The following is a 117,563-nucleotide window of genomic DNA, read 5'->3' on the forward strand; positions in this document are numbered from 1 at the left end:
GTGGGACCTATGCACATGGTCCATGCCACAGCCCTGCACACCCCAGCCTGAGCTGTGTTCCCTGGTAGGGAGGAAGGCTGGGTGCCAGAGAGTGGAATTTGGAGGGTGGACCCAGGCAGGGGATGGCTGTTGGTGGTGGGGAGGCAGCATGGGGCAGCAGGAAGTGAGGCACCATTGATGAGTGGAACACAATTGGCAGGGCCTCCATTGTAGCACCCTTCCCCACCTGCTGGCCCAACCTCCTCGGGCAGTGGCACAGGTGCACACCTGATCTGGCTCATCCTCCCTTCAAGCCAGGTTCTCCCCTGCCTGCTCAGGCCCTGGTGAGCCTGCTAGTGTCCTGGGCCTGAGCCCCACACCAGCCAAAGCCTCTGCAGGCCACGTGGGTACTGGACCTGAGCCCTGCCACCACCAAAGTCTCCTCTGGCCATGTGGGTCCCAGTGGACCCAAGCACCACACACCCCACAAAGCCTCCACAGGCTGCGTGGGTCCTGGCGGCCCATGTGTGTCCCCTGATGGGGCCTCCTCTGGCCTTATGGGTCCAGACAGACTGAGCACTGCCCACCTTCAAGGCCCTCTCTGGTTTCGCAAGCCCCTGCAGGCACACACATGGAAGCCTGCACCCCAGCTGGTTTACACAGGCACATGTGCTCTGGGCCAGCTTCAGGAGCAGATGCTGGTTGAAAGGAATACACACAGAGGTGAGGCTGACACAGCAGGTCCAGAGACCTACCTAGAGGTCTTGGAGGGCCAGCTGGGGAGGCAGAGTTGCATGCACTTCACCGTGGGAACAAGGACACTCATAGTGGAGGTACCAGGGAATTGTTTAAAATTAATTAATTTATTTTTTTTGCTGTTGTTGTGTTTTGTTTTGTTGTTTCATTTTCATTTTTTCTAATATATTTTTAACTTTTCTAATTTTATTTTATATTTTATTCTTTGTTATTGTTCTGTTCTTTTTTGTTGTCTGTTTTTTGTTGTTTTTTGTTGTTGTTTTGGTTTTCTGTTGGTTTGTTCTTTGGATATTTTTGTGTTGTTTTCTTTCATTGTGTTTTTTATTTTCTTTTGCTTTTATGTTCTTTTATTATTTCTTTTTTTATTTTTGTTTTTGTCATTTTTGTGTGTTTGTCTTTTGTTCTCTTAGCTTTTCTTTTATTTTCTTTTATTTTTTGTTTTCTGTTTATGTTAGTTTTGTTTTTATTATTGGTTTTGAACTCTCTTGTTTGTTTGGGTGTCTTCTGGTTTTATGCTTTCATTGTGATTTTTTTTCTTGTTGTTGTTGTTTGCTTGTTGCTTTGCTTCTTGTTTGCTTGGATTTGTTTTGGGTTTTATTTGTCTGTTTGTTTTCTTTTCTTTTTTTGTTTGTGTGTTTGTTCGGTTTTGTTTTTATTATTTGCATTGGTCTTTGTCTGTTTTCTGTTTGTTTTTTACTTGCCATGCCATGCAACCTGTGGGGTCTTGGTTCCCAGGCCAAGGGTCAGGTCTGAGCCCCTGTGGTAGGAGCGCCAAGTCCAAGACACTAGACTAACAGAGAACTTCAGGCACCTGGGAATACAAATCGGTGTGAGCTCCCCCAGAGGTCCTCATCTCAGCACCAAGACCTGACTCCACCCAACAGCCTACAAGCTCCAGTGCAGGAAGCCTCAAGCCGAACTACCAGCAAAACAGGAACACAGCTCCACCCATCAACAAAAATGAGACAGTAGAAAAATATGTCACAGATGAAGGAAAAAGGTAAAAATCCACAAGACCAAATAAATGAAGAAGAAATAGGTAATCTACCTAAAAAAGAATTCAGAGTAATGATAGTAAAGATTATCCAAAATCTCAGAAATAGAATGGAGGCACAGATCAAGAAAATACAAGAAATGTTTAACAAGGACCCAGAAGAACTAAAGAAAAAACAGTGATGAACAACACCATAAGTGAAATGAAAATACACTAGAAGGAATCAATAGCAGAATAACTGAGGAAGAAGAATAAATAAGTGAGCTGGAAGATAGAATTGTGGAAATAACTGCCACAGAGCAGAATAAAGAAAAAGGAATAAAAAGAAATGAGGAGAGTTTCAGAGACCTCTGGGACAACATTAAGCTCACCAACATTCAAATTATAGGGGTCCCAGAAGAGGAAGAGAAAGAAAAATGGTCTGAGAAAATATTTGAAGAGATTATAGTCAAAAACTTCCCTAAGAGGGGAAAGGAAATAGTCAGTCAAGTCCAAGAAACACATAGAGTCTCATACAAGATAAACCCAAGGAGAAACACACCAAGACATATATTAACCAAATTATCAAAAATTAAATACAAAGAAAAAATATTAAAAGCAACAAGGGAAAACAAAAATTAACATACAAAGGAATTCCCATAAGGTTATCAGCTGATTTTTCAGCAGAAACTCTGCAGGCCAGAAGGGAGTCGCAGGTTATATTTAAAGTGATGAAAGGGAAAAACTACAAGCAACATTAATCTACCCAGCAAGGATATCACTCAGATTCAACAGAGAAATCAAAAGCTTTTCAGACAAGCAAAAGCTAAGAGATTTCAGCACCACCAGACCAGCTTTACAACAAATGCTAAAGGAACTTCTCTAGGTGAGAAACACAATAGAAGAAAAAGACCTTCAAAAACAAACCCAAAGCAATTAAGAAAATGGTAATAGGAACATACATATTGATAATTACCTTAAATGTAAATGGACTAAATGCTCCAACCCAAAGATACAGACTGGCTGAATGGATACCAAAACAAGACCCATAAATATGCTGTCTACAAGAGACCCACTTCAGACCTAGGGACACATGCAGACTGAAAGTGAGGGGATGGGAAAAGATATTCCATGCAAATGGAAAGCAAAAGAAAGCTGCAGTAGCAATACTCATATCAGACAAAATAGACTTTAAAATAAAGTCTGTTACAAGAGACAAGGAAGGACACTACATAATGATCAAGGGATCAATCCAAGAAGAGGACATAACAATTATAAATATTTATACACCTAACATAGGAGCACCACAATACATAAGACAAATGTTAACAGCCATAAAAGGTGAAATCAAGAGTAACACAATAATAGTGGGGGACTTTAACAGTACACTTACACCAATGGATAGATTATCCAGACAGAAAATTAATAAGGAAACTCAAGCTTTAAGTGACATAATAGACCAGATAGGTTTAATTGATATTTATAGAACATTCCACCCAAAAGTGGCAGAATACAGTTTCTTCTCAAGTGCACGTGAAACATTCTCCAGGATAGATCACATCTTGGGTCACAAATCAAGCCTCGGTAAATTTAAGAAAATTGAAATTGTATCAAGCATCTTTACTGACCACGATGTTATGAGATTAGAAATCAATTACAAAAAAACTGTAAAAATCACAAACACATGGAGGCTAAACAATATGCTACTAAATAACCAAGATCACTGAAGAAATCAAAAAGGAAATAAAAAAATACCTAGAAGAAAATGACAATGAGTACACGATGACCCAAACCTATGGGATGTAGCAAAAGCAGTTCTAAGAGGGAAGTTTATAGCCATACAATTCTATCTCAAGAAACAAGAAAAAATCTCATATAAACAACCTAACCTTACACCTAAAGCAACTAGAAAAAGAAGAACAAAGAAAACCCAAAGTTAGTAGAAGGAAAGAAATCATAAAAATCAGAGCAGAAATAAGTGAAATAGAAATGAAGAAAACAATAGCAAAGATCAATGAAACTAAAAGCTTGTTCTTTGAGAAGATAAACAAAACTGAAAAACCTGTATCCAGACTCATCAAGAAAAAAAGAGGTGAGGACTCAAATCAATCAAGTTAGAAATGAAAAAGGAGAAATTACAATTGACACCACAGAAATATAAAGGATCATAAGAGACTATTATAAGAAACTATACACCAATAAAATGAAAAACATGAAAGAAATGGACAATTTCTTAGAAAAGTACCACCTTCTAAGACTGAACCAGGAAGAAACAGAAAATATAAACAGATCAATCATAAGTAATGAAATTGAAACTGTGATTAAAAATCTTCCAACAAACAAAAGTCCAGGACCAGGTGGCTTCACAGGTGAATTCTATCAAACTTTTAGAGAAGAGCTAACACTGATACTTCTCAAACTCTCCTAAAACATTGCAGAGGAAGGAACACTCCCAAGCTCATTCTACAAGGCCACCATCACCGTGACACCAAAACCAGACAACGATACTACAAAAATAAAACATTATAGACGAATATCACTGATGAACTTACACGCAAAAATCCTCAACAAAATACTAGGAAACAGAATCCAACAACACATTAAAAGAATCATACACCATAATCAAATGAGACTAATCCAAGGGATGCAAGGATTCTTAAAAATGCACAAATCAATCAATGTGACACACCATATTAACAAATTAAAGAATAAAACCCATATGATCATCTCAATCGATGCAGAAAAGCTATTGACAAAATTCAACACCCATTTATGTTAAAAAAATAAAAACAACCCTCCAGAAAGTGGGCACACAGGGAACCTACCTCAAAATAATAAAGGTCATATACGACAAACCCACAGCAAACATCATTCTGAATGGTGAAAAACTAAAACCATACTCTCTAAGATCAGGAACAAGACAAGGATGTCCACGTTCACTACTGTTAATCAACATAGTTTTGGTAGTCCTCGTCATGGCAATCAGAGAAGAAAAAGAAATAAAAGGAAAACAAATTGGAAAACAAGAAGTAAAACTGTCACTGTTTGCAAATAACATGATACTATACACAGAGAATCCTAAAGATGCCTCCAGAAAACTATTAGAACTAATCAGTGAATTTGGTAAGGTTGCAGGAAACCAAATTAATGCACAGAAATCTCTTCCATTCATATACACTAACAATGAAATATCAGAAAGAGAAATTAAGGAAACACTCCTATTTACCATTGTGACAAAAAGAATAAAATATCTAGGAATAAACCTACCAAAGGAAGGAAAAGACCTGTACTCAGAAAACTATAAGATACTGTTGAAAGAAATCAAAGACAACACAAACAGATGGAGAGATATACCATGTTCTTGGATTAGAAGAAACAATATTGTCAAAATGACTATACTACCCAAAGCAATCTACAGATTCAATGCAATACCTATCAAATTACCAATAGCATCTTTCTCAGAATTAGAAAAAAATTTTTTACAATTTGTATGGAAACACAAAAGACCTTGAATAGCCAAGGCAATCTTGAGAAAGAAAAACAGAGCTGCAGGAATCAGGCTCCCTGACTTCAGACTATATTACAAAGCCACAGTAATCAAGACAATATGGTACTGGCACAAAAACAGAAAAATAGATCAATGGAACAGGTTAGAAAGCCAAGAGATAAATCCACTCACCTATGGTCACCTAATCTATGACAAAGGAGGCAAGAATAGACAATGGAGTAAAGACAGTCTCTTCAATAAGTGATGCTGGGAAAACTGGAGAGACACATGTAAAAGAATAGAATTAGAACACTCCCTAACACCATACACAAAAGTAAACTCAAAATGGATTAAAGACCTAAATATGACTGGACACTATAAAACTCTTAGAGGAAAATATAAGCAGAACACTCTATGACATAAATCACAGCAAGACCTTTTTTGACCTACCTCCTAGAGTAATGCAAATTAAAACAAAAATAAACAAATGAGACCTAATTAAACTTAAAAGCTTTTTCATAGCAAAGAAAACCACAAACAGGACAAAAAGACAACCCTGGAATGGGAGAAAATATTTGCAAACAAAGCAACTGACAAGGGATTAAGCTCCAAAATATACAAACAGCTCATGCAGCTCAATATCAAAAAAACAAACAACCCAATCCAAAAATGGGCTAAAGACCTAAACAGACATTTCTCCAAAGAAAACATACAGATGGCCAACAAACATGTGAAAAGATGCTCAACATCATTAATTATTAGAGAAATGAAAATCAAAACTACAATGAGGTATCACCTCACACCAGTCAGCATGAACATCATCAAAAAAACTACAAACAGTAAGTGCTGGAGATGGTGTGGAGAAAAGGGAACCCTCCTGGACTGTTGGCGGGTATGTAAATTGATAGAGCCACTATGGAGAACAGTGTGGAGGTTCCTTAAAAAACTACAACTAGAACTACCATATGAAACAGCAATCCCACTACTGGGCATGTACCCTGAGAAAACCAAAATTCAAAAAGAGTCATGTAGCAAAATGTTCATTGCAGCTCTATTTACAATAGCCCAGAGATGGAAACAACCTAAGTGTCCATCATCGGATGAATGGATAAAGAAGATGTGGTACATATATACAATGGAATATTACTCAGCCATAAAAAGAAACAAAATTGAGTTATTTATAGTGAGGTGGATGGACCTAGAGTCTGTCATACAGAGTGAAGTAAGTCAGAAAGAGAAAGACAAATACCGTATGCTAACACATATATATGGAATCTAAGGGAAAAAAATGTCATGAAGAACCTAGGGGTAAGACAGGAATAAAGACACAGACCTACTAGAGAATGGACTTGAGGATATGGGGAGGGGGAAGGTTAAGCTGTGAGAAAGTGAGACAGTGGCATGGACATATATACACTACCAAACGTAAAATAGATAGATAGTGGGAAGCAGCTGCAAAGCACAGGGAGATCAGCTCAGTGCTCTGTGACCACCTAGAGTGGTGGGATAGGGAGGGTGGGAGGGAGGGAGACGCAAGAGGGAAGAGATATGGGAACATATGTATATGTATAACTGATTCCCTTTGTTATAAAGCAGAAACTAACACACGATTGTAAAGCAATTTTACCCCAATAAAGATGTTAAAATAGAAAATACTAGATGGAAAGTGCTTCAACCATATTTGTCTTAAAAAAATAAAAAATAAGAAAAAAAATAAAGCAGAAACAAACACACCATTGTAAACAATTATACTCCAGTAAAGATGTAAAAAAAAAAAAAAAACTACAAACAGTAAGTGCTGGGGATGGTGTGGAGAAAAGGGAACCCTCCCAGACTGTTGGTGGGAATGTAAATTGATAACAGCCACTATGGAGAACAGTATGGAGGTTCCTTAAAAAACTAAAAATAGAACTACCATAGGAGCCAGCAATCCCACTCCTGGGCATATACCCAGAGAAAATCATAATTCCAGAAGATACACACAAACCAATGTTCATTGCAGCTCTATTTACAATAGCCAGGACATGGAAGCCACCTAAACATCCATCAGCAGAGGAATGGCTAAAGAAGGTATGGTACATATACAATGGAATGTTACTCAGCCATAAAAATGAAAGAAATTGTGCCATTTGCAGAGACATGGATGGACCTAGAGACTTTCATACAGAGTGAAGTAAGTCAGAAAGAGAAAATCAAATATCCTATATTAATGCATATATGTGGAATCTAGAAAAATGGTACATATGAACCTATTTGCAAAGCAGAAATAGAGACACGTGTATGAAATAAATGTATGGACACCAAGGGGGAAAAGGGGGTGGGATGAATTGGGAGATTGGGATTGACATATATCCACTATTGATACTAAGCATAAAATACATAACTAATGAGAACCTACTGTATAGCACAGGGAACTCTACTCAGTGCTCTCTGGTGACCTAAATGGGAAGGAAATCCAAAAAAGAGGGGTTATATGTATACATATAGCTGATTCATTTCGCTGTACAACAGAAACTAACACAACATTGTAAAGCAACTATACCCTAATAAAAGTTTTAAAAATAAAAAGAAATATTTGATTTGGGAATTCCCTGACAGTCCAGTGGTTAGGACACCATGCTCCACTGCAGGGGGCATGGGTTCGATCCCTGGCTGGGGAAATAAGATCCCACATGCTACGCAGGGCGGCCAAAAAAAAAAAAAAAAAAAAAAAGAAATATTGATCTGTAAGTGCTAATATTTAAGTCAACTAGTAGAGCTCTTTTAAAATTAATTTTATTTCATCTGGAGTTAGAAACATCATATTTATAATGTGCACACAGACATACATACATCCAGCTAGACACAGAGATCTCATAGTTTTCCTGCTTGAGTTTTAAAAGGCCTCTTTTCCCTTTTTTTTTTTTTTTAAGTTTTAGGTTCTACTAATTGAGCCAGGGCTGTAGTCTCAGGCAATGTGGGCTATGTTTACATTTCAAGGACATGATAAGAGTTATAATTTCCAATATTCTCCTAGGAGTGCTTTTGTTCTCTTAGGGTCAGAATTTTAAAAAGATGTTTTATCAAGGCAGCTTATTCTAACTGTGCACACAAAAAAACAGTTTTGGAATTTCAAAAGTGTCCCATCCTGGCCATTGTAGGGCTAGATAAGTACTTGCAAGTATTAGCTCTGTACCAATTGTACATGAACCTAACTGGAGTTCCAGTGGGTGGCTTCCTGTCCAGGAGCTGGTAGGCATTAAAAGCACAATTTCCCGCCCTTAGTTTTGTTTTTTTTAGTTTCATTTTACTATAAAGGACAAATATTTCCAATATGCCACTTTTTAAAAAGAGGTCAGCCAACTCAGTTCACTCCAAAGTTCCTTCTAGGCTTTTCCTGCCTAGAAATTCCCTCTAGGTTCTCTGCCTAGTAACTTTCCCCTAGGTTCCTTCCACTAGGAAATGTACTGGTTTGTTATCTTAAGACTCCAAGTCTTAAGATAACAAACAGCTCAAATAAAATTCATGGACTGTCACTTAATGCAAGGAGACCCAGATATCAGGAAAAACTCACTGAAGCACCTGAAAGGTGCTGTGAAGCTGGAGGGGCTCACGGGGCCCGTTCTTTGTACCAAGCGCTGGTCCAAAGTAGACTCCAGGCGATTTCAGGTGGGTTTCTCTGACATGCTATGGGCTATGCCAAACAATGTCATTGGAAATAATCAATAAACAATCTATAATAGGAATAGAAAAGTGTTTTATTTGGCCCAAATTGAGGACAATAGTTGGGGAGATAACCTCTCCAATAACTCTGAGAAACCACTCTGGAGAAGCATGGTTTTCAGCACTTTTACATCTTGTCAGAACAAAGAACATCAAACAAGTCAGGCATACATTCTTTCAAGGTTTCAAAACTAAACAGATCAGCACAGCACATACACAGCGAGTCAATAAGTCCTTGGCACCTGGGAAGGGCGTCTTATCATCGAAGGAATACCAGCACTGCCATCCCAGGAAAGGAGGCATTTAATCTTTACTTTTAATATGGACATTCTTCTAATCAATGCACCCTTTAATGATTAAAGCAGATGTTTGGTAGACCACAAACAGGCTGTTTTATCGATAGTTTAGCATAAAGTTTAAGCTAAATCATTTATAAGCCAGAATGATTTCCCCGTACTTCAATATGTGAAAATTTCTTCCACTACAGAGATGACAAGAGGATGGAGATCAGTGGGCAGTGCAGTGTCCTGCAAAAAGCTCCAGCTCTGGGGTCACTTGGATGTAGTATGAATCTCAACTCTGGCATCTATTAGTGGAGCAGCCTAGGGTTAGTCACTTAACACTTCTGAACTTCAGAAAATTTTTAAAAATAGGATCTACAAGGATGAGTTGTTTTTAAATTTAAGATTATGATCTATGTGAGATATGTACGTGTGTGTGTGTGTGTGTGTGTGTGTGTGTGTCTGCACATATTTTCCCTAGGAGCAATGGTTCGTTATTGGCTAATTCAGTGTTCATGGCAACTTTATAGAACATAATTCCCATGAATAATAAGAATCAACTGTATATAATATGTTTCTACTACTAATTCTCAATTTACCAATTTTAGACATCATCTGTGGACTTCCACGTGTAATAGATGAGTATTAAGTTCTCTTATAAAACTCCCACCTCCCAATACAGTTATATTTAGACGTATTTTTATTTTAGTTCTTCTCTGGGTTACTTTTGTTACTTCAAGTAATATACTAAAACCTTGATTACTTGCTTATCAACCATATCTCTGGCATCCCACAATGTAACATGAGGCTTTTAGCACCTCTAACATTTGCCTTCATCTATTCTTTCTTTCTTCCACCCTCAAATTCTGTCACCTGTGCATTTATTTTTGCATTGTTGATGTTGACTGGAGGGCTTTTACCCCAACCGATTCTCTAAATTCTCTGACATAAATTGGGTGTTCTTCAAGTCAGTACAATTCTGACACTGGCCACCTGGAGTAGCAGCAGACCCCACAGGTTTAAGAACTCAGTCCCACAAGACTGCCCTCACTTCAGATGCCAGTTCCAAGAATTGCATCCCCAAGTTACCTGTACTCTGTCTGACTTGTTTACAAAGTCATGGGTTCCCACAATCCCCCTCCCTCAGTGCCCAATAATTTGCTAGAATGACTCACAGAACTCAGAAAAAACGCTGTACTTACTACTCCAGTTAATAAGAAAGGATACAAATGAACAGGCAGATAAAGAAGTACGGAGCATGAGGTCCAGAAGGATGGCAAGTGCAGGGGCCTCTGTCCCTGTGGAATTGGGGTGCACCACCCTCCTAGCATGTGGATGTGTTCACCAATTCAGAAGTTCTCCAAAACCCATCACTGAAGGGTTTTTATGGAGGTTTCAATACATAGGCATGATTGTGGCAGTTAGTGATTAACTCAAACTCCGGCTCCTAATGATTAGAGGGTAGTACTGAAAGTTCCAAGATTTTAATCAAGGCCTGGTCTTTCTGGCAAGCAGCCCCCAGCCTGAGGCTATTCAGGGCCCTGCCAAGAGCCACCAGTTACAATGAAAGACACTCCTGTCACCCTTATCACTCAGGAAATTCCAAGGGTTTTAATAACTGTGTGTCAGGAACCGGATAAAGACCAAATATCTTTCTTATTATATCACACTGACAATGTTTACATTCTGTTTCATAACTATAATTAAGTCTTATTTGCTTTGTTTATAGATTAATTTTTTAAATTGAAAAAGTTATATTTCCTTTTTCATGTCCATTTACTTTCCTGAATTTTCTAAATGAGTTTATTTTTTTTTGCCCTACTTTTCTTTACCATATCCCAAATCTTTTTCTGAATTTCTCATAACATCAGATATTCTACGATGTCTTCTTTTGCACCAGAGAACTCCTCCCAGGGCAGTCAATTCTCCTTTGCTTTTCTGGATTGGATCTACTGTTTCCTGCATCCTAGGTCTTCCTCTCTCTTGATTCACTTCCTTGTTTTCTAGAGCTCATTTTGAGAATGTTTCTAAGACAGGTTTTGTGAGAATTAAATTTTCTTAGTCCTAGCATGTCTGAAACATATTTGATTGATGGTCTGACTGGGTATAGAGTGTTCATTTGGGTTCTTTTGTAGATAAGCTGTTTTTTCTTCCTAAAAGCTTTTAGGTTTTTTATATTTCCACAGTGATCTTCATTTCATAATGCTGTACTTTGGTGTAGCTATCTCTTATTTATTTGATGGGTATCCAGTAAACTCTTTAAACTGGAGGTTCATGTTCCACATTTCTGGGCAGTTTCTCACATTATTTCTGTGATAATTTACCCCACTGTATTTTTGCTCTTCTCTTGTATTGACCCTCTAGGTTTCTTATCCTTTTACTCATTTTTTTGTGTTAAATTTTCTCATGTCAATTATTTCAATAAAACTGGAAAAAATAAATAAAATAAAATAAGGATTTTTAAAAGTTTGTTTCTCTCTTATATTGGGGGATTTCCTTAAATGTTTGATAGCATTTGAGAATGAGGATATAGTTTTTTTGATCTATTTGGGAGGTTTCACTGATACGCTTTGATTTAGGGTAATTGAGTGGGGAGTTGGCCTTAATACCAAGTAACGTTTTCAAAGGAAACATTTAACTTTTTTTTTTTAATAAATTTATTTATTTTAGTTTTGGCTGCCTTGGGTCTTTGTTGCTGCACGCGGGCTTTTCTCTAGTTGCGGCGAGCGGGAGCTCCTCTTCGCTGTGGTGCGCGGGCTTCTCATTGGGTGGTTTCTCTTGTTGCAGAGCACAGGCTCTAGGTGCGCGGGCTTCAGTAGTTGTGGCACTCGGGCTCAGTAGTTGTGTCTCGCAGGCTCTAGAACGCAGGCTCAGTAGTTGTGGCGCATGGGCTTAGTTGCTCCACTTCATGTGAGATCTTCCCGGAGCAGGGCTCGAACCTGTGTCCGCTGCATTGGCAGGTGGATTCTTAATCACTGCACCACCAGGGAATCCCGGAAACATTTAACTTCTAAGGACCAGAGCCCTCTGGATTTGGGCCCGCAGGGTGGAGATCTGGCAGCCATATATTCACCCTGAATGTGACAGTGAGGGGACTGACTATTCTTTATAGAGACTTTCTATTCATTCCCTTGTTTTTGACAACACATTTCATATCCACTGTCTGTCACACCTGATATTTCCAGGACTTGAGTTTCTCTGAGAATATTCTGGAAAGCCTCAGTTACATTCCCATTTTCACTCCTAGACTATGGATTTCACTACTCTGCTTCATTACTAACCATTTTGTCTTCAATTTTCTATCTTCTAGGAAATCTTGAAATCTCTTATTGGCTGATGGCCTTTCTCCTGTTAACCTTTGTCATTGTAGGTTTATACCTTTTTATTTCTATACTATAATTTTAGCAGGGAGTCAATAGGAAGGAAAGATAAGTATGAGTTTTCAATCAACTATTTTTAACCAAAAATCGAAATATGAAGTTATATTTAGAAAAATAAAGGACCATGACCGTTCTCACACTCAGCATTCTGGATTTTTCAAAATCATACCTGCTACTATAATAATAGCTAGTGTTTATTGAACATATATTACAAGAAAGCAGGACAGAAATCATTCCAATATTTCTAGACCACCTTACACCTGCATTGGGATTTGGAAAGAGCTCACTGTGAACCTTTTCCTGCTAACCTGGGTGTAAACTGTCACATTTTCCCTGTGGTGCAGTCTGAAAAAGTTAATAAATTCCTACGGGTTCACCTAAGTGACAGTTCCTCCCCTTCTTTGGTCCTTTACCTCTGAGCAAGAAAGGAGGAGAGGTGAGCACAGTCTTACCTCACTGGGATGAAATGCAACAGCCTCAAAGTCTCCAATTCCTCCTCTTTCCCAGAGAACACCCTCACTCTTTCTTATTTACTTATTACTCTAGTAATAAATAAAGTTATTGAACATTTTCCATGTTTCAGGCTCTGTGCTCTGTGCTTCAGGAACATTCTCTCATTTCACAGCACCTTACGAGATGGGTATAATTACTCCCATTTTACAGAACCAGAAACTGAGATCAGACAGATCTCAGTTTCGTCAGAGATCCAGATTAAAACATGCCCAAGCCCTCTGATCTGTTCTGTCAGCAGTACCAACAGGTGAACCCAAATTTGTCAGTTTTTAAGTCCTGAACCATCATGCTATAAATTCACTGCCGGGGTAAAAATACCAGACATGGGCTCCAAACCTCAAGTCAGTTTGAAAACTCTGGGTTACAACAAACAACCATCTGTACATGGACTTTTCTCCCCCTGCTCACTGGAGGTCATAGCTGAATCCAGAACCCTGAACCCTCCTTATCCTCTTAGTTAGTTGCTTCAGGGTCAGAGCATGCTCCTGCCACCACCTTCCTCCTCCTCCTCACTTTGAATAATTTTAGACTTATAGTAAAGTTGCAAAAATGGTACACAGAGAACTTGTCTACCCTTGTACATAACCACAATACACTTATGGAAACCAGGAAATTAGTATTGAAATAATACTATTAACTAACCTACTGCCCTGTTCACATTTCACAGGCCTTCCCCACCGATGTCTGCTCTCCATTCCAGGACTAAATCCAGGATCGCACATGGCATTTAGTTGTCACTTGAGTCTCCTCTGATCTGACACAGTCTCTCAGTTTTTCTGTCTCTCATTCTCACTTCTGAAGAATATTAACTACTTATTTCATAAACTATCATCTTCCAATTTGGGTTTGACATTTTCTCATGATTAAATTGAGGTTGTATATTTTGGGCAAGAATACTACAGAAGTGATGCTGTGTCTTCTCAGGTGTGTGAGGTCAATATGCATTATTACAGATGATGTTCATTTTGATCACTTGATTAAGGTGATAACTGCCAGTTTTCTCCACTCTGAAGTTACCATGTATCTTTCCCTATGTAATTGACAAATACTTTGTAGGGAGATATTCTGAGACTACAAATATCCTGTTTCTCAACATACTTTTACTCATTTTATAATCCATCAATGATTCTTGCCTATGATTATCAGATGGAAACCTCAGGGACATCTTGTCTTTGCATCTCACTCACTTCCAAATTAAAGTTATGTCTATGTGTGCCCGAGCGAAAGGGTGTAGGTCATAGGCCTGTGCCCTAGCCGCAAGGGAGGTTGATAATTTGAGCTCCGATTTCTAGACTGAAATAATAACATAAGAATTTCTACAAATATGTAAAGAGGACTTTCCAAGGGTGGTAGGCAGCCATGAATATGAATGATGTCCACTACGATAGCTAAGATATTTTAAAGTGAGAAAACAAAACACAGAAAAATATATGTATAGAATACTACCATATAAAAGTTAAATAGTCTATGCACAAAGACTATCTCTGGAAGGTTCAAGAGGAAATAGTAACAGTTTTCTCCGGGGAAGGGAACTTCATTATCAGAAGAGGACGAAGACTTAATTATCAGTGTATATTCTTTTGTACCCTTTGATTGAGATGGATGCTAAGGAAGGAAGAAGAAAGAAAGAAGGAGGGGATGGGAGGGAGGGAGGCACCATCTTTCTTGCTCCTCTCACTCTCAACAGCAGGGAGCAAGGCCTCCTTTGCTCTTCCTCACACTTCTTCATCCAGTGCCTGTCGATACATCAAGGCACACCTCTTTACCCTGTCAGGGAGAACATTTTAGAACTTGCCTGGGCATAGAAAGTGCTCATTATTTGTACAGCTGGAAAGGAGGGTGTAGCTATAATAGGCACATTCTGCTTCTTTGCACTCAATAGAACGTGTTGTCCACAAACATGAACACAACTGCTGAGTCCCAAGGACTCAGTGCAAACAAAAATACATTTTCGGTGACTCTTGTCATTTCTTAGTTGCCAGACTTGCAGAATGTTTATAAGCTGAATGCACAACACAGAAGTTTACATTGGGTAACGGCCTATTTGTTTTGTCAAATAAAAGCATCAACCCAGAAAAAACACCTCTTTTCTCCTTCTAGCAGCTTTCTCATTCTCTCTAAGTTAATTATAAAGAATTTTTTAAACTTTGAGGGCTCATGTGGTGGAAGTAGAAAGGTGTTAGAGGAAGAAAGTCACTTGTGCTTCACAGGTTGAAGTAGCCAGGATGGTCAAAGGCCCTCTACTGCTGTATTTCCCTTTTCTGTTCAGCGATTAAGAACATGGACACATCTCTCATCCACTCCAATGTACTTATTACCAAGCTCATACTGCTCGCCATATGACAGGCCAATAAATCGAGAAACAAGCTATTGGTGCAAGGAATAGCGAATTTACTTAGAAATCCAGCAGACTAAGAAGATGGTATACTAGTGTCCCAAAGAACCATCTTCCTGGAGTTAGAATTCAGGCTTTTTTTACAGTAAAAGAGGAGCAGTGTGGCTGGTTGTTTCAAACTTCTTGGTGCTGGAATCCTTTGTGCTTGCAGCTATCCATGTAAGTCAGGTCACCATGTTCCTGTAAACCTCCAACAAGGTTCCTGTAAACCTCTGTTCCACAACATTTTATCTCTACATGAATGAGAAGTGTTATATCTTTAAAGGGAGGCAGAGCCTTGAGAATGGGCTATCATGTACATTTCAGGTTTGTTCTTTTCTGTTACACACTCATATCCCACATGATAATGCAAACATGACTAACTTACCTATTGAGGGTAATGATTCTCAGGCCAGCTTTGCCATATATAAGTATCTGATAATAGTTATTGTTTCACTATTTGCACCATGAACATGGAAATTTTTAAGATCAGGAAATACATCTCTTGAAGTACAATAACTATCTGCTAACTAAAAAATACCTTAAAACATTTTTCTAGAGACTACAGTTTATTGTAGGCAACTAAATCTTCCAATTCCATCTCAAAACCCATCTCCTCTCTGAAGCCTTTTCTCGTACTCCCCACCACACCACACAACTGGGAGAGGTACACACCTGGGAGAGGTACACATCCCTCCTCTGTATTCCTTCGTATCATATTATGATACGAAGATAAAGTCTGTGCCTAATCTGAGCATTCTCAGCACTTGTTTTGGTGTCTAGCTCACAGTTATACAGTGGCTGAATGAATAAATAAGCTTATTCATTGCTTGATGAGTATGTATGGATTAAATAACAGACTCAAAATGTTGATTCTGCTTGTTTTTTAAGAGGGATTACGGTGAGTATTGCTTGTTTATATATGTATGAAATTTTGAAGTCCAGAATATACTTTTTAATACACTTCTAAACTAGAACCTTAGGGGATGAGTTGGACCTGCATCACAATAATAACTAGGTAGTAAAAAAAAAGCCTAGGACATTCAATATGGATGAAACTAAAAAATATAATGCTGAACAAAAGAAACCAGACACAAAATAGCATACATCATCCAACTCCATTTATGTATGGTACAAACATCAGCAAAACCCATCTGAGGATTAGAAGTCAGGATAATGGTTACTCTTGGTGAGGGGTGGTAGTAACTAAAAGGTGGGATTAGGGGGCTTCTGGGGACTGGCAATGTCCTGTTTCTTGATCGGAATTTCATTACAACACAGGTGTGTTCAGTATGTGAAATTCACCAGCTGTATATTTATGATTTGTGTTCTTGCATATAAATATATAATATTTCCATTAAAAGGCTTAAAAAAGAATTTAGGCCAAGCAGAAAGCTTAAAACCAGTTAAATTCTTTAGCGCAATCCAGATATTTTCAACTAAAATGGAAAACCAATTTGGCGTAAAGAAAGCCGTTACTGCTTCCTGATCATATCCAAGATCCTGAAGACAGTCTATGGTCTAATCAACCATGCACAGTCTCCAGAAAGCAAGTCTTAGACACTTTCTGCCCCAAATAAGTGCATATTTGCTCAGTCGGTATTAGGCATGTGGGGAAGTCAGATCAGAAGACAGCTGACCACCTTCCTATCGTTGACAAACTCTACCAAATTAGGAAATTCAGTTTCAAATTTTTTAATCATTTTAATTATAAAATCCCATATTTGCTGACGGTTGTTCAACTGACCTTTTAAAATTAAATGTAAAGTACTTTCAAAACATAATAATGGCTGAATATGGTAATGTCCAAGCAAAACAAAGATTCCATTTCTAAATTTTACAACATCTTAAATTAATATTTAAGTTATCAAAAGCTTTATGTACTTGACAAAAATCGCTAAAGACTATTATACTGCATAAAACTCCTCCATGGACTGAATGCAGTTCTGGTGGTGGGAATTCCATCCCTTTACCCATTTTACAGATGAGAAAACTATAATTTCCTGTCTATTTTATAACCACTGACTGTATCCTCAAAGCTCAACCCCAGGCCTGGTGCATAGTAAACACTCAACAAAAGTGTGTAATTTGGGCGAAGGAGACTTGGAGAGGTTGTGTAACTTCCCCAAGGTCACCCACCCTTCCTGCTCTCTTCGGATGAATCCCACAGGAGGGTGAGCGGAGCGCTGGGTGGTGAATGTTAGGTGAGCCACCCAGACTTCCGCGAGGGGCGGGGCCTAGGGTTCCCCCAGGGTCTTCCATCTTGCATGTTTGGGGTGCCTCACCCTTCTCAGGGGTTTACACCACCCTCTTACTCAGAGATGAACCGCTTTTGTTTCTTCCACCTGGCGACCACAGGTCCTCCAGGCTCTCTAGAGGGGAGGCGGTTGTTCCCGCCTGAAGCCGGGGCTCCTGGCGCGTGGACGCACCCCGGGGTGTGAGTGACTGGTACACCCTGAGGGCGAGGAAGTAGCAGGACCTTAATCACCGGGCTAGTACTGGGCGGGCCTCTGGGAACCGGGAAACTGGAGGCGGTCTAAGGGAGGGTGGGCAGGATGAGAGGTCGCAAGAGGGGCACGGGGCTGAGCCTCCGCCGGGTTCTCCCCGCCCTCTCGCCGCGCGGTAGCCGGGCGACCACCCTTTGCCCGTGAAGTCTGCGGAGCGCCTCCTCCTAGGGCAGCGGGACCTGGCAGGCGGGGGCTGGGCGTGCAGCCGCCTGCCCGCTGTGCTGGCCGGCCTTGCCCCGGGGCCCGCGCGGGGCGGAGACTGGGCGGCGGGGGCGGGTGCCTGTCTAGGTGGCAGGTCCGCGCGCAGCCCTCGCCAGCCGAACCTCAGGGAGCAGCTGCCGCCACCGCGCGCCCCTGGCTCGGCCGCAGTGGCCTCTGGCCGGGTCTCCAGGGGGCAGCGACTCCGCACGCCGCAGGCTCCGGAAAGGAGGTGGGTGGCGAGGGGCCGGGACCAGGCTGGGAGGGGAGGCTGCGATGGGCGCCAAAGGTTCCCGAGACCCCCGCCCCTGCCTTTCTACAGCCCCTTGCACTTAAATGGCTGGTGAATAAAAAACCGCGTCCTCGGCTTGTGACCATCTTCTCCGTCCTTGCGTATCTGGCTGCGCAAAGTAAACTGTCCGTCCAGCCGCGGGGGGGGGGGGGTAGGGGGCAGGTTTATGCCCACCCACCACACTCCCCTGGGCCCCAAGACCCTGCAGAGTTGGCAAAAGACAGGCCAGAGGCCTTTATGGGGGTAGGGGGCAGGTTTTTACCCACCCACCACACTCCCCTGGGCCCCAGGACCCTGCAGAGCTGGCAAAAGACAGGCCAGAGGCCTTCGGACCCACTCACTCTCTGATCTTCCAGGGGAAGCGTTGGGTCTATTTCCCCCCATCTTTCTCTCTGTCTGCCTGCCTGCGTCTGTCTGTCTTTCTTGATTGAGTTTTCTGTAAAGGACCCGAGGAAGTGGGCAACTGGGCTTCCCCAGAGGAAGGCAGGTCTGGTGGTGCGCTTTGCTTCTTGTTCTTGTCTTTAACTTAGATGTGCTTTCCTCAACAAGTAACAGCTTGCTGAACGTGAGAAGTTCGCTTAAAAAGGCGCAGAAAAGATAGGAGAGGAATGTGGGGAAACCAGATTGCCTAATTTTAGCCAGAATTTCGTTGTAAGGGAATCACCATTTATTGCCTAAATGAGAAGTGTTTTGATTGCCCAGGTTAGGAAAAGAAAAAACCCTCTGTCTGATTGCTCACGAAACAAGCAGTAAGGGTCACCTTAAAAGTAAGGTTATTTTCTTTATGTACAAAACATTTTAAATAACAAAGGCTCAAATCATAGCATTTTAGAAATTGTAAGGATCTTAAAGTCAAATACTTCAATGGCGTGTTATGAGTTTGTCTATGAAAGAGTTATCTTTATTGTGTCCTCACTGGGAAAGATTTATGTTAGTAGGAATGCTTAGTGAAGGTACTGAGAGTTTAGCTCAGAGTTTTAAGAGTTGTACAATATATCCTTGTAGCTTATTTTATTTTTTTTTAATTTTTTTTATTGGAGTAAAATTGCTTTACAATGTTGTGTTAGTTTTGGCTGCTTATTTATTTTATACATAATAGTTTGTACCTCAATTTCCTACCCCTATCTTGCCCCTCCCCCCTTTCCTCTCCCCACTGGTAACCACTAGTTTGTTCTCTATATCTGTGAGTCTGTTTCCTTTTTGTTATATTCACTAGTTTGTTTTATTTTTTTAGATTCCACATATAAGTGATATTGTACAGTATTTGTATTTCTCTGTCTGACTTATTTCACTCAGCATAATACCCTCCAAGTCCATCCATGCTGTTGCAAACGGCAAAATTTCATTATTTTTTTATGGCTAATATTCCATTCCACATCTTGTCCACTCATCTGTTGATGGACACTTAAGTTGCTTCCATATCTATTGTAAATAATGCTGCTACGAACATTGGAGTGCATGTATCTTTTCTAATTGGTGTTTTCAGTTGTTTTGTTTTGTTTTGTTTTGTTTTGTTTTATTTGTGATATATACACAGGAGTGTTATTGCTGCGTCATGTGGTAGTTCTATTTTTAGTTTTTCGAGAAACCGCCATACTGTTTTCCACAGTGGCTACACCAATTTACATTCCCACCAACTGTGTAGGAGGGTTCCCTTTTCTCCACATCCTTGCCAACATTTGTTATATGTAGTCTTTTTGATAATAGCCATTCTGACAGGTATGAGGCAATATCTCACTGTGGTTTTAATTTGCATTTTCCTGATGATTAACATGTAGAGCATCTTTTCCTGGGCCTGTTGGCCATCTATATGTCTGCTTTGGAGAAATGTCTATTTAGGTCTTCTGCCCATTTTTTTAATGGGCTGTGTTGTTTTTGCTTTTGTTTTTTACTTGAGCTGTATAAGCTGTTTGTATATTTTGGAAATTAACCCCTTGTCTTTCGCATCTTTTACAAATATTTTCTCCCATTCCATAGGTTGTCTTTTCATTTTGTTTATGGTTTCCTTTGCTATACAAAAGCTTTTAAGTCTAATTAGGTCCCATTTGTTTATTTTTGCTTTTATTTCATTTGCTTTAGGAGACAGATCAAAAAAAATATTGCTACAATTCAAGTCAAGGAGTGTTCTGCCTATGGTTTCTTCTAGTTTTATGGTTTCTGATTATATTTAGGTCTTTAATCCATTTTGAGTTTATTTTTGTATATGTTGTTAGAGAGTGTTCTAATTTCATTCTTTTACATGTAGCTGTCCAGTTTTCCCAGCACCACTTATTGAAGAGACTGTTTTTTCTCCATTGTATATTCTTGCCTCCCTTGTTGTGGATTAATTGACAAGTGTGTGCGTTTATTTTTGGGCTCTCTGTTCTATTCCATTGATCTATGTGTCTGTTTTTGTGCCAGTCCCATACTGTTTCAATTACTGTAACTTTGTAGTATAGTCTGAAGTCAGAGAGCATGATTCCTCCAGCTCTCTTCTTTTTCAAGATCATTTTGGCTATTCGGGGTCTTTCATGTTTCCATACAAATTTTAAAATTATTTGTTCTAGTTCTGTGAAAAATGCTGTTGCTATTTTGATAGAGATTGCATTGACTCTGTAGATTGCCTTGGGTAGTATGGTCATTTTAACAATATTAATTCTTCTAATCCATGAATATGGTATATCTTTCCATCTGTTTGTGTTGTCTTCAATTTCTTTCTTCAGTGTCTTATAGTTTTCCAAGTATAGATCTTTTACCTCCTTAAGTTGGTTTATTACTAGGTATTTTATTCTTTTTGATGTAGTGGTAAATATGATTGTTTCCTTAATTTCTCTGATAATTCATTGTTCGTGTATAGAAGTGCAGCAGATTACTGTATATATATTTTGTGGTCTGCAACATTACTGAATTCATTGATGAGCTCTAGTAGTTTTCTGGTGGCATCTTTAGGATTTTTTTATGTATAGTATCATGTCATCTGCAAACAGTGACAGTTTTATTGCTTCCTTTCCAATTTAGCTTCCTTTTATTTCTTTATCTTGTCTGATTGATGTGGCTAGGTCTTCCAATACTATGTTGTATAAAAGTGGCTAGAGTGGGCATCCTTGTCTTGTTCCTGATCTTAGAGGGAAATACTTTCAGCTTTTCACCGTTGGGTATGATTTTAGCTGTGGGTTCATCATATATGGCCTTTATTATGTTAAGGTACGTTCCCTCTATGCCCACTTTCTGCAGACCTTCTCAGAGGTCACCATAGACCTGGCTTAATAAGTGATCTAGTTAGTTTGAAGGGAGGAAATGAGTCCTGGAGCTAATTTTTCAAGTAGCTATTGCAATTTGAGGGTGTGAGAGGAAGACCAGCATTAGCTGGAGCTTGTTATGAATGCAGGGTTTCCACATCCACCCCAGACCTGCTGACTAGAACCTGCATGTTAATAAGATCCTGCTGAATAGGATCTGCATATTAATAAGGTTCTCAGGGTTCATGTGCACTTTCCATTAGAGAAGCCCTTTCCTGGGCCGTTTGCATGCACAGATGTTTCTCAAAAACAGGCCTTATGAAAACATAGATTTCTCATAAGCTGTCTTTACCTGGAAAAATGAAAAACACTTGTTATCACTTAAATGACTGATTTTTATTTTAAATCTTAAGATAGCCAAGAGAGGTAGTATCATTTGCTTTCTATTTAAGAGAGAGCTGACATTTTTAAGTTCTGCCAATTTGGATCCCAGTGTTCCTATTACCCCAGAACACTCAGTTCTGATACTGCTTAGCTTCTTTCATCATAGTTCCTCCAACGAGGAGAACACTATGGGTTTGAAGTTCTCACCCCTAACTGTACTTTGAAGAGTGGGTTTGAATGTCTGTCACTCCTGTTTTAAATCTGTTGCTAAAGGTGTGTCCAAAAACTTAATTGATGCACTTGTTTATCAACCTCTATATGATATAAAACAGTTATTCAAGTAAATCAAATATGTGGCAATAACTAATGACCTGCATCTCTATGTGCTTAAGATAAAACTATGCTATATGACTAAAAAAGAAACGGTTTTGCTCTATTTTTATTTTTTGAATTTTCATACCAGAAGATGTCATCAGTATTTGTGGGAGGAATGTAATAATACATATGTATATACATTAGAGATAAATTTTTTTTAATATTTATTTATTTGGTTGGGCTGGGTCTTAGTTGTAGCAGACAGGCTCCTTAGTTGTGGCTCAAGGGCTCCTTAGTTACAGCTTGCTGGCTCCTTAGTTGTAGCATACAAACTCATTGTGGCTTGCATGTGAGATCTAGTTCCCTGACCAGGGATCGAACCCTGGCCCCCTGCACTGGGAGCACTGAGTCTTAACCACTGCACCACCAGGGAAGTACCAAGGTAAAGATTTTAATTTCCTTTTTTAAAATCAGTTCTACTGAGGTATAATTTGCATACAACAAAATACATCAAAGTGTACATTTAAATTCAATGCATTTTATTGTATACAAATTATACTTCAATAAAGTTGATTTTTTTTAAGTGTCAAGGATTGCCATGATTTGTTACCTATTGCTAAAATAGTTCAGAGAAGGTCAAGAAGAGTCAGTAGAGAGAGATGGATGCACTGGGCAGGCACAGAAAATAGCCAGGTGGACCTGGGAGGGTGGAAAAGTGAAGTACATAAATTTAGAAGGCCTGAGATAATTTTATAAGACTTTTTCTCTTTAAAGTTAAGATGCTGAATTTAATATCAGGAACCCTGTGGCATTTTTGAAGGGGGGCTAAAATGGGGGAAAAAATGTTTTGCTCTGCAAGGTCTGCTTGGCGAGTCCCACCCTCCTTCTGATCTATCTGCCTTTTTACGCAAAGACACCTGCATTTGCCACAATGCTCTCATCCAGTGACTTTGCGTCTGCTTCTTGGGAGCTCGTGATCCAAGTTGACCATCCAAATGAAGAGGAGCAGAAGGATATCACACTGAGAGTGTCTGGAGACCTGCACATTGGGGGAGTGATGCTCAAGTTAGTGGAACAGATCAGTAAGTTGCTGCTTCTTTATGGTTTCTCTACATTTGAAACCCTCTCTGTTGCATCACCACTAAATGGCTGAACTGGATTGTCTGACCATCTAAATTTTTTTGATCATCCATCTTGTAATGGTCCCTGCCTGCAAGAGGAAGAGAAATGCCTGAAGGAGCCCAAACCACCCCCTGACCCCCAATGTGAACATTTGAGTCTTTGGTGGCAAACGAAAGCTCCCCAGTAGGTGTAAAAACCTATTTGCACAAGAACAGGACCCCTTCCCTTGTGACTTTAGACCACACCTGGGGCCTTAGATTATTGTGTGATTCTCTGTTAATGCTTGATTGCTCCGAGATGCAGGCGGCCTGGTGCCAATATGTCTTTTAACATTGTCCACCATTTGCTACTTACCCTGTTTAAAACAAGGAAAGAAGTCTTCAGGGTCAGAGTCTTCACATCACGAGTCAACATGAGGTACCTAGAATTTAATAATGTTCTATTTTCTTTTTATTTATTTTTTGTCTTCTACTTAAGACCACAGATGTTAGCTTATCATTTACACTAGTGATATAAAGTATTTTTAAGTAAGCTTTCATTGGAGTATCATATACGTACAGAAAAGTGCACTTATTATAAGTGTACAGTTCAGTGAATTTTCACAAAGTCATATAACCACCACCCAGATCAAGAAAGAGAACATTACCTGTTCCCCCACCCAAGTCCCGCACCTAACCCCTCCCAGCCACTGCCCCACCAAGGGTAACCACTGTCCTGAATTCTTACTCCATAGGAGTAAACTGTACAGTAAACTGTATATAAGTGGAATTATACTTATATAAGTATAATTCTTAGGCATCTGCTTTCTTTCCTGCCACATTATGTCTGTGAGATTTAACCATGGTATTGCATATAGTTTGGGTTCATTGATTCTCATTGCAGTATAATATTCCATTGTATGACTATGCCACAATTTATCCATTTACCTGTTGATAGATATTTGGGTTGTTTCCATTTGGGGGCTTTTACAGATAGTACCTGTCTTTTGGTCTATATAGTACACGCATTTCTAATGGGTATATAGCTCAGAGAAAAATTACCGAATAGGACTTTCCAAAATAGTTATAGCATTTATACTTCTAACAGCACTGAGAGAAACATTTTCTAATTTAAATAGAGAGAAAGAAAGAGGGAGAAACTATTTTTTAAGTAAATAAAAATACCGGTGGCTCTTAATTTAGCAAAATAAAAGATTGAATATTGACTCTAACATTGGCAAAGGGGAAAGATTCAACCTAGATACCAAGGGGCATTGAAGAAGGGGAAGAATTCAATGTTGATGCTACCATTAAGAGAGAAAATATTCAGCTCTGATTTCAGTGTAAACACTTTGGAAATTGGGAATATGGTGGAGCTAATAAGAGATGGACATTCCTGAGAAGAGTGAAATGTCAGCTTCCCAGTACTTCTGCGTGGAATTTGATTGGGAGCTGTTGATATTCCCTTGTGGAAAGATTCATTTCTATTAGAGAAATAATCTTGATTAAACAGAGGTGATGCTCCTGGCCTTCCCAGAAAGGACCATGGCACCAAGGGACTTGGGAGAAGATAACTTTAGTATTTCATCAGGAACAAAAATTGTATGTCTCTCTTCCTTCCATAGTATTTAAATATAAAGAAGGTAAGGTTCAGTCTGTCTCCTACCTGCCGTGCCGTAGGGACTTTGACAAGAAGCCAAGAATGATGAAACCTTGGGTTGTAAGAGGAGGTGGGAGCTGAAGACCAGCGTTGGCTTCAGTTTTGCACGCAAGAGACTTGACTCTGGGGTGCGAGTGCTCACTCTCACTTTACTGCACTGTGTTCTCCATTCTTGCAGACATAGCCCAGGACTGGTCAGACTTTGCCCTTTGGTGGGAACAAAAGCACTGCTGGCTTCTGAAAACGCACTGGACCCTGGACAAATGTGGGGTCCAGGCAGATGCAAAGCTTCTCTTCACCCCTCAGCATAAAATGCTTCGCCTCCGCCTGCCCAACGTGAAGACAGTGCGACTGCGAGTCAGCTTCTCAGCCGTGGTCTTCAGAGCGGTCAGCGACATCTGCAGAGCCCTGAGTGAGTTTCCGCAGGCGCCTGTGCCCTCTGGACTCTCAGCAGAGGAGGACAGGAAAATACGTGCACTTCTGTCCACAAGCAGTTGGCTTTACAGAACATGTACCTTATTAGGAGCATACTTTTTGAGCCCAGTTCTGGAGACTTTAGCCATTTAAGTGAAGTTAAACCAAACGGAAAATTATTGGAATAAATCAGATTCACTTCCACAAAGCTTAAAACTATTTCAAAGAGATTTGTAAACAGAAGAGACAACCCCATTAAGATTTCCCCCCGCAAAACTCATTTCTCTAAGCCATACTGAAATCATCATTATATTTAAGACAAAAAAAGCGTTCCATTAAATTATTATCACCATAGAGCCAATGTGTCTTTATTGTTTTTGAGATAATGGTGATGCAATGTCTTAATTGCTTCCCTAACATTTGGCTCCAGTAAATAACTCTGTCCGCAAACATCATTTGTGGAGTTTATTTTAAGCAGGAAAGTACACTTAATTATGGATCAGAAACTTTAACAGCCATTAGAGACAACACTGTCCAAACATTTCTTCTTCCTGGGACTTCCATAATAGGAGCAAACCCTGGGTCAGGAAGGTGTTCTTATTTTATATTTTTTGAAAGTGTGTAGGTATATTCTTGAGTTCCAAGGCAAAGATTTAGTATTTGAACACAGTATATACGGTATGTGAGTGAGTGATCTATCTCCCCATTAAACTGTAAACTGCTCATTCATTCCTTCAACAAATATATACGTATTGGTTTGGCAGGCACTAGGATGAGTGCTAGGGATGGGTTAAGCAAAAAAAACAGACCAAAATCTCTGCCCTCCTTGAGCTTACGGTGTAGCATACAGAGACAGAAAATAAATCATGTAAAAAAATAAGATGTTAAAAAGAGATAGGTAGTGGAGAAAAAAAGGAAAAAGTATATAGTGTACACAGGATTGAGAGTGCCAGTGTTGGGTAGGGCAGGTTGGTATAGTATTAAATAAGGTGAAGACAGAACCATTTCTTGAACATGTCTGTGTTCCTAACACCTAGGAGAATGCCTGGCACACATCAACTGCTTAGTAACTGCTTGTTTGGTTTTTTGTTTGTTTGTTTTTTAACACCTTTATCGGAGTATAATTGCTTTAAAATGGTATGTTAGTTTCTGCTTTATAACAAAGTGAATCAGTTATACATATACATATGTTCCCATATCTCTTCCCTCTTGCGTCTCCCTCCCTCCCACCCTCCCGATCCCACCCCTCTAGGTGGTCACAAACCACCTAGCTGATCTCCCATGCTATGTGGCTGCTTCCCACTAGCTATCTATTTTACGTTTGGTAGTGTATATATGTCCATGCCACTTTTTTACTTTGTCACAGCTTACCCTTCCCCCTCGCCGTATCCTCAAGTCCATGCTCTAGTAGGTCTGTGTCTTTATTCCCGTCTTACCACTAGGTACTTCATGACCTTTCTTTTTCTTTTTTTTCCCCTTATATTCCATGTAAATGTGCTAGCATACAGTATTTGTTCTTCTCTTTCTGACTTATTTCATGCTGTATGACACTCTAGCTCCATCCACCTCACTACAAATAACTCAATTTCGTTTTTCTTCATGGCTGAGTAATATTCCATTGTATATGTGTGCCACATCTTCTTTATCCATTCATCTGTTGATGGACACTTAGGTTGCTTCCATGTTCTGGCTATTGTAAATAGAGCTGCAATGAACATTTTGCTACATGACTCTTTTTGAATTATGGTTTTCTCAGGGTGTATGCCCAGTAGTGGGATTGCTGGGTCATATGGAAGTTCTATTTGTAGTTTTTTAAGGAACCTCCATACTGTTCTCCATAGTGGCTGTACCAATTTATATGCCCACCAACAGTGCAAGAGTGTTCCCTTTTCTCCACACCCTCTCCAACACTGATTGTTTCTAGATCTTTTGATGATGGCCATTCTAACCAGTGTGAGAAGATATCTCATTGTAGTTTTGATTTGCATTTCTCTAATGATTAATGATGTTGAGCATTCATTCATGTGTTTGTGTGCAGTCTCTATATCTTCTTTGGAGAAATGTCTATTTAGGTCTTCTGCCCATTTTTGGATTGGGTTGTTTGTTTTTTTGTTATTGATCTGCATGAGCTGCTTGTAAACTTTGGAGATTAATCCTTTGTCAGTTGCTTCATTTGCAAATATTTTCTCCCATTCTGAGGGTTGTCTTTTGGTCTTGTTTATGGTTTCCTTTGCTGTGCAAAAGCTTTTAAGTTTCAATAGGTCCCATTTGTTTATTTTTGTTTTTATTTCCATTGCTCTAGGAGGTGGATCAAAAAGGATCTTGCTGTGACTTATGTCATAGAGCATTCTGCCCATGTTTTCCTCTAAGAGTTTGATAGTTTCGTTTAGGTCTTTAATCCATTTTGAGCTTTTTTTTGTGTATGGTGTTAAGGAGTCTTCTAATTTCATACTTTTACATGTATCTGTCCAGTTTTCCCAGCACCACTTATTGAAGAGGCTGTCTTTTCTCCACTGTATATTCTTGCCTCCTTTATCAGAGATAAGGTGACCATATGTGCATGGGTTTACTCTGGGCTTTCTATCCTGTTCCATTGATCTATATTTCTGTTTTTGTGCCAGTACCATACTGTCTTCATTACTGTAGCTTTGTAGTATAGTCTGAAGTCAGGAAACCTGATTCCTCCAGCTCCATTTTTCGTTCTCAAGATTGCTTTGGCTATTTGGGGTCTTTTGTGTTTCCATACAAATTGTGAAATTTTTTGTTCTAGTTCTGTGAAAAATGTCAGTGGTAGTTTGACAGGGATTGCACTGAATCTGTAGATTGCTTTGGGAATTGAGTCATTTTCACAATGTTGATTTTTTCCAATCCAAGAACATGGTATATCTCTCCATCTATTTGTATCATCTTTAATTTCTTTCATCAGTGTCTTACAATTTTCTGCATACAGTTCTCTTGTCTACTTAGATAGGCTTATTCCTAGATATTTTATTCTTTTTGTTGCAATGGTAAATGGGAGTGCTTTCTTGATTTCACTTTCAGATTTTTCATCATTAGTGTATAAGAATGCCAGAGATTTCTGTGCATTAATTTTGTATCCTGCTACTTTACCAATTCATTGATTAGCTCTAGTAGTTTTCTGGTAGAGCTTTAGGATTCTCTAAGGAGAGTGTCATGTCATTTGCAAACAGTGACAGCTTTACTTCTTCTTTTCCGATTTGGATTCCTTTTATTTCTTTTTCTTTGATTGCTGTGGCTAAAACTTCCAAAACTATGTTGAATAAGAGTGGTGAGAGTGGGCAGCCTTGTCTTGTTTCTGATCTTAGTGGAAATGCTTTCAGTTTTTCACCATTGAGGACAATGTTGGCTGTGGGTTTGTTATATATGGCCTTTATTATGTTGAGGAAAGTTCCCACTATGCCTACTTTCTACAGGGTTTTTATCATAAATGGGTGTTGAATTTTGTTGAAAGTTTTCTCTGCATCTTTTGAGATGATCATATGGTTTTTCTCTTTAAATTTGTTAATATGGTTTATCACATTGATTGATTTGCGTATATTGAAGAATCCTTGCATTCCTGGAATAAACCCCACTTGATTATGGTCTATGATCCTTTTAATGTGCTGTTGGATTCTGTTTGCTAGTATTTTGTTGAGGATTTTTGCATCTATGTTCATCAGTGATATTGGCCTGTAGTTTTCTTTCTTTGTGACATCTTTGTCTGGTTTCGGTATCAGGGTAATGGTGGCCTCGTAGAATGACTTTGGCAGTATTCCTCCCTCTGCTATATTTTGAAAGAGTTTGAGAAGGGTAGGTGTTAGCTCTCTTCTAAATGTTTCATAGAATTCGCCTGTGAAGCCATCTGGTCCTGGGCTTTTGTTTGTTGGAAGATTTTTAATCACAGTTTCAATTTCAGTGCTTGTGATTGGTCTGTTTATATTTTCTATTTCTTCCTGATTCAGTCTTGGAAGGTTGTGCTTTTCTAAGAATTTGTCCACTTCTTCCAGGTTGTCCATTTTATTGGCATATAGTTGATTGTAGTAATGTTTCATGATCTTTTGTATTTCTGCAGTGACAGTTGTTAGTTCTCCTTTTTCATTTCTAATTCTATTGATTTGAGTCTTCTCCCTTTATTTCTTGATGAGTCTGGCTAAGGTTTATCAATTTTCGTTATCTTCTCAGAGAACCAGCTTTTAGTTTTATTGATCTTTGCTATCATTTCCTTCATTTCTTTTTCATTTATTTCTGATCTGATCTTTATGATTTCTTTCCTTCTGCTAACTTTGGGGTTTTGTTTGTTCTTCTTTCTCTAATTTCTTTAGGTGCAAGGTTGGGTTGTTTATTTGAGATGTTTCCTGTTTCTTAAGGTAGGATTGTATTGCTATAAACTTCCCCCTTAGAACTGCTTTTGCTGCATCCATAGGTTTTGGGTCATCGTGTCTCCATTGTCATTTATTTCTAGGTATTTTTTGATTTCCTCTTGGATTTCTTCTGTGATCACTTCGTTATTAAGTAGTGTATTGTTTAACCTCCATGTGTTTGTATTTTTTACAGATCTTTTCCTGTAATTGATATCTAGTCTCATAGCATTGTGGTCGGAAAAGATATTTCATACAATTTCAATTTTCTCAAATTTACCAAGACTTGATTTGTGACCCAAGATATGATCTATCCTGGAGAATATTCCATGAGCACTTGAGAAAAATGTCTATTCTGCTGTTTTGGGATGGAATGTCCTATAAATGTCAATGAAGTCCATCTGGTTTAATGTATCATTTAAAGCTTGTGTTTCCTTATTTATTTTCATTTTGGATGATATGTCCGTTGGTGAAATTGGGGTGTTAAAGTCCCCTACTATGATCGTGTTACTGTCGATTTCCCCTTTTGTGGCTGTTAGCATTTTCCTTATGTATTTAGGTGCTCCTATGTTGGGTGCATAAATATTTACAATTGTTATATCTTCTTCGTGGATCGATCCCTTGATCATTATGTACTGCCGTTCTTTGTCTCTTGTAATAGTCTTTATTTTAAAGTCTATTTTGTCTGATATGAGAATTGCTACTCCGGCTTTCTTTTGATTTCCATTTGCATGGAATATCTTTTTCCATCCTCTCACTTTCAGTCTGTATGTGTCCCTAGGTCTGAAGTGGGTCTCTTGTAGACAGCATATATATGGGTCTTGTTCTTGTACCCATTCAGCCAGTCTGTGTCTTTTGGTGGGAACATTTAATCCATTTACATTTAAGGTAATTATTGATATGTTGGTTCCTGTTCCCATTTTCTTAATTGTTTTGGGTTTGTTATTGTAGGTCTTTTCCTTCTCTTGTGTTTCTTGCCTAGAGAAGTTCCTTTAGCATTTATTGTAAAGCTGGTTTGGTGGTGCTGAACTCTCTCAGCTTTTGCTTGTCTGTAAAAATTTTAATTGCTCCATCAAATCTGAATGAGATCCTTGCTGGGTAGAGTAATCTTGGTTGTAGTTTTTTCTCCATCATCACTTTAAATATGCCCTGTCACTCCCTCCTGGCTTGCAGAGTTTCTGCAAAAGATCAGCTGTCAACCTTATGGGGATTCCCTTGTGTGTTATTTGTTGTTTTTCCCTTGCTGCTCTTAATATATTTTCTTTGTAGTTAATTTTTGATAGTTTGATTAATATGTGTCTTGGTGTGTTTCTCCTTGGATTTATCCCGTATGGGACTCTCTGTGCTTCCTGGACTTGATTAACTATTTCCTTTCCCTTATTAGGGAAGTTTTCAACTATAATCTCTTCAAATATTTTCTCAGTCCCTTTCTTTTTCTCTTCTTCTGGGAACCCTATAATTTGAATGTTGGTGCGTTTAATGTTGTCTCAGAGGTCTCTGAGACTGTCCTCAGTTCTTTCATTCTTTTTTCTTTATTCTGCTCAGAAGTAGGTATTTCCACTATTTTATCTTCCAGGTCACTTATCCGTTCTTCTGCCTCAGTTATTCTGCTATTGATCCCTTCTAGAGTATTTTTCATTTCATTTATTGTGTTGTTCATTGTTGCTTGTTTCCTCTTTAGTTCTTCTAGATCCTTGTTAAATGTTTCTTGCATTTTCTCTATTCTATTTCCAAGATTTTGGATCATCTTTACTATGATTATTCTGAATTCTTTTTCTGGTAGACTGCCTATTTCCTTTTCATTTGTTCGGTCTGATGGGTTTTTACCTTGTTTCTTCATCTGGTGTGTGATTTTCTGTCTTCTCATTTTGCTTATCTTACTGTGCTTGGGGTCTCCTTTTTGCAGGCTGCAGGATCGTAGTTCCCGTTGTTTTTGGTGTCTGTCCCCAGTGGCTAAGGTTGGTTCAGTGTGTTGTGTTGGCTTCCTGCTGGAGGGGACTAGTGCCTGTGTTCTGGTGGATGAGGCTGGATCTTGTCTTTCTAGTGGGCAGGTCCACATCTGGGGGTGTGTTTTGAGGTGTCTGTGGCCTTATTATGATTTTAGGCAGCCTCTCTGCTAATGCATGCAGTTGTGTTCCTGTCTTGCTAGTTGTTTGGCATAGGGTGTCCAACACTGTTGCTTGCTGGTCGTTGAGTGAAGCTGGGTTTTGTTGTTGAGATGGAGATATCTGGGAGATTTTCACTGTTTGATATTTCGTGGAGCTGGGAGGTCTCTTGTGGACCAGTGTCCTGAAGTTGGCTCTCCCATCTCAGAGGCATAGCGCTGATGCCTGGCTGGGGCACCAAGAGCCTTTCATCCACACGGCTCAGGATAAAAGGGAGAAAAACTGTGCTTCCCTGGTGGCGCAGTGGTTGAGAGTCCACCTGCCGATGCAGGGTACACAGCTTCATGCCCCAGTCCGGGAATATCCCACATGCCACAGAGCAGCGGGGTTCGTGACCCATGGCCGCTGAGCCTGCACGTCCGGAGCCCGTGCTCCACAACGGGAGAGGCCACAACAGTGAGAGGCCCGTGTTCCGCAAAAAAAAAATAAAGAAAGAAAGGAGAAAAAGAAGAAAGAAAGAACGAGGATAAAATAAAAGTAAGATAAAATAAAATAAAGTTATTAAAATAAAAATAATTATTAAGAAAAAAAATTTTTTAAGTGAAAAAAAATTGACAGACAGAACCCTAGGACAAATGGTGAAAGTAAAGTTTTACAGACAAAATCTCACCAGAAGCATACACATACACACTCACAAAAAGAGGAAAAGGGGAAAAAATAATATATCTTGCTCCCAAAGTCCACCTTAATTGGGATGATTCATTTTCTATTCAGGTATTCCACAGATGCAGGGTACATCATGTTGATTTTGGAGATTTAATCCTCTGCTCCTGAGGCTGCTGGCAGAGATTTCCCTTTGTCTTTGTTCGCACAGCTTCCGGGGTTCAGCTTTGGATTTGGCCCCACCTCTGCGTGTAGGTCACCTGAGGGCGTCTGTTCTTCGCTCAGAGAGGACAGGGTAAAGGAGCAGCTGATTCGGGGGCTCTGGCTCACTCAGGCCGGGAGTAGGGAGGGGTACGGACGCGGGTCGAGCCTGCGGCAGCAGAGGTCAGCATGATGTTGCACGAGCCTGAGGCGCGCTGTGCATTCTCCCGGGGAAGTTGTCCCTGGATCACGGGACCCTGGCAGTGGCAGGCTGCACAGGCTCCTGGGAGGGGAGGTGTGGATAGTGACCTGTGCTTGCTCACAAGGCTTCTTGGTGGCAGCAGCAGGAGCCTTATCGTCCCATGCCCGTCTCTGGGGTCCGCGCTCTTAGCCACGGTTTACGCCCGTTTCTGTAGCTCCTTTAAGCGGCACTGTTAATCCCCTCTCTTCGCGCACCAGGAAACAAAGAGGCAAGAAAAAGTCTCTTGCCTCTTTGGCAGGTCCAGACTTTTTCCCGGACTCCCTCCCTGCTAGCAGTGGTGCACTATCCCCTTCAGGCTGTGTTCACGCCGCCAAGCCCAGTCCTCTCCCTGGGATCCGACCGAAGCCCGAGACTCAGCTCCCAGCCCCCGCCTGTCCCCGCGGGTGAGCAGACAAGCCTCTCAGGCTGGGGAGTGCTGGTAGGCACCTGCCCTCTATGCGGGAATCTCTCCATTTTGTCCTCCGCACCCCTATTGCTCCGTTCTCCTCCGCGGCCCCAAAGCTTCCCCCCTCCGCCACATGCAGTCTCCGCCCGTGAAGGAGCTTCCTAGTTTGTGGAAACCTTTCCTTCTTCACAGCTCCCTCCTACTGGTGCAGGTCCCGTCCCTATTCTTTTGTCTCTGTTTTTTCTTTTGCCCTACCCAGGTAAGTGGGGAGTTCCTTGCCTTTTGGGAGGTCTGAAGTCTTCTGCCAGTGTTCAATAGGAGCAGTTCCACGTGTAGATGTATTTCTGATGTATCTGTGGGGAGGAAGGTGATCTCTGCGTCTTATTCTTCCGCCATCTTCCTCAACTCCAGTAACTGGTTGTTGACTGAGCAAATGAATGGAAGCTTCCATTACAAAACATAAGTTCCAGAATTGTCCCTGATGCATGGTGAGCAAATGACAAGCACAGGGCACCTTGCTTTCAGTAATATTCTAAAGAAAATTTGAAAACAGAGTAAATGAGTAAATAAAATTCTACATTTCACACACCACAGTGGACTGGAAGCACACATTGTAGCTGAGGCCGAAAACTTGGAAGTTTTGAAATAAACAGAAACATTCATACATTCTTTTCTTTTCCAGATTACACCTTCATGGTAGTTCTAAAGGACTCAACTTGGCATTTCTAATAAACCCTTTTTTTTTTTTCTTTTTGACCATGTCACATGGCTTGTGGGATCTCAGTTCCCCAACCAGAGATTGAACGCAGTCCACAGCAGTGAAAGGGCCGAGTCCTAACCACTGGACCACCAGGGAATTCCCTAATAATCACTTTTTATATGTGACCAATTGAAACTAAATCAAATTTAGCAATAGGATGATTTTTTCCCTCGAAGAAAAGACAAGACACAAATCTTGAGCTTGGAGATATCGGTGTTTTGTTTTGTTTTGTTTGTTTGTAAAGCTTCCACTGGAAATTTTGATTCATTTCCGGGTTTTGTGCATAAATTATGCATTTGGAATGGTCACAGGTGTGTGTTGCAACCTGACAGTCAGGCTTGGTTAAAGGGAGGGAATCGAGCCCAGTTGCCAGCCTCAGCCTCAGCACCAAGCAGTGTTTGAACTAAGAGGTAGGAGGACCATGGAATCAGTGCATTTACCTCCAGGAAAGCTGCCCAGAAACTCTAACATCCACATTCCTTGGCTTTTACCTAGGATCCTAGCAGCGCAGTGTGTTTATAAAGTTATCAGTGCTGATTGGAAATGGCAGTTATAAGTATATTTGATTAATGGAGGAAAATGGGGACTATCTTCTTAGTTTGAGTACTCCAGAAGCAGACCTGAGATAAGAATTCAAGTACAAATATTATTTATTTGGAAGGTGATGCCAGGAAATACTGGCTGGGAGTGGGAAACTGAGACTGGGAAGAGAAGGCCACTAATGAGCAAGTATCACTGATCAAGTCACACTTTGGGCAACTGGGGACCTCTGGGAGGCAGTGTGGACATGTCTTGGGGCTGTGCCACCCAAGGGGCAAGGGAACTGGGGTGTTAATACACCATTCTCATCAGTCATTGAGTCATCAAGGGCTGATCTTGGGGAGCATTAATTCACTGAACTCATGTGGCCAGTTGCATCTGTATCTGAGCAGTGTGGACTCTGGCATCCAGAGCAAGCCCTTGGATAGAGAGACACATCCTAGCTGCCATTGGAAGGGGGTCAGAGCTCACTGAAATGGTGATGGCCAAGGGGTGGGCGGGGCACCTACCATGTCTGCCTCGGGGATGAAAGTAGCTGTTGGGCAGAGAAAGGCTCTGAAGACCGCTGTTCCATAAAGAAAAAAGATGGGGTCTTTTGTTGTTGCTTAAAAACCTAAAAACAGAAAAGGAAGGAAGGGAAGGAGGAAGGAAAGAAGCAAGGAGGGAGGGGAAAACGTAGTCAATAGATGACACAAGCATAGCGAAATGCTGAGAGCAGTTTAAGCAGAGTGATGATCACAGGAAGGAGCCACTATACTATTCCCTTCACATTGGATATGTTTGAAATATTTTCACAGTAGATTAAAAAACAAATTAGAAATTTTCCTAGACTGAATCTCTCTCCACTATCTGACCCCCACACACACCCATTTTGGGAGTCACTTATCCCCTTCAATTTCTTCAAAAGGAATGCGATTTAGTTCCATTTATCTCTCAGGAATTTCCTGAGAAATGGTTTCAGATGCCCAACATGACTCTTGAGTCTTAGAAGGAATTTTCTTTTTACTTTTTGCATGTCTTCTTTCTTTTTTATATATTTTTTAGATATTAGAAGAGCAGAAGAAGTTTCCTTGTTAAAGCCTTCTGGTGAATATTTTAAAAAGAAAAAAAGAAAAGAAAAAAATAATAAGGAGCCCATAATTGAAGATATTTTAAGCCTGGAGTGTTCTCCAACAAATTCGGGTCCGCCAGGTAAGATTTATGATAGGTGTTTTGTTGTTTTAATTCATTATTAAATCCAAGCATTTCTTAAATTCTTAAGTCCCAAGAACTCTCCTCCCCTCTGGTCACCTTTCTTCTCTCCCCCAAACAAAGAAGGACTAAAATTGAAGATTCCAGTGATGAGGATAGAATATCCAACTAATTTTAGAACTAACAGAAATTTTTTGACAAGGTATGTTGTATGGCTCATTATTTTAATTGTATGTATTAGGTCACGGATGAATGTAAAACTTTAGTAGAATTGGCCATGAATTTGGGGAGTAAAGGAAATTTGTTAGATCACTCAGATATACTTCTCTTCCTGATCCTACCTTCATATCACTCTTTCCTGAACTCAATTTAAATTTTGAGTTGGGCGTGTAACAGGAGGCGCAGTAAAAATTCTGTAAAGGCATCATCCTTTTATTTTTACAGTCGTACATCAGAGCTATTGCAGACCACAGCAATAAAGAAAGTCACACGAATTTTTTTTGTTTCCCAGCTCATATAAAAGTTTACACTCTAGGGCTTCCCTGGTGGTGCAGTGGTTGAGAGTCTGCCTGCTGATGCAGGGGACACGGGTTCATGCCCCGGTCCAGGAAGATCCCACATGCTGTGGAGCAGCTGGGCCCGTGAGCCATGGCCGCTGAGCCTGCGCGTCCAGAGCCTCTGCTCTGCAGCAGGACAGGCCACAACAGTGAGAGGCCCGCGTATGCAAAAAAAAAAAGCTAAAAGTTTACACTCTACTGTTACTATTAAGTGTGCAATAGCATTATGTCTTTAAAAAAAATGTACATACCTTAATTAAAAAATACTTTATTTATAAAAATGCTAACATAATCTGAGCCTTCAGCAAGTCATAACAGTAACATCAAAGATCACTGACCCCCATGACAAATATAATAATAATGGAAAAGCTTAAAATATTAGAATTACCAAAATATGACACAGAGACACGAAGTGAGCAAATGCCATTGGAAAAATGGTGCCAATAGACTTGCTCAACACACAGTTGCCACAAACCTTTAATTTCTAAAAAAACAAAAAACCAGTATCTGCGAAGCACAATAAAATAAGATATGCCTATATATAAGAATTAATCTCGGTCGGAGGAAGATGGCGGAAGAGTAAGACGCGGAGATCACCTTCCTCCCCACAGATACACCAGAAATACATCTACACGTGGAACAACTCTTACAGAACACCTACTGAACGCTGGCAGAAGACCTCACCTCCCAAAAGGCAAGAAACTCTCCCCGTACCTGGGTAGGGCAAAAGAAAAAAGAAAAAACAGAGAGAAAAGAATTGGGACGGGACCTGCACCAGTGGGAGGGACCTGTGAAGGAGGAAAGGTTTCCACACACGAGGAAGCCCCTTCGCTGGCAGAGACTGCAGGTGGCGGAGGGGGGAAGCTTCGGAGCCGCAGAGCAGAGCACAGCAACTGGGGGGTGGAGGGCAAAGTGGAGAGATTCCCACGCAGAGGATCAGTGCCAACCGGCACTCACCAGCCCGAGAGTTTTGTCTGCTCACCCGCCGGGGCGGGCAAGGCTGGGAGCTGAGGCCCAGGCTTCGGTTGGAGCGCAGGGAGAGAACTGGGGTTTGCAGAATGAACACAGCCTGCAGGGGGTTAGTAGTGCACCACTGCTAGCCGGGAGGGAGTCCGGGAAAAGTCTGGACCTGCCAAAGAGTCAAGAGACTTTTTCTTCCCTCTTTGTTTCCTGGTGCGCGAGGAGAGGGGATTAAGAGCACTGCTTAAAGGAGTTCCAGAGACGGGTGCGAGCCGCGGCTAACAGACAGGCATGAGTTGCTAAGGCTGCTGCTGCCGCCACCAAGAAGCCTCTGCGAGCACAGGTCACTATCCACACCTCCCTTCTGGAGAGCCTGTGCAGCCCGCCACTGCCAGGGTCCCAGGATCCAGGGACAACTTCCCTGGGAGAACGCACGGCACGCCTCAGGCTGGTGCAACATCCCACCCTCCTCTGCCGCTGCAGGCTCGCCCTGCATCGTACCCCTCCCTCCTCCCGGCCTGAGTGAGTCAAGAGGCCCCGAGTCAGCTGCTCCTTTAACCCCGTCTTGTCTGAGTGAAGAACAGACAACCTTCGGTGACCTACACACAGAGGCAGGGCCAAATCCAAAGCTGAGCCCCTGGGAGCTGTGCGAACAAAGAAGAGAAAGGGAAATCTCTCCTAGCAGCCTCAGGAGTAGCGTATTAAATCTCCACAATCAACTTGATGTACCCTGCATCTGTGGAATACAAGAATAGGCAACGAATCATCCCAAATTGAGGAGGTGGACTTTGAGAGCCAGATTTATTATTTTTTCCCCTTTTCCTCTTTTTACGAGTGTGTATGTGTATTCTTCTGTGTAAGATTTTGTCTCTATAGCTTTGCTTTTACCATTTGTCCTAGGGTTCTATAGTTCCTTAGTTTTGTTGTTGTTGTTGTTTTGGTACTTTTAAAAAAATTTTTTTTCTTAATAATTATTTTTCATTTTAATAACTTTTTTTTTTTTTTTTGCGGTATGCCCACCTCTCACTGTTGTGGCCTCTCCCGTTGCGGAGCACAGGCTCCAGATGCGCAGGCTCAGCAGCCATGGCTCAGGGACCCAGCCGCTCTGCGGCATGTGGGATCTTCCCAGACTGGGGCATGAACCCATGTCCCCTGCATCGACAGGCAGACTCTCAACCACTGCACTACCAAGGAAGCCCTTATTTTATTTTATCTTACTTTATTTTATTTTACTATCTTTCTTTCTTTCTTTCTTCCTTTCTTTCTTTTTCTTTCTTTCTTTCTTTCTTTCTTTCTTTCTTTCTTTCTTTCTTTCTTTCTTTCTTTCTTTCTTTCTTTCTAATTTTTCTCCCTTTTATTCTGAGCCATGTGGATGAAAGGCTCTTGATGCTGCAGCCAGGAGTCAGTGCTGTGCCTCTAAGGAGGGAGAGCCAACTTCGGGACACTAGTCCACATGAGACCTCCCAGCTCCACATAATATCAAATGGCAAAAATCTCCCCGGGATCTCCATCTCAACACCAACACCCAGCTTCATTCAACAACCAGCAAGCTACAGTGCTGTATACCCTATGCCAAACAACTAGCGAGACAGGACCACAACCCCACCCATTAGCAGAGAGGCTGCCTAAACTCATAGTAAGTCCACAGACACCCCAAAAAACACCCCCAGACATGGACCTGCCCACCAGAAAGACAAGATCAAGGCTCATCCACCAGAACACAGGCACTAGTCCCCTCCACCAGGAAGCCTACACAACACACTGAACCCACTTTAGCCACTGGGGACAAACACCAAAAACAACGGGAACTATGAACCTGCAGCCTGCAAAAAGGAGACCCCAAATACAGTAAGATAAGCAAAATGAGAAGACAGAAAATCACACAGCAGATGAAGGAGCAAGATAAAACCCACCAGACTGAACAAATGAAGAGGAAATAGGCAGTCTACCTGAAAAAGAATTCAGAATAATGATAGTAAATATGATCCAAAATCTTGGAAATAGAATAGAGAAAATGCAAGAAACATTTAACAAGGAATTAGAAGAACTAAAGAGGAAATAAGCAATGATGAACAACACAATAAATGAAATGAAAAATACTCTAGAAGGGATCAATAGCAGAATAACTGAGGCAGAAGAACGGATAAGTGACCTGGAAGATAAAATAGTGGAAATAACTACTGCAGAGCCAAATAAAGCAAATAGAATAAAAAGAACAGAGAACAGTCTCAGAGACCTCTGGGAAACATTAAATGCACCAACATTCGAATTATAGGGGTTCCAGAAGAAGAAGAGAAAAAGAAAGGACTGAGAAAATATTTGAAGAGATTACAGTTGAAAACTTCCCTAATATGGGAAAGGAAATAGTTAATCAAGTCCAGAAAGCACAGAGAGTCCCATACGGGATAAATCCAAGGAGAAACACACCAAGACACATATTAATCAAACTGTCAAAAATTAAATACAAAGAAGACATATTAAAAGCAGCAAGGGAAAAGCAACAAATAACACACAAGGGAATCCCCATAAGGTTAACAGCTGATTTTTCAGCAGAAACTCTGCAAGCCAGAAGGGACTGGTAGGACATATTTAAAGTGATGTAGGAGAAAAACCTACAACCAAGATTACTCTACCCAGCAAGGATCTCATTCAGATTTGATGGAGAAATTAAAACCTTTACAGACAAGCAAAAGCTAAGAGAGTTCAGCACCACCAAACCAGCATTACAACAAATGCTAAAGGAACTTCTCTAGGCAAGAAACACAAGAGAAGGAAAAGACCTACATTAATGAACCCAAAACAATTAAGAAAATGAGAATAGGAACATACATATTGATAATTACCATAAATGTAAATGGATTAAATGTTCCCACCAAAAGACACAGACTGGCTGAATGGGTACAAGAACAAGACCCATATATATGCTGTCTACAAGAGACCCACTTCAGACCTAGGGACACATACAGACTGAAAGTGAGGGGATGGAAAAAGATATTCCATGCAAATGGAAACCAAAAGAAAGCTGGAGTAGCAATTCTCATATCAGACAAAATAGACTTTAAAATAAAGACTATTACAAGAGACAAAGAACGACAGCACATAATGATCAAGGGATCGATCCACGAAGAAGATATAACAATTGTAAATATTTATGCACCCAACATAGGAGCATCTCAGTACATAAGGCAAATACTAACAGCCATAAAAGGGGAAATCGACAGTAACACATTCATAGTAGGGGACTTTAACACCCCACTTTCACCAATGGACAGATCATCCAAAGTGAAAATAAATAAGGAAACACAAGCTTTAAATGATACATTAAACAAGATGGACTTAATTGATATCTATAGGACATTCCATCCAAAAACAACAGAATACACGTTTTTCTCAAGTGCTTATGGATCATTCTACAGAATACATCATATCTTGGGTCACAAATCAAGCCTTGGTAAATTTAAGAAAATTGAAATCGTATCTGGTATGTTTTCTGACCACAATGCTATGAGACTAGATATCAATTACAGGAAAAGATCTGTAAAAAATACAAACATATGGAGGCTAAACAATACACTACTCAATAATGAAGTGATCACTGAAGAAATCAAAGAGGAAATCAAAAAATACCTAGAAACAAATGACAGTGGAGACACGACGACCCAAAACCTATGGGATGCAGCAAAAGCAGTTCTAAGAAGGAAGTTTATAGCAATCCAATCCTACCTTAAGAAACAGAAAATATCTCGAATAAACAACCTAACCTTGCACCTAAAGCAATTAGAGAAATAAGAACAAAAAACCCCCACAGTTAGCAGAAGGAAAGAAATCATAAAAATCAGATCAGAAATAAATGAGAAAGAAATGAAGGAAATGATAGCAAAGATCAATAAAACTAAAACCTGGTTCTTTGAGAAGATAAACAAAATTGATAAACTATTAGCCACACTCTTCAAGGAAAAAAATGGAGAAGACTCAAATCAATAGAATTAGAAATGAAAAAGAAATAACAAGTGACACTGAAGAAATACAAAAGATCATGAGAGATTACTACAAGCAAGTCTATGCCAATAAAATGGACAACCCAGACGAAATGGACAAATACTTAGAAATGCACAACGTGCCAACACTGAATCCAGAAGAAATAGAAAATATGAACAGACCAATCACAAGCACTGAAATTGAAACTGTGATTAAAAATCTTCCAAAAAATAAAAGCCCAGGACCAGATCACTTCACAGGCAAATTCTATCAAACATTTAGAGAAGAGCTAACATCTATCCTTCTCAAACTCTTCCAAAATATAGCAGAGGGAGGAACACTCCCTAACTCATTCTATGAGGCCACTATCACCCTGATACCAAAACCAGACAAAGATGTCACAAAGAAAGAAAACTACAGGCCAATATCACTGATGAACATAGATGCAAAAATCCTCAAGAAAATACTAGCAAACAGAATCCAACAGCACATTAAAAGGATCATACACCATGATTAAGTGGGGTTAATTCCAGGAATGCAAGGATTCTTCAATATACGCAAATCAATCAACGTGATACACCATATTAACAAATTGAAGGAGAAAACCATATGATCATCTCAATAGACGCAGAGAAAGCTTTTGGCAAAATTCATCACACATTTATGATAAAAACCCTGCAGAATGTAGGCATAGAGGGAACTTTCCTCAACATAATAAAGGTCATATATGACAAACCCACAGCCAACATTGTCCTCAATGGTGAAAAACTGAAAGCATTTCCACTAAGATCAGGAACAAGACAATGTAACTCACTCTCACCAGTCTTATTCAACATAGTTTTGGAAGTTTTACCCATAGCAATCAGAGAAGAAAAGGAAATAAAAGGAATCCAAAACAGAAATGAAGAAGTAAAGCTGTCACTGTTTGCAAATGACATGATACTATACATAGAGAATCCTAAAGATGCTACCAGAAAACTACTAGAGCTCATCAATGAATTTGGTAAAGTAGCAGGATACAAAATTAATGCACAGAAATCTCTGACATTCCTATACACTAATGATGAAAAATCTGAAAGCGAAATCAAAAAAACACTCCCATTTACCATTGCAACAAAAAGAATAAAATATCTAGGAATAAACCTACCTATGAAGACAACAGACCTGTATGCAGAAAATTATAAGACACTGATGAAATAAATTAAAGGTGATACAAATAGATGGAGAGATATACCATGTTCTTGGATTGGAAGAATCAACATTGTGAAAATGACTCTACTACCCAAAGTAATCTACAGATTCAATGAAATCCCTATCAAACTACCACTGGCATTTTTCACAGAACTAGAGCAAAAAAATTCACAATTTGTATGGAAACACAAAAGACCCTGAATAGCCAAAGCAATCTTGAGAACGAAAAACGGAGCTGGAGGAATCAGGCTCCCTGATGTCAGGCTATACTACAAAGCTACAGTAATCAAGACAGTATGGTGTTGGCACAAAAACAGAAATATAGAATCAATGGAACAGGATAGAATGCCCAGAGATAAACCCACGCACATATTGTCACCTTATCTTTGATAAAGTAGGCAGGAATGCACAGTGGAGAAAGGACAACCTCTTCAATAAGTGGTGATAGGGAAACTGGACAAGTATATGTAAAAGTATGAGATTAGAACAATCCCTAACACCATACACAAAAATAAGTTTAAAATGGATTAAAGACCTAAATGTAAGGCCAGAAAGTATCAAACTCTTAGAGGAAAACATCGGCAGAACACTCTATGACATAAATCACAGCAAGATCCTTTTTGACCCACCTCCTAGAGAAATGGAAATAAAAACAAAGATAAACAAATGGGACCTAATGAAACTTAAAAGCTTTTGCACAGCAAAGGAAACCATAAACAAGACCAAAAGACAACCCTCAGAATGGGAGAAAATATTTGCAAATGAAGCAACTGACAAAGGATTAATCTCCAAAATTTACAAGCAGCTCATGCAGATCAATAAAAAAAAAACAAACAACCCAATCCAAAAATGGGCAGAAGACCTAAATAGACATTTCTCCAAAGACACACAGATGGCCAACAAACACATGAATGAATGCTCAACATCATTAATCATTAGAGAAATGCAAATCAAAACTACAATGAGATATCATCTCACACCGGTCAGAATGGCCATCATCAAAAAATCTAGAAATAATAAATGCTGGAGAGGGTGTGGAGAAAAGGGAACACTCTTGCACTGCTGGTGGGAATGTGAATTGGTACAGCCACTATGAAGCACAGTATGGAGGTTCCTCAAAAAACTACAAATAGAACTACCATATGACCCAGCAATCCCACTACTGGGGATACACCCTGAGAAAACCATAATTCAAAAAGAGTCATGTAGCAAAATGTTCATTGCAGCTCTATTTACAATAGCCAGGAGATGGAAACAACCTAAGTGTCCATCATCGGATGAATGGATAAAGAAGATGTGGCACATATATACAATGGAATATTACTCAGCCATAAAAAGAAACGAAATTGAGTTATTTGTAGTGAGGTGGATGGACCTAGAGTCTGTCATACAGAGTGAAATAAGTCATAAAGAGAAAGACAAATATCATATGCTAACACATATATATGGAATCTAAGCAAAAAAAATGTCATGAAGAACCTAGGGGTAAGACGGGAATAAAGACACAGACCTACTAGAGAATGGACTTGAGGATATGCGGAGGGGAAGGGTAAGCTGTGACAAAGTGAGAGAGGCATGGACATATATACACTACCAAACGTAAAATAGATAGCTAGTGGGAAGCAGCCGCATAGCACATGGAGATCAGCTCGGTGCTTTGTGACCACCTGTATGGGTGGGATAAGGAGGGTGGGAGGGTGGGTGACGCAAGAGGGGGGAGATATGGGAGCATATATATATATATAACTGATTCCTTTTGTTATAAAGCAGAAACTAACACACCATTGTAAAGCAATTATACTCCAATAAAGATGTAAAAAAAAGAAAAAAGAATTAATCTCTAGCTTGCTTGCAACTCTGAGGGCTTCTTGCATAGTATATTCCAATGAAAAGAATGAAAAGGATTATTTATGCTTTCCTTATGCAAAATAGAGTCAGATGATTTATAAACCGTCAACTAGCTGGTTTCTTAAAATTTTAAATACTGTGATTTGTTTAGGGGATTTGTCAAAAAAATATAGTGTATTCATGCATTCTGCGAGAGCTCCAGTTTTCTAATAGTGCCAGAACTCACTACTGAAATAGGAGAATTTTGAATTATTGAGAAGGAGATAGTCCCACATCTGTCTGGGTTGATTTTGGAAATTTTTACAGCCTATGAGTTCCCAAGCTTCCCAGGAGCTAAATATTCAGACAGGAGTTTTACCTGTGTTTAACTTCTCTCCCCATCACTCATGACTTATCTGATTATTTTCAATGTTAACAAACATTTAACTTCAAAATCCATTTTAGTACAAGCAATATTGGTAATTATTTTTCTAAAGATTCCTACCCCAAATCTCATATCCTAGTTCATTCTCTTCTTTGCTTTGCAGTAAGTCCTGGCTTATACAGTAGAACCATGACCCCCACATATGACCCCATCAACGGAACGCCAGCGTCATCCACAATGACTTGGTTCAGTGACAGCCCTTTGACTGAACAAAACTGCAGTATCCTCGCATTCAGCCAGCCCCCTCAGTCACCAGAAGCTCTTGCTGACATGTACCAGCCTCGGTCTCTGGTTGACAAAGCCAAGCTTAACGCAGGGTAAGGACATGACTTTGTTTTGCGTCTCTGTGAACTGATGTTGATATAGTAAGAGAGATGCTGCAGGGATGGGGGAAGGGGTGTTTCATTTTTAAGTTAGCATACCTAGGGATTGTATACTATTCACAAAAGTCAGTGCTGATTTTAGCAACAAAAGGGAAAAATGCAGCCTTTCATCATTTCAATACATTTAAAGTGTAACAACATTTACTCACTGGGTTAATTCAACGGTTTACTGTATGTGAATACTAATTCTTTGACCGTACACGTGTGCAAAGTGTATTTTATGGAATGTAGAACAGCTTATAAGTGGGTTGGTCCCCATGGAGCAGCAGGGGAGACCCAAGGTGACCTCACTGTCTTTCGTAGAGCACTCCTCCATTCTGTGATCCAACAAGTGAGTCCTTCAGCTTTTGTATGAAGTGGTCTCAGAAAACACAATTTATTTCTCAAACCACCATCTATTTCACTCCCTGTTGTCCACCAAGTCAAGTCAAGTTTGTTAACAGCATTCCACTCCCTGTGAGATCTGGTCCCGAAGATATCCATCTGTCCGTCCTGCTGTGCTGTCATGCACCCCATCCCCCCACGTGCATGCTCACTCTTGTGTCACCGCCTCACCTCCAGCTTTTCCCCTGCTCCAGAACCCTCTCCTTCCCTCCTCCTCTACCAGCCTGTCCCTGTTTGTCCTTTAAAGCCCAGCCACATACAGTCTCCTTCTGAGATGTCACCATTCAAGATCAGTCACTTCCCTTGAGTTCTGTTCTTTGGCTCCAGTGTTACCTTGTTCCTTTAGTATAAGCCTTGGTTACCCCACAGGACTGTCAATTCCTTTAGGTTGGAGACTGCATCTTGGTTATTCTTATTCTCCCAAAAGGGAATATATAATATGTAATAGAATATTACATATATGAATATATATAATCAATATATATAAACATATATAAAATACTTGATAGAAGTTCAAACCATTTTCCTTCAGTGGTATTGGATGCCCTTCATTCCCACCTTGTTTTGTTGTTAACTTTTCATCACACCTCACCATTGCCAGTATTTATTTTTCAAACACTAGAATTGTGCTACCCAGTACAGGAGTCACTAGCCGCATATGGACATTTACATTTATGTTTGAATTTAATTAAAATTAAAATGTGGCACTAGCCACATTTAAACCTTCAGTAACCACATGTGGCTAGTGACTACTCAGTTGGGCAGGGCAATATAGAATATTTCCATCGTTACAGAAAGTTCTACATAGAACTTTCTGTAAGATAGAGTCAGTTCTGGGTTGGACCACCTAGTGTAGAAGTGGTCAGCAGTCAGCAAATACATGCAGAACAAGTACATGCAATAGTCACCAAGCGCAGATTCTAATTCTGGCTCCACCACGAGGCATGTGACCTTGAACATATCACTTAATGTTGCTGAGGCTCATTTTCCTCATCCGTAAAACTGAGAAAATAAGAACTGCCCTGGGGGACTTCCCTGGTGGTCCAGTGGGTGAGACTCTGTGCTCCCAATGCAGGGAGCCCGGGTTCAATCCCTGGTCAGGGAACTAGATCCCGCATGCTGCCACTAAGAGCCCGCATGCCACAACTAAATATCCCGCCTGCTGCAACTGAGTCCACATGCCACCACTAAAGATCCCACATGCCGCAACTAAGACCTGGTGCAGCCAAAATAAATTAAATTAAATTGTAAAAAAATTAACTCAAAAAAAAAATAAAAATAAGAACTGCCCTGGCTCCTTCAGTTGGTTACTTTAAAGTGTCAGTGAGAAAATATATACATACAAAAAAGCACTTGGAAAGCTGTATGATAAAATGGAGATATAAGCTATTATCAAGTCATCTCCCTTACTGAGTTTTGGTTATATTACTAACCCGGACTTTGTCCAAGGGTGTATATATACACACATATACATGTAGATATACATGTATATGTATATAAAAACACATTGTATAATACTATAATTATGTATGTAAAATTGATTGACTTTTAAAACTCATCCTGTTGTTTTCCAGTTGGCTAGACTCCTCACGTTCCCTTATGGAGCAAGGCATCCAGGAGGATGAGCAGCTGCTGTTACGATTCAAATACTACACTTTCTTTGACTTGAATCCCAAAGTAAGATACTTTTTCTGTATTCTGTCTCTCCCTTTTTTTTTTAATGTGAATGCATGAAAGTGTAAAATCGAGTTATTTAGTTTTCAAAATTAGGATTAATTTATGTAACCTTCTGTTTAGCTCTGTAGGGTTAGACCAATAAATGTATACTGGTCTCTGGATTTTCATCTGTTTGTCTCTAGCGAGCATGGTAGGCTACCCCTGAGTTAGGGGAGTCTCTAAGGCATGTGCTGTCCCTCTCCATTCACGGTGAAGCAGGAACAAAAAGAGAGTGACTCACAGAGTTGGAGCCCTTCATGCTTAGGAAGGAGGGAGTTGTCAAGGCCCAGGTTAAAAGGGAAGGGGTTTTGGCAAAGAAGCCAGGACCTCATGATAGCACACACCTGGCTCCCCACTGCGGTGCTGAATGAGTCTTGGGTGATGAGACAGAGGGATTATCTGGATAAATAAAGACCCCCAGCTGGTTTCCAACTCTCATTTTAAGTGCACATCTCCCACCTGAAGTTTCCTAGGACAGCTGAATGGTGAAATAAGTCCTCTGAACATCTGCCCCTTCCTTGTCCCAATTCTCCCTTTTGTAGAGTTGTGAATCGGCACTTAAAGTGGCCCAAAGTAGAAAACACACACTGGGTCACCAGTCCTCTGAGTGCACAGCATGATGGTATCCTTCCCATCCCAGTTCCGAGCTGACTGCTATTCTTCAATTATCACCGGGCACTTGTTCAAGGGGCCTGCCTCGGGTCACCTTTTCTGCACCCGTTCCTTCCTCATCCACGGCAGTGTTTCCGCCTCTTGTGTCACTGTCTTCTGCTTGGTCCTCATTTTGTCTGGTCTCCAGAGGCCCATCTGGACTCCCACTGCTTACCTAACTGGCATCTGCTTCAAAATAAGCCCTCTTCCTTGTTTCTGTGGAGCTCTTGCTCAGTCTTTGATTGAGATCCAACTTACTGCCCATGGGCCTAACTTGCATCTGGAGTACATCACTTCCAGTGAATCATGGTAAGAAAGCAAACTTTGGCTCTTCTTTGATAAAATCTTCAGGAGAAATTACTGTTATGGCTTCTCTTAACCAATTGTTTTGATTTTCTTAAGGGCAGTGTGAATTATACAATTATTCAGGTTTTCCTTTTTGTGTTGCCTTCTAGAATCAAATCTTTACACTTTCTGTAACATCATTTTTTAGCCTCATTCCTGACTCAGCTTTACTCTTTCCTTGCCTAGTTCCTAGGTAACTTAATCTAACTTGTTGTATGCTATCTATTCTAATAAACTGCCTTAAATTTTTTTCTGAAACTAGATAACACATAAATAAAACATACTTATGCATTTTCTAATTGCTAAGTCAGGAATGTGGCCCCAACTTATCTCTTCAGCCTTGTGCCCCTGTTGTTTTATTTATTCAATTATTTATCGAACAACTACCATGTGCCAAGAACTAAAATAGAAGTTGAGGGCCCAAAACTGCTGGACGTTAGAATAACGTTTTCAAATTTATGAAATAAAATACATAGGATTACAAAATGGAACTATATTGAACTATAGTAACCAAAATATTTTTCAAAATGGATATAAGTAACATATCTGTTTAATTAGTTGATATCAAAGTGATGATGAATGTGAGCATTGTTTGAAAATAGCAACTGTGATGCAATATGAAAAATCTGTGATTCTGGTAGTCATGAAGTCACAAGTGCTCTGTAGTACTGTGGTTTGTGGCCTAGATTCACCATGGAAGGAAATGCTAAATTTCCATTAAAAGCCGGTACAAATGGAGGTGTAGTTTTTTCTAATCCAGGCTTATGGACCACCTGATTTAGACTCCCAAATCCAAGAATCGCAGATTCAGAAACCCTGCCCTAAGATCACATTCCGGTCTTATTCCTTCCAGAAAGGAGCTTTTCTCTACTCTTGGTCACACTGGCCCATCTCTTCTCTGAGCCACAACTGAGTATAATTTCAGGACTCACACCTCTAATTGTACCACATTCATGGATTTTCTCTAGAAATAAACTTCAAACTCCTTGGAGTTATGGAGCACTTCTGATATTTCCTTTACCCTCAACCCCTACGTGCTGCAAGGATGCTGGGAGAGTCAGACTTTCCTAGTCGCCTCCTCCAGGATGGGATCAGCTGGTCCTTGGAGACCCTCCTATCAATTTCCTTGCCAAGAGATTCCCCATTAAAACCCTTGCTTTGGCAATTGAGCTCAATGTTGAAAGTAAGCTCAGTCATCTACTGCTTAAAATAATAGTCAGGAACATGTAAGTGACATCACAGTCAAGGAATTCAGACATGGCAGATCATCAGCATAAATATCAAACATGGAGGGGCAGTGTTAAAAATGTGTTGTCTAAAAAGTGGAAGATTAAAAGGAATCATTCTTCCAGAAGGGGACAAGAACCCGGAAGGCAAATGTTACTAGGGCTGTTGTCCTAGGCTCTTTGCCTCCAGCCCCTGCTTGCTTAATTGGTAAGGAGTTCTGTGTCCATAGCCTATGAACAAAATGTATCTGAATCTAACAGCCAAATAGCAGCTGTCAACCCAAAGGTGACAGGAAAACTCAAGCTGGTGAGATAGGACTTTGGGGTGCAGGATGATTCCCCAACCACTCTAGAGTTGTGGCAGCCCTCCCTTCTCTGCCCTCCTAAAGTACAGAGTGCTATAAATGAAACCAAGTTTAAGGCTCCTGGGTAGAGGGATATAGAAACTTAAGATAGAGTTTGTGCTTTCAAAGAATCTACAATCAAATCAAGAAGAGCAAAGATAGCACCCATGAAACCACTGCAAACATACAAGGTACCCTACATTTAGGAGTTAAATCATATAATAGGACCAGGGAGCTTCTCTTCTCTGGCTTTCAGAGGAGAGATACAAGCAAGCTATAGAGCTGAGGCAACAGGCACTGATTAAAATCTCAGATGTATGAAAGTACTAGAATACATTTCAAATATGATATACTTTAAAAATGCAAAATCCAGAATCCATAAATAAAAGATTGGTACATTTTAATTAAAAAAATGAAAATTTTATGCATGACAAAAAAACTGTAAATGAAGTTTAAAAAAGTCATTGCAACACATACTACAAACAAAAGGCCAGTCTCTAATACATCAAGAGCTCTTCCAAATCGATAATAAAATACCAACAACCCAGTAGACTAATAAGCAAAGGCTGTGAACACATAGTTCATAGAAAAGGAACTACAATGGCTCTTATAAGGTCTTATACTGGCAAAGATCAAAAAGTTTCATGCACTATCTGAGTTAGCAAGAGTATGGGGAAATAGGCTCTCTCATACATACACTGCTTGTAGGTCAAATTATGAATTAATCTAGCCTCTATGGAAGGCAATTTGGCAATACCTATCAGAATTACCATTCTGCATGGCTTTGACCCAGAAAATCCACCCCTTGATATTTATACCACAGTTATACTCAAATATGTGAGTTGATATGTCTGTACACAAGAACAGTTATTACATTATTTGTTTTAGGGAAAAATTGGAAACCACCTAAACATCCATCAATAGGGGACTGGTTAAATACGTTATGGTCCATTCATATAGTGTTTTGATTAGGAGGAATGAATCAGCTTTCTTTTGATGGGGAGCATATTCAGGGAATATTACTGAATGAAAAAGAACAAGGTACAAAACAATCGGTAGAGAAACTACACTTTGTGGGGAACAAGGAAGGGAAAGAGACTGACTTTTTATTGTATACCCTTTGTCCCTTTTGAATTCATTCAAAATGAATTCCATCATTATATACTCTTTTGCCCCATTTAAGTGCATTTTAAAATGTGTGCATTTAAAAAAAACAAAAAAACTTTTGTGACTCCAGTAGTTTATAGTATTTTTTTAAATGTTCACTAGAGAAAAGGTACATCAGTTTTAATAAGAGGCCTAGAAGATACTAAAACTTGCTATCCAACTGGGGACTTCCCTGGTGGTCCGGTGATTAAGAATCCACCTTCCAATGCAGGGGACACGGGTTTGAGCCCTGGTCCGGGAAGATCCCACATGCTGCAGAACAACTAAGCCCGTGCGCCACAACTACTGAGCCTGCGTGCCGCAACTACTGAGCCCACGTGTCACAACTACTGAAGCCCGCACACCTAGAGCCCATGCTCTGCAACAAGAGAAGCCACCGCGATGAGAAGCCCGCGCACCTAAACGAAGAGTAGCCCACGCTTGCAGCAACTAGAGAAAGCCTGTGCGCAGAAATGAAGAGCCAGCACAGCCAAAATAATTAATTAATTTAAAAAACTTGCTACCCAAGTTTTTAGGGAATCACTTAAGAGTGATTAGATCCAAATAGTAATCCTTTCCTGAGAGCATGAAAACTATGGGAGGTAGGTTTTGTTATTTTTTATATTGTTGGTTGGTGGAAGGAGGGAAGGGTTTACTGAATTGACTAGATAAGGAGAAACAGGGATTCAAGCAGTGGGGTTGGCAGAAACCACGTGCTTTGGTGGTTTCTATTTTCAATTAACCAGGAGACAAAGGAAATTGAGGGCCAAGGAGAGGGCAGCAGTAGCCAGTTCCCACCAGGGAAAAATTTGTTTCTGAGTAGGTGAAACCACTGAAAGAGTTCTCAGGAAAAAAGCTTTTGGGACACCTGTTAATGAATGAACCTGTGAAGACCCAGGACCTTGTGCTGTCCCAGAGCCTCAGTGGGAATGTGAACAAGCCTCCAAAGAGGAAAATCCAGAGCTCTGTGGATGCCGCAGAGGAATCCAGGTTCCTCAGCAGGAGCCAGGCTGGCCCGGCATCTTCTCTTGATGTTAGTCTGTAAATGCAGGCAACTCTTGTTTAACCAATATTCTGTCAAAGAGTTTTTTTTTAATCTGGCTTGGGGTGGAGGGGAGTTAAGTATTTCTAGGTGAGAAAGCTCTTATTAAATTTTTTAAATCTTTACTGACTGCATTTGAGAGAGAAGCCTTAAAGGGTGATTTAACTTACTCTCACTAAAACCCCTACAGCAGACAGAGAGGGAGAAATAGATGATTGATTGATTGATAGATAGATAGATAGATAGACAAATATGACAGTTTGTTAGTCCAATTCAGATTTCGGCAACCGCACATACTATTTAGATTTTGTGTTTCAGCTGTGAATTAAAGGCAGGGGCCTATGGGGGAGTGGGTTGGGGGTTGCTTGCCTGGTTTTGGTGTGCACTGTGTGTGTGGTTTGTTTAGTTGTCATGTCTTTGGATTACAGTATAATTGACATGCCATAAAATTTACCCATTGTAAGTGTACAATGTGATTTTCAGTGAATTTATACAGTTGTGCAACCATCACCACAATCTAGTTTTAAAACACTTGTGTCACCCAAAAATGTTTCCTCATACCCATTTGTGGTCAGTCCCTGCCCCCAGCCCCAGCCCGCACCTGGTGTGCTTTCTGTCTTGAGTTTTGCCTTTTCTAGAAATTTCACATATGGAATCATACAGTGTGTAATCTTGTATCTGGACTCTCGGCATGATGACTTCGAAGATTATCTGTGTTTTTGCCGGAGTGGTGTCCTATCGTGTGGATGGACACATTTGGATACACTTGTTTATCCATTTTCCAGCTGAGGGACATTGGGTTGTTTCTGGTTTGGAGCTGTTATGAATGATGCTACCATGAATGTTTTTATGTGTGTCATATTTTAGTTTGTTTTTGGAGGATTCTGGGGCAAACTCCTGAGGGTTTCCGTGACACCTGTCGAAGTTCACAAAACAAGGACAGACTTTCTTAAGATTCTTATTATTCCAGCCTCCTGAAAACCACACCCCTGGATCTGCATTTGCCCTCCTTTCCAAGCAGCTTTAGAAATGCTGAGAAGGAGGGAGCCTGTGGACAGGTCACGGTCCCACTGGCCTAAGAGCAGCACCGCTTGCCAGGCTCGGGCTCACTGCGGATTTTGACCTTCCCTGTCACCTTTTTCCCTAGTGTGCATAAAGTTAATGCAAAACGAAAAACAAACTCATGCCAACCAACCCGTGATAAACCTGTTTAGGTACTCTATCTTTCTATTTCTCCCCCATGTTATCTTTAACAGTTTATCGTTTTTAAAGGATACAGTAAAGTATAGCCTCAATATGAAAAAAAAAAAAAAGAAAAGAAAATCAAACATAGGAGAGTTATTGTTTAATTGGTACAGAATTCCAGTTTTGTAAGATGAAATGAGTTCTGGAGACAGATGGTGGTAATGGTTGCACAGCAACGCAAGTGTACTTAATGCCACTGAACCATACACTTAAAAATGGCTAATACTAAAAAGGAATTATTTAGAGTAAAAATGGAAAATAGTCCTTTACCATGACCTTTCTCCTGAGAACTAGCCACAGTTAACAGCTTAATGATTAATCATTCATGCAGATTTTTTCACATACATTTATAAACGTATTTTTGAACAGATTTTCAGGATCTTTTCTTCCTACATAAATAGGATCATGTTTTTGCTGTGTAGCTCGCTTCTTTTTACTTCATAATATATCACAGCCATCTTTTCATGTCAGCATATGTGTCTGACTCACTTTTTAACCAGTACAAAATAATCAGAGGAAAGGCTATAGTTTATCAGGACCTGTGGGTTGCTTGAAATTTTTCCTCTTTCAAAAACTGTGAACATTCTTGTACAAGTGTCTTTGATGAGTGCCTTGCATTTCTTTAGAATAGTAACTGTGGACATGCTCATGAAAGGGCAAAAAAAACATTTAAATATCCCACCAAAATTCTTCCTACTGATCTCATATGTGTAAGTGCCCGTTTGCACCACATCCTCACCAATACCAGCCATTACCAGCACTTACAGCCTGGGTAAATCTCATAAGAAAATAGAAATTATGTCATCTTGTTTTTGGGGTTTTATTCTAATAAATTTATTTATTTATTTTTGGTTGTGTTGGGTCTTCGTTGCTGTGTGCAGGCTTTCTCTAGTTGCGGTGAGTGGGGGCTACTCTTCGTTGTGGTGTGCGGGCTTCCCATTGCAGTGGCTTCTCTTGTTGTGGAGCATGGACTCTAGGCGCACGGGCTTCAGTAGCTGCAGCACGTAGGCTCAGTAGTTGTGGCGCACAGGCGTAGTTGCTCCACGGCATGTGGGATCTTCCCGGACCAGGGCTCGAACCTGTGTCCCCTGCATTGGCAGGCGGACTCTTAACCACTATGCCACCAGGGAAGCCCTATGTCTTCTTGTTTTAGTTTGAATTCTCTGATTACTAGTGAGGTTGAGAATCTTTTCTAATGTTTATGTGGCCATTTTGTTTTCTTCTGTGAATTGCCTGTTGATATATATATTTGCCTCATCTTCTATTGAACTCTTTATATTTTTCGTATTTATTTATAGGAGCACTTTGTGTGTAATGGATATTACCTTTTTTTATTGCAGATATTTCCTTTCAATCTATACCTTATAAACATATAATCTTATTCAGGGGATTTTTCACTTAAAAATGTTTAGTTATTGGGCTTCCCTGGTGGCGCAGTGGTTGAGAGTCCACCTACCGATGCAGGGGACACGGGTTCGTGCCCCGGTCTGGGAAGATCCCACATGCCGCGGAGAGGCTGGTCCCGTGAGCCATGGCCGCTGAGCCTGCGCGTCCGGAGCCTGTGCTCCGCAATGGGAGAGGCCACAACAGTGAGAGGCCCACGTACCGCAAAAAAAAAGAAAAAAAGTTTAGTTATTGATTGTCAAGTCAGCCTTATACAGCATAACCTAAAGTTTTCCTGTCTTGCTTAGAAAGGGCTTCCTTGCTGAAAAATTACAAAAAGTTTTCTCTCATGCTTCCTTCTAATAGTTTTGATTGTTATCTTTAGTTTTTTTATAACCGCTTTTAGATATATAATTCACATAATACCATGCATTTCACATACCAACATTTCACCCATTTAATATGTACAAATCAATGGTTTTTAGTATATTCACAGAGTTGTGCAACCAACACCACTATCTAATTTCAGAGCATTTTCATCATCCCACCAAGAAGTCCATCACCCATTTGGAGTCTCTTCCCATTTCCCTCCAACCCTCCTAATCCTAAGCAAGCATCAGTCTACTTTCTGCCTCTATGGATTTGCTTATTCTGGACATTTCATGTACATGGAGTTATACAATATACAAACTATGTGGTACTTTGTGACAGTTTCTTTCACTTAGCGTAGAATTTTCAAGGTCTATTCATATTGTAGCATGTATCAGTATTTCATTTCTTTTCATTGCCAAATAATATTCCATTATATATATATGTATTTATGCATTTGTCAGCTGACGGACATCTGGATTGTTTCTACTTTTTGGCTATTATGAAAAATACTGCTGTGAACATTCATGTACAAGTCTCAGTTTTGTTTTTTTTTGACTTTTTAAAATTAATGTAAAATATACAAAACATAACATTTGCCATTTTAACCATTTTTAGGTCTACAATTCAGTGGCATTAAGTACATTCACAGTGTTGTGCAACTATCACCACTATTTTCAGAACTATTTCATCATCCTGTACAGAAACGCTGTACCCATTAAACAAAGCTCCCCATTTTCCCCTTCCTCCAGCCCCTAGTAACCTCTATCCTACTTCCCGTCTGTATGAATTTGCCTAGTCTAGGTACTTCATGTAAGTGGAATCATACAATAATTGTCCTTTTGTGTCTGTCTGATTTCACTGAGCGTAATGTCTTCAAGGTTCATTTATGTTGTAGCACGTATCAGAATTCCTTTCCTTTTCAAGCCTGAATAATACTCCATTGTATTCCATTGTATGTATTGGATATACATTACATTTTGTTTATTCAATCATCTATTGATAGATATTTTGGTTGTTTCTAGCTTTTGGCAATTGTGAATAATGCTACTATGAACATTGGTGTAATAGTATTTGTTTGAGTCCCGGTTTTCAATTTTTTTTCAGTATATACTTATGAGTGGAATTGCTGGATCATATTCTATGTTCAGCTTTTTCAGGAACTGCCAAACTGTTTCCCATGGAGGCTACACCATTTTACATTCCCACCAGCAATGCACAGGGGTTCCAATTTGTCCACATTCTCACCACTATTTGTTATTATCTGTCCTTTAGATTAGATTCATCCTAGTGGATGTGAAGTGGTATCTCATTGTGGTTTTGCATGTTTAGATTCTTTAATCTATCTGTAATTTATGTATTTTGGATGTGTAAGATTGTTTTGTGATTTTTCGATTTTTCTTCTCCAAATTGCTTGGCATTTTTAACACTGTTATAGTGCTGAATTCTTTCTTCCCCTGCTGATAAAATGCCATTTTCTTTTATATTAAATTATATACATACATAGGTCTGTTGCTGGATATTGCTTTACTGACATTTTGTGAATTGCTATACCAATACCACACTATTTTAGTTGCTGCCACTTTATTATATATTTTAATATCTGGGAGGACAAGTGTCTCCCAGCATTGTTCTTTTTCAAAATGTTCTTGGAGATATTTGAACATTGTCTCTTCCAGCCCAACTTGATCAGCTTGCATGAAGTTCCACTAAAAACCCCTGTCAGATTCTGATTAGATTTACAGAGTCTACAGATCAGCCTGGGGACCCCTTCTCCTTATACTACTTATCACATAAACCATTTCACTACCTGTGTTTCCCAACAATAGAAGTGTGATAAGAAAGGGAAAATACTGGAATCTAAGATGGGTCAGTTTGGCCCCTTCAAGAAGCTCTGGAAAATATTTTGAGAAAGAAAGTTCTTAATTCAGAAGTAAAATGAGCTGGGGCAGTGGAAAGATAGAGGAGTTTCTTTCCGTTACCTGAACTAAAGTTTATTGCATCTGATTAACAAGGATTGGCGGTGAGCAAGCAAGGGAACATGTTGTTCTCGCTTCCCCCTGCTGCAGCAGGAGTCCCAATAAAACTTGCCTGAATTTCTCGCCTGGCCGCTGATCAATTTCTATTGGTTAAGGAGGTCAAGAACACTGATTGGTGACATACTTTGTGGCGACACCACGAAGGGACTATTGCCCCCTTCCCAGGAGAGGATCTGGACACCTCCAGGACCACTGAATGCTGCTTCCCAGTGCGTGACAAGCGGCCACCTGAACCTCTTGTTTCAGAGTCAGCAAGTTTGAGTTGAGCTTGAGGGAGGAGGCGGAAGATGGCGGAAGAGTAAGACGCGGAGATCACCTTCCTCCCCACAGATACACCAGAAATACATCTACACGTGGAACAACTCCTACAGAACACCTACTGAAGGTTGGCAGAAGACCTCAGACCTCCCAAAAGGCAAGAAACTCCCCACGTACCTGGGTAGGGCAAAAGAAAAAACAGAGACAAAAGAATAGGGACGGCACCTGCACCAGTGGGAGGGAGCTGTGAAGGAGGAAAAGTTTCCACACTCTAGGAAGCCCCTTCGAGGGCGGAGACTGCGGGAGGCGGAGGGGGGAGCTTCGAAGCTGCGGAGTGCACAGCAACGGGTGCGGAGGGCAAAGCGGGGAGATTCCCGCACAGAGGATCGGTGCCGACCGGCACTCACCAGCCCGAGAGGCTTGTCTGCTCACCCGCCGGGGCGGGCGGGGCTGAGAGCTGAGGCCGGAGCGCAGGGAGAGGACTGGGGTTGGCGGCTTGAACATAGCCTGAAGGGGTTAGTGCACCACAGCTAGCCGGGAGGGAGTCCGGGGAAAAGCCTGCACCCGCAGAAGAGGCAGGAGACTTTTCCTTCCCTCTTTGTTTCCTGGGGCGTGAGGAGAGGGGTTTAAGAACGCTGCTTAAAGGAACTCCAGAGACGGGCGCGAGCCGCGGCTAAAAGCGCGAACCCCAGAGACGGGCACGAGCCGCGGCTGAAAGCGCGGAATCCAGAGACGGGCGCGAGCCGCGGCTGAAAGCGCGGAATCCAGAGACGGGCGCGAGCCGCGGCTGAAAGCGCGGAATCCAGAGACGGGCGCAAGCCGCGGCTAAAAGCGCGGACCCCAGAGGCGGGCGGGAGACGTTAAGGCTGCTGCTGCCGCCACCGAGGGGCCTGTGTGCGAGCACAGGTCACTCTCCACACCCCTCTTCCGCGGAGGCTGTGCAGCCCGCCACTGCCGGGTTCCCGGGATCCAGGGACAACTTCCCCAGGAGAGCGCACAGCGCGCCTCAGGCTGGTGCAAAGTCACGCCGGCCTTTGCCACCGCAGGCCCGCCCCGCACTCTGTGCCCCTCCGTCCCCGCCGGCCTGAGTGCGCCAGAGCCCCCAATCAGCGGCTCTTTTAACCCCATCCTGTCTGAGCAAAAAACAGACGCCCTCCAGCGATCTACACGCAGTGGCAGGGCCAAATCCAAAGCTTAGCCCTGGGAGCTGTGAGAACAAAGAAGAGAAAGGGAAATCCCCCCCAGCAGCCTCAGAAGCAGCGGATTAAAGCTCCACAATCAACTTGATGTACCCTGCATCTGTGGAATACCTGAATAGACAACCAATCATCCCAAATTAAGGAAGTGGACTTTAGGAGCAAGATCTATGATTTTTTCCCCTTTCCTCTTTTTGCGAACGTGTATGTGTATGGTTCTGTGTGAGATCTTGTCTGTATAGTCTTGCTTCCACCATTTGTCCTAGGGTTCTATCCGTCCATGTTTTTTTTTTAAATTTTTTTCTTAATAATTAATTTTAATAACCTTATTATACTTTACCTTCGTTCTTTCTTTCTTTCTTTCCATCCTTCCTTCCCTCCTTTAGACAACGAATCATCCCAAATTGAGGAGGTGGTCTCTGACAGCAAGATTTAGGATTTTTCCCCATTTACCTCTTTTAGTGAGGGTGTATGTGTATGCTTCTGTGTAAGATTTTGTCTGTATAGCTTTGCTGCCAACATTTGTCCTAGGTTCTTTCCGTCCCTTTTTTTTTTTTTTTTTCTAAATAAGAAGTTTTTAATTCAATAACTTTATTATACTGTATTTTATTTTTACTGTATCTTCTTTCTTTCTGTCTTTTTTCCTTCTTTCCCTCCTTCCTTCCCTCCTCCCTCCCTCCCTCCCTTCTTTCCTTCTTGCCTTCTTTCCTTCTTTGCTTCTTTCTTTCTTCCTTCCTTCCTACCCTCCTTTCCTTCTTTCTTTCCTCATACTTCTACTAATTCCCTCTACTTTTTCTCCCTTTTATCCTGAGCCTGTGGATGAAAAGCTTTTGGTGCTCCAGCCAGGAGGCAGGGCTCTGCCTCTGAGGTAGGACAGCCAACTTCCGGACACTGATCAACAAGAGACCTCCCAGCTCCACATAATATCAAACAGCGAAAATCTCCCAGAGACCTCCATCTTAACACCAGCACCCAGCTTCACTCAACGACCAGCAAGCCACAGTGCTGGAAAACCTATGCCAAACAACTAGCAAAACAGGAACACAACCCCACCCATTAGCAGAGAGGCTGCCTAAAATCATAATAAGGCCACAGACACCCCCAAACACACCACCAGACGTGAACCTGACCACTAGAGAGACAAGATCCAGCCTCATCCACCACAACACAGGCACTAGCCCCCTCCACCAGGAAGCCTACACAACCCACTGAACCAACCTTAGCCACTAGAGACAGACATCAAAAACAGGAGGAACCACAAACCTGCAGCCTGCAAAAAGGAGACCCCAAACACAGTAAGATAAGCAAAATGAGAAGACAGAAAAACACACAGCAGATAAAGGAGCAAGATAAAAATGCACCAGACCTAACAAATGAAGAGGAAATAGGCAGTCTACCTGAAAGAGAATTCAGAATAATGATAGTAAGGTTGATCCGAAATCTTGGAGATAGAATGGACAATAGATTGGACAAAATGCAAGAATCAGTTAACAAGGACCTAGAAGAACTAAAGATGAAACAAGCAACGATGAACAACACAATAAATGAAATTAAAAGTACTCTAGATGGGATCAATAGCAGAATAACTGAGGCAGAAGAACGGATAAGTGACCTGGAAGATAAAATAGTGGAAATAACTACTGCAGAGCAGAATAAAGAAAAAAGAATGAAAAGAACTGAGGACAGTCTCAGAGACCTCTGGGACAACATTAAACGCACCAACATTCGAATTATAGGGGTTCCAGAAGAAGAAGAGAAAAAGAAAGGGACTGAGAAAATATTTGAAGAGATTATAGTTGAAAACTTCCCTAATATGGGAAAGGAAATAGTTAATCAAGTCCAGGAAGCACAGAGAGTCCCATACAAGATAAATACAAGGAGAAATATGCCAAGACACATATTAATCAAACTGTCAAAAATTAAATACAAAGAAAGCATATTAAAAGCAGCAAGGGAAAAACAACAAATAACACATAAGGGAATCCCCATAAGGTTAACAGCTGATCTCTCAGCAGAAACCCTACAAGCCAGAAGGGAGTGGCAGGACATACTGAAAGTGATGAAGGAGAAAAACATGCAGCCAAGACTACTCTACCCAGCAAGGATCTCATTCAGATTTGATGGAGAAATTAAAACCTTTACAGACAAGCAAAAGCTGAGAGAGTTCAGCACCACCAAACCAGCTTTACAACAAATGCTAAAGGATCTTCTCTAGGCAAGAAACACAAGAGAAGGAAAAGACCTATAATAACGAACCCAAAACAATTTAGAAAATGGGAATAGGAACATACATATCGATAATTACCTTAAATGTAAATGGACTAAATGCTCCCACCAAAAGACACAGATTAGCTGAATGGATACAAAAACAAGACCCTTATATATGCTGTCTACAAGAGACCCACTTCAGACCTAGAGACACATACAGACTGAAAGTAAGGGGATGGAAAAAGATATTCCATGCAAATGGAAGCCAAAAGAAAGCTGGAGTAGCAATTCTCATATCAGACAAAATAGACTTTAAAATAAGGACTATTAAAAGAGACAAAGAAGGACACTACATAATGATCAAGGGATCGATCCAAGAAGAAGATATAACAATTGTAAATATTTATGCACCCAACATAGGAGCACCTCAATACATAAGGCAAATACTAACAGCCATAAAAGGGGAAATCGACAGTAACACATTCATAGTAGGGGACTTAAACACCCCACTTTCACCCATGGACAGATCATCCAAAATGAAAATAAATAAGGAAACACAAGCTTTAAATGATACATTAAACAAGATGGACTTAATTGATATTTATAGGACACTCCATCCAAAAACAACAGAATACACATTTTTCTCAAGTGCTCATGGAACATTCTCCAGGATAGATCATATCTTAGGTCACAAATCAAGCCTTGGTAAATTTAAGAAAATTGAAATTGTATCAAGTATCTTTTCTGACCACAACGCCATGAGACTAGATATCAATTACAGGAAAAGATCTGTAAAAAATACAAACACATGGAGGCTAAACAATACACTACTTAATAATGAAGAGATCACTGAAGAAATCAAAGAGGAAATCAAAAAATACCTAGAAACAAATGACAATGGAGACACAACGACCCAAAACCTGTGGGATGCAGCAAAAGCAGTTCTAAGGGGGAAGTTTATAGCAATACAAGCCCACCTTAAGAAGCAGGAAACATCTCGAATAAACAACCTAACCTTGCACCTCAAGCAATTAGAGAAAGAAGAACAAAAAAACCCCAAAGCTAGCAGAAGGAAAGAAATCATAAAAATCAGATCAGAAATAAATGAAAAAGAAATGAAGGAAACAATAGCAAAGATCAATAAAACTAAAAGCTGGTTCTTTGAGAAGATAAACAAAATAGATAAACCACTAGCCAGACTCATCAAGAAAAAAAGGGAGAAGACTCAAATCAATAGAATTAGAAATGAAAAAGGAGAGGTAACAACTGACACTGCAGAGATAAAAGAGATCATGAGAGATTACTACAAGCAACTCTATGCCAATAAAATGGACAATCTGGAAGAAATGGACAAATTCTTAGAAATGCACAACCTGCCAAGACTGAATCAGGAAGAAATAGAAAATATGAACAGACCAATCACAAGCACTGAAATTGAAACTGTGATTAAAAATCTTCCAACAAAGAAAAGCCCAGGACCAGATGGCTTCACAGGCGAATTCTATCAAACATTTAGAGAAGAGCTAACACCTATCCTTCTCAAACTCTTCCAAAATATAGCAGAGGGAGGACCACTCCCAAACTCCTTCTACGAGGCCACCATCACCTTGATACCAAAACCAGACAAGGATGTCACAAAGAAAGAAAACTACAGGCCAATATCACTGATGAACATAGATGCAAAAATCCTCAACAAAATACTAGCAAACAGAATCCAACAGCACATTAAAAGGATCATACACCATGATCAAGTGGGGTTTATTCCAGGAATGCAAGGATTCTTCAATATACGCAAATCTATCAATGTGATAAACCATATTAACAAATTGAAGGAGAAAAACCATATGATCATCTCAATAGATGCAGAGAAAGCTTTTGACAAAATTCAACACCCATTTATGATAAAAACCCTGCAGAAAGTAGGCATAGAGGGAACTTTCCTCAACATAATAAAGGCCATATATGACAAGCCCACAGCAACCATCATCCTCAATGGTGAAAAACTGAAAGCATTTCCACTAAGATCAGGAACAAGACAAGGTTGCCCACTCTCACCACTATTATTCAACATTGTTTTGGAAGTTTTAGCCACAGCAATCAGAGAAGAAAAGGAAATAAAAGGAATCCAAATTGGAAAAGAAGAAGTAAAGCTGTCACTGTTTGCAGATGACATGATCCTATACATAGAGAACCCTAAAGATGCTACCAGAAAACTACTAGAGCTAATCAATGAATTTGGTAAAGTGGCAGGATACAAAATTAATGCACAGAAATCTCTGGCATTCCTATACACTAAGGATGAAAAATCTGAAAGTGAAATCAAGAAAACACTCCCATTTACCATTGCAACAAAAAGAATAAAATATCTAGGAATAAACCTACCTAAGGAGACAAAAGAACTGTATGCAGAAAATTATAAGACACTGATGAAAGAAATTAAAGATGATATAAATAGATGGAGAGATATACCATGTTCTTGGATTGGAAGAATCAACATTGTGAAAATGACTCTGCTACCCAAAGCAATCTACAGATTCAATGCAATCCCTATCAAACTACCACTGACATTTTTCACAGAACTAGAACAAAAACTTTCACAATTTGTATGGAAACACAAAAGACCCCGAATAGCCAAAGCAATCTTGAGAACGAAAGAAGGAACTGGAGGAATCAGGCTCCCTGACTTCAGACAATACTACAAAGCTACAGTCATCAAGACGGTATGGTACTGGCACAAAAACAGAAAGATAGATCAATGGAACAGGATAGAAAGCCCAGAGATAAACCCATGCACATATGGACACCTTATCTTTGATAAAGGTGGCAGTAATGTACAATGGAGAAAGGACAGCCTCTTCAATAAGTGGTGCTGGGAAAACTGGACAGGTACATGTAAAAGTATGAGATTAGATCACTCCCTAACACCATACACAAAAATAAGCTCAAAATGGATTAAAGACCTAAATGTAAGGCCAGAAACTATCAAACTCTTAGAGGAAAACATAGGCAGAACACTCTATGACATAAATCAAAGCAAGATCCTTTCTGACCCACCTCCTAGAGTAATGGAAATAAAAACAAAAATAAACAAATGGGACCTAATGAAACTTCAAAGCTTTTGCACAGCAAAGGAAACCGTAAACAAGACCAAAAGACAACCCTCAGAATGGGAGAAAATATTTGCAAATGAAGCAACCGACAAAGGATTAATCTCCAAAATTTACAAGCAGCTCATGCAGCTCAATAACAAGAAAACAAACAACTCAATCCAAAAATGGGCAGAAGACCTAAATAGACATTTCTCCAAAGAACATATACAGACTGCCAACAAACACATGAAAGAATGCTCAGCATCATTAATCATTAGAGAAATGCAAATCAAAACTACAATGAGATATCATCTCACACCAGTCAGAATGGCCATCATCAAAAAATCTAGAAACAATAAATGCTGGAGAGGGTGTGGAGAAAAGGGAACACTCTTGCACTGCTGGTGGGAATGTGAATTGGTTCAGCCACTATGGAGAACAGTATGGAGGTTCCTTAAAAAACTACAAATAGAACTACCATATGACCCAGCAATCCCACTACTGGGCATATACCCTGAGAAAACCAAAATTCAAAAAGAGTCATGTACCAAAATGTTCATTGCAGCTCTATTTACAATAGCCCGGAGATGGAAACAACCTAAGTGCCCATCACCAGATGAATGGATAAAGAAGATGTGGCACATATATACAATGGAATATTACTCAGCCATAAAAAGAAACGAAATTGAGCTATTTGTAATGAGGTGGATAGACCTAGAGTCTGTCATACAGAGTGAAGTAAGTCAGAAAGAAAAATACAAATACAGTATGCTAACACATATATATGGAATTTAAGAAAAAAATGTCATGAAGAACCTAGGGGTAAAGCAGGAATAAAGACGCAGACCTCTTAGAGAACGGACTTGAGGTTATGGGGAGGGGGAAGGGTGAGCTGTGACAGGGCGAGAGAGAGTCATGGGCATATACACACTAACAAACGCAGTAAGGTAGATAGCTAGTGGGAAGCAGCCGCATGGCACAGGGATATTGGCTCGGTGCTTTGTGACAGCCTGGAGGGGTGGGATGGGGAGGGTGGGAGGGAGGGAGACGCAACAGGGAAGACATATGGGAACATATGTTTATGTATGACTGATTCACTTTGTTATAAAGCAGAAACTAACACACCATTGTAAAGCAATTATACCCCAATAAAGATGTTAAAAAAAAAAAAAAAAAAAAAACAAGGATTGGCCTCAGTTATTCTAGATCTTTTGTACTGTGGAATGTAAATATGCCCCCTCATACATACACACACATATATCTCTTTCTTTCTCTAGTACGATGCTGTCCGAATAAACCAACTTTATGAACAAGCCAGGTGGGCCATTCTCTTAGAAGAAATTGACTGCACGGAGGAAGAAATGTTGATCTTTGCAGCACTACAGGTATGGGAACCTCGGTACCTTTCTCTGAAAGGAGACAAAGCAAATTTGTTCTCCTTAAAGTTTCATTTTCTTCATACTGATTGTTTTTCTTTGAAAAAGAGCTGAAAATGAGGGTAGTAAATTATTTAAAATATTCCTCATAACCCATCCACATGCACATCTTATAAGGCATCAGTCTTGCCGTCCTCATCTCTTCTGCACTACAAGGTCAACCAGTGATGGGAAAGAACTGAGTTGGAACATGACTAACCATAAATCTCAAAATAATTTAAATTATATTTCATTTTCCCTACATAGCTGGGGGATCTCCTTCCAGGAGATGTTCAGTATTGCAGGGGAATTGTCTTCAAAGAAGAAATGGCCGATGGATTCCCTTGTGTTTATAACATTCCTAAAACCTCTGTTTTTGTTGTAGTATCACATTAGCAAACTGTCATTATCTACTGAAATACAGGATTTTACAAATGAATCTGAGGTCGACGAAGTAGAAGCAGCACTTTCTAATTTGGAAGTGACCCTGGAAGGTGGAAAAGCAGACAACACTTTGGTATGAATTTTTCTGATAACTCGGAATTGTGGCTTTGCTCTGATTGACAAACATAGATGAGTTTTTTTATTGTTATGAGGGAATATTTTGTCTGATTTTGAAAAATAGAAAATACTCTCTTCATCTGACAAACTTAAACCTAGCAAGAACTGACTAGCTTTTCTCAGGTCGCTCTGTAAGAGACGGTAAGGTATTTTCATCACTCTCAATGACAATTCTTTCATATTGTATTTCTTCTTAAAGATAAGCTAGCTTGTATGAGGGAAAGACTGCTGAGGGCTCCATTTCACTAGTGTGGAACATGAATTGGCCCTTTAACTTAAGTCTAGAAGAATGAGGTAGCTGTGAAAGTAGAGAAACCATATGATCTGTTGACTTAGTCATACATTTCAACTGGGCAAGGTTGGACATTGTAAAATGTTCCTGAACCTTTTGACTTTAGTAAATAAAGAAAAACTCTCCAGTAAAACATAAAGAAATAACACTGTTTTATCATCTTTATTGCTCCTTATCCAAGAAATGTGGCTGAATGTCAGCTTTATAATTGCAGTGCCCCTCCTTGTTTGATTCATTCATTGGGAGCCACTCTTTTGTATAACTTCTTCAGTCATTAGTTTAATCACATTGAATCAGAGAGGTAGAGTCATTGTAATTGGCTATAAATAGTAATAGATAAAAATGAGTCATTATATAGTTTTGTATTTAATGTGTGTTCTATTATGGTTAAATTCCTTAAAATAGGAAATTGGTATCATGCCAAAGCAAATACTTCATACAAACTGAATTCCCAGATTCTGTAGAGATTCAGGCCCTGAATCACATTTGTTAGAGACATGGGCCCCATGAAACTCGACTTCTCTTTTGTCTACATCCTCCACTAAATACTTACAATGGAAAAGTCATCCTTCTTAGAATAAATAAAAAATTCCCTTCTCACCTTCCTCAGTATTTTTTTTTGATGCCAAACAATAGTCTTTTCAGTTTGAAAAAAGGCACCAACCTACACTGCAGAATGAACTTTGAACGAGATTCCTTCTGAGAGTTTAATCAGTGAACTAGATATAGCAAGACTTATCCACTCTGATATAAACATTGTAAAATATTTTGTTTATACATAAAAGTAGTAGTTTTTTTTATAAATTTATTTCTTTTATTTATTTATTTTTGGCTGCGTTGGGTCTTTGTTGCTGCACGTGGGCTTTCTCTAGTTGCAGCTATCAGGGGCTACTCTCCATCACGGTATGCAGGCTTCTCATTGTGGTGGCTTCTCTTGTTGAGTAGCATGGGCTCTAGGCACGCAGGCTTCAGTAGTTGTGGCACGTGGGCTCAGTAGTTGTGGTGCACGGGCTTAGTTGCTCTGCGGCATGCGGGATCTTCCCGGACCAGAGCTCGAACCCGTGTCCCCTGCATTGGCAGGTGGATTCTTAACCACTGCACAACCAGGGAAGCCCCAACTTAGTAGTTTCTAACTCAAATTTTTAACTTGAGTGATAGTGTGTGGTAGTTTTTAAAATCTTTTTTCCTTTGTGTAATATATGACACAGAAAAGTAAAAAATACAAAAACGTACAGGTTAAAAAATTAGTATTAATTTGTCACCCAAGTCACCACCCAAATCAAGAACTAGAACTTTACCAATCACCCCAGAAGTCCCATATGTGCCCGATCCTAGTCCTAACCCTCCCCCACCTCACCCCCAAGGTAACAACTGGAAATGTAGCTGGTGTGACTGAGGAACTGAGTTTTTCAATTTATTTAATTTTAATTAATTCTAATGTAAATAGCTACACATGGAGGGTGGCTACAGTGTGGGACAGTGCAGGTACAGAGTATCAGCACCACCTGTCTAATTACTGCTTGTCAAATGTTATCTGCTTTTCCTCAGGAGGACATTACTGATATCCCTAAACTTGCAGATAATCTCAGATTATTTAGGTAAGTCACCCTTGAAGAGGAAAGAAGTTACACAAAATCTTGCAGGTAAAGCGTCTAGGAGTTTAAATTGAACATCCATTAGGCAGGTTCATTGTTCAAAGGTGAGAGCGTGAGCTTTGGCATCAGGCAATGGATGGAGTCCTAGCTCCACTATGCACATCAGCTGGGTGACCTCAGGTATTGTCCTTATGCCTCAGTTTCCTGATCTATAAAGTGGGGATATACCTTCCCTTAGGCTTGTTGGGAGAATTAAATTAGATGATGCATATGAAGCATTGAGCATGGTGCCTGGCTGATTAAATGGTGGTGTAAACACGGCTGGTGTCAGTGATACTGAACACATATGCCAGACTGGAATTCTTTCTATGGTCCACCTGCTCAGGACTCTCACACTATTTGAAAGCTCTTTCATGGTTTAAAAATCAGTTGTCTCTAGAACTTTGATCCTGGGCTTATAGAGAGTAGTCACCTTAGTTTATCTACCTTCACCTGTTAAAGTATTTCTGATAAAATCCCCAGTCACCTCAGGTCAATCTGAAACTGTTAAAAAGGCAGAGAAGTTTTTTACCTTCTTCATGGGAAGAAAGGGCTGCCACATTTGTGATGGTGCCAAGGTGGGTTAGGATGAAAAGAGTAGGGTCCTTTTGAAGTTCTATCAGTTACTTTATGGTTTGTTGACTTTTCTTAACAAGCTGACACTTCACTGAGTCAGTTGGCTTGAAAAGAAACACAAGTCGCTTTTTTTAACATATGATGCAAAGAAAGACTTGGAAAGAATGAACAATGAATCAGCTATAAATGAGAAACAAGCGTCTGAAGGTAGCAATATTTGTCACTGGGTTTCTACAAGGTTTTTTTTTTTAGTGTGATTTTAGTAGATGGTTCCAAACAATAGGGTCATTCATTTAACTTCCGTGGCATAAATAGTTGCAACCATGCATATTGTTATAGTCAGAGCTACAGAAAAAAAATAAGGATTTGAATCCACAAATATATCTCAATAAATTATTAATAATTGTTCTTAAAAGAAATTCAGTTGCCGTTTTCTCTATATAGAGCAAATTGAGCTCTTCGCAAACCAAATAATGACAATATTCTTCCTATAGATGTTTTTGATGAAGGAAACGATATCCTGAAACTAAGCCCTGAATCCGTATCACTTTAGGGTGATTATTATGCTAAAACTCACAAAGTTGTCCTCATATTTCACCAGTGGCCACTTTATCTACCAAAGGTTTCAAGGCATTGAATGTATAATATAATATGGTTTCTGGAAGAAAATAATAAAGGAGGAAGCGGGGTGGGGGGGGATGAAACAGAAAAGGAGAAGGAAAGGGAGGAAAGATGTTGGAGAGTGGAGCTCTGCTGCTAGTGGGTGTGTGACCCTTATAGACCCTTCATTTCTCTGGGCCTCCTTTCCTCAGCAGGAGAAGAGCATTGAACTAACCCTTTGATTTTTAATTTTTTTTTTCTTTGACAGTGAAGCTCTTTTTTTCCCCCTAAACACATCTATTGAACCACTATATAAACAGTGAACTTCACTTCCTAGCAACATGACCTCTGATCTGATGCAAATCTCAGTCTCACTATAAATTCATTTGAATGTTGGGTAAGATAAAAAGAATTGTCAATACAAAGTTGATCTTGAAGTGAGACTGGGAAATCTCAGCTTGCAGGAAACGAAGAGGGAACTAGTTCTACAAATGAAGCTTCAGCTGCACAGGGGGGTTTGGCCATGAACATTGATTCTCATGGCTCAGGGCTGGAATTTTAATCCCCACACAGGATTCAAGGTGGGGCTGCCTCCTGTAAAGTTATTAGCCAGGACTGAAGCTGCTGCCTAAAGCCAGAAACTTGCAAGAGCTGCCTTCTCTGCTTAACAGGGAGTAGAAAAACTGCCTATCAGTCAAAGGAAGAGTAAGTTCATCCTTGCATAGAGTGCTGTGTGGGGAGATGAAATGTCTCTTGAAAAGTCAGAGCCAAGGTCTGTGCCACACACAGATGTAGATCTAAATTTAAATGTCTTATATGATAAGAGAATTCTGAAAAATAAAACACAAACTGGTCCAGAACCACAAAAGCTATGAAACCCTAGCAAATGTAATTGCAAAAATACTTGGAGGGAAATATTCACAATCTAGCATGCGTGGACCTTCTACAGAAAACAGCAACACCCCCAAAACAAACAAACAAACAAACAACCTCCCAATAAAAATTACTAACCATGTGAGTTCATGAACCACCATAAAGAAAAGTCAGTAGGTCCAGTAAATAAGCGGATTAGCCATTTTAATAATTTTAGGTAATAGAACAATCTGAAGAAACCATAAAATGAGTATGTTTAGAATCATTAAGTACATTGAAAGGTAAAAATTGTAATGAAAGGCAGTATTAGAAACTCTAAAAAAGAAAAATATAGTCATAGAAATTTAAAATTGAATACATGTATTAAACATCAAGTTCAAAACACAAAGAGAGGACTTAGAAAGGTAGAAGTGGAAGATATGGTATAGATAGGATGAGAAGGTTCAACTAGGAGTTTCAGAAAGAAAAAAAGGGGAGAAGCAAACATTCCAAAGAGAATGCTTATTTTCCATAATTGTTGAAGACAAACTCCTTAAATTCAAGAATCACAAATCCCAACAAAATAAATCAGTATAAACGTACATCTTGGTGTGGCCAACCATTGGTAAGAGAAAGTCTTTGAAGTCAAAGAGAAAAGATAGATTTCCTATAAAGGAAAAACTGTTCTTGTTGGCTGGAAGATATCTTGAAAGGGCTAAGAGAAGATAACAATCAATCTAGAACTTTATGCCCAATCTCTCAACATTTTACTTGCTACAAACGCTTAAATATAAATCAGGCAAGATACAATCCTAATAGTCAATTACATATTTAATAAAAACAATGATTTATTCCCAAACTGTAAGGTGTAACCACTGTTGGAGAAACTACCTTGGAATAAATGGCTCCACAGCAGGGTTATAGGGAGAGGTTACAAATAAAACTCATTCATGGAGTCATTCATAATCAAGTTACCGTAGCAAAGAAGTTCCAGTCAGACATACCCAATGTGCTATAGAAGACTGTCAGTGTGATTTAGTTCATAAATAAGAGACTCTTAAATTTGGTAGAATCTTTACAGTATTTTTAAAGAGATGGAGGGTGACTACGAAAATCTTTAGTCCTACTCTAAGGCTCACTGGTTATCACATGCAAAATTACCTGTTAAGAGTTATACTTAAAAAAAAAAGAGGGACTTGCCTGGTGGCTCACTGGTTAAAAACCCACCTGCCACTGCAGGGGACACAGGTTCGATCCCTGGTCTGGGAAGATCCCACATGCCACGGAGCAACTAAGTCCAAGAGCCACAACTACTGGGCCCACATGCTGCAACTACTGAAGCCCATGCACCTAGAACCCGTGTTCTGCAATGAGAAGTCACTGCAATGTGAAGCCTGCTACCGCAACGAAGAGTAGTCCCTGCTCACTGCAACTAGAGAAAGCCTGCGCACAGGAACGAAGACCCAACGCAGCCAAAAAAAAAAAAAAAAGTTCCAAATCTATGACCTCTCTGTGATGATAAGTGGCCATCAGTAGTGAGCCTCCAGATACTTTCAAAATAATAAATGCACTTAATCTGTCATTTAGGAAAAGGTGATTGTAAAATGAGTGAGAAAATAACCAGTTTTTGAAAGATGTTAATGCTGTGAAGAGAACATTTTGGGTTTTGGGGGGGGATTTTTTGCTTTTGCTTTTTTTAACATCTTTATTGGAGTAAAATTGCTTTACAATGGTGTGTTAGTTTCTGCTTTATAACAAAGTGAATCAGTTATACATATACATATGTTCCCATATCTCTTCCCTCTTGCATCTCCCTCCCTCCCACACTCCCTATCCCACCCCTCTAGGTGGTCACAAACCACCTAGCTGATCTCCCTGTGCTGTGCGGCTGCTTCCCACTAGCTATCTATTTTAGGTTTGGTAGTGTATATATGTCCATGCCACTCTCTCACTTTCTCAAAGCTTACCCTGCCCCCTCCCTATATCCTCAAGTCCAGGCTCTAGTAGGTCTGTGTCTTTATTCCCGTCTTACCCCTAAGTTCTTCATGACCTTTTCTTTTTTTCTTAGATTCCATATATATGTGTTAGCATACAGCATTTGTTTTTCTCTTTCTGACTTACTTCACTCTGTATGAAAGACTCTAGGTCCATCCACCTCACTACAAATCTCTCAATTTCGTTTCTTTTTTGGCTGTGTAATATTCCATTGTATATATGTGCCACATCTTCTTTATCCATTCATCTGTTGATGGACACTTAGGTTGCTTCCATGTCCTGGCTATTGTAAATAGAGCTGCAATGAACATTTTGGAACATGACTCTTTTTGAATTATGGTTTTCTCAGGGTATATGCCCAGTAGTGGGATTGCTGGCTCATATGGTAGTTCTATTTTAGTTTTTTAAGGAACCTCCACACTGTTCTCCATAGTGGCTGTATCAATTTATATGCCCACCAACAGTGCAAGAGTGTTCCCTTTTCTCCACACCATCTCCAGCATTTACTGTTTGCAGATTTTCTGATGATGGCCATTCTGACCGGTGTGAGGTGATACCTCAATGTAGTTTTGATATGCATTTCTCTAATGATTAGTGATGTTGAGAATTCTTTCATGTGTCTGTTGACAATCTGTATATCTTCTTTGGAGAAATGTCTATTTAGCTCGTCTGCCCATTTGTGGATTAGGTTGTTTGTTTTTTTGTCATTGAGCTGCATGAGCTGCTTGTAAATCTTGGAGATTAATCCTTTGTCAGTTGCTTCATTTGCAAATATTTTTTCCCATTCTGAGGGTTGTCTTTTGGTCTTGTTTATGGTTTCCTTTGCTGTGCAAAAGCTTTGAAGTTTCATTAGGTCCCATTTGTTTATTTTTGTTTTTATTTCCATTTTCCTAGGAGGTGAATCAAAAAGGATCTTGCTGTGATTTATGTCATAGAGTGTTCTGCCTATGTTTTCCTATAAGAGTTTGATAGTGTCTGGCCTTACATTTAGGTCTTTAATCCATTTTGAGTTTATTTTTGTGTATGGTGTTAGGAAATTTTCTAATTTCATACTTTTACATGTACCTATCCAGTTTTCCCAGCACCACTTATTGAAGAGGCTGTCTTTTCTCCACTGTATATTCTTGCCTCCTTTATCAAAGATAAGGTGACCGTATATGCGTGGGTTTATCTCTGGGCTTTCTATCCTGTTCCATTGATCTATATTTCTGTTTTTGTGCCAGTACCATACTGTCTTGATTACTGTAGATTTGTAGGATAGTCTGAAGTCAGGGAGCCTGATTCCTCCAGCTCCATTTTTCGTTCTCAAGATTGCTTTGGCTATTTGGGGTCTTTCATGTTTCCATACAAATTGTGAATTTTTTTGTTCTAGTTTTGTGAAAAATGCCAGTGGTAGTTTGATAGGGATTGCATTGAATCTGTAGATTACTTTGGGTAGTAGAGTCATTTTCACAATGTTGATTCTTCCAATCTGTGAACATGGTATATCTCTCCATCTATTTGTATCATCTTTAATTTATTTCATCAGTGTCTTATAATTTTCTGCATACAGGTCTTTTGTCCACTTAGTTTATTCCTAGATATTTTATTATTTTTGTTGCAATGGGAAATGGGAGTGTTTTCTTAATTTCACTTCCAGATTTTTCATCATTAGGAATGACAGAGATTTCTGTGCATTAATGTTGTATCCTGCTACTTTACCAAATTCATTGATTAGCTTTCAAAGTTTTATGTCAGCATCTTTAGGATTCTCTATGTAGAGTATCATGTCATCTGCAAACAGTGACAGGTTTACTTCTTTTTTTTCCAATTTGGATTCCTTTTATTTCCCTTTCTTCTCTGATTGCTGTGGCTAAAACCTCCAATACTATGTTGAATAAGAGTGCTGAGAGTGGGCAACCTTGTCTTGTTCCTGATCTTAGTGGAAATGGTTTCAGTTTTTCATCATTGAGGACAATGTTGGCTGTGGGTTTGTCATATATGGCCTTTATTATGGTGAGGAAAGTTTACTCTAGGCCTACTTTCTGCAGGGTTTTTATCATAAATGGGTGTTGAATTTTGTCGAAAACTTTCTCTGCATCTATTGAGATGATCATATGGTTTTTCTCCTTCAATTTTTAATATGGTGTATCACGTTGATTGATTTGTGTATATTGAAGAATCCTTGCATTCCTGGAATAAACCCCACTTGATCATGGTGTATGATCCTTTTAATGTGCTGTTGGATTCTGTTTGCTTGTATTTTGTTGAAGATTTCTGCATCTATGTTCATCAGTGATATTGGCCTGTAGTTTTCTTTATTTGTGACATCTTTGTCTGGTTTTGGTATAGGGGTGATGATGGCCTCGTAGAATGAGTTTGGGAGTGTTCCTCCCTCTGCCATATTTTGGAAGAGTTTAAGGATAGGTGTTAGCTCTTTTCTAAATGTTTGATAGAATTTGCCTGTGAAGCCATCTGGTCCTGGGCTTTTGTTGTTGGAAGATTTTTAATCACAGTTTCAATTTCAGTGCTTGTGATTGGTCTGTTCATATTTTCTATTTCTTCCTGGTTCAGTCTCGGCAGGTGCTGTCTACAAGAGACCCACTTCAGACCTAGGGACACATACAGACTGAAAGTAAGGGGATGGAAAAAGATATTCTATGCAAATGGAAATCAAAAGAAAGCTGGAGTAGCAATTCTCATATCAGACAAAATAGACTTTAAAATAAAGACTATTACAAGAGACAAAGAATGACACTACATAATGATCAAGGGATCGATCCAAGAAGAAGATATAACAATTGTAAATATTTATGCACCCACATAGGAGCACCTCAATACATAAGGCAAATGCTAACAGCCATAATAGGGGAAATCGACAGTACCACAATCATAGTAGGGGACTTTAACACCCCACTTTCACCAATGGACAGATCATCCAAAATGAAACATTAAACAAGATGGACTGAATTGATATTTATAGGACATTCCTTCCAAAAACAACAGAATAGATATTTTTCTCAAGTGCTCATGGAATATTCACCAGGATAGATCATATGTTGGGTCACAAATCAAGCCTTGGTAAATTTAAGAAAATTGAAATTGTATCAAGTATCTTTTCTGACCACAACGCTATGAGACTAGATATCAATTACAGGAAAAGATCTGTAAAAAATACAAACACATGGAGGCTAAACAATACACTACTTAATAACGAAGTGATCACTGAAGAAATCAAAGAGGAAATCAAAAAATAACTAGAAACAAATGACAATGGAGACACAACGACCCAAAACCTATGGGATGCAGCAATAGCAGTTCTAAGAGGGAAGTTTATAGCAATACAGTTCTACCTTAAGAAACAGGAAACATCTCAAATAAACAACCTAACCTTGCACCTAAAGCAATTAGAGAAAGAAGAACAAAAAGCCCCCAAAGTTAGCAGAAGGAAAGAAATCATAAAGATCAGATCAGAAATAAATGAAAAAGAAATGAAGGAAATGATAGCAAAGATCAATAAAACTAAAAGCTGGTTCTTTGAAAGGATAAACAAAATTGATAAACCGCTAGCCAGACTCATCAAGAAAAAAAGGGAGAAGACTCAAATCAATAGAATTAGAAATGAAAAAGGAGAAGAAACAACTGACACTGCAGAAATAAAAGGATCATGAGAGATTACTACAAGCAACTCTATGCCATGAAAATGGACAACCTGCAAGAAATGGACAAATTCTTTGAAAGACACAACCTGCTGAGACTGAACCAGGGAGAAATAGAAAATATGAACAGACCAGTCACAAGCACTGAGATTGAAACTGTGATTAAATATCTTCCAACAGACAAAAGCACAGGACCAGGTGGCTTCACAGGTGAATTCTATCAAACATTTAGAAAAGAGCTAACACCTATCCTTCTCAAACTCTTCCAAAGTAAAGCAGAGGGAGGAACACTCCCAAACTCATTCTACGAGGCCACCATCACCCTGATACCAAAACCAGACAAAGATGTCACAAAGAAAGAAAACTACAGGCCAATATCACTGATGAACATAGATGCAAAAAATCCTCAACAAAATACAAGCAAACAGAATCCAACAGCACATTAAAAGATCATACACCATGATCAAGTGGGGTTTATTCCAGGAATGCAAGGATCCTTCAATATATGCTAATCAATCAACGTGATACACCATATTAACAAATTGTAAGAGAAAAACTATATGATCATCTTAATAGATGCAGAAAAAGCTTTCGACAAAATTCAACACCCATTTATGATAAAAACCCTGCAGAAAGTAGGCATAGAGGGAACTTTCCTCAACATAATAAAGGTCATATGTGACAAACCCACAGCCAACGTTGTCCTTAATGGTGAAAAACTGAAACCATTTCCACTAAGATCAAGAGAAGGACAAGGTTGCCCACTCTCAGCACTCTTATTCAACATAGTTTGGGAAGTTTTAGCCACAGCAATCAGAGAAGAAAAAGAAATAAAGGAATCCAAATCAGAAAAGAAGAAGTAAAGCTGTCACTGTTTGCAGATGACATGATACTCTACACAGAGAATCCTAAAGATGCTGCCAGAAAACTACGAAAGCTCATCAGTGAATTTGGTAAAGTAGCAGGATACAAAGTTAATGCACAGAAATCTCTGGCATTCCTATACACTAATGATGAAAAATCTGAAAGTGAAATTAAGAAAACACTCCCATTTACCATTGCAACAGAAAGAATAAAATATCTCAGAATAAACCTACCTAAAAGACCTGTATGCAAAAAATTATAAGACACTGGTGAAGAGAACATTTTGAAACAATTTTTTGGAAATGTTTCCATTGCCACAGTGTTGCCAATAATGATACTGCCTATTAAAGCAATATTATCTGCTCACCTTTAAAACCTGGAAACAGAATTTTTCTGTGTTAAAGCATCCAAATTAAGAGTGATAGTGTATTTTAAACCCACTTATTAAAAATATTAAAGAGCAACATATCCTGATCAATTTGCATATGTGAATGATTGACATCAGCAAAGATGGAAATTAGCAACCTTGTTTCAACAAAAACCTTCACAAACAGGTAGACGGCATTAAAATATGAATAGTGTGATTTAGTAAACAGGGCCAACAGTGTGCTTCCTCCACTGGGGTTTGTATAACTGAGCAATAACCTCCCTTCTTGAAACAAACCAAACTTTTCACATATATTTATTTTTAATTTAGGTTTATACAAGTTTTGTAATGTATATATTGTAATATATTACAAATAAATAATTGTAAATATGTTAGGGGGTAGGTACTCAAAATATTTTAAGGATTGGGTGTGCCACATTTTAGTTTGGAGATCACTGGTCTGGAGTTGTGTTTCTCAAACGAGGGAAACATGTTAGGAAAGGTTACTTAAAATGAAGATGCCTGGGCCCTAACCTGGACCTGCTGAATAGGAAGGATTCTCTGGGACTGGGCCCAGGCTTGTATATCTTCAACAAGTTCCCTCCCAATTCTGATGAACACCAGAATTTGAGAACCATTTTTCTAGAAAATAAAGCCCAGCTCCTTAGGTGGACATTCAGAGTCCCACTGTGGCCCTCGTCTGCTTGCTGTTCTGGTCCCCATCAGCCCCACACATGGAAATGCTGTAGCCTCAGAAACTGCCTCTTTGCCCATTTCCATGGCTCAGCCCGGTACCCAGCATGAGGCAGATGTCCAAGAAGTGTTGACTCAACTCCTACCAGCAAGGTACCAGGCTCTGACTCGTCTCTGCATTTTGCACATGCAGTTGCCTGAACTCTTTTTTTTTTTTTTAATTTTATTTATTTTTGGCTGTGTTAGGTTTTTGTTGCTGCATGTGAGCTTCCTCTAGTTGTGGTGAGTGGGGGCTACGCTTCGTTGCGGTGTGCGGGCTTCTCATTGCTGTGGCTTCTCTTGTTGCGGAACACGGGCTCTAGGCACATGGGCTTCAGTAGTTGCAGCACGCAGGCTCAGTAGTTGTGGCACATGGGCTTAGTTGCTCCATGACATGTGGGATCTTCCCAGACCAGGGATCAAACCCATGTCCCCTGCATTGGCAGGTGGATTCTTAACCACTGCACCACCAGGGAAGTCCCTGAACTTTTCTTTTTGAAATTTCTTTTCCCTGTTCCTCCCATCAAATTCTTATTGATCCTTCATTCTATGTTTAAATATTGTGTACTCTGTTACTCACCACTCCTATGTCCTTGTGGTATGACTTACCACATTTTATTATATTTATTTACTTATACATTTCCCTCTTTTAATTACAAGCTCCATGAGTATTTGACACTGTCTCTTCTCTTTTTTTTTTTTTTTTTTTTTGTCATACTTCAGGTAACATTTATTGATTGCTTGTTTTGTTTTTTGGTTTTCTGAAATTTATTTTTATTGAGATAACATTGATTTATAACATTATATGTTTCATATGTACAACATTATATTTCTACTCCTGTATACCCTACAGTGTGCTCACCACCAAAAATTTAGTTTCTATCCATCACCATACAGTTGATCCCCTTTACCCATTTTGCCACCCCTCCCCCACCCCTACCCCTCTAGTAACTACTACTCTGATCTCTGTTATCTAGGTGTTTGTTTTGGTTTGGTTTGGTTTGTTCATTTATTTTGTCTTTTGTTTTTTTATTAGTTCTTTGTATTCCACACATGAGTGAAATCATATGGTATTTGTCTTTCTCTGTCTGACTTATTTAACTTAACATAATACCCTCAAAGTCCATCCATGTGGCCACAAATGGCAAGATTTCATTCTATTTTGTGGCTAATATTCCATTGTGAATATATATGTATATATTCATATACATATACATACCACATCTTCTTTATCTGTTCATTTATCGATGGACACTTTGGTTGTTTCCATATCTTGGCAATAAATAATGCCACAGTGAACATAAAGGTGTATATATCTTTTCAAATTAGTGTTCTCGTATTCTATGGATAAATACCCAGAAATGAAATTGCTGGGTTATATGGTAGTTCTATTCTTAATTTTTTGAGGAATCTCCATATTTTTTTCCATGGTGGCTACACTGGTTTGCATTCCTACCAACAGCGTATGAGGGTTCCCTTTTCTCCACAACCTCACCAATACTTGTTATTTCTTGTATTTTTTATAATAGCCAATCTAACAGGCATGAGATGATTTTAACCTTGTAGTTTTGATTTGCATTTCCCTAATAATTAGTGATGTTGAACATCTTTTCATGTACCTGTTGGCCACCTGTATGTCTTTGGGAAAATGTCTATTCAGCTCCTCTGCCCGGTTTTTAATTGGGTTGTTTGTTTTTTGTTGTTGTTGAGTTGTATGAGCTTTTTATATAATTTGGATATTAATGCCTTATTGGATATACCATTTGCAAACATCTTCTCCCATTCAGTAGGTTGTCTGTTCATTTTGTTGATTGTTTCCTTTGTTGTGCAGAAGCTTCTCAGTTTTATGTTATCCAATTTTTAAATGTTTGCTTTTTTTTCCCTTGCCTGAGGAGATTTATCTAGAAAGATATTGCTAAGACCAATGTCTTAGCAATGTTAGCAAACATAGGCATACTGCCTATGTTTTCTTCTAGTAGTTTATGGTTTTAGATATGGTTAAGACTTACATTCAAGTCTTTAATCCATTTTGAGTTGTTTTTTGTGTATGGTGTGAGATGGTGATCTCGTTTCATTTTTTGCTTGTAGCAGTCCAGTTTTTCCAGCACCATTTATTGAAGAGACTATTCTTTCTCCATTGTATGTACTTTGCACCTTTGTCATAAATTAATTGTCCATAACCGCATGGGTTTTTCTGCCAATACCATGCTGTTTTGATTACTATGGCTTTGTGATTTAGTTTAAAATCAGGGTGGGTGATACCTCCAGCTTTGTTTTTTCATTTGTTTGTTTGTTTTTTGTTTTGTTTCATTTCATTTTGTTTTGTTTTGTTTTCCTCCTTAGGATTGCTTTTGCTATTCAGAGTCTTTTGTGGTTTCATACAGACTTTAGAATTTTTTATTCTATTTCTGTGAAAAATATCTTTGGGATTGCATATAATCTGTAGATTTCTTTAAGTAAAATGGACATTTTAACAATGTTAATTCTTCCAATTCATGAGCATGGAATATCTTTCCATTTATTTGTGTCTTCTCCAATTTCTTTCAACAGCGTCATCTAGTTTTCAGTGTACAAAAAACTGTCTCATTCTTGTGTGCACCATTCCCCACCCAGCCACCTTCTCCACTCCTCCTTCCCTGCCCTGCCTCAGCCTCTGGAACATCATTAGTTTTGAGGATATGCAAAAGCAGCTGGAGGATGAACCAACCTGGAAGAAAATAGTAGAGGGAATTTAAGATCTTTTGATACTCTTAAAGTCCAGTTAAAATAGAGAAGCAGAGTTTCATTCTTAATTCTGAATAGAAATATTTAGATGCCTAGGACTAAACTGAGACTTCACTGTCTTTTGATTGTAGGCTGTGTCTTTAGATTTTACTTTGAAAATATTAACTTTAGAGAATCTGATTCTTAGACAAGTAATCTTTTAAATATATTCCTTAGAATTATACTACCTACAACTTTCAACATGATAAATACTATTTTAAGGTAGTGATTTTCTAAATCCTAGAAATATTAACTCCGTATAATGTTTTTCAGTTTTATTGTGTGATTTTTATATAATAATCTCCTGTAATACATTGGTTTTTTAATGAACATATTCTCCCTTATCCTGGTGTTAAGGATAGCACATGTTTAGCTAATGAAAGACTAGTACTGACATGTTAAAAGACTTACCCTAAATTATATATGAGTGCAGTTAAGCCCAAGCTTCCTCTCTTCCTCTGTTCTTGAATGCAGAAATCTACCCCTCAGACATGAGATACCCTGATGCACCCCCAAGGCTGGGATTGTTCCATTGAACCACATACAATTCCTATTACCTTTTCTCTGTCCATCTGTATCCCCTTCCCTACTCCCCAGCTCGATCTCTTGTTTTCTATTTTGAATGACCCAGCTGAGGCCTGCCATTGGCATTGCCAACCTTGTCTAGCCCAGAGTACAAAGTTTTCTGGCCCCAATGGATATAATGGTTGGAGGTCTTCCCCCAAAATATTTTTAAATTGAAGTATAGTTGATTTACAATGTTGTGCCAAAATATTTTTTAATAAGAGTGAGTCTATGTAGATTAGCTGTAGATTTTGGTGATTTCCATGGCTCAATAGGAATTTTCTCATGGTTTCTCTTAAGGGTCAAGAGGAAAGTACAGAAAAGTACCTTTATATCTGATTTTTATGTCTGATAATCTGAAGATTGTGTTGTCCGTATAGACAGCTTTTTCAGATTCAAGAAGTAAACTGAAATTTTAGATGTCACCAGATTCATGGATGTTTCTCACATCATCATCATAGTAATAATAATAATAATTTGTTGAGCACTTCAGTTTGCCAGGTACCTTATAGAGATTACCTCTTTCCATCCTCACAAAAGCCCTATGAACTGGAGGCTGATACTCTCCCATCACACAGAAGCAGTACATGTGGCCCAGAAAGATGAAGTGTCTTTTCCAGGGTCACACATTTATACAGTAGCAGAGCCAGAGTGTAGCCCCAGGTGGTCTAGCTCCTGAGATTTTGCGTTAACTTCTGCATCTCATATCAAAACCCCATTTTCAGTTTTTAGAAATGAGTTAGCAATTTGAAAATTATTTTTAAAAATACAGAGGATGTTGTTTCAAAGGGTCCCTAGAGCATCTTGATCCACTTGAATTTGCAATGTGTCCTACATTTCTGGATGCTTTTTCAAATGCTTACTGTACTTTAATTTGCAGGCCCAAGAAGCTAATATTAAAAGCTTTCAAACAATATTGGTTCGTCTTTAAAGACACGTCTATAGCCTACTTTAAAAATAAGGAACTTGAACAAGGAGAACCAGTAGAAAAACTAAATCTTAGAGGTAAGAGGGTCCAATATCTTGGTATGGCTTGTCACGGCCCAGCAGGTGGATGAAAGCCAAGACTCCCACCAGTGAAGCAGGTTCACTCCCAGAGGAACCTCTTATGTCACAGGTTGTCAGTGACCGCCTGCCTGCAGCTCCTCCTCCCTGTGAAACATGGACTGAAATGCAAACCAGTGAATGGTTATTTGTGTTATGCTGTCCCTTCTTTCCCAGTGTGTCCAAGTCTCTGAAGTGGTGGTAATTGGTGTCATAAACATAGTACATTAGACATTGTTGGATCCTGAAAAACACTCTGAATTCCAAAACAATTATGTCTAATTCAGTATCACTTTTGTGCCTGATTTCTGAAAGTGGCCGTGAGTGTACTGGTAACTCCATTAACTAAAAATTTAATTAACTAGTGCACTCAATTCCCTTATCATTGTGACAATCAGAGGATTCCCTCTGCTTTAATTCATTTCAAAGCTTATATTCAATAACTGATTATACGAGTTAGAATAGCCAAATCAACCTGAAAAATGAATTCAACTGATGATTATTTAAGAAATCCATAAAAGCAATATTTTTATTTATCCATGTTATGTTCATAACTTATCTAGTTATCCTTTAATTAATGTTATCAGCCTGCTCCTCAGTTTTTCAGAAGAGAACCAAATCTGAGGAGCTTATGTTCAAAGTCTTTATTTTAGATGCACATCTGATATTTGTCTAAGAGATCTCTCAGAACTCAGTTCTGTCCTTGCCTTTTATCACTCAGGCTGTGAAGTTGTGCCAGATGTAAATGTAGCAGGGAGAAAATTTGGAATCAAGTTACTAATCCCGGTTGCTGATGGTATGAATGAAGTATATCTGAGATGTGACCACGTAAGTAAAACCACAAAAATGGTAAGTCACCTCACCTTTATTAAGCCTCAGGACAAACTATCTCAGGTGTTTTCTCAAATGAGGGCACTCATCAGTTAGCTATTGCTTTGTAACAAACAATCACAAAAATCACACAGACACATACGAATAAACGTTCTGCAGGTGGGCTGGGGATTGAATGATCCAGGCTGAGGGCATCTGGGCAGATCTGCTTCAAGCCATCCACCTGGCTCGGCTGGCTCCTTATCGCAGGCTGAGCTCATGGGATTTATTCTGGGTCCCAGCCTGCCTGGGGAGGAGGCTCTTCTCATAGTGATGGCAGAAGTGCCAGAGGGGAACTGGGAATGTGTGAGACCTCCTAAATCTTAAGCTTGCAGTCAATCGGTAGGTACACTGTCATTTCCACCCATGCTCCATTGACTAAAGCACATCCATGACCAGGCCCAAAGTCAAGATATGGGAAATTACACTCTAGCTCTGGCGGGAGGGACTGTAAAATTACATGGCAAGAGGTGTGGATGCTAGGAGGGTGAAGATTGAGGCCAGTGATTCAGTGAACCACACCTACTGTTGCCCTGAAGAATTAATTCGATTCTGCACCTGCATCACCTCGGCTTCTGGGACCACTCCCCTTTGCTCCCTGAGGTAACAAATGAGCACTGACATTAAAGAACAATAGAAGCCACCACTAACTGGTTCAGCACCACCAATGGACCTGATTCCTGCTATGGGATTAGAATCTTTACTAAGGATAGGCCAGGGGAGAAATAATATGAGAAGTCAGTTAATGATTTTTCCTCATTTTCTTCTGTCATAGAGATAAGATGTGATATGAAAATGGAAATATGTGTCAAGGAGGCTATCGGGTAGTTTGGGTTTTCACCTGTCTGTGCCCCACGGAGCTCCTTTTTGTCCTTGGTTCATCTTTTTTTTTTTTTAATTTATTTGGTTGCATCGGGTCTTAGTTGCGGCAGGTGGGCTCCTTAGTTGCAGCTCATCAGCTCCTTAGTTACAGCACACGGTCTCCTTACCTGTGGCTCGCAGGCTCCTTAGTTGTGGCATGCAAACTGTTAGTTGCAGCATGCATGTGAGATCTAGTTCCCTGACCAGGGTTCGAACCCAGGACCCTGCATTGGGAGCATGGAGTTTTATCCACTGCACCACCAGGGAAGTCCCTCCTTGGTTCGTCTTTAAATGCAAAGTTCTCCACATGAAATTTCTTAAAGTTGACATTCATATTCTCTAGCCCCGTGGTATCTAGAAATTCAACACAGGACTCAAAAGCTCTCATTGGACTTTAAATTACGTGGTTAACAGTCAGTCTGAATGTGTGCCACTTCATATCTTTCCTTGCTGGGAAGGTGACGGTTTTGTATCATAGAGATGAAAGCCCAGGTCCTGCTCTGTTCCCAGCATGGCTGCTTTGCATTTGAACTTACTTCTCAGCTCTCTGGTGTTTGCTGCAGGAGAGTCAGTATGCCCAGTGGATGGCTGCCTGCATCTTGGCATCAAAGGGCAAAACCATGGCGGACAGCTCCTACCAGCCAGAGGTCCTTAACATCCTTTCATTTCTGAGGATGAAAAACCGGAACTCAGCATCTCAGGTGGCTTCCGGTCTTGAAAACATGGATATGAACCCAGAATGTTTTGTGTCACCTAGGTGTGCAAAAAAGCACAAGTCTAAACAGGTACTACTAATCTGGTTGGGGTGATTGTCTGCAGCAAATTCTGTATTTTCTGAAATAAAATAAATAATTTAAATGACTGAGATCATCATCATGAAAAATCAGCTGATAGGGAAATTTGACTATGAACTGGGTATTAGATGATATTAAGAAATTATTGTGAATTTTGTTAGCAGTGACTATACTGCTAACTGAACATGGCAATATTCTCAGAATAAACCTAATTTAAAAATAATGATTTAATCCCCACAAATTAAAATTTTAAGTTATGCTTCCATAAGAGTGGGGTTGAAAGTTACACAGATAAACTGATTCAAGTAGAACCATTGTCCATGGAGACCACAGACCCCAGAAAGAACTCAGGACTCTTCATCTACATAAAGCTTAGATATTTATGTGTTGGTCCATCTTCCTGTTTCTCCACAGTGATTTGCATGTATTATAGAAAGAGAGAGAGAGAGTGAATGAATGAATGGGAGGAATTGTCTTTGTGGAGCTGTAGTTGGGCCCTGCATTCATTCTTCTTGTTGGGGACCCGGGGCCAACGGGATGATTGCTGTAGAGAGTCAGTGCCTGCTAAGGAGAATTTGACATCTCCCACTTCTGCTTAGCTGGCAGCCCGCATCCTGGAAGCCCATCAGAACGTGGCCCAGATGCCCCTGGTCGAAGCCAAGCTGCAGTTCATTCAGGCATGGCAGTCTCTACCTGAATTCGGCCTCACCTACTACCTTGTCAGGTGATTACAATGCTCACTTGCCTCTCTCACTTTCTGTTCAATTTTAAGTGGTTTCATGGAGCCCAGTTTATTCTCATTTGGGCTAGAATGTAGAACTCTTTCTTTTTTTTTTTTTAATTTTAGAATACTGTCCTTTCACAAATGGCCCAAACACTTTTGGCTGCTCATGACAATCTTCCATACCTCTGTTCACAGTGCCTACCAGATCTCTCTGCTTCTCCTGGGTCCCCTAAGTTTTCAACTTAGCAGCACGAGTGATCCTTTTAAGATCTCAGTCAAACCACGTCAGGCCTCTGCTCACCACCACTGAAGGCATTGTGTCATACTCAGAGTAAGAGCCAAATCCTTACAGTGGCCCTACAAGACCTTAGTGCTGGAATTTCACATCCTCTCCCCTCCTTCACTGTGCCCAGCCACACTGGCCTCCTAGCAGGGCCTTGAGCCTGAGGAAAAAAAAAGACTCTGGCTTTCACACTGGCTGTGCCCTCTGCCTAAGATACTTTTTCCCCAGATATCCACATGGCTCACTCCCTCACAGACATTAGTTCTTTGATCAAATCTCCCTTCTCACTGAGATCTTCCCTCTCGATTTAAAATTGTAACAACCTCATTGCCAGTATTCCCTGTCCCACTTCTGTGCCTTATCCTCCTTTATGACCTTATCTGGCATGTATATTTCACTTATTCATGACCCTGTCCCCCAACTAGAACACAAGCTGCATGAGGTCAGGAATCTTCTGTCTGTTTAGGTCACTGCTGTATTCCCAGTGCCTAGAAGGGTACCTAGCATACACAGTTCATGCTAATTTGAATTAACTGACTTGACTGCCTCTTATTTTGCTTTCCTCTAATGTCAGTTTCACTTAAATAATGTCTGCAGGACAGCCTACTCTCCAGCCTTCATATTCTATCCTAATGAAAATGCCCTTCTATAGAAAGTTAATCCCTCATTGTCTGTTCTTCAGAAATGATTTGAAATGTTGGTATTCTCTTTAAGAAGTTGTATGTGAATGAACATCATGTTACAGGAAGCAGTTTCATATTTTAATTATTTTTTTTTCAGATTTAAAGGAAGCAAGAAAGATGACATCCTGGGAGTTTCATATAATAGATTGATTAGAATCGATGCAGCCACTGGGATTCCAATTACAACATGGAGATTTACAAATATGAAACAGTGGAATGTAAACTGGGAAATCCGGCAGGTAAAGTGAAAGTTTTTGGTACATTCAGCATTGAGCCTATAAATGTGTGTTCCCTCAGAACTGCAGCTTATTTTGATTTTAAGAAGGTGTTATTATACTTAGAACTCAGAAACCACAAGCATGTGGTAATTGTCTGCTAAAATAATCACATGCAGTCCTGAGCAGTTTCCTAGCAAGCACAGACCAAATGCTTTTGAATTAACACAAGTTGGCTTAGTCTCCATACAGACAGACTCTAAAATTGCTGAGCAGTTTGATTAATTTCTTTCAACTCAGTGTATGATTATGTAAGATTTAGGCTGACCATTACTTAGCTGAAACTACCTGAGCTGTAAATATCATACAAAATAAATACAAAACAGGCGTCATCTGACTGGCTGCCAAGAGATGTAACTGGTTGAGAACTCAGAGGCTCAACTGCCCACCTGGAGAGCATTCCAGTCCCAAAGGGGAAAAGTATCAGAGAAGCCAGCGAGGTACACAGGGGTCATGGAGGAAACTTAGCCTCTGAGTTCAGGAGCCCTGAGCCCCCATCGTCCCGCCCTAGGAACCAGGTCAGGCCATGCCTGCATCACAGGACGTGCTAGACCAAGTCAGACACACCTGAGTGTCCTGATGATTTAAAACATTCTGCTGTTGCTGATATAGGATCTTTAACGCATTCCTTTGGCATTCCCATTTTTCCAGTATAAAGCTGTCAATGTAGAGCGAGGATAAGTGACTCACATTTTTCTTTTTTTAAGAACCATGGATTCCTCTCAGCAGGGCTGTTGACCATCTGGACTCATTTGCAGAACAATATTCTGAGATTAGATGGCCTCTAAGGCAGTGACTCGAAAACCTTGTACCCCCAAGGTCGTGTAAATCCGACTCTGGGAAATGCAAATCAAAACTACAAAAAATGAGGCACCACCTCACACCAGTCAGAATGGCCATCGTTAAAAACTCTATAAATAACAAATGCAGGAGAGGATGTGGAGAAAAGGGAACCCTCCTACACTGTTAGTGGGAATGTAAGTTGGTACAGCCACTATGGAAAACAGTATGGAGGTTCCTCAGAAAACTAAAAATAGAATTACCATATGATCCAGTATCATATGATTACCATATGATCATTACCATATGATCCAGCAATCCCACTCCTGGGAATATATCCTGACAAAACTCTTAATTCAAAAAGATATATGCACCCCTATGTTCATAGCAGCACTATTCACAATAGTCAAGACATGGAAACAACCTAAATGTCCATCAACAGATGAATGGACAAAGAAGATGTGGTACATAGGTACAAAGGAATACTACTCAGCTATAAAAAAAAGAACAAAATAATGCCTTTTGCAGCAACATGGATGCAGCCTGAGATTATCATACTAAGTGAAATAAGTCAGAAAGAGAAAAACAGGGCTTCCCTGGTGGTGCAGTGGTTGAGAGTCCGCCTGCCGGTGCACAGGACACGGGTTTGTGCCCCGGTCCGGGAAGATCCCACATGCGGCGGAGTGGCTGGGCCCGTGAGCCATGGCCGCTGAGTCTGCATGTCCGGAGTCTGTGCTCCGCAACGGGAGAGGCCACAACAGTGAGAGGCCCATGTACCGCAAAAAAAAAAAAGAAAGAGAAAAACAAATACCATATGATATCACTTGTATGTGGAATCTAAAATATGACACAAATGAACCTATCTACAAAACAGAAACAGACTCACGAACATAGAGAACAGACTGGTGGTTGCCAAGGGGGAGAGGATTGGGGGAGGGATGGAGTGGGAAGTTGGGGTTACAGATGTAAGCTTTTAAATATAGAATGGATAAACAAGGTCCTACTGTATAGGTTATAGAGAACTATATTCAATATCTTATGGTAAACCATAATGGAAAAGAATATTTAAAAAAGAATGTATATGTGTATAACTGAATCACTTTGCTGTACAGCAGAAGTTAACACAACATTGTAAATCAACTACAATTTAAAAAAAAAATGATCCAACTGTGCACCTTAAATAGGTCTGTTTATTATACATCGGTTATACCTCAATAACACAGTTTGGAAAAAAAAATCTGACTCTGGGAATTACTGAGATCAGTGATTCTTTTTTTGTTTGTTTGTTTTTAAAATAACATTTATTTTTTAAAAGTTAACATGTGCATAATAGGAAACCGAAAAACACAAGAAGCAAAAAGCAAAGTCATCCATAATCATAAGCAGTTTACCGTTTGATGTGTCCTTCTAGGTCTCATTTGTGTATCTATACAACTAAGCATCCATTTTCATATAAGTAAGATCATACAGTTATGTACTGTGCTTTTTCAGACATCAGGAATATTTACCATTTCAACGTCCCAAAGCTATTTGAGTATTTTGATAACCAAGAATACACTACACCAACTCAATCTACAAGGAAAAAAATGTAATCCTGCCTTGCTTGGCAACAAAAATTTCATAAAAGACAAAAATGGCAACAGGCCTCTAGATAAAGATATTGGAAGAGTTATGATTAAAATACCACATTTCCTTAATGTTCCATTAAAAATGAGACAGAAAGCAAAATATAAATACAAACACATCCACATACATGCCTCCCTTTATACTTCCTTCTGCCCCTCTGCTGCTAACCTAATGAGCTAGTCCTGACGTACATTTCTCAGAGACGGTTTAACAATTCCATATCCAAGATGCTGCTTTTTTTTATCAGTTGTAACAAAGATATTTACCAATTGGTTAATTCATTAGCTCTACTTTTTATCATACATTGTCACCTCAGGATATCTAAAAGCTTAGATGTTGCAAAATAAAGAATGAGCCTTGCAAAAGACTTTTGCTGGTGTGTACTATTGAACATTTCAACTTATCCATTGCTCTATATGTTACATGCCTTTGGTTTAACTTTACTGTATATATTATGTACATACTGGACAAATGGGTCCTAATTTTATAATATCTAGTCTCTAGATATTAAAGGGGTTGCCAATGTATGACAAAAGTAGAGTTGGTAAACTAACACATTTTGTACACTTTTGTGTTAAAATTCATTGAAAGGCCGTCTTTTGAAAAGGACCTTTGGAAATGAAATTGTAAATCACATCTAAGTGACACATGTGCCTGTACTCACCCACTGTTGGATGATGGAAAGAAGTAATTGGGAGAAATGAAGGGTTCTAGACTAGAATGTTTCTGTGTAGATCAGTGATTCTTAAAGGTCCCCAGCTGATTCCACTGGGCAGCCAAGGTGGAGAACGGGTGAAGCTTCAGTTTCTTCCAGTGTTAGAGTTTATGACTTCCAGCTGGGAAGGAGTGAGGGCCGTGGCTGTAGGAAAATTCACATGAGCCTTTTTCTCTCCACTAAAAAATCTGCAAAGCACTCTGCCCCTCCACACAGGGAGTGCTTAGACAGTTCTTTCATCTAAACAAGAGCCAGACAGGAAATATCTTTTGTGTTGAGCGTTAGAATGTTTTGCCAGGTGTGCAGCAAAGCTGACACCACAAGAGGGCGCCCAGAGAGCAGAGACGTTTTCTGTAAGCTTTGATGCAAGCAGTGGGTTATGCAGGGTTTGGGGAAACCCATCTGTCAGCACCTCAGGAGTCCTCAGCTCTGGGAACATCTCCAGCCAAGCGGCTTCTTTCTCATTCGTCTTTGTCAGAGCTTAAGTATACCTGTGCCTTCCTCTTCCAGGTGGCGATCGAATTTGACCAGAACGTCTCCATCGCATTCACCTGCCTGAGCGCGGATTGCAAAGTCGTGCATGAGTACATCGGGGGCTACATTTTCCTGTCCACCCGCTCCAAGGACCAGAATGAAACTCTCGACGAGGACCTGTTCCACAAGTTGACCGGTGGCCAGGAGTGAACAAAGCAGGCCTGCTGGACCTACACAGAGGGCAGTCCTACCCGGACGTTGGGTCAACAGCCTGCACCATGTGTACATTCCAGGCTGACAGCATATATTCACCACTGGACACCCAGACCCTCGCCTCATTTCCAGCACCCTGCCTAGCACATCCCTCTCCTCACTCTGCCCTCTGCTACCCGCTGTGGAAGGGGCCTCAGTTAACCTCTTCTGTAATGCGGGGCGGGAGAGAGGACACTGCTCGGCATTACTCCAAGGCTCCACCTGTAGCTATGACCTGCAGAACCTGCAATTGCATGGCTAGAAGCTGTCCGTGTGCTTATCTGCTTTTTTGCTAAGTCAAAGGAAAGACAGGTTAAAAGCACATGTAGCAAGGACAAATCTTATTCCCCAAACTCAGGTATGAAAAGAAATGTCTTTCCTTAACAGAAGTGCCTTTAACTACCATCTTGTGAAAATGGCAGAGGGAGCCCCCGCATACACTTTTGTCCCATAGGTCAAAGTCTGGGGGTGAAGGTCTGGGGAAAGGTGGAGTTACCTGGTACCAGTTGGTGACAAGGGGTCAGAGTAGTGGCCCTCAGTGTCATCAGTCCCGAGTGACATCTGCCAAGGTGACCATTGACCCATCTGGTCTTGGACATCGGTTACTGCCCCATGTGCAAGTCCTATTCCATTCCTGGGGAGCCTTCAACCACAATTAAAGGGGATCCCTTAAGTCCTTCTAAAGACACAGTGACACAAGTGTTCAGGGAAACCCATTTCTCAAACCCACTCCATGTCTCAACAGCTTCTACTCTGGGTTGAGGCTCAGGAAGATGGGCTTAGTTCTCTCTTCATAAAAACCACCTCCCAGCATCAAGGTTTCCAGTGAGGTCTCCATCCCAACCAGTCAGGGAGAGAAGAACAGGACACAGGGCAGCCCGTACCCAAAGACCACCAACTTAAGGGCTCTCAGCTTCCCCAGGGGCTTCTGTCTACTTAGGGCCTTTGGCTGGTCTGTGGGGTAGGGAAGCCTTGCTTTTATCACTACCCAGTGTTCTGGATTTGTGTCTGTTTATATGACTCACAGCCTTTCCCCTGAAGGCCTTTGGCTTTGTAAATCAAAAGCAGATAATGGACTTCTTTTTTTCTCTACTTTTTGCTCTGTTGTCTCTGCCTTGAGACATGAATGTGGGCCAGTTAACAGCTGCCTCAATTGTCATTTTCTGTTTTGGTTCATCAGTGTTGGGAGGATTGAGTTTTAAGAAGGTAAAAGGCAGTACTGGGGTTAGAGGGAAATATCAGATGTATTTTAGTATGTTTTTATAAATATTCTCCTGTCACACAAAGGATGTGGGTTGCAAGGGTAAGGCTGAGACTCTGTTTCCATTTTGAAGTTATTTTAGGATGCAAACCTCAGGGGGCCTGGCTGGATTTCAGATGCCCAAAAACATTGGCTGTTGCTTTATTTTCTAACAAAACTGTTTGAGAAGAGAGATCTCTGCAATTCTGGGGGCCACCTCGAGACAGCCTTGGCTGGGGACCCTTGGGCCCTGAGCCAGAAGCTGTCACTGGAAATTCCTCTTTCAGCCTCTCCTTAGAGGTGAATGTTATTGAAGAATCTTCAGGCAACTGAACTTCTGAGGCCTAGCTTAAAGCCTGGATGTGGCTTGGGCACTTGGAAAATCTGGTCCATGTCAAAAAGTACTGAGTTTGAAACGTTTTGTACAGAAACCAGTGCCAAGTGAACTGCGTTGAACTTGGTGGTCATTTCTCCATAGTCCTGGGCTCCATTATTTTAGAGCCTAGCTGGGCCCGACATTAAAGTAATGCTCCTTGATGTCACAGTTTCCCTGTCTGCTGTCAAACGCAGCTCTGCCTAATTTACCAAAGCTAAACCTTTGGTTCAACCTTCTGCCTTAGCTTTTCCTGGCTGTCTGACATTTCCATGAAAACACTCAGAAGAGCTGACCAGTTTAACCAGACTTTCAGGGGAGCATTTCTTCCACAACTCCACAGTCACATCCCAGAGGAATAAACAAGCATGGCAGGAAAACCTTAAACACTGCTATTCCAAAGAGCAACTTAAGGACTTTTTTTTACATTGGGTGCAAAGGTCACCTGACTTCCTATGATGAAATTTGAAATGAATGTGTGCCTTTCAACCCTGTTTGATTTCTTATCTACAGTACATGGGGAATTCTGCATTTTTTTGTCTGTTATTTTATATGACTTTTTAAATTAAATGGTTTATATGGATTTGAATATGGTCTAGTTGTGTCCTCTCCAGTCTGTTGCCTCTAAAAAGGCGAATATTTTCTCCATTATGAAAAAGGAGTACAACTTTCAGGTTTAACATTTGCTTTTCCTCACAATTCCAATATCTGAGCTATTCTCTGCAGTGAGATTGACTTAGAAACCTCACTTAACCCTTGGTTTCAACTCTTTTCTCATTGACTGTCACTAGATTTCCTGACATATCGTGAGCTCTTTTTATCCGGGTCCACCTTTTAGAAAAAGCACGATAGAGCAAAAAAGTAGCCAGAGGCAGAGGGACATCAGAGGGCCTCTGATTTGATGACCCAATGTCACGGGCACATCTGATTTAGTGATAGATGGTCCATAAGGGTTAGGAATGTGTAGTGTTTAGATATCCCTTCATGCAATTCTTTTTTTTTTAATTTAACTACAGTTGATTTACAATATTGTATTAGCTTCAGGTGTACAGATTCTTATCCATTATTGGTTATTACAAGACATTGAATATAGTTCCACGTGCTATATAACCCTTTGTGCAATTCTCACATCAACCCACAGGGAGCAGAAACGGCTTGCCTTCTCATTTCACAAAGGAGAAACCAGGCTCCGAAGGTGAAGTAACGTGCCCAAGGTCACACCAAGAGTAAGCAGTGGAACAAAGATTCAGAGCCAGGTCTTAACTCCAGAGACTACTGAGCTTAACCCAGCAAACCCCACCCTTCCATTTCCAGCCCTGCTCAGCCTTGAACTTCCTGCCCCACTCCCAGCCCCAAGGCAGGCCTCTCCCGAGCTCAGTGTCCCCATGTCACACACCGGTGGGGGAGGGCCAGGGAAGTCAGAGGATTGGCTGCCCCAGAGGAGCTGGGGAGGTACAGGTGGATCAAAAAGTTCTGGAAGGGACTTCCCTGGTGGCACAGTGGTTAAGAATCTGCCTGACAATGCAGGCGACATGGGTCCAAGCCCTGGTCCGGGAAGATCCCACATGCCGTGGAGCAACCAAGCCCGTGCACCACAACTACTGAGCCTGCGCTTGAGAGCCCATGAGCCACAACTACTGAGCCCATGTGCCACAACTACTGAAGCCCACGTGCCTAGAGCCCGTGCTCTGCAATGAAGAGTAGCGCCCACTTGCCACAACTAGAGAAAGCCCATGTGCAGCAATGAAGACCCAACGCAGCCAAAAATAAATAAATTAATTTTTTTAAAAAAAGGTCTGGGAGTCAGAGAAGTGAGTATTTTGATTCTGGGCAAGTTTCATTTTCAGTCCCATGGTAGAAAAATAAACAAATGAGTCTTTCATTAAAACTCGTCTTTGAGTTGTAGGCACTTGAAGCCAAGACATCCTGCAATATTCGTTTTCTGAAATTGCTAAAAAAAAAAAAATGTAATTCACTTGTAAGTAAAGACTTCTTTTTCACTTCAGTACATTCAGCAAAGAGTAAAATAGAAAGGGAGGCTCCCTTCCACACCTCCAACCTCCCTGAGAGATTCTGCGGTGACAGGAGGAAGGGGAAAAGGCAGGAAAATCATGTGAAATAATGAAATACATATGAACTATATTCTTTCATTTTCCCACACAAACACATGATTTTTATGAAATCACAGGAGATATGATCATGTGAAATAATGCTATATATATGAATTTTTTTCATTATTTTCCCACACAAACATGTGGTTTTCCTGCTTCCTCCTCTCCCCGCCGCCCCACTATCACCCGAGAATCTCTCTGGATGGCAGGGGTAGGAGGGAGCCGCCTCCTGTTCTGTTTCACCCCTTTTTCCCCTTCATGCCCCCTTCCTTCAAGAGCCATTGAACCCTGGAAATCCTGGAAAATCTGAAGGTCAGCACGTGGCCCTTCCTTGTGTTCAAGTTTTCCTGTCCCCTTTCTCAACAGTAGGTACCTTCCTGAAGCCGAGTGGAGTTACTGAGCTCCATCAAAGAGAACAAAACCAGCCTGCACATTCTCCCTCCTCACAAATGCCTGTGCTGCCCTGGAGCTCCCACCGGCCTTGGGGTGATGGGTTCTCAGACTTCTTCAGAGCTGAACACTTTTACTGAGTAAAAGGTCGGATCCCAATGAATTAAGCCACCCTTGAGCCCAGAGCTCCACGGGAGCCACTTCACATAACACCAGATCGGACGATTTAGAAACAGCCTCCGGGAGCCTACCCACATTTGCCCAAACATCCGTGTTGCATGAAGACCCAGTTACCTCAGAAGAGGCCCTATGAACGCACATAAGCAGAATGGGAATGTGAGGTTTCTCTTCAGGCTCACTAATGCTCCTCACTAACGACTGTTGAAGAGATTTTCAACTAAATGAATTTACTTCCTTCTGACTTGACATGTGACCTTGAAGACCCATAATTCCCCAGCAGGCCTCGGTTTCTCCAGTCGTTACAGAGGAAAAATCCCACAGCCCCTCCTTCTCAGGGGACCCCCACTGATGGTGCTTTCCTGTCCGGGAACCCAGCAGGATGTTGTTTCTCTTCTTGGGCCAGTGAGTTGGAAGGCGGGGCCCCTGGCTGCTCTCTGAGATCCCTGGGATGCAGGAACTGCCCAGGGAAGACGTGAAGCCCTTTGTGAGGTGACCCAGGGCCTCAGGGGAGGGGAGGGTCCAAAGCCCAAGCCTGTGTCCTCTGACTCAAAGGATGTGTCATCAGGGTCCTTGATGACCACAAGCAGGGCCCATGACAGGGAAGCAGGGAAGGCAAATGAGGTTCCAGAAGGGAAAAAAATCATGTATATATATCTCCTTGAGAAAAGAGGGGGCGGGGAATGCAACAGAGCCTGGGGGGCCCGGGCTCAACAGTAGGGGTTGGTGATGGGATGGCTGGTTTGAGCCCACCACCTGGCTGGGAAAGGAAGCCCCCACTTGTGCCCACTGTGGCTATTGGGAGAGAACAAGTATGCTCTTGCAGGCAACACAATGGAAAGTGGGGGAGCCAGCTCTGGAATAGTCAGGTATCCCAGGAACCAGTCAGGCTTTGGGATGGAGGTCTGATGAGGGGCTTACAAAGGGGCCCTAGATATCCATGCTACCACTTAACTCCCTGCAATGTTCCCAAAGCACCAATATTGGCAGCCAGGTCAGCCCACAAGACCCAGCATTAAAAACATAGCAGAACCAGTGTTCTTTTCTACGACTTACAAAGCCCACGCACCCAGCTTCAAAATGGAAAGCATCCTCTTCACTATTGAGGGTCAGATACCGAGCATTAAACCCCCATAGACTGCAACTTGAGACCTTGCTACTCAAAGTGTGTTGCTTGAATCCACAGCATTGGTCAGAAATGCCGAATCTCACAGGGCCGGGACTAGCAAGTTACCCAGGGCACAACATTTAAGGAGATCCTACTATCAGGGCCTCCTTACCTCACCCTAGTCCCAGCTCCAAGGCCCACCCCAAACTTCTGAATCAGACTCTGCATTTTAGCAAGACTCTCAGGTGCTATGCGTACACAATTAAGTTTGAGAAGCTCTGGCCTAAGACACGTGGCGTGGATTTGGTGGAGAGGACACAAAACACTGGAGGAATTATGAGCATAAATGCCATAAACTCTGCATGCCAGTGTGTGGGTTGATTAGTGTCCCCCAAAACTTCATGTTCACCCAGAACCAGTGAATGTGACCTTAATTGGAAATAGTCTTTGCAGATGTAATCAAGTTAGGATGAGGTGTACTAAATTAGGGTGGACCCTAAATCCAGTGTCCTTATAAGAGAAGAGACACACAGAGACAAAGAGAAAGAAGGCCATGTGATGACAGAGGCAGACATTAGTGCGGCGTAGCTGCAAGCCAAGGAATGCTGGCAAGCACCAGAGCAAGGAAGTGTTCTTCCCAAGAACCTTCAGAGAGATCACAGTCCAGCTGACATCTTAATTTTAGATGTTTAGATTCCAGAACTGTGAGAGAACAAATTTCTGTTTGAAGCCACCAGGCCTATGATAATCTTTTATGGCAGTTCAAGGAAAATAACATAGCCAGAATTTTCACATCTTTAAAAATGGGGTTGCTGCTTTCCCCACCATATCACTGGGCTACTGGAAAGAATATAGGACGGAATGACAGCAAAGATGTTTTAAAAACTATAAAATGCAATACAAAGGTAAAGTATCGTTATTTTTAATGAGGACATACTTTCAGTTATAAAAGTATTTACGTACTTATTTTCAAAGAAGTTCACATGATAATTTGGATACTTGCTCCCCTCCCAGTGTGGGTAGTGCATACCTCCTGCCCCATTGTACGGGCTTGGCCATATCACTTCCTTTGGCCAATGGGATGTTAGTGGTTGATGTGAGTAGAGGCCTCCATGTGCTTGTACAATCTGACTGGCCTCTTGCACTCCTGTCACCGGCTGTGAGAACAGGCTCCCTAAGTAATCACCTGGGCCACAGATGCTGCATGAGACACATGCAGCAGGTCAGAACCTAATCCACAAGTTGGACCCAAGCTAGATCAGCTGACCCTCAGACTATTAGTATGGGAATCAATTCTTGCTATTGAAACTGAGTTTTGGGGTCATTTGTTAAGCAGCATTATTGTGGAATAGCTAACACAGAATAAAGTATCACGAAGAGTAGAAAAAAAATCGATCCTCTATCTATCTATCCACCCTAACGCTATCCAAAGACATACTCTGTTGGCATTTTTGAGTGTCTTTCCAGTCTTTATACTATCCTGTACCCTGGTTTGTTTTTGCTTTTGTTTTTGTTTTTTTATATTTCAATATAGTATCTATTAAGGTATTACAGACTCGTGGAAATTGGTTAATTAATTGATAAGAAATTCATTGGGGGGAAAAAAGTAGCTATTTGAGTGCTGTCTGAATGCACATTGTGGGGCTATGATCCTGCCCTAAGCTTACAACTTCTGATGTGGAAACATAATGCTTCATCTTTTAAGACATTATCTTTCTTTTTTTTTTCTTTTTTTTTCCCACCTTCACCAATTTCTCCCACCTTCCATTCCCCACCTCTGGCAACCACCAATTTGTTCTCTGTTTCTGTGAGTTCAGGTTTTTTAGATCCACATATAAGTGAGATTATACAGTATTAGTCTTTTTCTGTCTGACTTACTTCACTTAGCATAAAACCCTCCAGGTCCATCATGTTGTTACAAATGGCAGCATTTCCTTTTTTTCTATGATTAAATAATATTCCATTGTGTGGATGTACCACATTTTTTTTACCCATTCATCTGTCAATGGACACTTGAGTTTTTTTCCACATCTTGGCTATTGTGAATAATGCTGCAGTGAACATGGGGGTACAGATACCTCTTCAAGAGAGTGATTTCATTTCCTTCAGATAAATACCCAGAAGTGGAATTGCTGGATCATATATGGTAACTCTATTTTTAACTTTTTGAGGAACCTCCATACTGTTTTCCACAGTGGCTGCACCAATTTACATTCCCATTTTAAGATATTTTCTCGCTTGCTTTTCTGATTCCATTCAGAAAATTCTCTTACAGATTCTGAACTTGATCTGGTTTTCACCATAATCAAAAGCTAAGAGCAACAGCCTGGTCAAAAATGAAACTGGAGAGACTTCCGGGAAGATGGCGGAAGAGTAAGACGCGGAGATCACGTTCCTCCCCACAGATACACCAGAAATACATCTACGCGTGGAACAACTCCTACAGAGCATCTACTGAACGCTGGCAGAAGACCTCAGACCTCCCAAAAGGCAAGAAACCCCCCCACGTACCTGGGTAGGGCAAAAGAAAAAACTAAGCAGAGACAAAAGGATAGGGACGGGTCCTGCACCAGTGGGAGAGAGCTGTGAAGGAGGAAAAGTGTCCACACACTAGGAAGCCCCTTCGCGGGTGGAGACTTCGGGAGGCGGAGTGGGGGAGCTTGGGAGCCGCGGAGGAGAGCACAGCAACAGGGGTGCGGAGGGCAAAGCGGACAGATTCCAGCGCAGAGGATCAGGCCGACCGGAACTCGCCAGCCGAGAGACTTGTCTGCTCGCCCGCCGGGGCGGGCGGGACTGGGAGCTGAGGCTCCGGCTTTTGTCGGAGCGCCGGGAGAGGACTGAGGTTGGCGGCGTGAACACAGCCTGCAGGGCGTTAGTGCACCGCGGCTGGCCGGGAGAGAGTCCGGGGAGAAGTCTGGAACTGCCGAAGAGGCAAGAGACTTTTACGTCCCTCTTTGTTTCCTGGTGCACGAGGAGAGGGGATTAAGAACGCTGCTTGAGAGAGCTCCAGGGACGGGCGCGAGCCGCGGCTAAAAGTGCGGAGCCCAGAGACAGACATGAGACGCTAGGGCCGCTGCTGCCGCCACCGGGAGGCCTGTGTGCGAACACAGGTCACTAGCCACACGCCCTTCCGGGGAGCCTGTGCAGCCCGCCACTGCCAGGGTCCCGGGATCCAGGGACAACTCCCCCGGGAGAACGCACAGGCGCGCCTCAGACTGCAACGTCTCGCAGGCCTCTGCCGCCGCAGGCCCGCCCCACACTCCGTGCCCCTCCCTACCCCCGGGCCTGAGTGAGCCAGAGCCTCCGAATCAGCGGCTCCTTTAACCCCGTCCTGTCTGAGCAAAGAACAGACGCCCTCCGGCGACCTACACGCACAGGCGGGGCTAAATCCAAAGCTGAGCCCCTGGGAGCTGTGAGAACAAAGAAGAGAAAGGGAAATCTCTCCCAGCAGCCTCAGAAGCAGCGGATTAAAGCTCCACAATCAACTTGATATACCCTGCATCTGTGGAATACCTGAATAGACAACCAATCATCCCAAATTAAGGAGCCCTGTGGATGAAAGGCTCTTGGTGCTGCAGCCAGGAGTCAGTGCTGTGCCTCTGAGGTGGGAGAGCCAACTTCAGGACACTGATCCACAAGAGACCTCCCAGCCGCACATAATATCAAACAGCAAAAATTTCCGAGAGATCTCTATCTCAACGCCAGCACCCAGCTTCACTCAACGACCAGCAAGCTACAGTGCTGGACATCCTATGCCAAACAACTAGCAAGACAGGAACACAACCCCACCCATTAGCAGAGAGGCGGCCCAAAATCATAATAAGTCTACAGACACCCCAAAACACACCACCAGACGTGGACCTGCCCACAAGAAAGACAAGATCTAGCCTCATCCACCAGAACACAGGCACTAGTACCCTCCACCAGGAAGCCTACACAACCCACTGAACCAACCTTAGCCACTGGGGACAGACACCAAAAACAACGGGAACTACGAACCTTCAGCCTGCAAAAAAGGAGACCCCAAACACAGTAAGATAAGCAAAATGAAAAGACAGAAAAACACACCGCAGATGAAGGAGCAAGATAAAAACCCATCAGACCTAACAAATGAAGAGGAAATAGGCAGTCTACCTGAAAAAGAATTCAGAATAATGATAGTAAGGTTGATCCGAAATCTTGGAGATAGAATGGACAATAGAATGGACAAAATGCAAGAATCAGTTAACAAGGACCTAGAAGAACTAAAGATGAAACAAGCAACGATGAACAACACAATAAATGAAATTAAAAGTACTCTAGATGGGATCAATAGCAGAATAACTGAGGCAGAAGAACGCATAAGTGACCTGGAAGATAAAATAGTGGAAATAACTACTGCAGAGCAGAATAAAGAAAAAAGAATGAAAAGAACTGAGGACAGTCTCAGAGACCTCTGGGACAACATTAAACGCACCAACATTCGAATTATAGGGGTTCCAGAAGAAGAAGAGAAAAAGAAAGGGACTGAGAAAATATTTGAAGAGATTATAGTTGAAAACTTCCCTAATATGGGAAAGGAAATAGTTAATCAAGTCCAGGAAGCACAGAGAGTCCCATACAGGATAAATCCAAGGAGAAATACGCCAAGACACATATTAATCAAACTGTCAAAAATTAAATACAAAGAAAGCATCTTAAAAGCAGCAAGGGAAAAACAACAAATAACACACAAGGGAATCCCCATAAGGTTAACAGCTGATCTTTCAGCAGAAACTCTGCAAGCCAGAAGGGAGTGGCAGGACATATTGAAAGTGTTGAAGGAGAAAAACCTGCAACCAAGATTACTCTACCCAGCAAGGATCTCATTCAGATTTGATGGAGAAATTAAAACCTTTAGAGACAAGCAAAAGCTGAGAGAGTTCAGCACCACCAAACCAGCTCTACAACAACTGCTAAAGGAACTTCTCTAGGCAAGAAACACAAAAGAAGGAAAAGACCTACAATAACAAACCCAAAACAATTAAGAAAATGGGAATGGGAACACACATATCGATAATTACCTTAAATGTAAATGGACTAAATACTCCCACCAAAAGACACAGATTGGCTGAATGGATACAAAAACAAGACCCATATATTTGCTGTCTACAAGAGACCCACTTCAGACCTAGAGACACATACAGACTGAAAGTAAGGGGATGGAAAAAGGTATTTCATGCAAATGGAAACCAAAAGAAAGCTGGAGTAGCAATTCTCATATCAGACAAAATAGACTTTAAAACAAAGACTATTAGAAGAGACAAAGAAGGACACTACATAATGATCAAGGGATCGATCCAAGAGGAAGATATAACAATTGTAAATATTTATGCACCCAACATAGGTGCACCTCAATACATAAGGCAAATACTGACAACCATAAAAGGGGAAATCGACAGTAACACATTCATAGTAGGGGACTTTAACACCCCACTTTCACCAATGGACAGATCATCCAAAATGAAAATAAATAAGGAAACACAAGCTTTAAATGATACATTAAACGAGATGGAGTTAATTGATATTTATAGGACATTCCATCCAAAAACAACAGAATACACATTTTTCTCAAGTGCTCATGGAACATTCTCCAGGATAGATCATATCTTGGGTCACAAATCAAGCCTTGGTAAATTTAAGAAAATTGAAATTGTATCAAGTATCTTTTCCGACCACAACGCTATGAGACTCGATATCAATCACAGGAGAAGATCTGTAAAAAATACAAACACATGGAGGCTAAACAATACACTACTTAATAACCAAGTGATCACTGAGGAAATCAAAGGGGAAATCAAAAAATACCTAGAAACAAATGACAATGGAGACACGACGACTCAAAATCTATGGGATGCAGCAAAAGCAGTTCTAAGAGGGAAGTTTATAGCAATACAATCTTACCTTAAGAAACAGGAAACATCTCGAATAAACAACCTAACCTTGCACCTAAAGCAATTAGAGAAAGAAGAACAAAAAAACCCCAAAGTTAGCAGGAGGAAAGAAATCATAAAAATCAGATCAGAAATAAATGAAAAAGAAATGAAGGAAACGATAGCAAAGATCAATAAAACTAAAAGCTGGTTCTTTGAAAGGATAAACAAAATTGATAAACCATTAGCCAGACTCATCAAGAAAAAAAGGGAGAAGACTCAAATCAATAGAATTAGAAATGAAAAAGGAGAAGTAACGACTGACACTGCAGAAATACAAAAGATCATGAGAGATTACTACAAGCAACTCTATGCCAATAAAATGGACAACCTGGAAGAAATGGACAAATTCTTAGAAAGGCACAACCTGCCAAGACTGAATCAGGAAGAAATAGAAAATATGAACAGACCAATCACAAGCACTGAAATTGAAACTGTGATTAAAAATCTTCCAACAAGCAAAAGCCCAGGACCAGATGGCTTCACAGGCGAATTCTATCAAACATTTAGAGAAGAGCTATCACCTATCCTTCTCAGACTCTTCCAAAATATAGCAGAGGGAGGAACACTCCCCAACTCATTCTATGAGGCCATCATCACCCTGATACCAAAACCAGACAAGGATGTCACAAAGAAAGAAAACTACAGGCCAATATCACTGATGAACATAGATGCAAAGATCCTCAACAAAATACTAGCAAACAGAATCCAACAGCACATTAAACGGATCATACACCATGATCAAGTGGGGTTTATTCCAGGAATGCAAGGATTCTTCAATATACGCAAATCAATCAACGTGATACACCATATTAACAAATTGAAGGAGAAAAACCATATGATCATCTCAATAGATGCAGAGAAAGCTTTTGACAAAATTCAACACCCATTTATGATAAAAACCCTGCAGAAAGTAGGCATAGAGGGAACTTTCCTCAACATAATAAAGGCCATATATGACAAACCCACAGCCAACATCATCCTCAATGGTGAAAAACTGAAAGCATTTCCACTAAGATCAGGAACAAGACAAGGTTGCCCACTCTCACCACTCTTATTCAACATAGTTTTGGAAGTTTTAGCCACAGCAATCAGAGAACAAAAGGAAATAAAAGGAATCCAAATCGGAAAAGAAGAAGTAAAGCTGTCACTGTTTGCAGATGACATGATACTATACATACAGAACCCTAAAGATGCTACCAGAAAACTACTAGAGCTAATCAATGAATTTGGTAAAGTAGCAGGATACAAAATTAATGCACAGAAATCTCTGGCATTCCTATACACTAAGGATGAAAAATCTGAAAGTGAAATCAAGAAAACACTCCCATTTCCCATTGCAACAAAAAGAATAAAATACCTAGGAATAAACCTACCTAAGGAGACAAAAGACCTGTATGCAGAAAATTATAAGACACTGATGAAAGAAATTAAAGGTGATACAAATAGATGGAGAGATATACCATGTTCTTGGATTGGAAGAATCAACATTGTGAAAATGACTCTACTACCCAAAGCAATCTATAGATTCAATGCAATCCCTATGAAACTACCACTGGCATTTTTCACAGAACTAGAACAAAAAAAATCTCACAATTTGTATGGAAACACAAAAGACCCCGAATAGCCAAAGCAATCTTGAGAACGAAAAATGGAGCTGGAGGAATCAGGGTTCCTGACTTCAGACTATACTACAAAGCTACAGTAATCAAGACAGTATGGTACTGGCACAAAAACAGAAATATAGATCAATGGAACAGGATAGAAAGCCCAGAGATAAACCCACGCACATATGGTCACCTTATCTTTGACAAAGGAGGCAGAAATATACAGTGGAGAAAGGACAGCCTATTCAATAAGTGGTGCTGGGAAAACTGGACAGCTACATGTAAAAGTATGAGATTAGATCACTCCCTAACACCATACACAAAAATAAGCTCAAAATGGATTAAAGACCTAAATGTAAGGCCAGAAACTATCAAACTCTTACAGGAAAACATAGGCAGAACACTCTATGACATAAATCACAGCAAGATCCTTTTTGACCCACCTCCTAGAGAAATGGAAATAAAAACAAAAGTAAACAAATGGGACCTAATGAAACTTAAAAGCTTTTGTGCAGCAAAGGAAACCATAAAGAAGACCAAAAGACAACCCTCATAATGGGAGAAAATATTTGCAAATGAAGCAACTGACAAAGGATTAATCTCCAAAATTTATAAGCAGCTCATGCAGCTTAATAACAAAAGAACAAACAACCCAATCCAAAAATGGGCAGAAGACCTAAATAGACATTTCTCCAAAGAAGATATACAGAGTGCCAACAAACACATGAAAGAATGCTCAACATCACTAATCATTAGAGAAATGCAAATCAAAACTACAATGAGATATCATCTCACACCAGTCAGAATGGCCATCATCAAAAAATCTAGAAACAATAAATGCTGGAGAGGGTGTGGAGAAAAGGGAACCCTCTTACACTGTTGGTGAGAATGTAAATTGATACAGCCACTGTGGAGAACAGTATGGAGGTTCCTTAAAAAGCTACAAATAGAACTACCATATGACCCAGCAATCCCACTACTGGGCATATACCCTGAGAAAACCATAATTCAAAAAGAGTCGTGTACCAAAATGTTCATTGCAGCTCTATTTACAATAGCCCAGAGATGGAAACAACCTAAGTGTCCATCATCGGATGAATGGATAAAGAAGATGTGGCACATATATACAATGGAATATTACTCAGCCATAAAAAGAGACGAAATTGAGCTATTTGTAATGAGGTGGATAGACCTAGAGTCTGTCATACAGAGTGAAGTAAGTCAGAAAGAGAGAGACAAATACCATATGCTAACACATATATATGGAATTTAAGAAAAAAAAAATGTCATGAAAAACCTAGGGGTGAAACAGGAATAAAGACACAGACTTACTAGAGAATGGACTTGAGGCTATGGGGAGGGGGAAGGGTAAACGGTGACAAAGCAATAAAGAGGCATGGACATGTATACACTACCAAACGTAAGGTAGATAGCTAGTGGGAAGCAGCGGCATAGCACAGGGAGATCAGCTCGGTGCTGTGTGACCGCCTGGAGGGGTGGGATAGGGAGGGTGGGAGGGAGGGTGATGCAAGCGGGAAGAGATATGGGAACATATGTATATATATAACTGATTCATTTTGTTTTGAAGCTGAAACTAACATACCATTGTAAAGCAATTATGCTCCAATAAAGATGTTTAAAAAAAAAAAATGAAACTGGAAAAATAACAGTAAAGGAAGATCAAGCCTCGGTCTGAGAGTGTTTGTCTCCTCAGCTGTAAGGCAAGGGTTTGGCACTGTGTGGTTTCTTGTAGCCCCTTACGTCCCAGCATTCAGTGATTACAGTCCATTCCTCCCCCCCCCACCCAATCAGGCCAAGTTGCATCCCCTACTCTGCTGTAACACTCCGGGCCTTTCTACCACGCATTTGCTTTTCTCTCAAAGCTCTGGCATCACTCTCCCAACAGGACCCTGTTATCTGTGTCAGGCCACATAGATGATTCAAATATCAGGACAGGTTGACAGCCTGCCATGGCAGTCAAATATGCCCCAGGGGCAAAAGGGATACTGAGGGGTTAAATGGTTGTGCCATTTTAAAGCCGCTGAAGTCAGCTCCTGCTTCCCCAAAGAACAGTCTCAACAATAATATAGTTAACAGACCACAGCTAAAAGAATTAGGAAGCTAACACGTATTAAGGGCTATCACTTGTGCTTCCCACCAGGTCTTTCAATTCATCCTCTAGGTGAGATAGGTATTATCAGCTCCATTGTACAGATCTGGAAAGTGCAGTGGAGTCCTGGTAAATTTTTAATAACTCCATGGGCAGGAGGGAGCCCTGATTTGCCAGTTTCCCTGGTATAAAGACTCCTACTACAGCCAACGTGACCCCAAGAGGACATCAGTGAACACAGAGTTGGGAAGAGATTCAAACACCTGGCTCTCTGACAGGGCTGACCTGACTCCAGCACACACTGGAACTGTATACAGAGAGGTCAAGCAACTAGTCAAGATCACCCAGCTAAAATGTGGGAAGTGAGGATGTGAACCCAGACCTCTGACTTTAGCACAGCTCTTGATATTCCCATGTGAACGGCAAGGCCTTGTGAGCCAAGAGCCCTAGACTGTCTTTATACGTGATAATATACCACTGAGGTGACTTTTCCCAGAACATATTAGATCAGGACTACAAAACTCCATAGACATTTTCCCCCCAATTACATTACATCAGATTTCAAATATCAAAATGGTGAAAATTTCCTCTAAAAAAATCTTTAGACCCCAACAGCTGGTCTACCTGTCCAATATGACATTTGACTGCAAATCTGGGTCAGAGGTGGGGTTTAGGAGGGGGAAAGAGTTCTGCCTTCTTCCCAGAAGAGCAAACACCAAACCATGACAGGAGGCAACCCTTCCCACCACACAACCACCCCCACCACCCCCACCCCCGGCCCCGACAAAGGGTTGGCCTAGCTCCTGCCATTGCATATAAATGATTGATGACAATTCAACCAGGGAGAGGTGACTCTTCTTCATGGACTGAGCTCTGTTTTCAGAGGCTGAGTGAAATGTGTTTATTCTTCCTTTTCTGCCCTTTGTAAATGGTTCTTTGAAATGGGTAAACATCAGGAGAACAAATGGGCAAACACTTTGCAAGCTGTTGAATAATCCATTGCTTATAACCTAGCAGAGTCCACTCTAGGCTAAAGCACTGTAAATGCAAATGCATTCAGGGGTAGGCAGTGTGCATGGGCACAGTAAGTCAGTTATGAGACCACAGGGATTCGTGAGGCATGCCAAGCCTAGTATTCGCATATCTTTAAAATATGTGATTATATATCCAATATATCTGAGAACGTAATGCAGCCTATGGGCCAAGAGTTTTCAAGCCATGCTAGGGTTCAGCCAATTATAATTCAACCAATTTAGTTAAATACACACACACACAATTTTTACACATTTCAGTTAGAATTGTTTAGCTACAAGTGACAGAAAACCCAAAATAATAGTGGCTCAAAAACAAGAAAGTTTTTTTCTCTTCCACCTAAAGCTAAGGCAAGCCTAGGCCAAAAAGACATTATATACCATGTCAGGGACCCACATCCTTTTAGCTTTTTACTCTGCCATCTCATGGTGTGACTTTGATGTCATCTCTAATGTGGCTGCTTTATCTCCAGGCATTATGTCACATGGCTTCATTTAGCTACAAGGCAGATTGAAATATTTGGTCTTTATTCAAAGTAACATGAACTCAATTAAAAACCAGCACTCTTTTTCTGATAAAGGTGAGAATAGTTGTTGGGAGATGAGGAGCTCCCTCTGCCATAAGCTCCTGTTACATGCTACACACTATGCCAGCTGCAAAGGAGAATCTACTGAACAGAGTTTATAATCTAGCAAGAGACAGGCCTCTGAACAAATAACTTTGTAATACTGTATAACATGTACTATTCTTTTTTTTTTTTTAGGTACGCGGGCTTCTCACTGCTGTGGCGTCTCCCGTTGCGGAGCACAGGCTCTGGACGCACAGGCTCAGCGGCCATGGGCTCTGCGACACGTGGGATCCTCCCAGACCGGGGCACGAACCCGCGTCCCCTGCATTGGCAGGCGGACTCTCAACCACTGCGCCACCAGGGAAGCCCCTTATTCTTGATATATAAAACAGACATATGAGAAAAAAAAAAGGAGAGAATAGTTTTGTTAGATCAGGAGCAAAGTAGGAAGGATTTCCCAGAGGAGGGGACATTTAGACTTGGCTTCGAAGGAAGAGTAAGAGTTTGCCAAGTGAGGAGATGGATGGGAATTAGGCCAAGCTTGCCAGAGCAGCCACTAGTAGAGAGAGCCACTGAATGTTCTTATATTTGAGGGGCCATAATCAGATTTGCATTTTAGAAACATAAGTCTGGCAGCTGATGGAGGATGGTTGTAGGAGGGCTACATTGGAAGTTGGAGGGTCAGTTCAGAGGCTTCTGTGATGGACAAGTCAAAAGACACTGAGGACTGGAGCTAAGACAGTGGAGAGAGAGATAGGAAATGTGAGAGCTATCTCAGAACTAAAATCAGCAGACTTTGCAACTGTGACCAACACTATTATTTACCCACCAACACAGTTTTACCTACCAACACAATTTTCCCTTCTTCCTTGCTAACAGAATTGGAATTTGGCTGAGGGAATGTGGCTAGCCCCAGGCATGGATCTTTATTGGTCTGGACCAATCTGACAATCTTGTTCCACACTTCCCAGTTCCCTTTGTAGGTAGGGGTGTCCACGTGACCGGTTCTGACCAATGAAGCCTAAGCGAAAGTACACTGTGGAGATTTCTGGGAAAGCTTTTTCTATACTGATAAAAGGGATATGCAGCTGGCTTCACCTTTCCCATTTTTCCTGCCTTGAATGTGGATGTGTTGCCTGGAGGTACAGCAGCCCTCTTACAACCCAAAGGCAACAAACCTGAGGATGAAAGGATCCCCTTTGATTGTGGAGCCTAAAAACAGGAGTCCATGTCATCATGGGACAACTGAAGGGACACCAACAGCTGCCTAATTCTGGACTTTCTGTTATGTGAGAAAAATAAACAAATGTGTTTAAGCCACTATTATGTAGGTTTTCTATAACTTTCGGCTGAATGTATTCCCAGCTGATTGTAGTTAACAGTAAACAAGTGAATTTGTAGAGTAATGGAGCAGAGGGTTGAGCTTTACCTACAGTTTCTAACTTGGCTAGTTGGGTGGATGGAAACCCAGTTGATAAATATAAAGGATACCGGAGGGAAAGGAGGCATAGATAATAATCAGTGGACATAGACAATGAGTTTGTTTTGGGTGAGTCTGATATCTCTATCATTCCTGACATGATGTAATTCTATGAAGTATGTGTGGACTTTGGCAAAGGTGTATCCTCAGAACTCCCCTTTGGAAATTCTCAGCAAACCCTCATTCACCTTATTTGGGATATCCTGGCTGTAGATGAATATTCATTACTTTCATGGGGGATACAGTTTTTGGAAATATTTAAAACTAAATAAGGTGAGTTATGAGACTGTGATAATTTTTTTTATAAATTTATTTTATTTATTTTTGGCTGTGTTGGGTCTTCGTTGCTGCACGCGGGCTTTCTCTAGTTGCATTGAGCGGGGGCTGCTTTTCTGGTGTGTGGGTTTCTCACTGCGGTGGCTTCTCTTGTTGCAGAGCACGGGCTCTAGGCCCGCGGGCTTCAGTAGTTGTGGCTCGCAAGCTTTGTTTCTCTGCGGTATGTGGGATCTTCCTGGACCAGGGCTCAAACCCGTGTCTCCTGCATTGGCAGGCAGATTCTTAACCACTGTGCCACCAGGGAAGCCCCTAGAACAAGATTGTGATAAAATATTTTGGTGAATGCTCTAATAAATAAAAGTAATCCTGTTGATTGTTTTGTGTGCAAATCATAAACTCCTTCTAAAAGCAATTCCAGAACAAGAATTACAAATATATTTTCAACACTAAAAGCATCATTTGCAAAAGGATACCACCTACCAAGTAACTCTGCTCACGACCAACTCTTGCCAAAGAGTTTTTTAAATTACTCTCAGGAGTTGATGATCCAAATATCCTCTCAAGTAAAACAGGCAGTTATTTTCCATGTCCTCAGTACTCCTAAAAAAAAAGAAATTATCTCAGAGTTCTAATCCTGGGTTCTTTCTCAGACTTACTTTATGAAGTTACTCTAGTTCCTCCAAGCGATAAAGCTGAAATAACAGCACATACCTCCCATCTAAAGGAGTGTGGTGAGCAAGAATTTGTCGTCAACTTCCTAGAATTTGGAGCATCTCTCATATGTTCCATAAATACTTGGCATAATTAACATTCACCAATAAACTGATTTTGTTGTTAATATACTCTTGAGGATTAATAATCATGTACTGGGCTTCCCTGGTGGCACAGTGGTTGAGAGTCCGCCTGCCGATGCACGGGACACGGGTTCGTGTCCTGGTCCGGGAAGATCCCACATGCCGCGGAGTGGCTGGGCCCGTGAGCCATGGCCGCTGAGCCTGCGTGTCCAGAGTCTGTGCTCCGCAACGGGAGAGGCCACAATAGTGAGAGGCCCGCGTACCACAAAAAAAAAAAAAAAGAAAGAAAAAATAATCATGTACTTATGATCTATATTCTTTTCAACAATAACAGAAAGCCATCACTGTTAAACTCTGTCTTTCAAACAAATACCTAATGTTCCTACTCTCTAAAATTACTATGACGTACACCTTCTTTTCTTCTTAACCCTCCTCAACACCTACCCTCCGCTGATGATTTGTAATGTAATGACCTGTACATTATTGGGCATAGTGAAATCATCAGAAGGGAACAGCCTCATCCTTTCACTCTGCATCCGTCCTCACAATGTCCTTCCCTCCTGCCCCAGAGAGAATAGTGCTCAGTCTCCAGCCTTTGAGTATTGTCCCCTCGTGACCTCTGAAGGACTTGTTGATTCCTGAAGTTTCCTCTTCTCTCTTCCACATCATTCACCTCTTTCCATCTCATGGTGCATTCCCATCCAGCCTGCAAACATGTTCTTGTATCTGTAGGAGTTTAAAACATAGCTGCAAATTCTCTGACTGTCCTCCCATCAAGAGGTGGGGGCTATGTCCCCTCCCTTAAATCTGGGTGGGCTTCTGGCTGGATTGACCAATAGAATACAGCAGAAGTGATATTCTGTGATGCCTAACCGTCAGTCATAAAAGGCCATGTAGCTTCTTGTAGTGTCTTGTCACAGGACACTTGGAGCCCTGAAACCACCATGCTAGAGACGCCACAGGAAGGCACTCCAGTCGACAGTCCCAGTGGAGCCCAGCCTTCCAGCCATGCTCACCAAGGTGCCAGACCTATGAGTGAAGCCATCCTGAACCCTCAAAACCAGCCCGTTCAACAGCTGAATACTACCAGTGACTCCAGTTGATGCAACGTGGAGCAAAAGAATCACCCAGCCAAGCTATCACCAAATTCCTGGCCCACAAAAATCATGGAAAAGAATATAATGACTATTGCTTTAAGCCACTAAGTTTTAGGGTACTTGTTAGGCAGCCATAGATAACTACAACAATATTTCCAACCTTAAAAAGTTTCGAACTTCACCTTATCCCATTTTTCTGCTCCTTCTCACAGCAAAATTTCTTCAAAGAGTTAAGAAGGCTAATACTTCCCCGTTTCTCACGTCCTTAACTCCTCCTTCTCTGGCTTCTGTCCCTTCCTCCTACCCCAAACTCTGCTCTCATCCAGGTTATAAGTGTCCTCCCCTTATTCGGTCTCTCAAAGCCTGGTTGGCTGTGCCCTCCTCACCGAAACTCTCATGATACAGAACTTTCCTGAGTTTTCTTCCCCCTCCCTTGCTGCTCCTTCTCAGCCAGCTAGGCTGACTCCTCCTCCTCGGCTCTACCCGCAGATGCTGGCTCAGCCCCCTCCTTTTCTCTCTCCCCACTTTCCCTGGGAAGTCTCAACCAAGCTATTGGCTTTAAGTACCATCTATGTGGTGACGCCTCCCAAGTGTAGCTCTCCAGCTCCGACCTCCCCCCCAGAATTCCACAGTCTAGTTATTTCCTCAACATCTCCTCTGAAGTCCAGCAAACATCTCAAATTTAATATGGCCTGAACAGAGCCTGTGATTTTCCTACCCTGAATCTGTTGCTATCTGAGACTTCTCTTTCCCAGTAAATGGCATCTCAATCCATCCAGTCCACAGGCCCAAAAGCCTAGGCATCATCCTTCATACCTTCTTTTCTCTCCTCCCTCATGTATTAGTTTCCTATGGCTGCTATAACAAATTGCCACAACCTCAGTGACTTAAAACAACACATAATATTATTCAGCCATAAAAAGAAATGAGGGGCTTCCCTGGTGGCGCTGTGGTTGAGAGTCCGCCTGCCGAGGCAGGGGACATGGGTTCAAGCCCCGGTCCGGGAAGATCCCACATGCTGCGGAGCAGCTGGGCCCATGAGCCATGACCGCTGAGCCTGCGGGTCCGGAGCCTGTGCTCCGCAACGGGAGAGGCCACAACAGCGAGAGGCCCATGTACCGCAAAAAAAAAAAAAAAAAGAAATGAAAACTTGATATATGTTACAACTCAGTGGACCTTGAAAACATTATGCTTAATGAAATAAGCCAGACATAGAAGGGTAAATATTATATGACTCCACTTATAGGAAGTATCTAGAATAGACAAATATAGAGACAGAAAGTAGAATAGAGGTTACCAGGAGTTGGGGATAGGGGGGAAGGAGGGGTTATTAATGGGTTCAGCGTTTTTATTGCAGATGATAAAGTCTTTAAGGCAAAAATAATGGTAATAGTTACACAACATTGTGAATGTGTTTAATGTCACTGGCTTGAACACTTAATGAATGGTTAAAATGTTAAATATTATGTTATGTATATTTTACCACAATAAAAACAACAACAGTAGCATAGACATGTATTCTCTTAAGAGTTCTTGAGGTGAGAATTCTGAAATCAGATTCACTGGGCCAGAATCAAAGTGTCAGCTGGACCACGCTCCCTCCAGAGGGTTTAAGGGAGATTCCACATCCTTGCCTTTTCCAGCCTCTAAAGCTGCATTCCTCACTCCAGCAGTCGAGCATCTTCCTTCAGTCTCCACTTTGCCTTCTTCTTCTCTGCAGTAAAATCTGCCTCTGCCTCCCTCTTCTAAAGATACTTGTGATTACATCCAGATAATCCACGATAATGTCCCCATCTCAAGATCATCAACTTAATCACACATGCAAAGTTCCTTTTGCTATATAAAGTAGCATCTACAGGTCCCAAGGATTAAGACATGGATATCTTCGGGGGCCATTATTTAGCCTACCATACCTCACTTTTAATCCATTGACAAATTCTGTGGATTCTACTTTCAAAACATATTTCAAATGTGTATACTTGTCTCATCTTTTATTGTCATCACTCTCAAGCCAATACCATCACCTCCCCCTTGGACACATTCAACAGCTTCCTAATATAACTCCCTAGCTTTGCTCTTGCCTACAACAGACATAGAAAAAGTGACCTTTTAACACACCAAGCAGGCCATGCACAACTTACTTGCAAGATAGCGTCCCTAAAAAAAAAAAAAAAAAAGATAGCATACCTGCCTCTGCCTCTGCTCCCCCACATTCCTCTAGACACAAAGATCTGCCTTCTGTGACTCAAACACAGCAGGCCCTTCCCTGCAGGCTCTTCGCTGCTGTTCCCTGGGACATTATTCCCATGCTCTTGGCATGACAGCTCCATCCCCCACTTGTGTCTCAGTTCAAATGAAGCAACCCCTCTTGATGACCATCTTCTCTCCTCCCCAATTCCATTACATCATATCAGCCTGCTTATTTCCTTTATAATTCTTACTGCAATCTGTAAGTCAGATTGTGAATTATTCATGTGTTTGCATGTTGTCTGTATTCCCCGACAGAATGAAAGCTTCTGAAAGAAGAAACTAAATCTGCTCCAGCATTTAGAACACTGGTTAGTGCAGAGCAGAAGCTCAGTGTGTTGAATGAATTAATGAATGAATTAATGAATTAGTGAGTGAATGAATAAATGAGTAAATGAACTTGACACCATAATCAAGACCTGTATCAATGCGAATAGACAAGGATATGCTGCAGTAACAAGCAACCTAAAACTACAAGGTTTATTTCTCACACTATATATGCCTGTGTTCAGCCTCAGGGGAGTTCTGGTCTTCCTAGGGACCAGGCTCATGGAGCAGCCACTATCCCAAACAGTGCCAATTGCAAGAGGGGAAGAGAGATCCCTGAAGGGTCTCATACAGCAATTAAATGCATTGCCTGGAAGTGGCACACACCACTTCCTGTTACAACTCATTGGCTGGAACAAAACATGGAAACATGGTCCCACTCAACCACAAAGGACCAGGAGTACAGTCTCACCAAGTGGCCAGAGGGAAAGAACCTGAAATATGCAGCAAATAGCACAAATGATGACCACAGGGTCTTTTACAAAATGGCCCAAGAAACCTTCCCATTCTCTCTCCCTCCACTCCTCCTCCATGGCTCCTGCAATCTTTGAATAAAGCTGTTATAAACATTCTTTTGGTGGATATATGCACTCATTTCTCTTGAGAAGAAACCCAAGAGTTCAATTGCTGGGTCACTAGGTAGATGTATGCTTGGCATTCATGGATGGATACTACCAGTTTTCCAAAGCAGTTGTACCCCCTGACACTCTCATCTGCAGAGTATAAGAGTTCTAGCTGCTCCACATCTTCCCCAAAACATGGCACTGTCAGTCTTTTTCATTTTGGCCATTCTGGTGGGTGCATATTAGTATCCTACTGTGGTTTAAATTTGCATTTCCATGGTGAGTATTGACATTGAGCACATGCTTGTATGTCTATTGGATGGCATGCATTCCTTCATCCCACAAAATGTTATCGAACGTCCACATTGCATGTGCATGTGGCTATAGCAATGGGAATAAATAACATTCAAGCTCCATGAAATTCCAAATCATTGCCTTTTTTGTGCAACTCAAACTGCTGATTTTGGAAGAATTTTATTCAACATATTAAAAATCTAAATAAATATACAGGCAAACCCTGACTGTTCTTCTATGTAAAATCCCAAATTAGGAAATATAACTGATAAGAAACATAAGCGGAGGACACAGTTAATAGACACTTATTCATTCAGCAAATATTTCTTAAGTACGTACTGTATGCAGGTACAGCCAGACCCTGGAAACAGCAGTGCATGGGCTAGACGCCCCCTGGGGCTAACAGAGCTCACAGTTCAGCCCTTTGTAACGCAACAGTGCACTCACACTGTGCGAGATTGTTTTCTGTCTTCTGCCCCTTCTAGACTGGGAACTGCTTGAGGACGGGGTCCCTCTTTTATATACTGAGAACCTGGGGCAGGTGCTGGCATGTTCTGAGGATACATGTGCTCAATTGCTAAGCCTGAACCAATTCATTTACTTAAAAATATGAGACAGATAGAAGTTTAAGGATACATTGTACCCAATAAAATATTAGCATTGTTAGGATGCGAACCCAGTATCCTGTCCCAATTTAAGGAAATTTTCACTTGTACGCTGCCTCTGGGCTGTGGTAAATTCGAGAATGTAGTTTATAAGAACAGCCTATATGCTATCTTATCTCCCTACAGCCACATGCAGAATAAAGTGGCATATTCTGACTTTTCAGTTTTAATATTTTCCACTACAGATTTTAACAAGACCCCAAATGGTATATATATATTTTTATTTCTAAGCATCCGAAAAATCCTCATGCTAAAATTTTACTGCCACTGAGTGACGCCTCAATAGAAAAATAAATGAGTCTCAACCCGTTACTATTTCATTCCCTCAAGGTCATTTCCTCACAGGCAGATCGGCCACATCAGTGGAGCCCACTCAGATGTCTTGGGCCCCACCTCTGCTCTGCATACCATTCCATGAGAGCTGATGCCTGGAGACTTGACAACCTGGTACCATCTCCTCCCACAATCACCCTCCCATTCCTCCAGCTTATCTCTGGTGTCAGAGAAGAATGAGCCTTCAAGTTTGTACATTCCAGTTCCAGCACTTGGGGGAAGAACCCTCAGCACAGTTATCTGGCATCTGGACGGCAGAGCAGGGAAGCTGGCTGCCCAGTCACCTGTCATCTAGGCCAGGCCCCTCACCCCACTCAGGCTGCCAGAACTGTGAACAGAGCCAGACAGGACCCCCTTGGAAAGCACAAATTCTGGGTCTCTGGGGCAGCCTGTATTAGGGGTATTTATTTCTGGGGTTCTGGGGGTGGCATCAGGACAGCAGGTGTCAGAACCCCTAGAAACTCTGCCCGGTCACCTGATGAGTCAGATGTGTTTAGTCATGGGAAACTATGGGGAAAGACCCACAATGCTAATGCCAGTGCAGGTGAGACCCGGATGACTGTGCAAATGAGCCCAGAGCCCAGAACAGAACAGTGAGAATTAGGTCACCCTTCCTTCTCACTGGACTATTCGGACACAACTATGTGACCCCAGACAAGCCAATTTCCCTCAGTGGTGCTCAGTTCTCTCCCTCTAAAATGGACAAGGAGGGGTGGAATCAGACAAGTTCTAAAGTCACGTCTAAGGCTAAGGACCCATGACTCTGATTTTGATCTAAATCCAGAAAAGAACTGTGGCCAGGTGTCTAATTACTGGCTCATTGTTTTTCTCCTGCAGGCTATGGGTTTACTAACACTCTAACCTTGTGATCTTCTTCCAAGACGCCTTCCCCCCAAAGATCCATGGGAGTACTGGGAAAATGGATTGGAGACTTCTTTGTGACTCAGTTCTCTCCTTCCATTCCTACCCCCACCCGTACCCGCCATGCCCATTTCAACCCTTACCTGAGCCCTTCTCAAAGCTGGGATGCTTGCAGACCTTGGATGCAAATCTCAGGCACTTGCATTTAATGTTTGCTGTTTTGTGTCCTGCCCTATCCACTCCTGGGCACCTCGGAGGACATTCTAACTCACCATGTACTCTTTTCCCATCCATTTGTTGAATGTTTCTCCCAAGTGCCAGACTCTACTCTGAGCACCTGGGATGCCTAGAAGAACAATGTGGCCCGTTCTCAGGAGTTGAGTCTTAAATTGGGGAGGAGCCGCATCAGTCCAAGTGACAGCAGTTAACCCCAGGTCACCTGGGAGAGAACACCAAGTGAGGACCTGCCTGAGCGAAACCTTGAAGGTGCTACAGCAGATGCCACCAGTGCCCACCCACCCCCTAGCCCTCCTTAGAGTCCTCAGGGCAAACCAGATGTGCCAGGCAGTTAGAGCCACAGGAAGAAGCCTTGAGCCAGCAAGCAGCAGAGACTAGCGGGTAAATACCCCACCACCTGGCCACGTGATGAAATAATCCCAAGGCGCCTGGCCACAGCCTCCCAGAGGATCCCAGGGGGACTGAGTGACCTGCTCATTAACACACCTGCAGTGCCTGCCCTTCCCGGGCTCCCTTCCTTACTCCCTCTCCATGTTTCTTAGGATGGTCTCTGGAATAAACTACATGGATTCATGTCTTTACATCAGGGCTGACTTTTGAGGGAAGCCACAGTAGGTCTGGAAGAGTGAGCTGGATTGGAGAGTAAGGTGTTCGGGGGGAGGGCACCCAGACAGAGGAGCTGCTTGGGAACAGCGCTGGAGGGTGGGACGAGGCATGGCATTCGGTATGGGGCAGCATGTGGAGGACACACTTGACCCCAGGACTCTGTTGTGGGACCTTAGCACCCTTGTCCAAAGGGGACAAACACTTCAGTCATCTTTTCCAGATGCGGCTGGAAGAGGAGAAGCGGCTGGAGAAGACAGCCAGGGCTTTCCTGAGAGGTGCCCGGTGGCCCTGCCCAGCCATCTGCCTCCGTCCTGGGTCCACAGGGAACCAGGAAGTCGGCTCTGTTTCTTTGGAGAATGAGCTCCTCAGCTATGAAAGGAAATATCCCAACTGTCCTGGCTTCCTGAGTGATTTGGATCTATCTAAATATTTGGAAGAGTTTCTTTTGTGATTACAGGGATATTACAGCGTCAAATGCTGAGGCCTGTGGAAGGCAATAGAAAGCAGTGGGTAAGCCAGACAGACTAACTGGTAGTGTGCTCCAGAGCCTAGCCAGCCTCTGGGGGCCTCAGTTTCCTTACCTGTAGCATGGGAAAAATCGTACCTGGTGAGCATTCAATAAGATAATGTGTATGGCATTAGGCTCTGAGTATAGTAAGTGCTCGGTTTTAAAAGGTGGGAGGATGCTGGTGACAAGCAGAGTGCAACCCTGGGGCAAGGCCCACCTGTCACCTGGGTGAGATCACAAAGCAAACACTGCCGTGCAGGATCTGCCACCAGACTCCCCGGCTCTAAGGCCCAACTGGGCAGCCCCTTGAGAGGGTGTCTGCTTGGGTTGGGTATGACCAGAGCAACAGAGCAGTCCAAGGGCCGAGCTCAGACGTCGGGTCCGCCTGTCCAGG

The 117,563-nt window shown here is 40.9% G+C and overlaps 1 protein-coding gene across 2 annotated transcripts; it reads left to right on the top strand.

Moving 5' to 3' along the window:
- The first annotated feature begins 18,237 nt into the window (after positions 1–18,237).
- Positions 18,238–92,410, top strand: FERMT1 (FERM domain containing kindlin 1). Of its 2 annotated transcripts, none has more exons than XM_030872583.2 (15): positions 18,238–18,382; positions 23,273–23,441; positions 25,298–25,531; positions 35,852–35,998; positions 45,060–45,273; positions 47,298–47,400; positions 65,258–65,365; positions 65,781–65,912; positions 67,797–67,846; positions 81,714–81,838; positions 82,599–82,705; positions 84,172–84,393; positions 85,002–85,126; positions 86,190–86,331; positions 89,999–92,410. In XM_030872583.2, exons 2-15 carry the CDS (start codon positions 23,291–23,293, stop codon positions 90,170–90,172), a joined length of 2,034 nt encoding a protein of 677 aa, XP_030728443.1. In that variant the 5' UTR covers positions 18,238–18,382; positions 23,273–23,290; the 3' UTR covers positions 90,173–92,410. The 2 variants fall into 2 exon arrangements, with proteins under 2 accessions (XP_030728443.1, XP_060141221.1); XM_060285238.1 differs by having other exon boundaries at positions 65,820–65,912.
- The last annotated feature ends 25,153 nt before the right edge of the window (positions 92,411–117,563 follow it).

This window comes from Globicephala melas, chromosome 15, assembly GCF_963455315.2.
Source record: "Globicephala melas chromosome 15, mGloMel1.2, whole genome shotgun sequence".
In the NCBI taxonomy this organism is placed as follows: Eukaryota; Metazoa; Chordata; class Mammalia; order Artiodactyla; family Delphinidae; genus Globicephala; species Globicephala melas.

Bases quoted from the DNA above. Each gene is read 5' to 3' on its own strand.
- FERMT1 (XM_030872583.2), top strand. From the start codon at position 23,291: ATGCTCTCATCCAGTGACTTTGCGTCTGCTTCTTGGGAGCTCGTGATC. The intron at 23,442-25,297 runs GTAAGTTGCTGC...CCATTCTTGCAG, and splicing joins CAAGTTAGTGGAACAGATCA to ACATAGCCCAGGACTGGTCA. The intron at 84,394-85,001 runs GTACTACTAATC...ACTTCTGCTTAG, and splicing joins AAAAGCACAAGTCTAAACAG to CTGGCAGCCCGCATCCTGGA.